The sequence below is a fragment of the Hyla sarda genome, chromosome 9 (genome assembly GCF_029499605.1).
Source record: "Hyla sarda isolate aHylSar1 chromosome 9, aHylSar1.hap1, whole genome shotgun sequence".
NCBI classification, from domain to species: domain Eukaryota; kingdom Metazoa; phylum Chordata; class Amphibia; order Anura; family Hylidae; genus Hyla; species Hyla sarda.
This window is the reverse complement of record NC_079197.1, coordinates 138,932,243-139,076,421: the sequence shown is the minus strand read 5'-3', so window position 1 is coordinate 139,076,421 and position 144,179 is coordinate 138,932,243. Positions and strand designations below refer to the sequence as shown.

General features: G+C 45.7%; 1 protein-coding gene and 1 pseudogene across 2 annotated transcripts; both read right to left on the bottom strand.

The window, feature by feature from the left end:
* The window catches only part of LOC130291490 (cytochrome P450 2C8-like), a 115,990-nt pseudogene extending 64,402 nt beyond the window's left edge, over positions 1-51,588 (bottom strand).
* Positions 51,589-55,600: 4,012 nt separating this feature from the next.
* On the bottom strand, positions 55,601-127,918 carry LOC130291489 (cytochrome P450 2G1-like). 2 transcript variants are annotated; one of them, XM_056540239.1, is made up of 10 exons: positions 127,821-127,918; positions 114,240-114,382; positions 112,533-112,695; positions 110,100-110,252; positions 108,251-108,411; positions 107,793-107,969; positions 84,673-84,814; positions 84,094-84,281; positions 63,305-63,446; positions 55,601-58,278 (listed from the first exon to the last, which is right to left on the bottom strand). In XM_056540239.1, the coding sequence occupies exons 2-10, from the start codon at positions 114,378-114,380 to the stop codon at positions 58,097-58,099; spliced, it is 1,449 nt and encodes a 482-aa protein (XP_056396214.1). In that variant the 5' UTR covers positions 114,381-114,382; positions 127,821-127,918; the 3' UTR covers positions 55,601-58,096. The 2 variants fall into 2 exon arrangements, with proteins under 2 accessions (XP_056396214.1, XP_056396213.1); XM_056540238.1 differs by lacking the exon at positions 127,821-127,918 and having other exon boundaries at positions 114,240-114,468.
* Positions 127,919-144,179: the final 16,261 nt, after the last annotated feature.

Genomic DNA, 144,179 nt, shown 5'->3' with positions numbered 1-144,179 from the left:
GCAGAGACAATAAATCTCTTTAGGGTACATATGAGAATATAGGGTATATATACGGGTCTGCAGAGACAATAAATATCTTTAGGGTACATATGAGAATATAGGGTATATATACGGGTCTGCAGAGACAATAAATATATTTAGGGTACATATGAGAATATAGGGTATATATACGGGTCTGCAGAGACAATAAATATCTTTAGGGTACATATGAGAATATAGGGTATATATATACGGGTCTGTAGAGACAATAAATATATTTAGGGTACATATGAGAATATAGGGTATATATATACGGGTCTGCAGAGACAATAAACATATTTAGGGTATATATGAGAATATAGGGTATATATACGGGTCTGCAGAGACAATAAATATCTTTTGGGTATATATGAGAATATAGGGTATATATACGTTTCTGTAGAGACAATAAATATATTTAGGGTATATATGAGAATATAGGGTATATATACGGGTCTGTGGAGACAATAAATATCTTTAGGGTATATATGAGAATATAGGGTATATGTATATACGGGTCTGTAGAGACAATAAATATATTTAGGGTATATATGGGAATATAGGGTATATATACCGGTCTGCAGAGACAATAAATCTCTTTATGGTACATATGAGAATATAGGGTATATATACGGGTCTGCAGAGACAATAAATCTCTTTAGGGTATATATGAGAATATAGGGTATATATACGGGTCTGCAGAGACAATAAATATATTTAGGGTATATATGAGAATATAGGGTATATATACGGGTCTGCAGAGACAATAAATATCTTTAGGGTATATATGAGAATATAGGGTATATATACGGGTCTGCAGAGACAGTAAATATCTTTAGGGTACATATGAGAATATAGGGTATATATACGGGTCTGCAGAGACAATAAATATCTTTTGGGTATATATGAGAATATAGGGTATATATACGGGTCTGTAGAGACAATAAATATATTTTGGGTATATATGAGAATATAGGGTATATATACGGATCTGCAGAGACAATAAATATCTTTTGGGTATATATGAGAATATAGGGTATATATACGGGTCTGCAGAGACAATAAATATATTTAGGGTACATATGAGAATATAGGGTATATATACACGGGTCTGCAGAGACAATAAATATCTTTAGGCTACATATGAGAATATAGGGTATATATACGGGTCTGCAGAGACAATAAATATATTTAGGGTACTTATGAGAATATAGGGTATATATACGGGTCTGCAGAGACAATAAATATCTTTAGGGTACATATGAGAATATAGGGTATATATACGGGTCTGCAGAGACAATAAATCTCTTTAGGGTACATATGAGAATATAAGGTATATATATACGGGTCTGTAGAGACAATAAATCTCTTTAGGTTACATATGAGAATATAGGGTATATATATACAGGTCTGTAGAGACAATAAATCTCTTTAGGTTACATATGAGAATATAGGGTATATATACGGGTCTGTAGAGACAATAAATATCTTTAGGGTATATATGAGAATATATATATACGGGTCTGCAGAGACAATAAATATATTTAGGGTACATATGAGAATATAGGGTATATATACGGGTCTGCAGAGACAATAAATCTCTTTAGGGTACATATGAGAATATAGGGTATATATACGGGTCTGCAGAGACAATAAATATCTTTAGGGTACATATGAGAATATAGGGTATATATACGGGTCTGCAGAGACAATAAATATATTTAGGGTACATATGAGAATATAGGGTATATATACGGGTCTGCAGAGACAATAAATATCTTTAGGGTACATATGAGAATATAGGGTATATATATACGGGTCTGTAGAGACAATAAATATATTTAGGGTACATATGAGAATATAGGGTATATATATACGGGTCTGCAGAGACAATAAACATATTTAGGGTATATATGAGAATATAGGGTATATATACGGGTCTGCAGAGACAATAAATATCTTTTGGGTATATATGAGAATATAGGGTATATATACGTTTCTGTAGAGACAATAAATATATTTAGGGTATATATGAGAATATAGGGTATATATACGGGTCTGTGGAGACAATAAATATCTTTAGGGTATATATGAGAATATAGGGTATATGTATATACGGGTCTGTAGAGACAATAAATATATTTAGGGTATATATGGGAATATAGGGTATATATACGGGTCTGCAGAGACAATAAATCTCTTTATGGTACATATGAGAATATAGGGTATATATACGGGTCTGCAGAGACAATAAATCTCTTTAGGGTATATATGAGAATATAGGGTATATATACGGGTCTGCAGAGACAATAAATATATTTAGGGTATATATGAGAATATAGGGTATATATACGGGTCTGCAGAGACAATAAATATCTTTAGGGTATATATGAGAATATAGGGTATATATACGGGTCTGCAGAGACAGTAAATATCTTTAGGGTACATATGAGAATATAGGGTATATATACGGGTCTGCAGAGACAATAAATATCTTTTGGGTATATATGAGAATATAGGGTATATATACGGGTCTGTAGAGACAATAAATATATTTTGGGTATATATGAGAATATAGGGTATATATACGGATCTGCAGAGACAATAAATATCTTTTGGGTATATATGAGAATATAGGGTATATATACGGGTCTGCAGAGACAATAAATATATTTAGGGTACATATGAGAATATAGGGTATATATACGGGTCTGCAGAGACAATAAATATCTTTAGGGTATATATGAGACTATAGGGTATATATACGGGTCTGTAGAGACAATAAATATCTTTTGGGTATATATGAGAATATAGGGTATATATACGGGTCTGTAGAGACAATAAATATATTTTGGGTATATATGAGAATATAGGGTATATATACGGGTCTGTAGAGACAATAAATATATTTAGGGTATATATGAGAATATAGGGTATATATACGGGTCTGTAGAGACAATAAATATCTTTAGGGTATATATGAGAATATAGGGTATATATACGGGTCTGCAGAGACAATAAATATATTTAGGGTACATATGAGAATATAGGGTATATATACGGGTCTGCAGAGACAATAAATATATTTTGGGTATATATGAGAATATAGGGTATATATACGGGTCTGTAGAGACAATAAATATATTTTGGGTATATATGAGAATATAGGGTATATATACGGGTCTGCAGAGACAATAAATATCTTTAGGGTATATATGAGAATATAGGGTATATATACGGGTCTGCAGAGTATATATATATGTGTAGTATATATGTGTGTGTGTATATAGAACAGGTCATGCACCCCTCAGCCATGAGTCCCTGGCCTGCTACCACCTTACCTTGGGCATCTCCCCTGCTGGTCAGGACACCGATCGTTTTCCCTACTACTGACAGGTTCCCAAAAAACTTTTGCGGCTGAGCCATGATTGCGGATCCCTTCCCTGTATACTTTCGCAATAAATACCCTTCTATACTTCTGTTTATTTATATATAAATCTGTTTATACAACAATAGAAATATAAGTATTTATTACACCAAATGTACAAAGAAAATATATGGCTGTCAATGGAATAAAGAGAACGGAGGCGGTGACGTGCGGGAGCGGTGCGGGAGTCTGTGACGATCCTTCTGCTCAGAAACCGGGGATGAAGTGACGGGCGGCACGGACACGCCCCCTCATCTATATAGCCACGCCCATCGTCTCCAGGGAAACTGAAAGCGTCAAAGAGCTACGTGACGTAGAGGAGGGGGCGGGGCCTGGGGCAGAGGCCGGTGTGATCCATGCGTCCGCTCCTCCCCCAGCTCTCCGAACATTTCCGAAGCTAGAGCTGGGGGAGGGCAGAGCAAGGGGAAGGGAGGAGATTCACGCCCCCTCCCTCATCTCCCCTCCCTGAGCTCGGCTGGACGTAGATCTCTACGGCACGCCCCCTCCCTGAGGACATAGATAGCAACGGCACGCCCCCTCCATGAGGACATAGATAGCAACGGCACGCCCCCTCCATGAGGACATAGATAGCAACGGCACGCCCCCTCCATGAGGACATAGATAGCAACGGCACGCCCCCTCCATGAGGACATAGATAGCAACGGCACGCCCCCTCCCTCATCTCCCCTCCCAATGAGCTCTATGTGTAAAGGGGAACATACTGTACGGGCTAAAGGGGGACATACTACACGGGCTAAAGGGGGACATACTGCACGGGCTAAAGGGGAACATACTGTACGGGCTAAAGGGGGACATACTGCACGGGCTAAAGGGGAACATACTGTACGGGCTAAAGGGGGACATACTGTACGGGCTACAGGGGGACATACTACACGGGCTAAAGGGGGACATACTGTACGGGCTAAAGGGGGACATACTGTACGGGCTAAAGGGGGACATACTGTACGGGCTAAAGGGGGACATACTGTACGGGCTAAAGGGGGACATACTGTACGGGCTAAAGGGGAACATACTGTACCGGCTAAAGGGGGACATACTGCACGGGCTAAAGGGGGACATACTGCACGGGCTAAAGGGGGACATACTGCACGGGCTAAAGGGGGACATACTGCACGGGCTAAAGGGGGACATACTGTACGGGCTAAAGGGGGACATACTGTACGGGCTAAAGGGGGACATACTGTACGGGCTAAAGGGGGACATACTGTACGGGCTAAAGGGGGACATACTGCACGGGCTAAAGGGGGACATACTGTACGGGCTAAAGGGGGACATACTACACGGGCTAAAGGGGAACATACTGTACGCGCTAAAGGGGGACATACTGTACGGGCTAAAGGGAGACATACTGCACGGGCTAAAGGGAGACATACTGTACGGGCTAAACGGGAGACATACTGTACGGGCTAAAGGGGAACATACTGCACGGGCTAAAGGGGGACATACTGTACGGGCTAAAGGGGGACATACTGCACGGGCTAAAGGGAGACATACTGTACGGGCTAAACGGGAGACATACTGTACGGGCTAAAGGGGGACATACTGCACGGGCTAAAGGGAGACATACTGTACGGGCTAAACGGGAGACATACTGTACAGGCTAAAGGGGAACATACTGCACGGGCTAAAGGGGGACATACTGCACGGGCTAAAGGGGGACATCCTGTACGGGCTAAAGGGAGACATACTGCACGGGCTAAAGGGAGACATACTGTACGGGCTAAACGGGAGACATACTGTACGGGCTAAAGGGGGACATACTGTACGGGCTAAAGGGAGACATACTGTACGTGCTAAAGGGGGACATACTGTACGGGCTAAAGGGGGACATACTGCACAGGCTAAAGGGAGACATACTGTACAGGCTAAAGGGAGACATACTGTACGGGCTAAAGGGGGACATACTGCACGGGCTAAAGGGAGACATACTGTACGGGTTAAAGGGGGACATACTGTACCGGCTAAACGGGAGACATACTGTACGGGCTAAAGGGGGACATACTGTACGGGCTAAAGGGGGACATACTGTACGGGCTAAAGGGGGACATACTGCACAGGCTAAAGGGGACATACTGTACGGGCTAAAGGGGGACATACTGTACGGGCTAAAGGGGGACATACTGCACGGGCTAAAGGGAGACATACTGTACGGGCTAAAGGGGGACATACTGTACGGGCTAAAGGGGGACATACTGCACAGGCTAAAGGGGACATACTGTACAGGCTAAAGGGGGACATACTGTACGGGCTAAAGGGGGACATACTGCACGGGCTAAAGGGAGACATACTGTACGGGCTAAAGGGGGACATACTGTACGGGCTAAAGGGGGACATACTGTACGGGCTAAAGGGGGACATACTGCACGGGCTAAAGGGGGACATACTGTACGGGCTAAAGGGGGACATACTGTACGGGCTAAAGGGGGACATACTGTACGGGCTAAAGGGGAACATACTGTACAGGCTAAAGGGGAACATACTGTACAGGCTAAAGGGGGACATACTGTACGGGCTAAAGTGGGACATACTGTACAGGCTAAAGGGGAACATACTGTACAGGCTAAAGGGGAACATACTGTACAGGCTAAAGGGGGACATACTGCACGGGCTAAAGGGGGACATACTGTATGGGCTAAAGGGGGACATACTGTATGGGCTGAAGGGGGACATACTGCACTGGCTAAAGGGGGACATACTGTACGGGCTAAAGGGGGACATACTGCACAGGCTAAATGGGGACATACTGTATGGGCTAAAGGGGGACATACTGTACGGGCTAAAGGGGGACATACTGTATGGGCTAAAGGGGGACATACTGTACAGGCTAAAGGGGGATATACTGTACAGGCTAAAGGGGGACATACTGTATGGGCTAAAGGGGGACATACTGCACGGGCTAAAGGGGGACATACTGCACTGGCTAAAGGGGGACATACTGTACGGGCTAAAGGGGGACATACTGTACAGGCTAAAGGGGGACATACTGTACAGGCTAAAGGGGGACATACTGTACAGGCTAAAGGGGGACATACTGTACAGGCTAAAGGGGGACATACTGTACAGGCTAAAGGGGGACATACTGCACGGGCTAAAGGGGGACATACTGTACAGGCTAAAGGGGGACATACTGCACGGGAGGAAGAAGTCAGAGCTGTGCTCCTCATCTCCCCTGCCTGAGCTCTGTCCGTGTTTACTGACTGTTATACCACAGACTGAAGACTCCTCAATGACACATGCTGGGAGTTGTAGTCCCTGTTGTGTGTGTTTATACTAGTGGTTCCCAACCAGGGAATGCTGGGAGTTGTAATCCCTGTTATGTGTGTATGCCAGTGTTTCCCAACCAGTGAATGCTGGGAGTTGTATTTTTGCAACACCTGGAGGCACCCTGGTTGGGAAACACTGGTGTATGCCCAGTAGAGGTGTGGTGAACTACAACTCCCAGGAGACTACAGAGGCAGCATGCTGGTGTTATACCACAGACTGAAGACTCCTCAATGACACATGCTGGGAGTTGTAGTCCCTTTTGTGTGTGCATGACAGTGTATCCCAACCAGGGCTGATTTATATTAGTTTTCTGTGTATAACTCGGCACAGGCTGTATATATATATGTGGGAAGCCTATTGGCTGAATTTGTGTGAGGGGCGGGAGCTCCGCCCCACACGTGTTCAGGCGGGGTGTCAAGTAGTTGCGGTTAGCGGCAGGGGTATATAACGCCCCTGCTCCTACGGGAGGGACGTACGTCACATTTTGCGGACGTGCTTGTGTTTGGCAGTGGTTCAGTTGCGGGGTACCGCCGCTAGCTCGGGCGCCCCCACCCCACACCCCTTGGGTCGTCAGTCTTTGGAGTTCGTTGGCGTCGGTGGCAAGTTTCGGACCTTTGCAGGTGTACCTATCGGGTATGGGCCGGTACCCCGGCCATTTGAATTGCTGTTTTATTTTATTCGCTCCTATATAAGTAACTTACATAGCCGTACTGCGGGTCACTGTATCAAGTAGCTGGCAGACATGTGGGGCTGCAGCGCTGCCGAACACTGCTGTATGGTTCCCGGGGGGCCACGTAGGTTAAGTGTTCATACGGCACGTAGTTGTTAGTTATCATAAACCCTCTCGGGGACTCGCCTCCGCAACGCCGAAACGGGTCCGGTGTTCTAGGAGGCAAGTTTGGCAGTTCAGTTCCAGCTCCGGCTCGCTGCAGTACACGAACGCCGCCACCATGTGGCGCTGCGTGCGCACGTGTGCGGTCAGTTATTCTGGTTACAGATAAAGAGGTATATATATAAAAAAAAAAAAGTGTATGGGTTCATATGTGTATATGTATAGGGGTGCATGCATGTATGTGTACATATATATACAAGCTTATTTGGAAGGGTGTTGCAAGCTTAGTTCATCATAACATGAAGGTCATTTTTAAGTTCAAGCACATGGTTAGGTAATAGTTTTTCTGTCATTGTAGTTATAAGATTATATACTATATTATTACTGCATTAGGTTGAAATGAACACAGCGCAATAGTCTGCCAAGATCCCCAATATAAATTATCAATGGTCAAATACCAACCTCGGTAAAATGGTATAAAAAAAAAAATATATATATATATATATAATGACATTTATTCTGTTCATACGTTCGTTGTCACGGCATTATACTGTCCATGCGCTCTCAGCATTTACACTGTTCATATGCTCATGGTTTTCCTTTACTCATGGCCTTGTATACTGTTCAGGTGCTCATAGCATTTCACTCGGTTCTCACGCTCATTGTTTCTCTCCGTCCTCCCGCTCATGGCACCAATACTGTATGCACGCTCTTGGCTTACTGTATTCACACTCATAACATTCACACTATTCATACGCTTTTAGCACTAAGCTGTCCATACGCTCAAGGAATCTATCCCATACGCATTTGTTCATACGCCAATCGCACTGCACTGGGCTGGTTCCTGCTTTTCCATGGGGTGTTCATTAGCCCCATAAAGAGGACATAGAAATGCATGGGGTTTGTACAGGACATGAACATCACTGTATAACCCTGTGCATTTCTATGTCAGAGTTCAAACAGGGGCGTAGAAATGCACAGGGTTCGTACAGGGAAGCAGAGATGCACGGGGTTCATATAGGGAAGCAGAGATGCACGGGGTTCATATAGGGAAGCAGAGATGCACGGGGTTCATATAGGGAAGCAGAGATGCACGGGGTTCATATAGGGAAGCAGAGATGCACGGGGTTCATATAGGGAAGCAGAGATGCACAGGGTTCGTACAGGGAAGCAGAGATGCACAGGGTTCATATAGGGAAGCCGAGATGCAAGTGGTTCATACAGGGAAACAGAGATGCACGGGGTTCATACAGGGAAGCAGAGATGCACAGGGATCATACAGGGAAGCAGAGATGCACAGGGTTCATATAGGGAAACAGAGATGTACGGGGTCCATACAGGGAAGCAGAGATGCACAGTGATCAAACAGGGAAGCAGAGATGCATGGGGTTCATACAGGGAGCAGTGATGCACGGGGTTCAAACAGGGAAGCAGAGACGCACGAGGTCCATACAGGGGAGCAGAGATGGACGGGGTTCATACAGGGAAGCAGAAATTCACGGGGTTCATACAGGGAGCAGAGATGCACGGGGTCCATACAGGGAAGCAGAAATGCACGGGGTCCATACAGGGAAGCAGAGATGCACAGGGTTCATACAGGGAAGCAGAGATGCACGGGGTTCATACAGGGAAGCAGAGATGCACGGGGTTCATACAGGGAAGCAGAGATGCACGGGGTTCATACAGGAAGCAGAGATGCACAGGGTTTGTACAGGGAAGCAGAGATGCACGGGGTTCATACAGGGAAGCAGAGATGCACGGGGTTCATACAGGGAAGCAGAGATGCACAAGGTTTGTACAGGGAAGCAAAGATGCACGGGGTTCATACAGGGAAGCAGAGATGCACGGGGTAAATACAGGAAGCAGAGGTGCACAGGGTTTGTACAGGGAAGAGAGATGCACGGGGTTCATACAGGAAGCAGAGATGCACAGGGTTCATACAGGGAAGCGGAGATGCACGGGGGTTCATACAGGGAAGCAGAGATGCACGGGGTTCATACAGGAAGCAGAGAGGCAAAGGGTTTGTACAGGGAAGCAGAGATGCACGGGGTTCATACAGGAAGCAGAGATGCACAGGGTTTGTACAGGGAAGCAGAGATGCACAGGGTTCATACAGGGAAGCAGAGATGCACGGGGCTCATACAGGGAAGCAGAGATGCACGGGGTTCATACAGGGAAGCAGAGATGCACAGGGTTCATACAGGAAGCAGAGATGCACAGGGTTTGTACAGGGAAGCAGAGATACACGGGGATCATACAGGGAAGCAGAGATGCACGGGGTTCATACAGGAAGCAGAGATGCACAGGGTTTGTACAGGGAAGCAGAGATGCACGGGGCTCATACAGGGAAGCAGAGATGCACAGTATTCATACAGGGAAGCAGAGATGCACAGGGTTCATACAGGAAGCAGAGATGCACAGGGTTTGTACAGGGAAGCAGAGATGCACGGGGTTCATACAGGGAAGCAGAGATGCACGGGGTTCATACAGGAAGCAGAGATGCACAGGGTTTGTACAGGGAAGCAGAGATGCACGGGGTTCATACAGGGAAGCAGAGATGCACAGGGTTCATACAGGGAAGCAGAGATGCACAGGGATCATACAGGGAAGCAGAAATGCACGGGGTCCATACAGGGAGCAGAGATGCACGGGGATCATACAGGGAAGCAGAGATGCATGGGGTTCATACAGGGAAGCAGAGATGCACGGGGCTCATACAGGGAAGCAGAGATGCACGGGGTTCATACAGGGAAGCAGAGATGCACAGGGTTCATACAGGAAGCAGAGATGCACAGGGTTTGTACAGGGAAGCAGAGATACACGGGGATCATACAGGGAAGCAGAGATGCACGGGGTTCATACAGGAAGCAGAGATGCACAGGGTTTGTACAGGGAAGCAGAGATGCACGTGTCACGATGCCGGCTGGCAGGTAGTGGACCCTCTGTGCCAGAGAGGGATTGGCGTGGACCGTGCTAGTGGACCGGTTCTAAGCCACTACTGGTTTTCACCAGAGCCCGCCGCAAAGCGGGATGGTCTTGCTGCGGCGGTAGTGACCAGGTCGTATCCACTAGCAACGGCTCACCTCTCTGGCTGCTGAAGATAGGCGCGGTACAAGGGAGTAGGCAGAAGCAAGGTCGGACGTAGCAGAAGGTCGGGGCAGGCAGCAAGGATCGTAGTCAGGGGCAACGGCAGAAGGTCTGGAAACACTGGCAAGGGACACACAAGGAACGCTTTCACTGGCACTAAGGCAACAAGATCCGGCAAGGGAGTGCAAGGGAAGTGAGGTAATATAGGGAGTGCACAGGTGATAACTCTAATTGGAACCACTGCGCCAATCAGCGGCGCAGTGGCCCTTTAAATCGCAGAGACCCGGCGCGCGCGCGCCCTAGGGAGCGGGGCCGCGCGCGCCGGGACAGAACAGACGGGGAGCGAGTCAGGTAGGAGAGCCGGGGTGCGCATCGCGAGCGGGCGCTACCCGCATCGCGAATCGCATCCCGGCTAGCAGCAGGATCGCAGCGCCCCGGGTCAGAGGACGTGACCGGGGCGCTGCAGCGGAGGAGGTGAAGCGAGCGCTCCGGGGAGGAGCGGGGACCCGGAGCGCTCGGCGTAACAGTACCCCCCCCCTTGGGTCTCCCCCTCTTCTTGGAGCCTGAGAACCTGAGGAGCAGACTTTTGTCAAGGATGTTGTCCTCAGGTTCCCAGGATCTCTCTTCAGGACCACAACCCTCCCAGTCTACTAAAAAAAAATTTTTTCCTCTGACCTTTTTGGCAGCCAAAATCTCCTTGACCGAGAAGACGTCCGAGGAGCCGGAAACAGGAGTGGGAGGAACAGATTTGGGAGAAAAACGGTTGAGGATGAGTGGTTTGAGAAGAGAGACGTGAAAGGCATTAGGGATACGAAGAGAAGGAGGAAGAAGAAGTTTATAAGAGACAGGATTAATTTGACACAGAATTTTGAAAGGACCAAGATAGCGTGGTCCCAACTTGTAGCTAGGGACACGGAAGCGGACATATTTAGCGGAGAGCCATACCTTGTCTCCAGGGGAAAAAACGGGGGGAGCTCTTCTTTTCTTATCCGCGAACCTCTTCATGCGTGAAGAAGCCTGTAAGAGAGAATTTTGGGTCTCTCTCCATATAATGGAAAGGTCACGAGAAATTTCATCCACAGCGGGCAGACCAGAGGGCAAGGGGGTAGGGAGGGGGGGAAGAGGGTGACGGCCGTACACCACGAAAAATGGGGATTTGGAGGAAGATTCAGAGACCCTGAAGTTATACGAGAATTCGGCCCATGGAAGGAGATCTGCCCAGTCATCCTGGCGGGAGGAAACAAAATGTCGCAAATAATCACCCAGGATCTGGTTAATTCTTTCTACTTGTCCATTGGACTGGGGATGATATGCAGAGGAAAAATTTAATTTAATCTTGAGTTGTTTACAGAGAGCTCTCCAGAATTTAGACACGAATTGGACCCCTCTATCCGAGACAATCTGCGTAGGCAACCCGTGAAGACGAAAAATGTGTACAAAAAATTGTTTAGCCAACTGAGGCGCAGAAGGAAGACCAGGAAGAGGAATGAAATGTGCCATTTTGGAGAATCGATCAACGACCACCCAAATAACGGTGTTGCCACGGGAAGGGGGTAAATCAGTAATAAAATCCATACCAATCAGAGACCAAGGCTGTTCGGGGACAGGCAGAGGATGAAGAAAACCAGCGGGCTTCTGGCGAGGAGTCTTATCCCGGGCACAGATAGTGCAGGCTCGCACAAAGTCCCCAACATCCGTCTCCAGAGTTGGCCACCAATAGAAGCGGGAGATGAGTTGCACAGATTTCTTGATGCCCGCATGACCTGCGAGATGGGAGGAGTGACCCCATTTGAGGATTCCGAGGCGTTGGCGTGGAGAAACAAAGGTCTTTCCTGGAGGAGTCTGTCTGATGGAGGCAGGAGAAGTGGAGATCAGGCAGTCAGGTGGAATGATGTGTTGCGGAGGGAGATCAACTTCTGAGGCATCCGAGGAACGAGAGAGAGCATCGGCTCTAATGTTCTTATCGGCAGGACGAAAGTGAATCTCAAAATTAAATCGGGCAAAGAACAGAGACCACCGGGCCTGGCGAGGATTCAGCCGTTGGGCCGACTGGAGGTAGGAGAGGTTCTTGTGGTCGGTGTAGATAATAACAGGAAATCTTGATCCCTCCAGCAGATGCCTCCATTCCTCAAGTGCTAATTTAATGGCTAGAAGTTCTCGATCCCCGATGGAGTAGTTCCTCTCCGCTGGAGAGAAGGTCCTAGAGAAAAAACCACAAGTGACAGCATGCCCGGAAGGATTTTTTTGTAGAAGAACAGCTCCAGCTCCTACTGAGGAGGCATCAACCTCCAATAGGAAGGGTTTGGAAGGGTCAGGTCTGGAGAGCACGGGAGCCGAAGAAAAGGCAGACTTGAGTTGTTTAAAGGAGTCTTCTGCTTGAGGAGGCCAGGACTTGGGATCAGCATTTTTCTTGGTTAAAGCCACGATAGGAGCCACAATGGTAGAAAAATGTGGAATAAATTGCCTGTAATAATTGGCGAACCCCAAAAAGCGTTGGATAGCACGGAGTCCGGAGGGGCGTGGCCAATTTAAGACGGCAGAGAGTTTGTCTGGATCCATCTGTAGTCCCTGGCCAGAGACCAAATATCCTAGAAAAGGAAGAGATTGGCATTCAAACAGACATTTCTCAATTTTGGCATAGAGTTGGTTGTCACGAAGTCTCTGAAGAACCATACGGACATGCCGGCGGTGTTCCTCTAGATTGGCAGAAAAAATTAGGATATCGTCCAGATATACCACAACACAGGAGTATAATAGATCACGAAAAATTTCATTGACAAAGTCTTGGAAGACGGCAGGGGCATTGCACAGTCCAAAGGGCATGACCAGATACTCAAAGTGTCCATCTCTGGTGTTAAATGCCGTTTTCCACTCGTCCCCCTCTCTGATGCGGATGAGGTTATAGGCGCCTCTTAAGTCCAATTTAGTGAAGATGTGGGCACCTTGGAGGCGATCAAAGAGTTCAGAGATGAGGGGTAAGGGGTAGCGGTTCTTAACCGTGATTTTATTAAGACCGCGGTAGTCAATGCAAGGACGTAGGGAGCCATCTTTTTTGGAGACAAAGAAAAATCCGGCTCCGGCAGGAGAGGAGGATTTACGGATAAAGCCCCTTTTTAGATTCTCCTGGACGTATTCGGACATGGCAAGAGTCTCTGGGGCAGAGAGAGGATAAATTCTGCCCCGGGGTGGAGTAGTACCCGGGAGGAGGTCGATAGGGCAATCATAAGGCCTGTGAGGAGGTAGAGTCTCAGCTTGTTTTTTGCAGAAAACATCCGCGAAGTCCATATAGGCCTTGGGGAGACCGGTTACTGGAGGAACCACAGAGTTACGGCAAGGGTTACTGGGAACCGGTTTTAGACAGTTCTTGGAACAAGAGGACCCCCAACTCTTGATCTCCCCAGTGGACCAATCCAGGGTTGGGGAATGAAGTTGAAGCCAGGGAAGTCCAAGGAGAATCTCCGAGGTGCAATTGGGGAGGACCAAAAGTTCAATCCTCTCATGATGAGATCCGATGCTCATAAGAAGGGGCTCCGTGCGGAAACGTATGGTACAGTCCAATCTTTCATTATTTACACAATTGATGTAGAGGGGTCTGGCGAGACTGGTCACTGGGATGTTGAACCTGTTGACGAGAGAGGCCAAAATAAAATTTCCTGCAGAACCAGAGTCCAAGAAGGCCACTGTAGAGAAGGAGAAGGCAGAAGCAGACATCCGCACAGGCACAGTAAGACGTGGAGAAGCGGAGTAGACATCAAGGACTGTCTCACCTTTGTGCGGAGTCAGCGTACGTCTTTCCAGGCGGGGAGGACGGATAGGACAATCCCTCAGGAAGTGTTCGGTACTAGCACAGTACAGGCAGAGGTTCTCCATACGGCGTCGTGTCCTCTCTTGAGGTGTCAGGCGAGACCGGTCGACCTGCATAGCCTCCACGGCGGGAGGCACAGGAACAGATTGCAGGGGACCAGAGGAGAGAGGAGCCGAGGAGACGAAACGCCTCGTGCGAACAGAGTCCATATCTTGGCGGAGTTCCTGACGCCTTTCAGAAAAACGCATGTCAATGCGAGTGGCTAGGTGAATAAGTTCATGTAGATTAGCAGGAATTTCTCGTGCGGCCAGAACATCTTTAATGTTGCTGGATAGGCCTTTTTTGAAGGTCGCGCAGAGGGCCTCATTATTCCAGGACAATTCTGAAGCAAGTGTACGGAATTGTACGGCATACTCGCCAACGGAAGAATTACCCTGGACCAGGTTCAACAGGGCAGTCTCAGCAGAAGAGGCTCGGGCAGGTTCCTCAAAGACACTTCGGATTTCCGAGAAGAAGGAGTGTACTGAGGCAGTGACGGGGTCATTGCGGTCCCAGAGCGGTGTGGCCCATGACAGGGCTTTTCCGGACAGAAGACTGACTACGAAAGCCACCTTAGACCTTTCAGTGGGAAACAGGTCCGACATCATCTCCAGATGCAGGGAACATTGGGAAAGGAAGCCACGGCAAAACTTAGAGTCCCCATCAAACTTATCCGGCAAGGATAAGCGTATCCCAGGAGCGGCCACTCGCTGCGGAGGAGGTGCAGGAGCTGGCGGAGGAGATGACTGCTGAAGCTGTGGTAGCAACTGTTGTAGCATAACGGTCAGTTGAGACAGCTGTTGGCCTTGTTGCGCAATCTGTTGTGACTGCTGGGCGACCACCGTGGTGAGGTCAGCGACAACTGGCAGAGGAACTTCAGCGGGATCCATGGCCGGATCTACTGTCACGATGCCGGCTGGCAGGTAGTGGACCCTCTGTGCCAGAGAGGGATTGGCGTGGACCGTGCTAGTGGACCGGTTCTAAGCCACTACTGGTTTTCACCAGAGCCCGCCGCAAAGCGGGATGGTCTTGCTGCGGCGGTAGTGACCAGGTCGTATCCACTAGCAACGGCTCACCTCTCTGGCTGCTGAAGATAGGCGCGGTACAAGGGAGTAGGCAGAAGCAAGGTCGGACGTAGCAGAAGGTCGGGGCAGGCAGCAAGGATCGTAGTCAGGGGCAACGGCAGAAGGTCTGGAAACACTGGCAAGGGACACACAAGGAACGCTTTCACTGGCACTAAGGCAACAAGATCCGGCAAGGGAGTGCAAGGGAAGTGAGGTAATATAGGGAGTGCACAGGTGATAACTCTAATTGGAACCACTGCGCCAATCAGCGGCGCAGTGGCCCTTTAAATCGCAGAGACCCGGCGCGCGCGCGCCCTAGGGAGCGGGGCCGCGCGCGCCGGGACAGAACAGACGGGGAGCGAGTCAGGTAGGAGAGCCGGGGTGCGCATCGCGAGCGGGCGCTACCCGCATCGCGAATCGCATCCCGGCTAGCAGCAGGATCGCAGCGCCCCGGGTCAGAGGACGTGACCGGGGCGCTGCAGCGGAGGAGGTGAAGCGAGCGCTCCGGGGAGGAGCGGGGACCCGGAGCGCTCGGCGTAACAGCACGGGGCTCATACAGGGAAGCAGAGATGCACAGTATTCATACAGGGAAGCAGAGATGCACAGGGTTCATACAGGAAGCAGAGATGCACAGGGTTTGTACAGGGAAGCAGAGATGCACGGGGTTCATACAGGGAAGCAGAGATGCACGGGGTTCATACAGGAAGCAGAGATGCACAGGGTTTGTACAGGGAAGCAGAGATGCACGGGGTTCATACAGGGAAGCAGAGATGCACAGGGTTCATACAGGGAAGCAGAGATGCACAGGGATCATACAGGGAAGCAGAAATGCACGGGGTCCATACAGGGAGCAGAGATGCACGGGGATCATACAGGGAAGCAGAGATGCATGGAGTTCATACAGGGAGCAGAGAAGCACGGGGTTCATACCGGGAAGCAGAGATGCACGGGGTTCGTACAGGGAAGCAGAGATGCACAGGGTTTGTACAGGGAAGCAGAGATGCACGGGGTTCATACAGGGAAGCAGAGATGCACGGGGTCCATACAGGGAGCAGAGATGCAAGGGGATCATACAGGGAAGCAGAGATGCACAGGGTTCATACAGGGAGCAGAGATGCACGGGGTTCATACAGGGAAGCAGAGATGCAGGGGGTTAATACAGGGAGCAGAGATACACGGGGTTCATACAGGAAGCAGAGATGCACAGGGTTTGTACAGGGAAGCAGAGATGCACAGGGTTTGTACAGGGAAGCAGAGATGCACGGGGTTCATACAGGGAAGCAGAGATGCACAGGATTTGTACAGGGAAGCAGAGATGCACGGGGTTAATACAGGAAGCAGAGATGCACAGGGTTTGTACAGGGAAGCAGAGATGCACGGGTTCATACAGGGAAGCAGAGATGCACGGGGTTCATACAGGAAGCAGAGATGCACAGGGTTCATACAGGGAAGCGGAGATGCACGGGGTTCATACAGGGAAGCAGAGATGCACGGGGTTCATACAGGGAAGCAGAGATGCACGGGCTTCATACAGGGAGCAGAGATGCACGGGGTTCATACAGGGAAGCAGAGATGCACGGGGTTCATACAGGGAGCAGAGATGCACGGGGTTTATACAGGGAAGCAGAGATGCACGGGGTTCATACAGGGAAGCAGAGATGCACGGGGATCATACAGGGAAGCAGAGATGCACGGGGTTCATACAGGGAGCAGAGATGCACGGGGTTCGTACAGGAAAGCAGAGATGCACGGGGTCCATACAGGGAGCAGAGATGCACCGGGATCATACAGGGAAGCAGAGATACACGGGGTTCATACAGGGAAGCAGAGATGCACGGGGTTCATACAGGGAAGCAGAGATGCACGGGGTTCATACAGAGAAGCAGAGATGCACGGGGATCATACAGGGAAGCAGAGATAAACGGGGTTCATACAGGGAAGCAGAGATGCACGGGGTTCATACAGGGAAGCAGAGATACACGGGGTTCATACAGGGAGCAGAGATGCACGGGGATCATACAGGGAGCAGAGATGCACGGGGTTCATACAGGGAAGCAGAGATACACGGGGTTCATACAGGGAGCAGAGATGCACCGGGATCATACAGGGAAGCAGAGATGCACGGGGTCCATACAGGGAGCAGAGATGCACCGGGATCATACAGGGAAGCAGAGATGCACGGGGTTCATACAGGGAGCAGAGATGTACGGGGTTCATACAGGGAAGCAGAGATACACGGGGTTCATACAGGGAGCAGAGATACACGGGGTTCATACAGGGAAGCAGAGATGCACGGGGTTCACACAGGGAAGCAGAGATGCACAGGGTTTGTACAGAGGCCTTCATGTCAGCGTTCAGCAGCTTCGATAGAAAATCATGTCAGGAGGAACGTACAGGAGAAATAACATAGTAGCCTGTACATCTTCATCCAGGAGAAATCGAGTAGGAGGAGAAAACGTATTTCGGCTGTGGCCGCCAATTGAAATCTACACTTTCAGAATTCTGCCTGTGGAGTTTTAGATTAAATCTTTAACCTTTCTGGGACCATGGGCCTGAGACACCCCCCTCATGTTGGTCCATTCAGACTTGAAATTTGCAGCGATTACAGGTCATATGGGTCTCCGGTGACCCACTAAATAAGGGTGTTAAGTGTGCCACCCCACCTATCTCTGCTATTGGTCGGTCATAAGCGAGCGACCAATAGCAGATCGTGGAGGTGGTACGAGGGTTAAAGTTCAGTTCTCCCGCTCTGCCCATCCACGGTAGTCTGGGCAGAGCGCGGGAACTGTGATGTGAACAGCGGTGGAGGTCCCTTACAGATTGCGGGTTGTGATCCTCCTTTAGATGTGTTGGGTGTTGATGCTGCTGTTGATGGGAGCCAGGAGGTGAATACTTGCCTAGCAACATCTGGAGGGCCACAGTTTGGAGATCACTGTGCAGTGCTCTCTAAATTGTGGCCATCCAGATCTTGCATAACTACAACTCCCAGCATGCACGAACAGCAGTTGGCTGTCTGTGCATGCTTAGAGTTGTATTTGCGTGCCTCCAGCTGTTGCATATCTACAGCTCCCAGCATACCCTTCGTCTATCAGTGCATGCTGGGAGTTGTAGTTTTACCACAACTGGAGGCCCACTGTTGAGGAAAACCCAGTTAGGTAACAGAACCTAACACAGTGCTTCCCCACCAGTGTGCCTCCAGCTGTTGCAAAACTGCAACTCCCCGCACGCATTCACAGACCGTACATGCTGGTAGTTGTATTTTTGCAACGGCTTGAGGCTCTGTTTAGGAAACAGTGCTGTATGAGATTTTTTACATTTTTATGTGGGGGAGTAACTGTATAAGGGTGTGTGTACATGTCATGTTTTACTCTTTATTCCTTGTAGTTGTCTTTTTTTTGTTTTTACTTCAAAAAACAGTTTGGTTGACAACAAGTTTCCCACTACACGGCCGATCTTTCACAACTAAAATCGGGAAACTTACTGTAAAACTGCCAGTGTGCTCCAAGTGTAGGATCATAGACTCAAAGCCAAAAGTGTATGCTTTGAGTTGTAGGTTGCATCACCTGGAGGCACACAACTCCCACTATGGCCTTTTGCTGTCGGTGCATGCTGGTAGTTGTACTTATACTTCAAGTAGAGGGTGCCTCCAGCTGTTGTATAATTCCCATGATGCCAGTTGGAGTTGAGCAACAGCTGTAGGCACACTGCTGTAAAAATGCCAGCTGCTCCTCTGCCACACGCCCCTTACCTCTTGCAAGACCATAACTCCCAGCAAGCCCTTAAAGTGAGGGCATGACAGGAGTTGAACTTCTAACAGCTAGCGGGCAAGAGGGGGTAGATGTGGCTGAGTGGTCAGGGAGCGTTGTGTTTGTCACCTAAAAAAAAATTATTGCATCTGCGATTTTGTGTGGAAAGTTTTTAAATAATGAGGTATGGCATTTCTGTAAGACAAGTATGACCTGGCTTACACTTTTGAGATTTTGAAGTGATTTTGCAACTTTTTTTTGCCTACGTGCCACATGTGCACTTTATAAATACATCACCACTGCAAAAAAGAAAACTGAAAGTTGCTTAGGTAAGGGTGTTTGCTACTCTATGCGTACTCCTAAAAGTTGCACCAAAAGTGCATTAGGCGTATCTGCAACCTTTTTGTGTGACTTTTGTAAGCCCCCCAAAAATCACTCTGAATACCTTGATAAATGTCCAATAGCTTCGAGCAAATTCATTTTGACATGCCCATTGTTACGCCGAGCGCTGCAGCGCTCCGGTCACGTCCTCTGACCCGGGGCGCTGCGATCCCGCTGCCAGCCGGGATGCGATTCGCGATGCGGGTAGCGCCCGCTCGCGATGCGCACCCCGGCTCCCCTACCTGACTCGCTCCCCGTCTGTTCTGTCCCGGCGCGCGCGGCCCCGCTCCCTAGGGCGCGCGCGCGCCGGGTCTCTGCGATTTAAAGGGCCACTGCGCCGCTGATTGGCGCAGTGGTTCCAATTAGGGTTTTCACCTGTGCACTTCCCTATATTACCTCACTTCCCTTGCACTCCCTTGCCGGATCTTGTTGCCTTAGTGCCAGTGAAAGCGTTCCTTGTGTGTTCCTTGCCTGTGTTTCCAGACCTTCTGCCGTTGCCCCTGACTACGATCCTTGCTGCCTGCCCCGACCTTCTGCTACGTCCGACCTTGCTTCTGCCTACTCCCTTGTACCGCGCCTATCTTCAGCAGCCAGAGAGGTGAGCCGTTGCTAGTGGATACGACCTGGTCACTACCGCCGCAGCAAGACCATCCCGCTTTGCGGCGGGCTCTGGTGAAAACCAGTAGTGGCTTAGAACCGGTCCACTAGCACGGTCCACGCCAATCCCTCTCTGGCACAGAGGGTCCACTACCTGCCAGCCGGCATCGTGACACCCATAAAGCCAACAGATGGTGAGAGCTGGATTTTTCTCATCACTCTCTCAGCTTTGCTTCCCAGTGTCTTATAATGTGTATAATTTGGGAGCAGAAAAGTGATAAAAACACAAAAGCATATTAAGTATATATTCTTTATTTCATGCTAAAATAACTTATTAATTGCATGTAAAAATGTAGAGTACCTGAAAAATTAAAAGTTTTATATTTATTATTGGTACATCAGTAATCAAACAATAGAACAATTTCGGCGAAACAAAATATGTATAAGTCAATTACATTGGTTGAATTGGCACATGGATTGGCATGTGAGCAGTAACGCCACATCAAGGCTTCAACCATGTTACTGACCATTCACACTTCTTTCATACTCCCATTAACATGTCTCCATTCCCACTCCTTCCATATTCTCATTCCCACTCCTTCCATATCCTCATTCCCACTCCTTCCATATCCTCATTCCCACTCCTTCCATATCCTCATTCCCACTCCTTCCATATCCTCATTCCCACTCCTTCCATATCCTCATTCCCACTCCTTCCATATCCTCATTCCCACTCCTTCCATATCCTCATTCCCACTCCTTCCATATCCTCATTCCCACTCCTTCCATATCCTCATTCCCACTCCTTCCATATCCTCATTCCCACTCCTTCCATATCCTCATTCCCACTCCTTCCATATCCTCATTCCCACTCCTTCCATATCCTCATTCCCACTCCTTCCATATCCTCATTCCCACTCCTTCCATATCCTCATTCCCACTCCTTCCATATCCTCATTCCCACTCCTTCCATATCCTCATTCCCACTCCTTCCATATCCTCATTCCCACTCCTTCCATATCCTCATTCCCACTCCTTCCATATCCTCATTCCCACTCCTTCCATATCCTCATTCACACTCCTTCCATCTTCCATATTCTCATTTACACTCCTTCCATATCCTCATTCCCACTCCTTCTATATCCTCATTCACACTACTTCCATCTTCCATATCCTCATTCCCACTCCTTCCATATCCTCAATCACACCCCTTCCATCTTCCATATCATCATTTACACCCCTTCCATCTTCCATATCATCATTCACACTCCTTCCATCTTCCATATCATCATTCACACCCCTTCCATCTTCCATATCATCATTCACACTCCTTCCATATCATCATTCACACTCCTTCCATCTTCCATATCATCATTCACACCCCTTCCATCTTCCATATCCTCATTCACACCACTCCTTCCATATCCTCATTCCCACTCCTTCCATATCCTCAATCACACCCCTTCCATCTTCCATATCATCATTTACACCCCTTCCATCTTCCATATCATCATTCACACTCCTTCCATCTTCCATATCATCATTCACACTCCTTCCATATCCTCATTCACACCCCTTCCATCTTCCATATCCTCATTCACACCCCTTCCATCTTCCATATCATCATTCACACTCCTTCCATATCATCATTCACACTCCTTCCATCTTCCATATCATCATTCACACCCCTTCCATCTTCCATATCCTCATTCACACCACTCCTTCCATATCCTCATTCCCACTCCTTCCATATCCTCAATCACACCCCTTCCATCTTCCATATCATCATTTACACCCCTTCCATCTTCCATATCATCATGCACACTCCTTCCATATCCTCATTCACACTCCTTCCATCTTCCATATCATCATTCACACTCCTTCCATATCCTCATTCACACCCCTTCCATCTTCCATATCATCATTCACACCCCTTCCATCTTCCATATCATCATTCACACTCCTTCCATATCCTCATTCACACCTCTTCCATCTTCCATATCCTCATTCACACTCCTTCCATCTTCCATATCATCATTCACACTCCTTCCATATCCTCATTCACACTCCTTCCATATCATCATTCCCACTTCTTTCATATCCTCATTCACACTCCTTCCATATCCTCATTCCCACTTCTTCCATATCCTCATTCACACTCCTTCCATATCATCATTCCCACTTCTTCCATATCCTCATTCACACTCCTTCCATATCCTCATTCACACTCCTTCCATATCCTCATTCACACTCCTTCCATCTTCCATATCCTCATTCACACTCCTTCCATCTTCCATATCATCATTCACACTCCTTCCATATCATCATTCACACTCCTTCCATCTTCCATATCATCATTCACACCCCTTCCATCTTCCATATCCTCATTCACACTCCTTCCATATCCTCATTCACACTCCTTCCATCTTCCATATCCTCATTCCCACTCCTTCCATCTTCCATATCCTCATTCCCACTCCTTCCATCTTCCATATCCTCATTCACACTCCTTCCATCTTCCATATCCTCATTCCCACTCCTTCCATCTTCCATATCCTCATTCCCACTCCTTCCATCTTCCATATCCTCATTCCCACTCCTTCCATCTTCCATATCCTCATTTACACTCCTTCCATCTTCCATATCATCATTCCCACTCCTTCCATTTTCCATATCCTCATTCACACTCCTTCCATATCCTCATTCACACTCCTTCCATATCATCATTCCCACTCCTTCCATCTTCCATATCCTCATTCACACCCCTTCCATCTTCCATATCCTCATTCACACTCCTGTACAAACCCCATGCATTTCTATGTCCTCTTTATGGGGCTAATGAACACCCCATGAAAAAGCAGAAACCAGCCCGTGCAGTTCGTTCTCCCCCTTGCAACACGAGGAAACTTGCATTATACATAGTACACTAATATATATATACAGCCTGTGCAGAGTTATACACATAAAACTAATATAAATCAGCCTTGGTTGGGATACACTGTCATGCACACACAAAAGGGACTACAACTCCCAGCATGTGTCATTGAGGAGTCTTCAGTCTGTGGTATAACACCAGCATGCTGCCTCTGTAGTCTCCTGGGAGTTGTAGTTCACCACACCTCTACTGGGCATAAACCAGTGTTTCCCAACCAGGGTGCCTCCAGGTGTTGCAAAAATACAACTCCCAGCATTCACTGGTTGGGAAACACTGGCATACACACATAACAGGGATTACAACTCTCAGCATTCCCTGGTTGGTAACCACTAGTATAAACACACACAACAGGGACTAAAACTCCCAGCATTCCCTGGTTGGGAAACACTAGCATACACACACAACAGGGACTACAACTCCCAGCATGTGCCCCCCCCCTTCTCACATAGAACTCCTCCCCAGAAAGAGATTTATTCCCCAGCCCCTGCAGTGTATGAATCCCCAGCCCATGCACTTTGTCATCCTGTTCAGTAAACACAAACAGAGCTCAGGCAGGGGAGATGAGGAGCACAGCTCTGGCTTCTTCCTCCCGTGCAGTATGTCCCCCTTTAGCCCGTACAGTATGTCCCCCTTCAGCCCCTTCAGCGTCCGCCATTAACCCCTCAGGTGCCGGGATCAATACAGATCCCGGCATCTGCGGCAGTGCGCGATTTGAATGAATGATCGGATCGCCCGCAGCGCTGCTGCGGGGATCCGATCATTCAGAACGCCGCACGGAGGTCCCCTCTCCTGCCTCCGTCCGGCTCCCGGCGTCTCCTGCTCTGGTCTGAGATTGAGCAGACCAGAGCAGAAGATCAACGATAACACTGATCTGTTCTATGTCCTATACATAGAACAGATCAGTATTAGCAATCATGGTATTGCTATGAATAGTCCCCTATGGGGACTATTCAAGTGTAAAAAAAAATGTTAAAAAATGTAAAAGTAAAAGTAAAAAAAAGTGAAAAATCCCCTCCCCCAATAAAAAAGTAAAACGTCCGTTTTTTCCTATTTTACCCCCAAAAAGCGTAAAAAATAAATTTTATAGACATATTTGGTATCGCCGCGTGCGTAAATGTCCGAACTATTAAAATAAAATGTTAATGATCACGTACAGTGAACGGCGTGAACGAAAAAAAAAAAAAAGGACAAAATTGCTACTTTTTTAATACATTTTATTAAAAAAAAAATTATAAAAAATGTATTAAAAGTTTTTTATATGTAAATGTGGTATAAAAAAAAAGTACAGATCATGGCGCAAAAAATGAGCCCCCATACTGCCGCTTATACGGAAAAATAAAAAAGTTAGAGGTCATCAAAATAAAGGGATTATAAACGTACTAATTTGGTTAAAAAGTTTGTGATTTTTTTTAAGCGCAACAATAATAGAAAAGTATGTAATAATTGGTATCATTTTAATCGTATTGACCCTCAGAATAAAGAACACACGTCATTTTTACCATAAATTGTATGGCGTGAAAACGAAACCTTCCAAAATTTGCAAAATTGTGTTTTTCGTTTTAATTTCCCCACAAAAATAGTGTTTTTTGGTTGCGCCATACATTTTATGATATAATGAGTTATGTCATTACAAAGGACAACTGGTCGCGCAAAAAGGCCAAAATGGGCTGAGTCCTTAAGGGGTTAATATAAATCACATAAAATTATATTATCCTACCTGTCTTCCAATGTTCCGATCTCTGGCGGCTGCTCTCTTTTCCTGCACACACTCCCAATAATGGTCCCCTGCTTAAAAAAGATTTACCCGAATGTACCCGAATACCGAATATTTACGAAAAATTAAACCCACCCGAATACGAATGTATCCGAAAAAAAATCAAACCCAGACACCTGAATACCGAATGTATCCGAAAAAAATGAAACCTAGACACCCGAATACCGAATGTATCTGAAAATAAAAACTGAAAATATTACTGAACCGAACATTTTATAAAAAACGAAAAAACTAAACGAAAAAAAAAGAAAATTTTTCTTCTGCACATGTCTATCAGTAAGGTGTAAAATAAAATAAAAATGGTCAGGGTTAAATAAAATATTTGGCCTCCTTATATTATAATCATTTCTAAAGACATATTCTTATTAAAGGGGTACTCCAGTACTTTAAAACATATATCCTATTCCCAGAATAGGGCAAAATCATCTGATCACCCTTGATCTCCAGAATGGGACCCCATCTCTCCCTTTGCATGGAGCAGCTTGTTGGCACATGCTCCATGCATTTTATATGGGACCCGAGTACAGCACTTGTGTATCTCTGACGCTCCCATAGAAAATGCATGGAACACATGGTGACAAGTCGCTCCATGAACAAGGAGAGACAGGGCCCCGTTCTGGAGATCCCATGGGGTCACAGAGGTTGGACCCCCTCGATAAAATACTTATCCGCTATCCTTCAACAGTGAATAGACCCTGAGGTGCAGCATTTAGTAGAGAGACCTCTTACCTTGTACTTCAGGGTATTTGAGAAGTATTAGAAAGCTATATCTCAACGTCATGGTTGTAGACTCTGTCCCAGCAAAGAACAAATCGACAACCATCCCCAGTAGGTTCCTTTCCTGAAACTCACTTTCTGGATAATTTTTTTTCCTGAAAAAATAGTTTTAGCAGAATTTTCCATGTTTATAGTATTTCAATTAATTTTTCTAACTGTAACATGAAAGGCCATTGAAAATGATCAGATCTATGCAGAACAATTTTCCAACACATTCATCCGTACTGTGATCACTGACACCTTAACCTCTTAAGGACCAGGCCATTTTACACCTTAGGACCCGGCCATTTTTTGAACATCTGACCACTGTCACTTTAAACATTAATAACTCTGGAATGCTTTTAGTTATCATTCTGATTCCGAGATTGTTTTTTCGTGACATATTCTACTTTAACAAAGTGGTAAAAAAAAATTGTAACTTGCATCCTTTCTTGGTGAAAAATGTGAAAATTTTATGAAAAATTTGAACATTTTGCATTTTTCTAACTTTGAAGCTCTCTGCTTGCAAGGAAAATGGATATTCAAAATATTTTAAAAATTTTTTTTCACATATACAATATGTCTACTTTATGTTTGCTTCATAAAATTGACAAGTTTTTACTTTTGGAAGACACCAGAGGGCTTCAAAGTTCAGCAGCAATTTTCCAATTTTTCACAGAATTTCCAATCTCACTATTTTTCAGGGACCAGTTCAGGTTTGAAGTGGATTTGAAGGGTCTTCATCTTAGAAATACCCCACAAATGACCCCATTATAAAAACTGCACCCCCCAAAGTTACAAAATGATATTCTGTCAGCCTTTTAACCCTTTAGGTGTTTCACAGGAATAGCAGGAAAGTGAAGGAGAAAATTCACAATCTTAATTTTTTACACTCGCATGTTCTTGTAGACCCAATTTTTGAATTTTTATGAGGGGTAAAAGGAGAAAATGTATACTTATATTTGTAGCCCGATTTCTCTCGAGTAAGCACATACCTCATATGTCTATGTAAAGTGTTCGGCGGGCGCAGTAGAGGGCTCAGAACCGAAGGAGTGACAAGGGGATTTTGGAGAGTACGTTTTTCTGAAATGGTTTTTGGGGGGCATGTTGCATTTAGGAAGCCCCTATGGTGCCAGAACAGCAAAAAAAAACACATGCCATACCATTTTGGAAACAAGACCCCTTGAGGAACGTAACAAGGAATAAAGTGAGCCTTAATACTCCACATGTGTTTCACGACTATTGCATATGTAAAAAAATAAAATAAAATTTCACTAAAATGTGTGTTTCCCCCCAAATTTCAAATTTTTGCAAGGGTTAATAGCAGAAAATTTGTAACCCCATTTCTTCTGAGTATGAAGGTACCCCATAAGTTGGCCTGTAGTGCACTATGGGCGAACTACAATGCTCAGAAGAGAAGGAGTCATATTTGGCTTTTTGAGAGCAAATTTTGCTCGGGGGCATGTCCCATTTAGGAAGCCCCTATGGTGCCAGGAGAGCAAAAAAAACCCACATGGCATACCATTTTGGAAACTAGACCCCTTGAAGAATGTAACAAGGAATAAAGTGAGCCTTAATATCCCACAGGGGTTTCACGACTTTTGCATACGTAAAAAAAAAAGAATTTCACTAAAATGGGTGTTTCCCCCCAAATTTCACATTTTTTGCAAGGGTTAATAGCAAAAAATACCCCACAAAATTTGAAACCCCATCTCTTCTGAGTATGGAGGTACCTCATAAGTTAACCTGAAGTGCACTATGGGCGATCTACAATGCTCAGAAGAGAAGGAGTCATATTTGGCTTTTTGAGAGCAAATTTTGCTCGGGGGGCATGTCGCATTTAGGAAGCCCCTATGGTGCCAGAACAGCAAAATAACCCCCACAAGGCATACCATTTTGGAAACTAGACCCCTTGAGGAATGCAACAAGGGGTACAGTGAGCATTTACCCCCACTGGTGTCTGTCAGATCTTTGGAACAGTGGGTTGTACAACATTTTTAATTTGCACAGCCCACTGTACCAAAGATCTGTCAGACACCAGTGGGGTGTAAATTCTCACTGCACCCCTCATTACATTCCGTGAGGGGTGTAGTTTCCGAAATGGGGTCACATGTGTTTTTTTTTTTTTTTTTTGCGTTTGTCCAAACCTCTGCAACAATCAGCCACCCCTGTGCAAATCACCTCAAATGTACATGGCGCACTCTCCCTTCTGGGCCTTGTTGTGCGCCCCCAGAGCACTTTTCGCCCACATATGGGGTATCTCCGTAGTCGGGAGAAATTGAATTACAAATTTTGGGGGGGCTTTTTTCCCTTTTACCTCTTGTCAAAATGAAAAGTATAGGGCAACACCAGCATGTTAGTGTAAACTATTTATTTTTTTACACTAACATGCTGGTGTAGACCCCAACTTCACATTTTCATAAGGGGTGAAAGGAGAAAAAGCCCCCCAAAATTTGTTATGGGGTATCTCCGTACTCGGGAGAAATTGCCTATGTGGCCCTAAACTGTTGCCTTGAAATACGACAGGGCTCCAAAGTGAGAGCGCCATGCGCATTTGAGGCCTAAATTAGGGATTTGCATAGGGGTGGACATAGGGGTATTCTACGCCAGTGATTCCCAAACAGGGTGCTTCCAGCTGTTGCAAAACTCCCAGCATGCTTGGACAGTCAACGGCTGTCCAGCAATACTGGGAGTTGTTGTTTTGCAACAGCTGGAGGCTCCATTTTGGAAACAGTGGCGTACCAGACGTTTTTCATTTTTATTGGGGAGGGGGGCTGTGTAGGGGTATGTGTATGTAGTGTTTTTTACTTTTTATTTTATTTTGTGTTAGTGTAGTGTTTTTAGGGTACAGTCACATGGGCGGGTGGTTACAGCGAGTTTCCGCTGCGAGTTTGAGCTGCCGCGCAAAATTTGCTGCATCGCAAACTTGCAGCCTGATACTCACTGTAAGCCCCTGCCCATGTGAATGTACCCTGTACATTCACAGGGGGGGACCTCCAGCTGTTGCAAAACTACAACTCCCAGCATGCACAGTCTATCAGTGCATGCTGGTAGTTATAGTTTTGCAACAGCTGGAGGCACACAGGTTGGGAAACACTGAGTTAGGAAACAGACAATGTTTCCCAACCAGTGTGCCTCCAGCTGTTGCAAAACCACAACTCCTAAACATTCTCTGCATGCTGGGAGTAGTAGTTCGGCAACATCTTTAGAGCCAGATGTTGCCGAACTACAACTCCCAGCATGCTTGGAGTTGTAGTTTTGCAACATCTGGAGGACTACAGTTTGCAGACCACTAATACAGTGGTTCCCAATCTGTGCCCTTCTAGATGTTGCAAAACTACAACTCCCAGTATGCCAAAACTGTCCAGGCATGCTGGGATTTGTAGTTCTGCAACATCTGAAGGGCCAGATGGTACAGAACTACAACTCCCAGTATTCCTGGACAGTAAGGGCATGCTGAGGATGTGTAGTTTTGCAACATCTGGAAGGGCACAGTGGTCTCCAAACTGTGGACCTCCAGATGTTGCAAAACTGCAACTCCCAGCATGCCCAGACCCCAAGGGCTGTCTGGGCATGCTGGGAGTTGTAGTTTACAGGGTCCCATTATAGCAATGCATGTCGCTTTACGGCGACGTGCATTGCTGTAAAGGGCCCGACCGCGGCTGAAGATCAACTCACCTGTCGCCGCCACCTTCATCGCAGGGATCCGGGTCTTCAGGGACGAGGTAAGTACCGGGGCCGGTCCCCAGCACTCCCCCGTCCCCCGCCGCGTCCTCCGGTCTTCCTCCCGTCCTCTCCGGACTTTCAGGGGCCGGGCGGGAGTAAGTAACCGCCCCCCCCCCCCCCTGCGATTGGTCGGTTAACTAACCGAAGAATCGCTCCGATACTTCAGCATGGTCCTGGCTGTCTGTGACAGCTGGGATCATGCAAAATTACCGGGCGGTCGGGTCCCAGAGACCCGATCAGCTCGGTATCGCCGCAGATCGCAAGGGCGATTTCCCTTGCGATTTGCGGCCTACATGGCCCCCCTCGGCGTTTGCCCTGGATCCCTGCTGAAGGATTTCAGCAGGCATCCAGTTCCGATCTCTGCCCGGCGCGCGGCAGAGACCGGAAAACGCCAGGGCGTATGGATACGCCCTGGGTCCTTAAGGCCCAGGGTGTGAGGGCGTATTCATACGCCCTGGGTCCTTAAGAGGTTAAAGGGGTACTCCACTGGAAGACATTTTTTTTTTTTTTTTATGAACCGGTGCCAGAAAGTTAAACAGATTTGTAAATTACTTCCAATTAAAAATATTAATTCTTCCAGTACTTATCAGCTGCTGTATACTACAGAGGAAATTCTTTTCTTTTTTAATTTCCTTTCTATCTGACCACAGTGCTCTCTGCTGACACTCTTTTTTATTATAAAAGTACAAAACACAAAACAAGTTCATTTCACTGTAACAAAATTAACAAAACTGAACATAACAACAAACTATTCATCTCAAAATAACAACTTAAACCGGCCAGCCCAGATAAACCAAAAATAAATAAATAAATCATTACCTACTATAGTCCAACACACACACACACACACACACACACACATACCTAATGAACATAAATAAAGCTTTCCTCGCTGGGATCAAAAACTAAAAATATCCAAACTAGGAAACATAACCACACTGCCCCCCCCCCCTAATAACAAGACAAAAAAAAAAATGGCTAGCTGCCGTAACAAAAATAATCCAACTTGGATAACAAAATATATATTATTTTTTTATACATCTATATTTTTTTTCCTTTTTTTTATATACTATATATATATATACATACATACATACACATATCCACATACATACACATACACACACACATTTTTTCTTTTTTTTTTCTTTTTTGTTTTTTAACTTCCCCTACCCTCCAACCCCCCCCCACCCAAACACACATACATATACCCACAAACTAAAACTAATCCACACTGGGACACAAACATAAACATAAACACAGACATAAATATAGTGTACTCTTAACACAATGCTATAATAACTGAAAAGTGGTCCGACTGCCTTTCTCACAAAATAATTATGACATTATAAAAAAAAAAAAAAAAAAAATTATACATAAAATCATACAGAATATACATAACAAACAACTTAATAACACAGAAAAACAACCAACCTATACTAAACTATCCCATCACCCACCACTCCCTCTGGACATGAGTCAGAGTCCATAGGTCACAGTTTTTGTCCACAACTGACCCATACCGGACCCCCAAAATAGTACCCACTGCAACAGTCCAGTCCTGGGTACACACCACCACCACCACCCCCCAAAAAAACCCCATCCAACCTAAAATACACCCCTACCCACCTAATGTAAACAGACCAATATATACAAAACAATATATACATATTCTACAACAAAGCAATATTAACAATACAATACACAAAAACCACAAGGCCCAAGTTTGGTTGCCTGCAAGCCCTTTACAATCCATCCATAGAAAACAAAACAAAAGGCTAAGGTGACATGCATAGCCCCCCACCAGGAAGAAGGATGGCAATCCTGATAAAATGAAATTGAAATTCCTCTCCCTTTCAACCTCTAACCCTATCACTATCCCTTCATGAAACTGACCCTATACTCACCCTAAGATATATACACTATGCCTGGCCAAAATAAGGTACTTCACCTTAAGGGCCTAGTACCTAGGGCACATCAAAAGAAAAACCTCTCCATAGGAGAGAAGCCCTACTGGTACCAAGACTGCCATACTCCAAAGACCTGATCTTCCCGAGGTCACCGGTGATGTTCCTACAGACCTCCACCTCGGAGAGGATTTTCTGTTGGGTTGACACTAAACACCGTGCGTTCCACGTGTAGTACCTAACCACTAAACTAACTAAGAATAAAGTGCCCCGGTCTCGGCCACCCAGGGACCTGAATGCCCCATAAGCCCACTCCGGATAGGTAAGGCCGGCAAGTTGACTCCAGCCGATGGAAGCGCCCACCCGGTTGTAAACCCCTATATTAAAGGGACAATGAAGCAGGAAGTGGTCCATGCTTTCCAGCGTGTCCCCACACTCTTCTCGGGGACATCCCCGGTCATCAGAGTTCCTACACTTCAGGTTGTCCCTTACATATAGCTTCCCCTGAAAGCAGCGCCAGGCCAAGTCCCAAAACTTCTGGGGGATCCTTTTCATGTTCAAAAGATACAACCCCACCCTCAGATCCCGACCTGGGCAGTCCCTGAGCGCCAGAGGCTTCTGGAAGTGGGTCAACAGAACCCGTTTGTCAAGGAACTGCCTTGACTGGGTCCTGATCTCCCACACTCCCAGACCCCACCGACGTATCGCCTTCAGAGTCGGGGTAGCGTAAGCCGGAAGATATCCATAGGGCGTACGGAGGTCCTTCACTTGCCCTCCTGTCTCCCATTCCTGGAAGAAAGGCCGAAACCATTCCCTGCAGGAGAGTACCCACGGAGAAGCCCTCTCTGACCAGAGGTTTGCGATGTTGGCTTTCAAGAAGGTGTTCGTAAAGAACACCACAGGGTTTACCATAGATAAACCCCCTAGTCTCCTCGTGCGGTATGTAACCTCCCTCTTGACTAGGTTCATCCTGTTCCCCCATAACAGTTGGAAAAACAGGCTGTAGATCCTAGTGTAGTAAGCCTCTGGCAAGATACATACACTGCCCAGATAGATAAACAAGGGGAGCAGGTACGATTTGATCAGGTGTACCCTTTCTCTGAGGGTCATAGACCAACCCTTCCACTGGTCCACCTTCTGAGCGGCATCCTGGAGCTTACCATCCCAGTTTTTGGTGGGATAATCATCCTGGCCGAATGTGATGCCTAAGACTTTTGCTGATTCTTGGGGCCCTGGAAGGGTGTCCGGGAGATCAAACATGGGATCCCCCCCTCCCAGCCAGAGACTTTCACACTTATCCCGGTTGATCTTAGACCCGGATGCCTCCGAGTAGTGGTCCACCTCCGACATCACCACAACCGACCTCCTCTCTCGTGGAGACGAAAATAGTGACATCGTCAGCGTACGCCACCACTCTCTGGGTGACAGCCGGCTCCGCCAGACTCATCCCGACTCCCGCCAACGGCCCACAATCTACCCTCCGGATGAAGGGATCGATTGCGAACACGTATAAAAGCGGGCTCAAAGGACAACCCTGACGGACTCCGGACCCCACCTCAAAAGAGCGGCCAGACCACCCGTTCACCAGCGGGAAACTCTCTGCCCCTGCATACAAGATCTTAAGCCAATTAACAAAAGTAGTTGGTAAGCCATATCTCAGGAGGACGGACCATAGGTACTCGTGGTTTACCCGATCAAATGCTTTGGCCTGATCCAAGGACAGCAAGTACCCCTTCCAAAGACCTGCACTACTCCGCTCCACTGCCTCCCTGACACTAAGGACAGCACTTAAGGTGCTTCGGCCTGGAACAGAGCAGTGCTGAGCCCCCGAAAGGAGCCGGGGTGCAAACTTCACCAGCCGATTAAACAGTATCTTGGCCAGAAGCTTCCTGTCCGTATTGAGAAGAGCTATGGGCCTCCAATTCTCAATCTGGCTAGGATCTTTACCCTTTGACAGAAGAATCAGGGCTGACCTCCTCATTGACTTCGGCAGAGTACCCGAGGAGAGACACTCATTGAATACCTCAGTCAAGAGGGGAGCTAAAGACTCCTTAAAGGTCCTGTACCACTCGGATGTTAAGCCATCCGGACCTGGCGACTTCTTGGGGGCGAGCCCCTCGATCGCCAGTCTCACTTCCTCTTCCCTGATTTCTTCTGCCAAAACATCAAGAGAGGGGTCTACCCCTGGCTCAGGAATGGTTTCAGTCAGGAAAACCGACATCCTGTCTCGATCTAGATCCTTCCTCCCCAAGAGGTGCGAGTAGAAGGATCTGACGACCTCCAAGATCCCTGATCTGGACCGATTCAGAGATCCTGTACTATCAATCAGTCCTGAAATGACTTTACTACTCACTGACATCTTACAGTTTCTGTAAGGGTCGGGCGAGCGGTACTTCCCGTAATCCCTCTCAAAAACCAAAGATGTGTGTCTATCGTACTGACACCTCATCAGCAAGGATTTCACTCTGGAGATATCCTCTTGGCTACCTCCAGTCGAGACAAGAAGCTCGAGTTTCCTCCTCAGACCCTGATACAGGCGATACCTGTTCAGGGACCTGAGGCTCGAGAGCTGGCGGAAGAACCCCGCAACCCGCTTCTTGAATATCTCCCACCACTCTGACTTACTACTACATAGGTCCAGTAAAGGTACCTGACTCTGAAAAAAATCCTCAAAGGACTGTCTTATCTCCGCTTCCTCCAGGAGGGACGAATTCAGCTTCCAATAACCTTTTCCCATCCGGGGGGTCTCTGAAACATTCAGGGAAAACAAAATCATACAGTGATCGGAGAACTCCACCTCAACCACGGACACTGCAGAAGAGACGGCTTCCTCCTTTAAATAAAACCTATCTATCCTAGACCTGCGACTACCTTGATGATAGGTGAAACCCGCGTGGCCCGAGGGGCTCCGGATGTGGGCGTCCTCTAGGCGAGCTTCTCTAGTTATGCTAATCAGTGCCACACTATCACAAGTCAGCGGACCATTGGAGCCTCCCCGATCTTGGGACCTCGTGACATTATTGAAGTCCCCTCCAAAGATCACTTGCCGACTCGTAAAAAGAAAGGGCTTAATCCTCATAAAGAGATCTTTACGGCCCCGCTTAGTTTGCGGGGCATAGATGTTAATGAGCCGGAGCTCTTGTCCCTTCATGAAGACATCTAAGATCAGGCACCTCCCCATTTCTAATTCAATAACCCGTCGGCATTCAACAGGAGCGGTAAAAAGGACCGCCACCCCACTATACGGCTCAGCTGCAAGAGACCAGTGGGAGGGGCCGCGCCTCCACTCTCTTCTGGCTTTTACCAGAGAGGCTAGATCTGACAACCTGGTCTCTTGTAAAAAGAAAATATCGGCTTCAACACGGCCGAGAAAATCAAAGGCTGCAAATCTAGCCGTATCCGACTTTATGCTGGCACAATTAATAGATGCCAGCGTCAATGGGGTGAGTGCCGCCATACAGGGTGATTAAATTAGACGGCCACACCCTTTACTTTTGCTTCCCTTTCTTTTTCGCCCCCTCATCCCCTGAAGAAGACGAGAGGGCAGGACCACACTTAGACCTTTTTTTGGATTCAGATTAATCCATTTGATCCCCGTCTCCATCCGGCCCCGGTCTAGCCCTGCCCTCCGAGGAAGGTGTCCCGACAGGACAGGGCCCAGTTCCCCCCAGAGGCTCTTTCTTCCTAGGCACCCCGCCCTCACCTTCCCCCTCCAAGGAGGGGGAGGAGATGGTGTCGAGGACGAGGTACCGGTTTGACAGGTCAATCAGAGGGGGGGCAGTCAGGCTTCCGTTTTGGACCTGGCCCGTAGTACAAGGAACAGATGACTCTGACCTCTTCTTTCTCCCTTTCCTTTTGCCCTTATCTTTCTTTTTAGGCCTCTCCCCACTATCCTCATCCACACTTTCATAGTGGGAGGAATCAGAAAGGTCGGCCATATTGCCATCCTCTTTGCGCAGTCTCCTGATCTCCTCATCTAGCACGTTCTCCTCCAGGGCTTCAGCAGTTACAGGGCCAGCTTCAGGAGCAGGGGCTGAAGCTACCCCCGCCACCTGGGCACTCTCCAGCTCCCTACTCCTTCTACGATTTTCCTCCCGCCTTAGTTTGGCGGGGCCCTTTTTCCTCCTCACTAGCCCTGTTGTGCCCCCATTCCTGCTCGTACCCTCCCCAGCCGAGGCAACTTCACAGCTCTCCTCAGCCGGAGCGGCCGCCGCACGGGTGAAGGCGCTAGGACAACGGCTAAAAGGGTGTCCGAGGACACCACATAGGTGGCACCGGATCTGCCGACAGGATGCGGCCAGATGACCCACCCCACCACACAAAGCGCAGACCTGCACAGTACAGGCTGCGCTAAAGTGGGTGGGGCTGCCACACCTGTGACAGACAGGCTGCCCCTGGTAGAAGACCTGGATCCTGTCACGTCCAAGGAAGGCGGCTGACGGAATGTGGGCAACCGTACTGCCTGAACGCTTGAGTTTGACGGAAAACGTCCAGGCCCCGGACCAGATCCCGTGCTCATCAAAGTTTTTCTTGGGCATGTCCGTCACATCCCCATACCGACCGAGCCAGGTCATGATGTCATAACAAGAAAGCGACTCGTTACGGGTCAAAACGGTCACTTTCTTGACAGAGTTCTGACGGGAAATCGCCTTTACGGTGAAATCCCGCCAGCCGGGCTCGTTCTTCGCCACTTCATAGTTTGACGAGAAGAGTTCAAGACCCTCTGGCCGAACGAAACTGACGTCAAACTCAGACGAACCGTAGGGGTGAATCAGGGCAAAGATGTCACTCGCCCTGAATTCCATCTGAAGGAGGAGCTCAACCACTTTAGCGCGAGGTGGACATGCATCCTCGCCCCTCCAAATCAGACGGACCACATTCCTACGGTTATTGTCCTGCCCGGGTGTCGGGAGGGACCAGACCACCTCCCCATTCCGCTCTCGGAAAGCCCCCAAACCGTGTCTCTCTATCCAGAAAGACAGGTCGACCTCACCCCTTCCCTCTACCTGGATCGACCTGTCACCCCTGCGTAGAGCCTCCAGGAGGCGCTGTTGCAAATGGCCCCCAGGGCCGGACGGAGACGGGGACCCCCCTGAACCCCCGGCAGCGACATTAGCATAGCTCCTGGGAGCAGTCACTGCCGGGGGGGCAGCCGGACCAGACCCAGAGCCAGAACCACTTACAACACCATTCACACCACAACTCTCAACCTCTTTATTTCCAGCCATACTATTGCCACTCCCATCAACATTCACTCCACTGACACTCCCACATACACTCCTCTCACCCACAACACTACTACACCCATCAATATCACATCCTACATTCTTGTCCTGACTAACAAATTCTGGGCTGGCTGGGACTTGTAGTATGGCTGGCTTTAGTAAAGCCCTTTGTGCTGGCTTAGCCGCTGCTGGGGTCGACGCCGATGGCTTCTCCTTCATGGCTGCTATCACATCCTGATTCTGGGACTGCCCCACCGGGCGCACCCCAGCTCCTCCCACAGCGCCAGCACCTGCTTCACCCGACTTCACAGGCTCTGTGGATAATCCCGGCGCCCGGACACTCCCCCCCCTCACAGGGGAGTGCCTTGCAGTGCCGGTAATGCCCACAGTACTCGGGGAACCGCCCCCCGAGCACCCAGGGGCATAACTCGCGCTGCCCACCATGAGCCCATCCTGCCCCTCCCTACCGGCAGGATGGGTGGGCTTCACATCTATTGCGTCTGCAGCTTTTACTGACGCCATGCTGTATCCCCCATGCTGGCTCCGTTCCACCACAGAAACGGAGTCTGGCAGTTTAGAGGACCCAGCAGCCTGAACCAGCTTTGCAGCTGGCCCAGACTGCTGGAAAGGACGGAACACATAATGCACAGTTTCCTGGGTCTTCTGTTTTTTTGCCTTTCTTTTTACTAATGTGTCATCACACTGGTCATCACCAAATGTAAAATTCTGGAGGTGGGCTGGGGACTCCTGCATCACTATAGCCCTCAGCAATCCCCCAGCCTCACTCTCCACATCATCATCCTCACTATCGCTTAGCGGTAGTGCCACCTGAGCCGGCTCTATGTAGCTGTCCTGAGTCTTAGTGGTCTGGGTGTCACAGGGAGTAGGGTCAGGCAATACATCATCCTCCACAACCTGTACACTTTCCTCCAACTTCTTCTCCTCCACCTCCTCCTCCTTTACACCAACACCACCATCCTCTCTTTCTTCACCGCCACTACTCTCCCCATCATCCACCTCCACCTTACCTGGGGATTTCATGGCGGCAAACCGATCCCGGTTCTCCATCTTCTCCCTGAAGAGACCGCTTCCCCCCAGGATCTCTGCTCTCCTCTCCTCCATCTTTGCAATGTCTTTCTTCAGGGCTGCAATCCTCTTTTTCAGTTCCAGTTTATTCTTTTTGGACCCAGAGCATGCCAGATTCTGGGCTCCACGCAGGTCCTCTCTCATCAACCTAAGCTCCCTACCGCAGCGGTCGTATTCCGCAAACCGTGCGGTCATGCGGGAGCAGTAGGTCTCGCTGGACTCTTCGGGCCCTCTCTCAGCCCACAACTCAATACTTTGCCTCCTCGCCTTCCTTCCACTGGATCTCTGGCTGGCACCCATTGCCGGAGGAGCCGAGCCTGCATTGCTGCAGACTCTGCCAGATCTTCTTCCTCCGGCCGGAAAAATGGCTGTCGCTGTTTTCTCTCCACCCCCCGCCAGCCTGGAAGAACGGGGAGTGGAGGCCAGGGGCTCCATGCAGGGAAAACTCTCCCAAGGAGCCTGCCACACCCCTGGGAAAGGTTGGTGAATCACCTGCTCTGCCTCTGGAACTCTGGAGAAACACAAAAAGAGACACACCCAAAGCTGCTTCACACACAACTGCTCCTGGCTACTGTGTTCCACAGGAAGCGCTCTCTGCTGACACCTCTGTCCATGTCAGGAACTGTCCAGAGTAGGAGAGGTTTGCTATGGGGATTTGCTCCTACTCTGGACAGTTCCTAAAATGGACAGAGGTGTCAGCAGAGAGCACTGTGGTCAGACAGAAAGGAAATTAAAAAATAAAAGAGCTTCCTGTGGAGCATATGGCAGCTGATAAGTACTGGAAGGATTACTATTTTTAAATAGAAGTAATTTACAAATCTGTTCAACTTTCTGGCACCAGCTGATAAAAAAAAAAGAAAAAAAAATGTTTTCCAATGGAGTACCCCTTTAAGGCATCAGTCAGTGGTTTCCACAGTTTGCGGACCTTAGTCATGTGATGAAGCCTACCTCTTCCATTTTGATGAGGAAGAAATCAATGAGGTCCCGAGGGTAATTCTTATCGAGGGTGTCTTGGTGTGATTTTATCATTTCCTTCACAAATGTTTTTAACTTGACATTGTTTGCTAAGATTTTCTGGTGTGGTCCAGGAAGGCGTCTCATCAAACGGGGGAACATACCGAGAAGCTGAAAAATAGCGCCAATCATCTACAACGTGCTGTAGGTTTTAGAGATGAAGGATTAGGATTCACTCGGCAGAAAAATTCCAGATAGATATTTGGTGTGCAACAGGTGCTGGATTGCTCATATATGTGCTGTCTCCTTTGATGACAATGCATATACTATCCGAAATTAAATTTTCCTCCGCAGAATTTGTGCCATGTGCACAGTGCAGCAGAAACCCATAAAAGCAAAACGGTCATCCTGTAGGGTCAGTGAGTTAAATAAGTACCTGCTGCATTGGGCGCCGACGGCGGGCCCGCAGAGTGAATTTGAATATTCATGACCGCTGGGCACATGTGCTCTTTAGGCACAAGCACTCACGTGACCAGCGACCATGAATATTCAAATTCACCCGGTGGGCTCGCCTCCAGCACTCAATTCACCGAAGATAGAAGGGGACCTTCGGAGGGACACCGCGCCAGACTGAAGGTACATATTTAAGTCACTGATCCCGCATTGGTCTCCTGTTCACTCACACTATAACCCAGTGTATTGGGTTTAGTGTGGGTAAACAGGATGACCGTTTTCCATTAAAATCCAAGGGAGGCTGCTGCATCCAGAATTTTCAAGCAGAATTTTCAAACTGGATTCCACTCGGCCCTCTTCCTCAGTATGGAAAAACATCAAGTTAGAAATATCTTTTTAGGTTACACATGGCTTTACTGCCTTCCAGTCATAGTTATTCAGAATTATTATAAAGCAATGGGGTACATATTACGATATATGCCATAAATGTTAAATTAGATCTCTTCTTTCATATCATGTTCACACACAGTTTTTGGTCCCATCTTTTTTTCCTGCAAAAAAGATGGCTATTATTTGTAGCAGAATTTTGTTCTAAAAACATCTATCGTTTTCTAAAAACATAGCGTTTTTTTTTCTGGCAGTTTTTGGAATACTGCCACTGCAGTTTTTAAGCCAAAGTCAGAAGTGGATCCATAAGGGAGGAGAAGTGTATGTCCTTCCTTTATATGTCCAATTCCTTTTGAATACACTTCTAGTGGAAACTTAACCTTATAGAAATGAATGCACAACGAGTGCCAGGGCCTGTTCAGAAGATCGGGGGGTCCCAGCAGTCGGATCCCCCACGATCAGCTACTTATCCCCTTTCCTGTGGATAGGGGATAAGTTCATTTTCTATGGATTTCTCCTTTACATAATAGATTGGCCCTGATTTAATAAGAGAGGAGTTTTCTTTGTGGGTTTTAATTTCCTACAATTTATTTTCCACGGTATTTACTAAGGTTTCCCTACATTTTCCACTTTCCCTACATTTTACTTTTTTACACATGTTCTGATCTGTCTGGTTTTCCTCAGCTGAAATCCACCACATTCATGTGGAAACCTTAGTAAATATGTTGGGATTTTTTGAAAATGTCGGGGACACGCCCCTTTTTGGCGGCCACGCCCCTTTCCCCTGTCCACCGCGGCACCTTTTTCAGGTTTTCTGTGTAAAATGGAGAGTTGATCTGGTTTTTACATTTTTTGGTGCAGACACAATTTCTGGTGCACAACCCCACAAAACAGGTCGGTTTATAACAGTACATCAGGGCCAATGTGTGCATTACCAGCAATTTTTCCACTGAGTTCCATTGACCTCAATAACTGTAAAAACATTTGTTTTTTATTTGTCTGTCTTTTGTACCTCGAAATGGATAAAACACTGCTGTTTATTGGTAGAAAAAGATGGCAGAAAGAACAATGTTTGGACATAACACAAAGATAATTGCACAACCACTGTAGCCATGTTACACTTTATTTGGGTAAATAGATGCATTTAAAGTGGTACTCCGGCCCTAAGACATCTTGTCCCCTATTCAAAGGATAGGGGATAAGATGTCTGATCATGGGGGTCCCGCCGCTGGGGACCCCCGCAATCTAGCATGCAGTACTCACCTTTGAGCACTGCAGGAAGTGCTGGAGACTCCAAGTCTTATGCGTCCCGACCACGGGGACGGAGTATCGTGATGTCATGACTCCACCCCCGTGTGATGTCACACCCCACCCCCCCTCCTATAGACTTGCATTGAGGGGGCGGGGCGTGATGTCACAATACTCCGTTCCCGTGGTCGGGAGGCATAAGACTTGCAGCCTCCAGCACTTCCTGCAGTGCTCACAGGTGAATACTGCATGCTAGATTGCGGGGGTCCCCAGCAGCAGGGATAGGGGATAAAGATGTCTTAGGGCCGGAGTACCCCTTTAACTTTTCAAAGGTGTGGAAAATTACCAAGACTATGGTTCCCTCTAAACTTTTTAGCCTGATATAGCGTGAAACTTCCATTTCTTTGTTCCTCCTACTTGGTAAAGCATCGCCCAGCAAGTGGGACAGGGTCAAAGCTACAGAAATCCGAAAAAATATTTACCTGACCAGAGAGAGAATTCAGTCTCTTGAAGATTTCTCTGTTGTAAGATAATAGGGTCAGAAACTTTTTGTCCTCATAGTTAAACCTCTCACCAAAAACAATGGAACATATCACATTGGAAACAGCCAGTCCAATAATGTATGTTGGGTCATAGGGCAAACCTGCAATTAAAAGGCATAAAATATAATGATATAGGGGGAAGGTGGTGGTGGTGGTGGTGTAGGGGAACGTTTTTTTTAGCCCTTAAATTTGTGTTGTGGTATTGTGTATCTGCACCAAGTTTGCAGATCCCATCTCAACTTGATTTCTTGTGTAAACCAAAAGTCGCAAATTTAACACAGGGACAAATCCTGTGACAAACTAACCCAAACTAACCCTGCGCATGAACGTCCCTGTGCGTCGCCGTCAAGGCAACGTCACTAGTCCGGGGCCAGGCCCGGAGCGGAGAAGAGGGCCTCCCGGTGAAAATGGACAGCCTGGAACGACTAACCCTCCCCACCGGACGGTCCCTGCTGTATCGATGGCCTGGAACAGCTCACCTTTCCTTCCCACCTCAGGGAGGGGAGTAGAAAACTAAAGGGGAGTCTGGATGATGAGGAAGCAGAGGAAGGCTAAGTGCCGAAACGCGTCCTGTGACTTGAATATACAATAAATACCAATTGCTTGCATCGGTGAGTGCTGGGACCTCCTTTATTATATTACATTACTCTTTTCCTCGTGCACCACCACTTTTCAGATAGTGCCGACCATTGCTCTACTGGATGATGAGGAAAGCCGCAGTGGTCTTCAACCTGCAGACCTCCAGATGTTTCAAAACTACAACTCCCAGCATGCCCGGACAGCCGATGGCTGTCCGGGCATGCTGGGAGTTGTAGTTTTGCAACATCTGGAGGTCCGCAGGTGGAAGACCACTGAGAAGGGATTGACAGGCGGAGAGTTCACTTGAGTATTTCACTATGAAAAATCGTGCTGGAAAACTCGGCTTATACTCGAGTATATACGGTAAATCGTTTGATAAGTTGCCCCCCAGAGATCGGGATAGGTGAATGTACATTCCATTGTGAGCCCATCCGGGGACAGGTATAAGTGAGGTCAATATTTGTACAGAGCTGGAAAATATGTTGTAGGTATGTAAACAACAAATAAATAAATAAAGTCACCAACCTTGGGTTTGAATAATTCTCTCTCTGAGACTCTGGGCCTCCTCTCGGATCCTTATTTCAACACTCTTCTTGCCCATTCCAAGATTTCTCAGGGTCATCAGAGAGAATCTTCGCATTGCTTTCCACCTCTCCCCATTGCTTAAAAAAAAAACTAGAACATTAAATATAAGGGTCTGTTAGAAAAGACCTAACATTTGTCTTTCATGTACAATTTTATTTATTTTTTTCAACCAAAAATCTACTGGCTACGTGCAAAAAATATACAAACAGCTCAGTTAGGCAGGTGAGTTAATGTGTTGCTTCAGGGTATGTTCACACAATACTGAAATGCTGCAGAATTTGACTTCTCTGTTGAAGCTAAAGGGGTTATCCATCAATAGAAAAACTCATTTTTTTTTTGTTGTGTGCAATATTATAACTTGGCTCCATTCACTACAAACTGAGCTGCAATACCACACACAACCTGAGGACAGGTGTGGTGCTGTTTTTTTTTCTAATCCTGGTTAACCCCTTTAATTGGGAATAACCCCCAGCAAGCCTACATCATATGCGCTATATGTGAACATACCCTAAAGCTGTACTAAACCGGGACATAATGTCCCATCCGGACATAAAGGAGGTTTGCTGGCAATTAGCTAAAACTTCTCAAGTGTCATTGCCCTGCAGCGGCTACTACAGGGGAAATGTGGTATTACATGTTGCCCTTCATAGACCTCTGAGTAAATTTGGGGTCTTGAGGTGGGGATTTTTCATTATAATGTAAATATGTCCTTCCCAAACCTGGAAAATGATATTGTGTCGTTATGATTTAGCTCAAAATGGTTATTGAAGGGGTTATCCAATGGAAGGGAGGTTTTCAAAACTATGCCCAATGTGTGGGATAAAAAAAAAACATCTACTCACCTCCTCAGGTCCCCCACAGCGATTGTGTCCCTGAATCAGCAGCATTATTGTTACGCCGAGCGCTCCGGGTCCCCGCTCCTCCCCGGAGCGCTCGCTTCACCTCCTCCGCTGCAGCGCCCCGGTCACGTCCTCTGACCCGGGGCGCTGCGATCCTGCTGCTAGCCGGGATGCGATTCGCGATGCGGGTAGCGCCCGCTCGCGATGCGCACCCCGGCTCTCCTACCTGACTCGCTCCCCGTCTGTTCTGTCCCGGCGCGCGCGGCCCCGCTCCCTAGGGCGCGCGCGCGCCGGGTCTCTGCGATTTAAAGGGCCACTGCGCCGCTGATTGGCGCAGTGGTTCCAATTAGAGTTATCACCTGTGCACTCCCTATATTACCTCACTTCCCTTGCACTCCCTTGCCGGATCTTGTTGCCTTAGTGCCAGTGAAAGCGTTCCTTGTGTGTCCCTTGCCAGTGTTTCCAGACCTTCTGCCGTTGCCCCTGACTACGATCCTTGCTGCCTGCCCCGACCTTCTGCTACGTCCGACCTTGCTTCTGCCTACTCCCTTGTACCGCGCCTATCTTCAGCAGCCAGAGAGGTGAGCCGTTGCTAGTGGATACGACCTGGTCACTACCGCCGCAGCAAGACCATCCCGCTTTGCGGCGGGCTCTGGTGAAAACCAGTAGTGGCTTAGAACCGGTCCACTAGCACGGTCCACGCCAATCCCTCTCTGGCACAGAGGGTCCACTACCTGCCAGCCGGCATCGTGACAGTAGATCCGGCCATGGATCCCGCTGAAGTTCCTCTGCCAGTTGTCGCTGACCTCACCACGGTGGTCGCCCAGCAGTCACAACAGATTGCGCAACAAGGCCAACAGCTGTCTCAACTGACCGTTATGCTACAACAGTTGCTACCACAGCTTCAGCAGTCATCTCCTCCGCCAGCTCCTGCACCTCCTCCGCAGCGAGTGGCCGCTCCTGGGATACGCTTATCCTTGCCGGATAAGTTTGATGGGGACTCTAAGTTTTGCCGTGGCTTCCTTTCCCAATGTTCCCTGCATCTGGAGATGATGTCGGACCTGTTTCCCACTGAAAGGTCTAAGGTGGCTTTCGTAGTCAGTCTTCTGTCCGGAAAAGCCCTGTCATGGGCCACACCGCTCTGGGACCGCAATGACCCCGTCACTGCCTCAGTACACTCCTTCTTCTCGGAAATCCGAAGTGTCTTTGAGGAACCTGCCCGAGCCTCTTCTGCTGAGACTGCCCTGTTGAACCTGGTCCAGGGTAATTCTTCCGTTGGCGAGTATGCCGTACAATTCCGTACACTTGCTTCAGAATTGTCCTGGAATAATGAGGCCCTCTGCGCGACCTTCAAAAAAGGCCTATCCAGCAACATTAAAGATGTTCTGGCCGCACGAGAAATTCCTGCTAATCTACATGAACTTATTCACCTAGCCACTCGCATTGACATGCGTTTTTCTGAAAGGCGTCAGGAACTCCGCCAAGATATGGACTCTGTTCGCACGAGGCGTTTCGTCTCCTCGGCTCCTCTCTCCTCTGGTCCCCTGCAATCTGTTCCTGTGCCTCCCGCCGTGGAGGCTATGCAGGTCGACCGGTCTCGCCTGACACCTCAAGAGAGGACACGACGCCGTATGGAGAACCTCTGCCTGTACTGTGCTAGTACCGAACACTTCCTGAGGGATTGTCCTATCCGTCCTCCCCGCCTGGAAAGACGTACGCTGACTCCGCACAAAGGTGAGACAGTCCTTGATGTCTACTCCGCTTCTCCACGTCTTACTGTGCCTGTGCGGATGTCTGCTTCTGCCTTCTCCTTCTCTACAGTGGCCTTCTTGGACTCTGGTTCTGCAGGAAATTTTATTTTGGCCTCTCTCGTCAACAGGTTCAACATCCCAGTGACCAGTCTCGCCAGACCCCTCTACATCAATTGTGTAAATAATGAAAGATTGGACTGTACCATACGTTTCCGCACGGAGCCCCTTCTTATGAGCATCGGATCTCATCTTGAGAGGATTGAACTTTTGGTCCTCCCCAATTGCACCTCGGAGATTCTCCTTGGACTTCCCTGGCTTCAACTTCATTCCCCAACCCTGGATTGGTCCACTGGGGAGATCAAGAGTTGGGGGTCCTCTTGTTCCAAGAACTGTCTAAAACCGGTTCCCAGTAACCCTTGCCGTAACTCTGTGGTTCCTCCAGTAACCGGTCTCCCCAAGGCCTATATGGACTTCGCGGATGTTTTCTGCAAAAAACAAGCTGAGACTCTACCTCCTCACAGGCCTTATGATTGCCCTATCGACCTCCTCCCGGGTACTACTCCACCCCGGGGCAGAATTTATCCTCTCTCTGCCCCAGAGACTCTTGCCATGTCCGAATACGTCCAGGAGAATCTAAAAAGGGGCTTTATCCGTAAATCCTCCTCTCCTGCCGGAGCCGGATTTTTCTTTGTCTCCAAAAAAGATGGCTCCCTACGTCCTTGCATTGACTACCGCGGTCTTAATAAAATCACGGTTAAGAACCGCTACCCCTTACCCCTCATCTCTGAACTCTTTGATCGCCTCCAAGGTGCCCACATCTTCACTAAATTGGACTTAAGAGGCGCCTATAACCTCATCCGCATCAGAGAGGGGGACGAGTGGAAAACGGCATTTAACACCAGAGATGGACACTTTGAGTATCTGGTCATGCCCTTTGGACTGTGCAATGCCCCTGCCGTCTTCCAAGACTTTGTCAATGAAATTTTTCGTGATCTATTATACTCCTGTGTTGTGGTATATCTGGACGATATCCTAATTTTTTCTGCCAATCTAGAGGAACACCGCCGGCATGTCCGTATGGTTCTTCAGAGACTTCGTGACAACCAACTCTATGCCAAAATTGAGAAATGTCTGTTTGAATGCCAATCTCTTCCTTTTCTAGGATATTTGGTCTCTGGCCAGGGACTACAGATGGATCCAGACAAACTCTCTGCCGTCTTAAATTGGCCACGCCCCTCCGGACTCCGTGCTATCCAACGCTTTTTGGGGTTCGCCAATTATTACAGGCAATTTATTCCACATTTTTCTACCATTGTGGCTCCTATCGTGGCTTTAACCAAGAAAAATGCTGATCCCAAGTCCTGGCCTCCTCAAGCAGAAGACTCCTTTAAACAACTCAAGTCTGCCTTTTCTTCGGCTCCCGTGCTCTCCAGACCTGACCCTTCCAAACCCTTCCTATTGGAGGTTGATGCCTCCTCAGTAGGAGCTGGAGCTGTTCTTCTACAAAAAAATCCTTCCGGGCATGCTGTCACTTGTGGTTTTTTCTCTAGGACCTTCTCTCCAGCGGAGAGGAACTACTCCATCGGGGATCGAGAACTTCTAGCCATTAAATTAGCACTTGAGGAATGGAGGCATCTGCTGGAGGGATCAAGATTTCCTGTTATTATCTACACCGACCACAAGAACCTCTCCTACCTCCAGTCGGCCCAACGGCTGAATCCTCGCCAGGCCCGGTGGTCTCTGTTCTTTGCCCGATTTAATTTTGAGATTCACTTTCGTCCTGCCGATAAGAACATTAGAGCCGATGCTCTCTCTCGTTCCTCGGATGCCTCAGAAGTTGATCTCCCTCCGCAACACATCATTCCACCTGACTGCCTGATCTCCACTTCTCCTGCCTCCATCAGACAGACTCCTCCAGGAAAGACCTTTGTTTCTCCACGCCAACGCCTCGGAATCCTCAAATGGGGTCACTCCTCCCATCTCGCAGGTCATGCGGGCATCAAGAAATCTGTGCAACTCATCTCCCGCTTCTATTGGTGGCCAACTCTGGAGACGGATGTTGGGGACTTTGTGCGAGCCTGCACTATCTGTGCCCGGGATAAGACTCCTCGCCAGAAGCCCGCTGGTTTTCTTCATCCTCTGCCTGTCCCCGAACAGCCTTGGTCTCTGATTGGTATGGATTTTATTACTGATTTACCCCCTTCCCGTGGCAACACCGTTATTTGGGTGGTCGTTGATCGATTCTCCAAAATGGCACATTTCATTCCTCTTCCTGGTCTTCCTTCTGCGCCTCAGTTGGCTAAACAATTTTTTGTACACATTTTTCGTCTTCACGGGTTGCCTACGCAGATTGTCTCGGATAGAGGGGTCCAATTCGTGTCTAAATTCTGGAGAGCTCTCTGTAAACAACTCAAGATTAAATTAAATTTTTCCTCTGCATATCATCCCCAGTCCAATGGACAAGTAGAAAGAATTAACCAGATCCTGGGTGATTATTTGCGACATTTTGTTTCCTCCCGCCAGGATGACTGGGCAGATCTCCTTCCATGGGCCGAATTCTCGTATAACTTCAGGGTCTCTGAATCTTCCTCCAAATCCCCATTTTTCGTGGTGTACGGCCGTCACCCTCTTCCCCCCCTCCCTACCCCCTTGCCCTCTGGTCTGCCCGCTGTGGATGAAATTTCTCGTGACCTTTCCATTATATGGAGAGAGACCCAAAATTCTCTCTTACAGGCTTCTTCACGCATGAAGAGGTTCGCGGATAAGAAAAGAAGAGCTCCCCCCGTTTTTTCCCCTGGAGACAAGGTATGGCTCTCCGCTAAATATGTCCGCTTCCGTGTCCCTAGCTACAAGTTGGGACCACGCTATCTTGGTCCTTTCAAAATTCTGTGTCAAATTAATCCTGTCTCTTATAAACTTCTTCTTCCTCCTTCTCTTCGTATCCCTAATACCTTTCACGTCTCTCTTCTCAAACCACTCATCCTCAACCGTTTTTCTCCCAAATCTGTTCCTCCCACTCCTGTTTCCGGCTCCTCGGACGTCTTCTCGGTCAAGGAGATTTTGGCTGCCAAAAAGGTCAGAGGAAAAAATTTTTTTTTAGTAGACTGGGAGGGTTGTGGTCCTGAAGAGAGATCCTGGGAACCTGAGGACAACATCCTTGACAAAAGTCTGCTCCTCAGGTTCTCAGGCTCCAAGAAGAGGGGGAGACCCAAGGGGGGGGGTACTGTTACGCCGAGCGCTCCGGGTCCCCGCTCCTCCCCGGAGCGCTCGCTTCACCTCCTCCGCTGCAGCGCCCCGGTCACGTCCTCTGACCCGGGGCGCTGCGATCCTGCTGCTAGCCGGGATGCGATTCGCGATGCGGGTAGCGCCCGCTCGCGATGCGCACCCCGGCTCTCCTACCTGACTCGCTCCCCGTCTGTTCTGTCCCGGCGCGCGCGGCCCCGCTCCCTAGGGCGCGCGCGCGCCGGGTCTCTGCGATTTAAAGGGCCACTGCGCCGCTGATTGGCGCAGTGGTTCCAATTAGAGTTATCACCTGTGCACTCCCTATATTACCTCACTTCCCTTGCACTCCCTTGCCGGATCTTGTTGCCTTAGTGCCAGTGAAAGCGTTCCTTGTGTGTCCCTTGCCAGTGTTTCCAGACCTTCTGCCGTTGCCCCTGACTACGATCCTTGCTGCCTGCCCCGACCTTCTGCTACGTCCGACCTTGCTTCTGCCTACTCCCTTGTACCGCGCCTATCTTCAGCAGCCAGAGAGGTGAGCCGTTGCTAGTGGATACGACCTGGTCACTACCGCCGCAGCAAGACCATCCCGCTTTGCGGCGGGCTCTGGTGAAAACCAGTAGTGGCTTAGAACCGGTCCACTAGCACGGTCCACGCCAATCCCTCTCTGGCACAGAGGGTCCACTACCTGCCAGCCGGCATCGTGACAATTATTGTTGTATGGTGGCCCAGTACAGGAGGTGTTACCCCGTGCTCCTGCTGTCCTGTCAGGCAGCCTCCTTCAGTGTCCCCAAGGCCCCTGCATTTGTTTCCCCATTGTAAATATGTTGAACTGTATAAAATGTGTTTTCACTTTAAGAGTTATACCATGTGACTTGTCATGTGATTGCTACCCAGGAGGTACCAGTGACCAGGTGATCCCAAGAGTGACCTATTGGCTCCCTGCTAGTCTCCCCCATATAAGCCCTGGGTGGAGCTTCCCTCTCTTTAACACCAAGTCTTTGCTGAGGTCAGTCGGGCCTAGTGTGTGTGTCCAGAGTACTGGAGGCCTCGAGTCAAGTCCTGCAGCCACAGGCAAGTGCAAGTAAGATAAACCTGCAGCATTGTCCGTCATTAGTCATGTCAGTCTGTCAAATTGTCAAGCAATGTGGCCTGCACCAAATTGTCCAGTCCTACTACAAGTCCCAGTAGGTAGGACTGGACAATTTGGTGCCCTGGTAACCTCCTTGGGCCCTGGCTGAACTGTATAGACTTTACCAACTGTCTAACCTCAGTAAAGCTACCGCTGTCCGTAACTTGGCGTCAGTGTCATTATTGCCCCCGTGCCTAGCCCAGGATTCAGCGGTATACCTTTGGGTGGTTATAGGCTAAACCACACCCTGGCATCACAAATACAAGGGGTTAATTCCATCTGCCCCTAGGGTAACAACATCTGCCCTGCACCTCACACCCCGCAGTTGTCTACGGAAGCATTGGGGCCCAATGTATCATACTGCCACTCAGCAAATCGCTGCCTGCGGTGATGTTCTGCCTAGGCCGGTGACTCGCAGAACTGCTGTATGGGCCCGGGTGCTTCCATAGACGACAATCACGCTGCAGCTTCAGGAAGACTATCATTGAGGGGGACAAGAGCAGGACACCAGAGGCATCTCGGGAGCGTTGGAGGTGAGTAGATGTTTATTTTTTATATAACACATAATGGCCATAGTTTTGAAACAACACCCCCTCCCCCCCTCCTGCTGGATAATCCCTTTGAAGGAAAATGATCATCAGTTCACCCACACTAAACCTAATACACTGGGTTATAGTGTGGCTGATCAGAAGACCGATGAGGGGTTAATGGGCTAAATACATAACCTGCACTCCGGATATCTGTTCCTCCGAAGATCTTCTTCCATCTTCAGTGAATTGCGCACTGGAGGCGGGCCCCCCGGATCTTCGGAGGAACAGATATCCGGAGTGCAGGTTATGTATTTAACCCATTTACCCCTCATTGGTCTTCTGATCACCCACACTATAACTCTGTGTATTGGGTTATGTGGGTGAACAGATGACTGTTTTCCTTTTATGTAGGTTAACTGGACTTCCTGGATCCATAAAATAAACTAGTGATATCTTATCAACAGCAACAGAAAATCCGCAGATTACATTATTACATAGTTCTGCTGGTTCATCTCTCTATTGTAATTCCTCAACAGTCACAAAATGGGCTAAAACTGGCCATAGGAATCCTCCTTATGTTAGAACTTACATTAACAACTTTCACTGAGGAAAGATTTCATCTCATTTCAACAAAAAATGCAGCCCCCCCCCCCCCCACATCATTACATTATTGTGCGATAATGCCCATGGATCTGTTTCAGAGTCCGCAGAGAGGCCGATGATAGAGAGTGATACAATCCCCCATAAAATGGCCATCCACAATGCCACACAATTGCCACTCACTGCTGCACGTAAAGGCAGACACTCTGTGTGGACACTCCGCAGACTGTTGGATCCGCGCAGGGATGCACTGTGTTCACATGCTGCAGTTGGAAAGCAGTTTCATTGCAGTAATGTTGCGGTACTGCAGCATTTTTACTATGGCCGTCCTGAAATGAAACTCAAACGTGTGAACACGGTCTAAAGCACTAACCAGAGTGATTAAACAAAACCTCTTACCATAATTCCCAAACAGCTCAGAGAGAATCTCAAGTTCTCCTCTGTCATTAAACACGTCACCGCCGTCTACAAGGGCTTCCTTAACAGCATCGTATCCGACTAATATGACTGAAGGAAGGCGAACAAACTGCATCATGTACACAGGGCCATATTTCTTACTGAGCTGGAAAAACAAAACAAAGAAAATACTGAACAGTAAACGGTAAATATACAACAGTACACAGTATAAAGCCTTTCTACAGACTTAAAGGGGTACTCCGGCACTTAGACATCTTATCCCCTATCCAAAGGATAGGGGATAAGATGCCTGATCGCGGGGGTCCTGGCACTGGGGACCCCCGTGATCTTGCACGCCGCACCCCATTAAAATCAGTCCCCGGTGCGTGTTGTGACGTCAAGGCTCCGCCCCGTGGGATGGCACGCTCCGCCCCCCTCAATGCAAGCCTACGGGAGGGGCATTACTTCTTTGCAATATGCAGAACATGACCATCAGTCTCCATTACCAGAACAGGAATTTTTGGGTAAATGTGGGTTCTCTTCCTATTGAACACATTCATATTCATAGTTTTACAATTCCTGTGTAGTATCATGAAGTCTTACTCCACTTTACCTCAATGAAATCTTGGTGCATTTCTGTCAGATTGATCTGTAAAATATTCCCAAGCAGTGGCAGGGGTGGGGGTCCGGGGGGGAGATTTCTCAGATTGTTCTTCTTCCGCCATTTAAAGAGGTAAATGAGTAAAGTGATAGCAGTTGTTAGGAGAAGCGTCACCCCGATACTGATCGCCATCCTGGGGTCCGCAGCTTAGGTCTTGGCTCTGGAGTGATTAGCCTGGGATAAAACGTTTAGCATTTTCTTGCTTCACTGTAGAGTTTCAGAGTTCACAATAGTGTTATGTAACATCTAGGGGCCTCGTGTACAAATAAAGGGGAAGCTCCAGGACTCCAATGAACAAGGCTGCATTGATAGAAGCTATAATAGTATTCATATTATTATAACATGAATCCGTAGACATTTAGTAGCTTTTATACCTTTTCAATTTCTTTTCAAATTAGTGAAAAATATGGACAATGGATTAAAGGATGGATGGCTGGATGTATTGAACGATGGATGAATGGATGGATAGATGGATGTGTTGAAGAATAGAAAAATAGAATGTGTCGGCAGATAAGAACCATTTGGCCCATCTAGTCTGCCCAATACTCTAAATACTATGAATAGTCCTTAAATATTCTGCCCAATATTCTAAATACTATGAATAGTCTTATATGAAGGATATCCTTATATCTATCTCTATCTTATATGAAGGATAGCCTTATACCTATCCCTATCTTATATGAAGGATAGCCTTATACCTATCCCTATCTTATATGAAGGATAGCCTTATACCTATCTCTATCTTATATGAAGGATAGACTTATACCTATCTCTATCTTATATGAAGGATAGCCTTATACCTATCTCTATCTTATATGAAGGATAGCCTTATACCTATCACTATCTTATATGAGAGATAGCCTTATACCTATCTCTATCTTATATGAGGGATAGCCTTATACCTATCTCTATCTTATATGAAGGATAGCCTTATACCTATCTCTATCTTATATGAAGGATATCCTTATATCTATCTCTATCTTATATGAAGGATAGCCTTGTACCTATCCCTATCTTATATTAAGGATAGCCTTATATCTATCTCTATCTTATATGACGGATAGCCTTATACCTATCTCTATCTTATATGAAGGATAGCCTTATACCTATCTCTATCTTATATGAAGGATAGCCTTATACCTATCTCTATCTTATATGAAGGATAGCCTTACACCTATCACTATCTTATATGAGGGATAGCCTTATACCTATCTCTATCTTATATGAGGGATAGCCTTATACCTATCTCTATCTTATATGAAGGATATCCTTATATCTATCTCTATCTTATATGAAGGAAAGCCTTGTACCTATCCCTATCTTATATGAAGGATATCCTTATATCTATCTCTATCTTATATGAAGGATAGCCTTATACCTATCACTATCTTATATGAGAGATAGCCTTATGCCTATCTCTATCTTATATGAGGGATAGCCTTATACCTATCTCTATCTTATATGAAGGATAGCCTTATACCTATCTCTATCTTATATGAAGGATAGCCTTATACCTATCACTATCTTATATGAGGGATAGCCTTATACCTATCTCTATCTTATATGAAGGATAGACTTATACCTATCTCTATCTTAGTCTTCCTGAACCTCCACCATTGAAAAAGGGAACGCAGTCTGGTGTTAAGACAACCCTGCACATCATCTGAGACAATCGTTACCGCATTGCCGGTCCTCACCTACTCTCTCACCTGCTCCCCGTGCCGTCGGGGTAGAGAGGATACCTCCAGCGTTGCCATACGCTGCTACGACCGCTAGGCTTCACAGCGCTGCCACACGCTGCTTCCCAGCCATCATCTCCAACCCCCAGCACCGGATCATATCACCCCTCCTACATTTCTCCCGTGCCGCCGGGACAGAGGGACGTGTATCCGGATCGCAAGCACAGCTGCACTCACCTGACTGTGCACACTGTAGCCGGTAAGAGGCACTAAGTGCCTGAACTGTATAGCGATTGCCCTCTTGCATTCAGTCCCCCTGCCGTCGGGGTAGAGGGGCATCGCCTGTATCTCTGCACCTAAAAACATTTATAGTGGGCCCCAATCTGGGAAGCTCCAGAGCTACCGAAAATTTGCCTTATTGGATTATCAACTTTTTTGCTATGTACTTTCATCTGGATTAATCCTGGCTCTTATAATATGACTTTACAGTATAACTAAACAGATACTGTTTGCACTGTCCCATTGCCGCACTTTCATTGTCTCATTGTCCAATTAGTGAAGTGCAATACCACTGTGTATATTTTTAGCATTTTATACCATTGTAACCATTTTATCTAGTGACCAGTCTGCGACAAGGGCCCTGCCGCAGACCTCATATCATTTTTCCAAATAAATGTTATCATTTTATGCTATTTTAGACACGTTTTCTTTTTTCTCTCTCTCTTTCTTCTAATTTTTGACCTTATATCTATTACTCTGACCTAGCCTAGCAGGACTGCCTCCCCTTTTTACACTATTAGTACAATTTCTACTCTAATCTATATAATGACTCACCTTCTGATCTCTTCGACAACGAACAATTTTTTGGTGGCATAGATATGCCCACACTGACGGACGGCCAGCAGGATATTCTCAACGCCCCCATTACTGATGAGGAAGTTAGAAATGTTGTGCGACATCTTCATAATGGAAAGGCCCACGGCCCGGATGGTTATTCGGGGGAATTTTATAAGGTTTTTGACGAATCCATGTCTTCTGGGTCGCTTTCTAAAGAAGCATCGCTAGCTTACATATAGGTGCTTCCCAAGCCCAGCAAGGATCTCAGAGACCCGGGCTCTTACCACCAGATTTCTTTAATAAATCATGATGTAAAAATTATTTCTAAAATCCTCCTTTGTCACATATCTGGGCATCAAGGTAGGAAGAACGCCTGATAAACTGTACTCTCTAAATTATCCACCCCTGTTTGCTAAAATCCATACAGAATTACAGAGATGGGGTACCCTTCCTCTCATTTTTATGGGCAGATAAAAATGATTAGCTTCTCATGTCTGCTATACCCCTTACAGACCTTACCTCTCTTGTTACACCATAACGATGTTAGGTGATTTAACTCAGGGTTTGTGAAATTTATTTGGGCGGGTAAAAAATTGCGTATAGCGCTTCAGAAGCTGATGTTGAGTAAACAGGATGGGGGACTTATTTTTCCAAATTTTCGAGGCTACAACCTAGCATGTTTGTTTAGATTCACGGTGGACTGGACGGTGGACAGCTCCTCCTTTCATGCCAACTATGGGATCGAAACGGACTTGGCGTCCCCATGGAATCTGTCAGCCCTTCTCCATACGACCTATTCCAAATTACCACCTCTGGTGAAATATTCGGTTCTTTTACACCATAGTGACATGAAGGAGGTCTGGAAGCTATTCCACCTTCCCTTTCTAGTTTCCAAGTATCACCCCTTATCTGGCCATCCGGAGGCCCCCCTTAGGACCCTTGGGGGGCCAGGGTGTCTCCCTTAGGATAAGTACATTGGGGTCTGAAAAGGGTCTGAGATCGGCTCAGGAATTCATAGATAGACCTACTAAAAGCTGTCTGTCTCCTTCATTTCTATTGACTAAATTTGAGCTCCCTACTTCCTATGTGCTCCCCCTGAACCAATTGTACTCTTTCTTTGCTAGTCGGCTGAGAAATCTCGATAAGGAATCCCCTGATCACGCCTTAGATTATCTGATTTGTGACAGACCAAGTAAAATCTCTATTTCATCCATATACCCGGTCATTCGGAAGGTGCTACTTAAATTAGACCCAGTCATCCTCTTTTCCTCCTGGTCCTCCTGGATACCGGATGTTGACATTTCTGAATGTATTCTTAGGGTTTGGGACATAATTCGCCATTGCATCGTTACTGAACGATGGCGTGAAACATACTTCAAGCTTGCACATAGGGCATGCTGTGGGTTCAATTTCCTACCGTCCCCCGACTTTCCTGAAAGGATTACGACCTGCCCGAAATGTTTCTACCCCCTTGAAAATTATACTACATAAAAAACAGTTTGAGCCATTTAAAGAAAATACTAAATATACTTTTATTAGTAATACATCAATACATAAAACATGGAGGACTTCCACCCAGATGGAGGACAGAACAGCAAGAAAACATGAGTGACTCCTCAGGTCAAGAATAGGAGCTAGTAGGACATAATATGCACAAACATTATAGAAGCAATAGCACAGCTAAAGTAAAATCATGTCCAAAAGGACTACAAAGCACAGCAAGCTCAAAGTCTAAGCATACTTAGTCTAAAAATGCTCCAAGATGGCCTGAGTGGACACCACCTCAACGCTGCGTTTCGGGATCGGATCCTTTGTCAAGGCAGGGAGTCTGGGAGTTCCCTAGTCCAGAGAGCCACTAATTCTTCTTTCCAGCCGGTCCCTGACTCACACCCCCTGATGTATATTTACAGGCTCCCTCTACTGCACCTATCTGCTACATACTGAGATCCCACATGTGCGTGCACAGAACTCAAGCAGATCTTCCTTTTCCGCCAGCTACATGCAGACAAGGGAGAGTATGAATATTCATTAGGTAAGATGAGGAAGAATAACAGTTAAGAAGAAGTACCAGTGCATCTTGGGGTTAGGAAACGCCTCAAGTGCACCAAGAGACTGATTTACATATTGAAATTTTTAGCGATATGTTGGGAATGGTGGCACCTCGAAAAATAAGGTAAACACTATTTTTATCAGTGTCACCAAAACTAACTGGCTGTACCAGTGGATTTGTGTGGGTTACGCTGCTGTCAGTTTTCCTTTAAGCAAAGGATCTTAAGCTCTATGTTTCAAATACAAGACTCAATATTTCAGACTTTCCCAAACTTAGTTTAATCCATTGGTCATCAACCTCTTAGCACTTTCTTTACCCTACTTTAAAATGTGCTCTGTTTCGGAGGAAGCAAAGCTATCTGTGGTGTCCCGGTACACAACATGGTTCTGTACAGTCCTAAAGTCCCCTCAGGTGGAGTCCCTCAGGTCCACAGGGCTCTCCCGCAGGGTCCCCCTAAGTCATTATATGGTGTTATATTCAATTCTATTGTATATTAAGCATGTACATTTGTTATAAGTATTGTACTGTGAATGTAAACTGTATATAAAGGTTGTTAGGATATTTACCCTGCATAGGACCTTCCTAAGGTCATGTGATATATCATGTGCTATGTGATCACATGATATCCAGAGTTCCATGGGCACAGATAACCACAGGCAACCAGCTACCAATGGGCTTTAGTCCAGCCCCCTGATATATAAGGGACTGTAGTCTCCCCACTAGGTCTCTTAGCTCCTGCAAGCAAAGCAAACACAAGTCCTGTACAAGTCAAGTCCAGCATATCTAGGCCGAAGCCTATAAACCTGCAGCCACATCTAATCTGTGAGTACAAGTCAAGTCTCTACTGTCCCTACCAAAGTCATAACAGTAGTTCTGTGGCTTGAATCATCATTATTACAACTACAAGTCCAAGCAAGACTGTGTCCCTGTCATCTCTGTGGAAGTTGGCTGTTTGTAAAGACTGTTTTCTGCCTTCTTCATCAGTAAAGTTCCAGTTGCATCAAAACCCTGCTTTGGACTCATTTACCATATGCCGTTTTTGGGCTGGTTGTCGTCGGTACCTAACACCAAACAACCACATCCTGGCGTCACGAACATCAGGGGTTAACAACATCTTGCCCCAGGGGTTAAGACCATCTGGCCCCTCTACCTACACCGCTACGCCCCGTGGTCCCGCTATAACACCACTGGCGCACCACATATGCTTAAATAGGTATTCTGGCTTTATACATCTTATCCCCTATCCAAAGGATCACGCCCCCTCCCATTGACATGTATGGAGGGGGCGTGGCCGTGACGTCACATCCCCGTCTTGAAGGCAGCGCCCAGCAGGACCCCTGCGATCATACATCTCATCCCCTATCATTTGGATAGGGGATACGATGTATAAAGCTAGAATACCCCTTTAACTCTCTGCTTGCCCTATATTTTGCCTGATCTCTTGACTTCAGGTTTATCATATCTGTACATGAGATGAGTTTCCCTCTACTGGTCTCATGGAATTTCCTAAACAGGTTCCATAAGCATTATTTTGGATAATACAGGTCTTCTTGTATCTGAAAATGTGTCCCAATGGTTTAGATCGAAGCTGAAAGAATGATGATGGCTCCTTAGCTATTATTTTAAGCCCACAAAATCCACTTTCTCCAAAAAAAGACTAAAAAACACTATGGGCACAATACCTATAGAGCAATAGCCTCCAACCTGAGGCTGTCAGGGAATTTTATTTTTAATAAAGTTGTTATAAGGAGTGCAAGGGGTGCAGATGCCCCCCAGGCCCTGGAGCTTGATAGGGGTGAAAATGTATTGCTGCCCAAATAAAGAGACTAATAAAAAATGTTAGTTAGAGGGTCCCTCTTTAGATTTAGCATTGGGACCAAGAAGTCTTATGTAACTACTCTGGCTTTTCACGTTAAAAATCTCATGTCTACACATAGGACAGCGCAATGGGATAATAATAATATTTAACGAGGGATAAAAGTCATTTTGTAGAGTTTGGGAAAATTTCCCAGTCCAGATATGTCCGGTGTGATGTCCAAGTCCTCCGGAGGAATGGGTGATTTCAAGGTAAAGTTTTGTATTATAGAGACTAGAATAATAAACAGCTCCATTCGGACCAGGCTTTCTCCCAAACAAATCCTTTTACCTGGAGCAAAATAAAGATGGACAGTATTAAGGAAACATCAAAGAGCTCAAAGTCGACATCCATCTTTTAACATCATGTTATTGCTAGGTCGGATATTCTAGGTCAGAGCTCAGTGTTTCCAAATTGATTGGACATCTTATCCTCTATGCTTTGGATAGGTGAAAAGATGTCTACAGGTGGAGTACCCCTTTAAATGAAGTTGCTTAGGCATATTGTTTAAGAATTTTTGGTGATATTTTATCTATTTTTTTATTGTACTATCTATATAATAAATTAACCCTGAAGTCTTGCAGTTTTCATTCTGGCCTAATAGTAAGCTGACACTTCCTGTTCCGTAAATATTTTTCAGCAGTGCCCTCCTTATAAACCCTTAAAGGATTACAGTGGAATGTAACAGGAGATAAATAAGATTCAAAATAACTGAAACTCACAGCTCAGCCTCTCCCTCCCCATATAATGACATCATACAAGTGAAAATGGTCCTTCTCCAGTCTATTGTGCCTATGTCCATGGGGCTTGCTGCAAAGCATATCTTTAAAAGCAAATGCTTTTAAAAGATTTTAAGGCAAGATGGCTATCCCATAATAATGGACTATAATGAAGAATACAAAGACTAGAATATAAAAGATAACAGTCAAAAAATAGAAACAGATTAGAAAAAGAACATTTCAGTATCTGGCTTTGAATTGATTAGTAAAAAAAAGTTGTCCCTACTGATCTCCACATTCTGATCAGGGAAATGCCTGCTTAGCCAATCACTGACCACAGTGGTGACAGCCTTAGTCAGGGATTGGCTGAGCAGGAATTTACTTGTGTCAAAACAGGGATTAGAAAGTAGAGATCGGAAGGGATCTAGACACTGTCAAACTGCAGTGGTGAGGAATCAATGAAGTGGGTACTGCATTATTTTTATTTTTTATATAGCCTACCCCTTTTTTTTTCTTTAAAGAGTACCTGTCATCAAACCATATTTTCTAAACTAGTTCAGATTATATTTCCTAACTACTCCCAACACCTTACATTTTGAGCTTTAAAAAGCTGTGTATCATACCTTTCCCCTTGCCCACATTGTGGGAGCTCCCGGCAGGAGAAAATGGGCGTTCCCCAGCAGGCATGATGTCACTGTTGCCTGCGTGAGCTGTGCCTCACCATGCCCCAAACACACTTCCTGAGTTTGGTCTCCTGCCAGGCCAGGCGGAGACCAAACTAACTATTGACTTGTGCAGGGAACATAACAGAGCCACCTAGTGGCCGTTTTTCCAATCACATTAAAAACATATAAAGGTTGAGAATTTTAACAGGAAGTAAATAGCCTAGTGTCTTATAATTACATAAGGAACAATATATAAAAATGTTAAATTTTGGTTACAGGTACTCTTTAATTCACCCTGCTGGACAAACCCTTTTAACAGATATTACATGCAGTAAGCTCCCTCTAGTGGGGGTTGCAGGGTCTTATCATTTTACACTTTGTCTCTGCAGTAGATTTGGAGCTGTGTGTCAAAAAAGCTGAATTGTGACCAATCAAAAGATATTTAAAGAATCAGAATAAAAGTCTGCTGAATGAGTATGTAAATTGGGATCAGATTATTTACGATAGGCAAAATCTTCACTTGCTCTAGTTCTAATAAATGAAATACTTGTTATTGACTAGAGGTGAAACCTACCTTAAAACTTCACCTGACAATGAGAGTTAAAGGGGTACTTTGGTGGGAAACAATTCCAGTACTTATCAGATGCTGTATGCTACAGAGGAAGTTCTTTTCTTTTTGAATTTCTTTTCTGTCTGACCACAGTGCTCTCTGCTGACACATTGCTCACTGCTGATGTCCATGTCAGAAACTGTCCAGAGCAGGAGAGGTTTGCTTTGGGGATTTGCTCCTGCTCTGGACAGTTCCAGACATGGACAGAGGTGTCAGCAGAGAGCACTGTGGCCAGACAGCAAATAAATTCAAACAGAAAAGAACTTCCTCTGTAGTATACAGCAGTTAATAAGTACTGTAAGTTTTTTTTTTCTTTAAATCATCTGATGCCGCAGAGTTAAACAGATGTGTATATTACTTCTATGAAAACATCTTAATCCTTCCAGTACTTATTGGCTGCTGAATACTACAGAGGAAATTCTTTTCTTTTTGGAACACAGTGCTCTCTGCTGACATATCTGTCCATTTTAAGAACTTTCTAGAGTAGGAGAAAATCCCCATAGCAAACATATGCTGCTCTGGACAGTTCCTAAAATGGACAGAGATGTCAGCAGAGAGCACTGTGCTCGTGATGTCAGCAGAGAGCACTGTGTTCCAAAAAGAAAATAATTTCCTCTGTAGTATTCAGCAGCTAATAAGTACAGGAAGGATTAAGATTTTTAAGATTAATAGAAGTAATTTACAAATCTGTTTAACCTTCTGGCACCAGTTGATTTAAAAAAATAAATAAATAAATAAATAAAAGGTTTTCACTGGAGTACCCCTTTAAGATTTTTAAATAGAAGTACTTTACAGATCTGATTAACTTTCTGGCACCAGTTGATTTTTAAAAAATTGCTATCCACCGGAGTACCCCTTTAAATAAAATAAACAGCAATTTGGAGTGGTTTGAAAGCTAAATCCCTTATTTCTATAACTGATAGGGCTGCAAATGTCTGGAAAGAGTTCACCTTATATAACCTGTTGCCAACATATTTAGGGTGAAATCTGTACACAGGTTCCCATTAATTTAGGCCTTAAATGGACACTGTCATATCCAAAAACTTTTGATATGTTTTACTGATAAAAATTAAAGACCTTTTGTAATATGATTGTTTACACTAACCAGTCCTGCAGCAGCATCAGACTTGTCCATGAGTCATAGACAAGTGATGGCTGATGGACAAGGATGCAGACACACCAATCACCTCACACCACCACCACAAGGGAGGGACACGACCCCTTCTTCTCCTGAGTGGATTTCTAACACTGTGAGCTAATAAGAAATATAGGTGTTAGAGGCATAAAAATTATTGGTCAGTATTAGGTACTTAGTAAAAAAAATTTTTTTGCAGGATCTGACAGGTACGCTTTAAGCTCATGTGGGGAGATTTATCAAAACCTGTGCAGAGGAAGAGTGGTGTAGTTGCCCATAGCAACCAATCAGATTGCTGCTTTCATTTTCCACAGGCCTCTTTAGAGGCCTGTGGAAAATGAAAGAAGCAATCTGATTGGTTGCTATGGGCAACTGCACCACTCTTCCTCTGCACAGGTTTTGATAAATCTCCCCCATGGACCTTCACTGACCACATCTGTTGACATGCCAGAAGATGTTTTTAAATTGGTCTCTTTATCTATAATAAAAAAAAAAAGATTTTTTCAGTTTTCGCCAATCTGCATTTATTTTTTGACGTGTCTGTATGAGGCCTTGTTTTATTCAGCAAAAAATTATCTTTTTTGACGCAGATTGGCAGTACATATACATTACAGTGAAATTTATATAAATTTTTGACTTTAGTACATTTCCTTGGTATCTGATCCGGTCACTGGGAAAGACAGTGATCTGACCAGATCAGGGAACCCTATAAACATCCTAAAGTCACAAAACATCTCACACATGCACCAGCCTTATTTAACCCCTTAAGGACACAGCCCCTTTTGACCTTGAGGACGCAGCCAATTTTATTTTTGCATTTTAGTTTTTTCCCCCTCATCTTCTAAAATCCATTCTCTTGTATATTTCCATTCACAGACCCATATGAGGGCTTGTTTTTTGCACAACCAGTTGTACTTTGTATTGACGTCACTCATTTTACCCAAAAATGTATGGTAAACCCCAAAATAATTTTCATGTAAGGAAATTTAAACGAAAATCATAATTTTGCAAATTTGGGAGTTTTTCATTTCCATTTTCTTTATTCTCTGGGATAATACGATTAAAAAGATACCCATGGTTATCTATTATTGATTATCTATTAATGGTTATCTATTAATGATACCCATGGTTATCTATTATTGATTATCTATTAATGGTTATCTATTAATGATACCCATGGTTATCTACATTTCTATTATTGTACTGCTTTTAAAAAATCCCAAACTTTTTTTTAAAATTTGCCCTAATTTGACCACCTCTAACTTTCTTATTTCTCCGTATTCAGAGATGTGTGAGGGCAAATTTTTTGCGCCATGATCTGTCGTTTTTTTATTACCACTTTGCGTATATGTGACTTTTTGATTGCTTTTTATTATTTTTTTTTGCAGTTTGATGTGACAAAAAAGTGGAAATTTTACCTTTACGCCATTCGCCATAGGGGATCATTAACATAATATTTTTTATAGTTCGAACATTTACGCACGCGATGATACCAAATGTGTTTATTATTTATCCTTTTTTTAAAGCTTTTTTTTAAAGCTTTTTTTTATTAATATGGGGAAAAGGGGTGATTTAAAACTTTATTGGGGAGGGGCTTTTTTTTTCAAAATTCACTTTTTAAAAACTTTTTTTTACATTTATTTTAAACGTTTTAGTCCCCATAGGAGACTATTTATAGCAATTATTTGATTGCTTATACTGTTCAGTGCTATGCATAGGGCATAGCACTGATCAGTATTATCGGCGACCTTCTGCTTTTGTCTGCTGAAAGGCAGATCAGTGCAGAAGACCCAGGAGACAGACGGAGGCAGGTAAGGGGACCTCCGTCTGTCATCTTGGCTGATCTGACCCCCGCGGCAGTGCTGTGGGCGATCAGATCAGCCATTTTAAGTGCTGCACTGCCGCAGGTGCCGTGATCTGTATTGATCACGATATCTGAGGGGGTTAATGGCGAACATCAGCGCGATCGCTGATGTCTGCCATTACCGGCGGGTCCCCGGCTGCTGACAGCTGCTGGGACCCGCAGTAAATAAAGCGAGCGCAGCTCCTGCACTCGTGGCAGAGCTGCGCCGTAAATGTACGGCACTGTGCGCTAAGTAGCACTATGCAGTGCCATACATTTACGACACGTGTCCTTAAGGGGTTAAAGTAATCTGTTCTACAAACTTTAGATCTACATATACAATACCTGTAGCCAGAGGAATAAAGGCCTCATTCTTTTTAAATTGACCATTGTCATCCAGAAAATTCTTGGGGTTGAATTCATTTGGGTACAGGAAGCAGGTAGGGTCCTTCAGCACAGATGACAACATCGGATACACATTGGTGTTCTGGAATAAAAAACAATATATCTGAACCCCTTAACCTTTTAAGGACACATTTTTTCCTCCTCATCTTTCATGACGGATAACTTATTTTTCCACTTACAGACCAATATAAGGTTTTTTTTTTCCCCTTGACCAATTGTACTTTGTAATAAAACCTCTTATTTTACCAAAAAATATACGGCAAAACAAAAAAAATTGATAAGAAAACCACAATTTTGCAACTTTTGGGGCTTTGGCTTTTATGCAGTGTGCAATTTGGTAAAAAATGCCATGTTTTCTTTATTGTGTTAGGTTAATGTGATTATCCCCTTTATGACCCAGCAAAATTTATTTTTCCAATGACAAAGTTGGATTAGGGCTTATATTTTGTGGGACAAGTTGTACTCTTCATTGGCATACTTTATTTTATCATTTAATGTATAAAATATATGAAAGGCGAAATTGGAAAAATAAAATGGAATTGCACAATTTTGTGGGGAATAATTTTACTTGAGTTTATAATACAGTAGTAAAGATGACATGCTAATTCTATGGGTCAGTATAATTACAACAATACCAAACTTGGATATATATATATATATATATATATATATATATATATATATGGTAGCCCTTGGGGGGTGTTGGTAGTGGGGGTATTGTTTCGGTAAATGGGGGTTAATGTTAACCCTGTAGTTTGTGATGCCAGGCTGAGGGCTAGTATGCTGAGATGATTCTCCGGCCTATCTCCGCCCTTCCCAGTAACGATAGGTGCATAAGAATAAAGACTGAAGGTCCAGAAGGTAGCTGAATCTGAACTTGTATAAACTTTACTTAACGGCTTGCGGTACATCCACAGAGTAGTAACAGTCTCAATAAAACAGTCTCCATATACCTCAATGACTTACAGATGTTGCGGACCTTGACTTTAGACAATAGTCTCTGAATTCAGGGTATATTGCAAAGATCCGTCCGGATTTAGGGGATAGATGAGGTCCGGTGGTCTTGCAGAGTGTTTAGGGATTGATACACTCACAATTTGGAATAGAACAGCCGTTGCCGCAAGGCTAAGGCCTAGACTCACTGATGACAGCAGCACAGATCCTTTCTCGTCAACAGCCAGGAACCAAGAGAGAGATTAAATGGCCGCCGCGCCCTTATATGGGCGGGGCGGGGCCGTTTTGATTGGTCCAGCCATCTGTCACTCACCGTCACAAAGGAAATGAGGGCATTACGTCACAAGGACCTCCAAAGGTCCTCAAGTAGAAATACCATAGAGTTCCCCTGATCACGTGATCCGCAGGTCCTGCTACGCTTCTCACAGGTAATTAACTATTTATATACATTTTATACAATTAAACTTCCACAAATAAGGAGCATATGATTAGAGCAATGACTATAGGGGTGAGAGGTGACTAGGGGTGGACTATACAAAAGGACCCCAACGTCCTAGGGACTCTGGCTATGGGGACCCATAAACAAATATATAGGATGGGATAGGATTCAGTACCGGGACACCACAAACCCCCTTACTTAAGATAAGTCGACCTCGACGCCTGTCCCCTAAGACAGAGGGACTAGGACAGGATGATCTATAACTTTGCTATACATCCTAAGTAACCATTAAACACATTTACATTCTCTGATACTCTTACTAGAATCTGGACTAGACAATAGAAATCTATCTAGACATTGGTGCTATCTAGACATGAATGCTATCTAGACATTAACAAAGCTATCTATCCTTTAGTTTCTAGCTTCTTAGACATTTTCATTAAGCTTACTAAACATTCTAAGCTTACCAGACAATTAGGCAGCTAGCTATATAGTTGCTAGCTCCTAAGACACTTTTATTAGCTCTCTACACATTCTTGGAGGCTAAACTGAACATTAATATAACTCTCTATACATGAGGCTATCTAGACATTAGTTCAGCTGTATATACCTTTAGCGTCAAGCTGACTAGACAATTTTATTATCTGACACATTTTATTTCTTTGCCAACAATAAGTTGGTGACAGTAAGGGTGGCTGCTAGGGTCGATCAGCTACACGCTACTTACCCCTAGAGCACTTTCAAAACAACCTAACTAGGTTATTCCTAACTAGGAATTACGTGTTTAATTCTGTATTAGCAAGAGCACCTACTGGCCAGGTAGAGCATCTCACACATGCAATGAAAGAGAAGAAGAAGTGTACCTAACAGTGGCAGGAATTGGGTATCAATATGCTACAATTCCTAAGTGTTTTCTTAAGTGAGATATTTATTTTGATGTATGTACTAGAGAAACTTGAGGTAGTACATTTAAGTTAATAATCTAGGGTACTATGTGTGCAAGTACTATTTTAAGGGGAATCCTTCCTATTATTTTTATTGAGACAGGTGCTAGCGATGGGCGACAGCAATAATACTACCCACGGAGAAGCCGGGGTGTCACCTGTTGAGTTACCTACTAAACACCTTTAGCATTTTATACATTTATATGTACAAGGATTATTTATATTTGTAGTGTTGAGTGTACACGTGCAGTACGTCAATACTTTCTGTGTACAGCTCTACCTTACTTTTTATATACATAGACATTAGACCATTTTTATATGTACAAACCTTTACTTATTTTTTATGTACACAGACATGAGGATACATTCCTGTGTACAAGAATTATATACATATTTACTATACAGACTCACACAATTATCAACACTCCAACATGGTTCAGGCGCATTCACCTGATAAGTGCAACATTTAGCATAAAAGTTCTTATGAAGCTGCTGGTATATACATAAAATAGACGTGTAAGGATCAGCAGTCCACCTACACTAGGAGTCCATGGAAGGGGAAATATACAAGGTGGCATGTAAGGATCAGCAGTCCACCTACACTGAGTGTTCAATTAAAGAGAAAGGTAAACACGGCCTTGACCACAACTCAGCCGGGTACAGACCTTAACCTCTTAAGGACCCAGGGCGTATGGATACGCCCTCACACCCTGGGCCTTAAGGACCCAGGGCGTATCCATACGCCCGGGCGTTTTCAGGTCTCTAGGCCCCCCATGTCGGCGATCGCCGCAAATCGCAAGGGAAATCGCCCTTGCGATCTGCGGCGATACCGGGCTGATCGGGTCTCTGGGACCCGACCGCCCGGTAATTTCGCATGATCCCGGCTGTCACAGACAGCCAGGACCATGGTAACGTATAGGAGCGAGGTGGCAAGCCTGCCACCTCCTCCTATACCCTGCGATCTGTCGATTAGTTAACCGACCAATCGCAGGAGGGGGGGCGGTTACTTCCTCCCGTCCTGCCCAGCCCCTGAAAGTCCGGAGAGGACGGGAGGAAGACCGGAGGACGCGGCGGGGGACGGGGGAGTGCTGGGGACCGGCCCCGGTACTTACCTCGTCCCTGAAGACCCGGATCCTGGCGGCGGAGACGGCGGCGGCGGCGACAGGTGAGTAGATCTTTAGCCGCGGTCGGGCCCTTTACAGCAATGCACGTCGCCGTAAAGCAACATGCATTGCTGTAATGGGACCCTGTAAACTACAACTCCCAGCATGCCCAGACAGCCCTTGGCGTCTGGGCATGCTGGGAGTTGCAGTTTTGCAACATCTGGAGGTCCACAGTTTGGAGACCACTGTGCCCTTCCAGATGTTGCAAAACTACACATTCTCAGCATGCCCTTACTGTCCAGGCATGCTGGGAGTTGTAGTTCTGTAACATCTGGCCCTTCAGATGTTGCAGAACTACAACTCCCAGCATGCCTGGACAGTTTTGGCATACTGGGAGTTGTAGTTTTGCAACATCTGGAAGGGCACAGATTGGGAACCACTGTATTAGTGGTCTGCAAACTGTAGTCCCCCAGATGTTGCAAAACTACAACTCCAAGCATGCTGGGAGTTGTAGTTCGGCAACATCTGGCTCTAAAGATGTTGCCAACTACTACTCCTAGCATGCTTGAGAATGCTGAGAGTTGTGGTTTTGCAACAACTGGAGGCACACTGGTTGGGGCACACTGGTTTCCTAACTCAGTGTTTCCCAACCCGTGTGCCTCCAGCTGTTGCAAAACTATAACTACCAGCATGCACTGATAGACTGTGCATGCTGGGAGTTGTAGTTTTGCAACAGCTGGAGGTCCCCCCCCTGTGAATGTACAGGATACATTCACATGGGCAGGGGGCTTACAGTGAGCATCAGGCTGCAAGTTTGCGATGCAGCAAATTTTGCGCGGCAGCTCAAACTCGCTGTAACCCCCCGCCCATGTGACTGTACCCTAAAAACACTACACTACACTAACACAAAATAAAATAAAAAGTAAAAAACACTACATATACACATACCCCTACACAGCCCCCCTCCCCAATAAAAATTAAAAACGTCTGGTACGCCACTGTTTCCAAAATGGAGCCTCCAGCTGTTGCAAAACAACAACTCCCAGTATTGCTGGACAGCCGTTGACTGTCCAAGCATGCTGGGAGTTTTGCAACAGCTGGAGGCACCCTGTTTGGGAATCACTGGCGTAGAATACCCCTATGTCCACCCCTATGCAAATCCCTAATTTAGGCCTCAAATGCGCATGGCGCTCTCACTTTGAAGCCCTGTCGTATTTCAAGGCAACAGTTTAGGGTCACATATGGGGAATCTCCGTACTCGGGAGAAATTGCCTAACAAATTTTGGGGGGCTTTTTCTCCTTTCACCCCTTATGAAAATGTGAAGTTGGGGTCTACACCAGCATGTTAGTGTAAAAAAATAATTTTTTTACACTAACATGCTGGTGTTGCCCTATACTTTTCATTTTGACAAGAGGTAAAAGGGAAAAAAGCCCCCCAAAATTTGTAATGCAATTTCTCCCGAGTACGGAGATACCCCATATGTAGGCGTAAAGTGCTCTGGGGGCGCACAACAAGGCCCAGAAGGGAGAGTGCACCATGTACATTTGAGGTGATTTGCACAGGGGTGGCTGATTGTTACAGCGGTTTTGACAAACGCAAAAAAAAAAAAAACACATGTGACCCCATTTTGGAAACTACACCCCTCACAGAATGTAATGAGGGGTGCAGTGAGAATTTACCCCCCACTGGTGTCTGACAGATCTTTGGAACAGTGGGCTGTGCAAATTAAAAATGTTGTACAGACCACTGTTCCAAAGTTCTGACAGACACCAGTGGGGGGTAAATGCTCACTGTACCCCTTGTTACGTTCCTCAAGGGGTCTAGTTTCCAAAATGGTATGCCATGTGGGGGTTATTTTGCTGTCCTGGCACCATAGGGGCTTCCTAAATGCGACATCCCCCCGAGCAAAATTTGCTCTCAAAAAGCCAAATATGACTCCTTCTCTTCTGAGCATTGTAGTTCGCTCGTAGTGCACTTCAGGTCAACTTATGGGGTACCTCCATACTCAGAAGAGATGGGGTTTCAAATTTTGGGGGGTATTTTTTGCTATTAACCCTTGCAAAAATGTGAAATTTGGGGGGGAAACACCCATTTCAATGAAATGTTTTTTGTTTTTTTTTTACGTATGCAAAAGTCGTGAAACCCGTGTGGGGTATTAAGGCTCACTTAATTCTTTGTTACGTTCCTCAAGGGGTCTAGTTTCCAAAATGGTATGCCATGTGGGTATTTTTTGCTGTCCTGGCACCATAGGGGCTTCCTATATGGGACATGCCCCCGAGCAAAATTTGCTCTCAAAAAGCAAAATATGACTCCTTCTCTTCTGAGCATTGTAGTTCGCCTATAGTGCACTTCAGGTCAACTTATGGGGTACCTTCTTACTCAGAAGAGATGGGGTTACAAATTTTGGGGGGTATTTTCTGCTATTAACCCTTTCAAAAATGTGAAATTTGGGGGGAAACACACATTTTAGTGAAATTTTATTTTATTTTTTTACATATGCAAAAGTCGTGAAACACATGTGGGGTATGAAGGCTCACTTAATTCCTTGTTACGTTCCTCAAGGGGTCTTGTTTCCAAAATGGTATGGCATGTGTTTTTTTTTTGCTGTTCTGGCACCATAGGGGCTTCCTAAATGCAACATGCCCCCCAAAAACCATTCCAGAAAAACGTACTCTCCAAAATCCCCTTGTCGCTCCTTCGCTTCTGAGCCCTCTACTGCGCCCACCGTACACTTTACATAGACATATGACGTATGTGCTTACTCGAGAGAAATTGGGCTACAAATATAAGTATACATTTTCTCCTTTTACCCCTCGTAAAAATTCAAAAATTGGGTCTACAAGAACATGCGAGTGTAAAAAATGAAGATTGTGAATTTTCTCCTTCAATTTCCTGCTATTCCTGTGCAACCCCTAAAGGGTTAAAAGGCTGACCGAATATCATTTTGTATACTTTGGGGGGGTGCAGTTTTTATAATTGGTTCATTTGTGGGGTATTTCTATGATGAAGACCCTTCAAATCCACTTCAAACCTGAACTGGTCCCTGAAAAATAGTGAGTTTGGAAATTTTGTGAAAAATTGGAAAATTGCTGCTGAACTTTGAAGCCCTCTGGTGTCTTCCAAAAATAAAAACACGTACATTTTATGATGCAAACATAAAGTAGACATATTGTATACGTGAAAAAAAAATTAAAATATTTTGAATATCCATTTTCCTTACAAACAGATTTTTCCTAAAATTTTCACATTTTTCACCAAGAAAGGATGCAAGTTACAAATTTTTTTTACCACTAAGTTAAAGTAGAATATGTCACGAAAAAACAATCTCGGAATCAGAATGATAACTAAAAGCATTCCAGAGTTATTAATGTTTAAAGTGACAGTGGTCAGATGTTCAAAAAATGGCCGGGTCCTAAGGTGTAAAATGGCTGGGTCCTTAAGAGGTTAATGAATCTCCTACAGGCTAGGAGTCTCTTGACTTAATAGTCAGGCACAAGCTTAGTGGTTACGTTGCTGAACTTTGAACTGGAACAATCTTAGCATAGTCCTGCTAGGCACAATTCTTGAACTTGGTTGCTGTAAAACAAAATGGTTAACACAAGAAATAATCTGACATTACTTTAGAGTCCCTTTAGAGAATGTTCTTCTTCACTCTTCTAGTGCCTCTCTGGGTTCCTCTGTATCTGCCAATATCAGGGGCAAGATTAGAATTAACATAGCTTTGCCACACCACATTGGTGAGGATGGAGTGGTAAAAGGCAGCTTGAGAAGGGGTTATAGGCTTACTAGCCGGGATCAAAGTGGGGCAATAGGGCTTGAGTACCATCTCCAAACCAGGATGGACCCATGACTCTTTCGTTGGTACCCTGGAACCAGGCAAACTCTCCATGTCAGAAGAGGGCCTTGGTACATACGTTGGTACCTGTGCAGGAGGCAAACTCTCATTGCTCCGAGAGGGCCCAGGCACAGTCTTTGGTGCCCGCAAGTTGGGCTTACTTTCCTGAACTTGAGCAGGACTTGACTCTCGACGATCTGTAGAAAATGAAGAACTTGGCTCTTTGCTGTACATAGAAGATGATGAACTTGACTCTTTGCTGTACATAGAAGATGATGAACTTGACTCTTGAAGCTCCTCCCCCTTGGGTACGCTGGTGGAGGCTTTAGGAGCAGACCTTTTCGGCCTCAAGTTGAAGGGATCGCACTCCCAATCCGTTGACGGGAAATATTTGAAAGGAAGCTGTGTTGGGGCTGTTGGTCTGGTGACCGCTGCAGCCCATTCTCCACGAAGGCTCTGGACGGGGGTGTACTCCACAATTTCACCCACCTCCAAGGTGTAGAATTTCTTTATTTTTTTTTCAAAGTAAAATTTTATTGAAGTTTTTCCAATAATACAGGGAATAAACAGTACATTAAATGTCGGCACTGGCGAGGCAAGTAAGCCAACAAGACACAAATATGCAAGGCATCCTAGTCAATCAACAAAGATTAGACATTACAGCATACAGAGCCTTACATCATATGAGAATTCTAAAGGGCAAGGTCGGTAATTGTCCAACTGGGCTTGTAGCTATACAACAATTCGACAACAAAAATGAAAATTCAGATACAATTACTAGCAGTAAGGTGGTGATCCAGGGAAGACATAAAGGGCACAAAAGGAATGACAACATACTGTATGGTGAAAGGAAAGAGAGAGGGAATGAGATGAGAGAGAGAGAGAGAAAAAGTTCGAGATGGGAGGGGGTAGAGGGGAGAAGAGAAGAGGGAAATTGCAGTAATCGTAGTATGCGACCATATAAAGCCTTACCTGATCGAACGGGACCACTCCACCTGTCCATATAGCGAGTCCTAATCGTTGGTGAGCTAATGTGGGGATGAGTGTGGGGGGGGGGGGTTAAGCGTGCGTACTGACAGATCTACATTGTCACTAGTGAACTGCTGAGCGGCTACGTAAGATAGCCATGGAGACCAGATAGCATAGTACTTTTCTATTTGCCTAGCAGAATCTGCTTGGAGCTCCTCCATCCTGCAAGTATAGGTAACTTCCTTCAGCCTGGAAGAATAGGTTGTGGGATGTGGGGATTTCCAAAGGCGAGGAATCACGGCTCTAGCTGAGATAAGTAAATGGTGAGCTAGAGCGACTGACGCTCGGGGGAATGTGCGAGGAAATATGGAGAGGAGGATAGGTTGCGGGTCTGAGTCTATGGAAAGGGATGTCAGCCTATTTATAGTGGATAATACTTGTGTCCAGAACGTATTCAACGTCGGACATGTCACCCAAATATGAGACATAGTCCCCTTCTAACGTCCGCACCGCCAACATGTGTCGGAAACCTGTGGATACATACGTGTCAAGAGCGACGGCACCCTGTACCATCTTGTGAGGATTTTATAATTAGTTTCCTGTGCCTTGCATGAGACACTAGATTTATGACAATAGAGCAGGGCTCGAGACCAGTCCTCATCGGGAATAGCACGCTGCAATTCCCTTTCCCATGCTGCTCGATACGGCAGGGGGGTATCAGAGTTTTCCTCTACAAGCAGTGCATAGAGAGTTCCGACCACACGTGAGACAGGAGCGGAGGCCGAACAGAGGGTTTCGTGTGGGGTAATTTGTCTATGAAAGCGTAAGGCGGTCTTGTTAGCGTTATAGAAATGTAGAAGTTGATTATATTGGAACCTGTGTAAAGCAGAAGGGAGTTTGTCGCCCAAAATTTCTGAAAGAGGCTTCAGGCCAGTGGTCTGCAGCAATGAAGCTAGTTGAGTATAGTCCGACTTTTTAAGTGTCAAGAAGGTAGTGGATGTTAGTGCTGGTGGGAAGGACACGTTGCCAAACAGGGGCATTAGTGGACAATCAGGGGAATAGTGGGGTGTATGTTTTAAGTAGGTCTGGTGTGCCCGTAGTATCGAAAACGTTACGGCGGGAGATGATTGAATGGGCGCAAGAAAGCAGGCGGGTTTCTAGTCCACAGAGTCAACCTAATGTCCACGCTACTGACCATGTATTCAAAAGCTACCCACTTTTTAGTGGATTGACCGTGAAAACAGTCAAGTATTCTGGTCAGTATTACTACTGGCAAGCATCGAAGGGCCTAGCCCTATTTGTCTCAATGTTGATTCCAGGAACTCCCAATCCACTCGGTCAAAGGTCTTCTCCGCGTCTAGAGATAGCAAAAATAGGGGAGAATTTTGTAAGCATGCGTAATGCACTGTGGAGAATGCACGTAGAGTGTTATCTCTTGCCTCTCTTCCCCGGATGAAGCCCACCTGATCCGGGTGGATAAGGGAGCCCATGTGGGGGGCCAGTCTATTAGCTAGTAATTTTGCAAAAAGTTTTGTGTCAGTATTAAGGAGTGATATGGGGCCATAGTTACAACACTGCAAAGGGTCCTTTCCATCTTTTGGGATGACCGTTAAATAAGCATCAAGAAAGGCCTGCGGTATTGAGGAGGTGGTTGAGATGGTGTTGAACATCGTCAGGAGTGTGGAGGTCAGATCATCCCTGAGGGCCTTGTAGAACGTGACGGTATAGCCATCTGACCCGGGGCTTTTACCAGCAGGCAGGGCAGATATTGCAGAGTGAAGTTCCCCAGGGGTGAATGGAGCCTCCAAGTCTGAGATGGAATCAGTAGTCAGGGTGGGCAACGCCGTATCGTTTAAGTAGTCCTGTAAGGAGAGTTGGGAACTAGTATAGGAAGTGAGAGCGGTAGGTTTGGGAAGGTTATAAAGGTCTGAGTAATACTTCCTGAAAGTTTCTAGTATTTCTGGTGTGAGGTGGGTAGAAGTGCCCCTGGAGGAAACAAAGAGGGTCGAGTGTTTTGCCCTGAGAGCTCTCGCCAACATCTTCCCTGATTTATTGCTCCATTCATAGAATAGCTTACCCGTCAACTGTTTATAGTGGCGGTGTTTTTTATTGAGCAACTCTAACAGTTCACTCCTGACTCTGATAAGTTCTTGGTAGGTCGAGTCCTGTTGTTGTTGTTTGTGTTGTGTCTCTAGGGAGGTGTAGAATTTCTTATGGAGATATGGCCTTTGCACTGCTCGCCGGTTTACGAGGATGGTCTGCCCAGTGTGGCAGTCAAGAAGTGCCCCATAACCTCTGACCTTATCGAACTTGGCCACAGTTGCACTTCTTCTTTCTAATGGCTCCTCCCCTTCTGGGGGGTGATCCCATTTATGTATGTACAATGCCTTCATTTCTTTGGTATTTCCCTGATACCGCACTTTTTCTTCATAAGGCAAATGCACGTGCTTGGGGGCATAGAGTTCTTTGTGTCGGGCCTTTAGCTTTTCCATCAATTCGGCTAGCTCGGCTTCTTGACGGGCTCTTTCTTTTTCTGCAGTTGGGATTGGTGGGAGTGGCTTCCCAGGTAATGGTTGAAGTACTCTGTGCATGTACTCGATCAACTCCGGCTCATCTCCGAACACCCATTGCGGTAATTTTGGTGAGCACGGTCGTGCACTTGGCAAGCTTGATCGAGGAATGATCTCAGGGCTGGAGGAGGAAGAATAGGCCACCTCTGGCAGGGTACTCACAGCAGACTCCTCCGACGGGATCTCGGCCCACGAGCCACAGGTTCTGTGGTGAGGGGACAATCTCACCGGTGATGCACCTCCAGGTGTCCCTGCACTCTCCGCTGGAGCTGTCTCTGGCCAATCGTAATCATCATCAGGCAGTGGGGGAAGATGGCAGGCCCCCTCTTCATCTAATGACAACCGCTGCAGACGGTCAGCAAGTTCTTGAAAAAGTTGGGCTGCGACTGCCACAACTTTCCGTGTTTCCGGTGCCATTTTGCCAACTTCACCACGTGGAACGCTGCTCTTCGCAATGTCTGTACTCTCTGGCTCTCCGTGCAGACTGAAGGGATCGCTGTGCGTGGCGTCTTTTATAGTGGGCTTCTCCAAAATGGCGCTGGGCAGGAAGGACGCTATCGGTGCAGCCCCGACTTCCGGTCCCTCCAGAAATGACTCCGGTATCTCTGAGTTCCCTTTTGGCTGCGACACAGCAACTTGGTGGCCATGCCCAGGGGCGGGGCATGGCACAGCGCGGGCTTTCTTTGCGCGCTTTTCCGGAAGCAGTTCGGCTCCGCTTGTGCCGACCGGACCAAAGGATCGCAGCATGAACTCGTTGCGCAGTTTACACATCTTAGTTGTAACAGAATTTTCGCCTCCCCCCTTACTTTTCTCTTGGCCCCCTTGTATGGTGCACCACAAGCACCGTTCTTGTACACAGAAACACGGTTTACAGCACATGAATTAAGTTCTTGGGGGGAGTACACTTTCACTAATGGCGACTGTAGTAGGCACACACCCGTATCTTGTTTGTGCAACGCCAAAAAGGCTTTTGTGGTAGCCCTTGGGGGATCTTGGTAGTGGGGGTATTGTTTCGGTAAATGAGGGGTTAATGTTAACCCTGTAGTTCGTGACGCCAGGCTGAGGGTTAGTATGCTGAGATGATTCTCCGGCCTATCGCCGCCCATCCCAGTAACGATAGGTGCATAAGAATAAAGACTGAAGGTCCACAAGGTAGCTGAATCTGAACTTGCATAAACTTTACTTAACGGCTTGCGGTACATCCACAGAGTAGTAACAGTCTCAATCAAACAATCTCCATATACCTCAATGACTGACAGATGTTGCGGACCTTGACTTTAGACAATAGTTTCTGAATTCAGGGAAGATCCGTCCAGATTTAGGGGATAGATAAGGTCCGGTGGTCTTGCAGAGTGTTTAGGGATTGATACACTCACAATTTGGAATAGAACAGCCGTCGCCGCAAGGCTAAGGCCTAGACTCACTGATGACAGCAGCGTAGATCCTTTCTTGTCAACAGCCAGGAACCAAGAGAGAGATTAATGGCCGCCGCACCCTTATATGGGCAGGGGCGGGGCCATTTTGATTGGTCCAGCCATCTGTTACTCATTGTCACAAAGGAAATGAGTGCATTACGTCACAAGGACCTCCAAAGGTCCTCAAGTAGAAATACCATAGAGTTCACCTGATCACGTGACCCACAGGTCCTGCTACACTTCCCACAGGTAATTAACTATTTATATACATTTTATACAATTAAACTTCCACAAATAAGGAGCATATGATTAGAGCAATGACTGTAGGGGTGAGAGGTGACTAGGGGTGGACTATACAAAAGGACCCCGATGTCCTAGGGACTCTGGCTATGGGGACCCATAAACAAAGGTACCGGATAGGATTGGGTACCGAGACACCATATATATATATATATATATATATATATATATATATATATATATGTGTGTGTGTGTGTGTGTGTGTGTGTGTGTGTGTGTGTGTGTGTGTGTGTGTGTATATATATATATATATATATATATATATATAGATAGATAGATAGATAGATAGATAGATAGATAGCATACATAGACAGCAGCACTCCCAGGTAGTGAAAAAAAATCTGGTCTTTATTCACAAATGTGCAGGCGACATTCCAGCTGGCTCACCCAGCCATTTTCAAGCTGGCTGGGTGAGCCAGCTAAAACAACTCCTGCACATTTTTGAATAATTTGGGATCACTCACTATTATTTGGTATGCTGCTTTTTTTGGAGTTCTTTATATATTTATTTATTTTATGGTATAAAAAAAAACTTGAAGAAGAAAAAAAAAAAAAAGGTTTGTTCATTGCCATAGTCTGACCCCTATAACTTTTTTATTTTTCAACCTACAGAGCTGTGTTAGGGTTTATTTTTTGCATGAGCTTTAGTTTTTACCAGTACAACTTTTAAGTATATGTAACTTTTTGATCACTTTATAAGTGATTTAAGTTTTTTCTGGGATGTGATGTAACAAAAATCATCAATTTTGAAGTGTACAATTGTTTTGTGTTTACGATGTTCACTGTGTAGGATCAGTAACATCATAACTTAAGAGTTCTGTTTAATTATATTCAGTTTAATAATTATGCCAAATGACAATATGACAATACCAAATAGTTTTTATATTTTTAAAATTTTTGCCCCCCCCCCCCCCCCCTATTGCTATAGCATTACACTGATCTATACCATCTGCGCTCGATTGCTAAGGGCTGCCAAATCAGACTTCAGCAATCACCGAGCCAGGGAAGCCAAAAGAGCAGAGGTAAGTCTGCAAGCTTCCCCAGCAAGACATTGTCTTCCCGCAATGTAATGCTATGTGACTACTAGACCCCAGGGAATAGCGGTACTGAATGTTTAAATGTTTTGATCTGTATGATCTTGGTATTTAACCAGTTAAATGACGGACTAGTCAAGATAGCAGCGGGCATCTCCAGGTTATAACGCTGACCCGACCGGGAAGGGTTAATATCAATACAATTTATACAACGTATAAAGGAATGTATGAGGGCTATTTTTTATGCCAAGATCTGTCCATCCATGGTATCGCTACCATTTTTGTTTTGATGGGACTTTTTGATTGCTTTTTATTCATTTTTTTCTGACATATACAATAGGAGAGGTAGCTCTATTGTGCCAGATTAGTACTAATGTGTAAGGTCGCGTACCCTATGCAACCTGAAAAAACGATTATAAGAAAAAAAAAAAGGGGGGGGGGGGGAGTACTTTCCTCGAATCTGGTCTTTTATGTGCTCATGGATGAAAGCATATATGATACTTGTATAGTGTGTACACAGTTGGGTAAAGAAGTAGGATGCAATATAAATTAAACAATGATATATTTATTAGTATATAATGTATTTTGGCATCTGCCTGAAGGGCCCTTGCAGCAGTGCCAGTAGATTATTATATATGAAATTAATAATATCCAAATAAAATAAAACTTGTAAAAACTTGTATAGATAGCTTAAAGAAAGTCTGTATTGTGCAATCTTGATAATAAGCAGCCTTTGTGAATGTAATAATATACACTCTGTAGTCCAGTGGGTAGAGTCCGTGAATTATGTAATCCGTGTGGCTCAAAGAGAAGCGGCAGTGGGTAAGTAGCGAGAGCACCGTGGGACCACGTCAGGACAGGTGAGCAACACTGTCCTGCAACCACCAATCTTTGTACATTCTCACAACTACTGCATAAGACTTTCAAATCTCTTTGAGCCACACGGATTACATAATTCACGGACTCTACCCACTGGACTACAGAGTGTATATTATTACATTCACAAAGGCTGCTTATTATCAAGATTGCACAATACGGACTTTTTTAAGCTATCTATACAAGTTTTTACAAGTTTTATTTTATTTGGATTTTATTAATTTAAAATATCATTTATCTACTGGCACTGCTGCAAGGGCCCTGCAGGCAGATGCCAAAATACATTATATACTAATAAATATGTCATGTCCCAGTACAGGTACACGTTCCTGTACTACCTGTAGGCCCTGTCAGGTTGAGTCCCTCAGTGACCTGGGGGCTCCTCTGCAGGGACTCCCCTTGTTCTCCTGTTAATTTAATAAATGTGGTGTATGTGCCTGTAAGAGCATAGACAGGATCCTTATGCCTAGATAGTATATAGGACCTGTGGAGGTCTCAAGAACCTGTGTGTGTAAGTTAGTCACATATTATGTTATGCAGTTAGATGATTTGTTACAACATGTACTCCCAGAGAGCACCAGTTTTAACCTATGACCCACAGCTTGACCAATGGGCTTTAGTCCAGCCCCCCACTATATAAAGGGGTGGCCATTTTTAATTCACTCTCTTAGCTACCAACTCTCTTTAACCCCTTCAGGACCAAGCCCATTTTGGCCTTAAGGACCAGAGCGTTTTTTGCACATCTGACCACTGTCACTTTAAACATTAATAACTCTGGAATGCTTTTAGTTATCATTCTGATTCCGAGATTGTTTTTTCGTGACATATTCTACTTTATTATGGTGGTAAATTTTTGTGGTAACTTGCATCCTTTCCTTGTGAAAAATCCTAAAATTTGATGAAAAATTTGAAAATTTTGCATTTTTCTAACTTTGAAGCTCTCTGCTTGTAAGGAAAATGGATATTACAAATAAAAAAATTTTTTATTCACATATACAATATGTCTACTTTATGTCTGCATCATAAAAGTGACAAGTTTTTACTTTTGGAAGACACCAGAGGGCTTCAAAGTTCAGCAGCAATTTTCCAATTTTTCACAAAATTTTCAAACTCACTATTTTTCAGGGACCAGTTCAGGTTTGAAGTGGATTTGAAGGGTCTTCATATTAGAAATACCCCACAAAAGACCCCATTATAAAAACTGCAACCCCCAAAGTATTCAAAATGACATTCAGTAAGTGTTTTAACCCTTTAGGTGTTTCACAGGAATAGAAGCAAAGTGAAGGAAAAAATTCACAATCTTCATTTTTTACACTCGCATGTTCTTGTAGACCCAATTTTTAAATTTTTACAAGGGGTAAAAGGAGAAAATGTATACTTCTATTTGTAGCCTGATTTCTCTCGAGTAAGCACATACCTCATATGTCTATGTAAATTGTTCGGCGGGCGCAGTAGAGGGCTCAGAAGGGAAAGAGCGATAAGGGGATTTTGGAGAGTACGTTTTTCTGAAATGGTTTTTGGGGGCATGTTGCATTTAGGAAGCCCTTATGGTGCCAGAACAGCAAAAAACCCTCACATGGCATACCATTTTGGAAACTAGACCCCTTGAGGTACGTAACAAGGAATAAAGTGAGCCTTAATACCCCACAGGTGTTTCACGACTTTTGCATATGTAAAAAAAAAATTTTTTTTTCCACTAAAATGTGTGTTTCCCCCCAAATTTCACATTTTTCCAAGGGTTAATAGCAGGAAATACCCCCCAATATTTGTAACCCCTTCTCTTCTGAGTATGGAGGTACCCCATAAGTTGACCTGAAGTGCACTATGGGGGAACTACAATGCTCAGAAGAGAAGGAGTCATATTTGGCTTTTTGAGAGCAAATTTTGCTCGGGGGCATGTCGCATTTAGTAAGCCCCTATGGTGCCAGAACAGCAAAAAATACCCACATGGCATACCATTTTGGAAACTAGACCCCTTGAGGAATGTAATAAGGAATAAAGTGAGCCTTATTACCCCACAGGTGTTTCACGACTTTTGCATATGTAAAAAAAAAATAAAAAATTCCACTAAAATGTGTGTTTCCCCCCTAATTTCACCTTTTTGCAAGCGTTAATAGCAGAAAATACCCCCCAAAATTTGTAACCCCATCTCTTCTGAGTATGGAGGTACTCCATAAGTTGACCTGAAGTGCACTATGGGCGAACTACAATGCTCAGAAGAGAAGGAGTCATATTTGGCTTTTTGAGAGCAAATTTTGCTCGGGGAGCATGTCGCATTTAGGAAGCCCCTAAGGTGCCAGAACAGCAAAAAAAAAACACACATGGCATACCATTTTGGAAACTAGACCCCTTGAGGAACGTAACAAGGGGTACAGTGAGCATTTGCCCCCCACTGGTGTCTGACAGATCTTTGGAACAGTGGGCTGTACAAATTTTCATATTCATGGACCACTGTTCCAAAGATCCGTCAGACACCTGTGGGGGGTAAATTCTCACTGCACCCCTCATTACATTCCGTGAGGGGTGTCGTTTCCGAAATGGGGTCACATGTGTTTTTTTTTTTTTTTTGCGTTTGTCAAAACCGCTGTAACAATCAGCCACCCCTGTGCAAATCACCTCAAATGTACATGGTGCACTCTCCCTTCTGGGCCTTGTTGTGCGCCCCCAGAGCACTTTGCGCTCACATATGGGGTATCTCTGTAGTCGGGAGAAATTGCGTTAAAAATTTTGGGGGGCTTTTTTCCCTTTTACCTCTTGTGAAAATGTAAAGTATAGGGCAACATCAGCATGTTAGTGTAAAAAATAAAAAAAATTTACACTAACATTCTGGTGTAGACCCCAACATTTCCTTTTCATGAAGGGTTAAAGAAGAAAAAGCCCCCCAAACCTTGTAACGCAATTTCTCCCGAGTACAGCGATACCCCATATGTCGCCCTAAACTGTTGCCCTGAAATACGACAGGGCTCCAAAGTGAGAGCGCCATGTGCATTTGAGGCCTAAATTAGGGATTTGCATAGGGGTGGACATAGGGGTATTCTACGCCAGTGATTCCCAAACAGGGTGCCTCCAGCTGTTGCAAAACTCCCAGCATGCCTGGACAGTCAACGGCTGTCCGACAATACTGGGAGTTGTTGTTTTTCAACAGCTGAAGGCTCTGCTTTGGAAACAGTGGTGTACCGGACGTTCTTATTGGGGGAGGGGGGCTGTGTAAGGGTATGTGTATATGTAGTGTTTTTAACTTTTTATTTTATTTTGTGTTAGTGTAGTGTAGTGTTTTTAGGGTACAGTCACATGGGCGGGGGATTACAGCGAGTTTCCCAGCGCAAAATTTGCTGCATCTCAAGATGCGAGAAACCCACTGTAAAAGCCTCGCCCATGTGAATGTACCCTGTACATTCACGAGGGTGGCGGGGCGGGGGGGGGGGGGGGCTTGCATCAGCTGTTGCAAAACCACAACTCCCAGCATGCATGGTCTGTTAGTGCATCCTGGGAGTCATAGTTTTGCAACAGCTGGAGGCACACAGGTTAGGAAACACTGAGTTAGAAACAGACAATGTTTCCCAACCAGTGTGTCTCCAGTTGTTACAAAACTACAACTCCCAGCATGCCCAGACAGCTGAAGGGCATGCTGGGAGTTGTAGTTCGGCAACATCTGAAGGGCCAGATGTTGCTTAACTAAAACTCCCAGCATGCCTGGACAGTCAGTGCATGCTGGGAGTTGTAGTTTTGCAACAGCTGGAAGAGCACAGATTGGAGACCATTATACAATGGTCTCCAAACTGGGGCCCTCCAGATGTTGCAAAACTACAACTCCCAGCATGCCCAGACAGCCAAAGGCTGTCTAGGCATGCTGGGAGTTGTAGTTTTCAGACTCCTAGAAGCAGCAGTGAAGATCTTCACTGCTGCTTCTGAGGACCACATACTTACCTGCCGGTCCCGTCGCTGCTCGTCCACGTGGCCGGTCCTGCCGCTGCTCCTCGGTCCTGCCGCTGCTCCAGGTAAGTCCGCCGGTCCCCACGTGTTCCCCCCGTGTGCCGCAGGTCCCCGCGAGCCCCTGCAGCCTTCGTCCCCCGTTCTGCCCGACTTCCAGGGGCGGGCAGTGCGGGGGATCTGAACTTTCACCCCAGATCACTGTGATTGGTCCACAGGGACCAATCACAGTGATCGCTGACCAGGACCATCAATTGATGGTCCTGGGGGTGAAGCAGAAGTTGTCCCCTGCTGGAAACAGCGGGACTTCTGCCAGTTAACCCGTGCGATGCTGCGCATCGCCGGGTTAACTGAATGTCATTTATAAACGCCGGGATGCGCGAACGCACTGCACAACCCGGCGTTTATATATGCCATTCTGCGGGAAGGGGTTAAGTTGTGTCCTCATAGCTATAACATCTAAGTCTTTGCTGAAGCAGCTACCAGAGATCTCAGGACAAGTGTTCAGCATCTGGAGACCACAAAGCTACAACTCTCCAGTAAGTCTACAAGTCTATGTCTGCTGTCACTGAAATCAGTCAAGTCCTGCACATAGTACAAGTCAATTCTAATTACAAGTCAAGTTTATTACAAGTATTGGTCCAGCAAGCTGCGAGGTCCTCTGGGTGTTGGTCACCTCTCTGGGAATTCTGGCCATAGCTGTGAAGATAATTACACCTGTCTTCTATTTAGTAAAGCCTCCGTTTACCCTCAACTGGTAGTGGACTCTTTATTCACTACTAGCCCGTGGGATAGCGGGGAATCCAGGCATGTGGTTAATACCATCCAACCCCCGGGTTAATAACATCTGATCCCACCACTCTCACTGCAACACATGTGGTCCCGCCATTCAACGCAGCGGTGCACCACAAATATATCATTGTTTAATTTATATTGCATCCTACTTCTTTACCCAGCTGTGTACAGAATATACAAGTTCCACATATGCTTTCATCCATGAGCACATAAAAGACCAGATTCGAGGACATTTTTTCTGACATCTGATGTGACCAAAAATCTGCAATTCTGGCATCTGTTATTTTTTATGTTTAACTAAATCACAGAGCAGTTTATTTAACATTGTATTTAAGTTCTGACATTCTGATTTAATAGGGAGGGGCTTGTATATATTTTGAAAACTTTTATTTTATTTTTATTTTACACTTTTAAAGTCTCCATAGGGATAATTAATGTACTGTTCAGTACTATGTAATATCATAGTACTAATCAGTACTATAGACGTTCTTATACAGCCTGACTCTGCAGGCCATCAGCCATCCTGTACAACGGAAGAGGTAAGAGACCTCCGGTGGCGATCGCACTGCGGGCATCTGATGAGCCCACCCAGATCCACAGGCATCTATAGGGTTAATGGTGGACATCAGCGTAATCAGTGATGTCCCCAATTAGCGGTGAGTCCCTGGGTGCTGATAGCTGCTGAAGCTCTACAACTATAAAGCGAGCTCAGCTCTTACACTCGCTTCAAAGCTGCACTGTAAACATATGGCACGGTGCGTGACATGAATCGCTGCAGGCCCATACATTTATGGTGCGTCTTATCTGATTTAGAATACTTATAGTTAAATACCCTTTGAGCACATTCAGAGTTAAAAGAGAAGGGTTTCTCATTTGGGGCCTTAATCAAATTGTCAAAGTGGAGAGTGGCTACAAAGAGTATTTCTCTGCTGGACCCCTTCTGCTTTATGGCCCAGGAAGCCAAGGTGTTGGTTGTCCCAGCTCATTATCTTGCTTTTTCTGGCCATCCCCTTCTTGACTGCAGCAGCTGGAGGTGGTCGGAAAAGCCATAAGTAGCCAAAGTGGGCAAGTTATGCAATTTGCGTAATTCCCATTGACGTTAATGGTATTTATGCAAACATTGCATACCTACAACCTACTCTGGTTACGTAACTCTGTTTACCGGCTGCTTACAGCTTTCCCGGCCACTGCAAAGAGGCAGGGTATGGCCAGAAAAAGCAGGATTACGAGCTGGGGCAACCCCCTTAAGCAGAATTAGGTAATCCTGCACTGACTTACCATGTCTTGCAGTATATTATATTCCTTAGGTCGGGCACAGTGCAGTTAGCTAGGGATGCATGAAGCTGTCCTTGGGCTACTTTTCATTGTGCCCTATACTAATAGTTTAGGGCTTCATGGAAACTACGTAAAGGAGCATTGACATCTGTCAAATACACAGATATCCTGTATTTTGTGCACTTATAGCATAATGTGTTTTGCTATAGATGTAGCATGCCAACTACGTCTCTGGCTGCATCTGTTACTTCCCAAAATTCTTTACAGCTAAACATTTTAGGAAACATACCATAGGAATAGAGTACCCTCTGTATGTAATGTCTCTTGTTGTTTTTCGTGGTATACCCATTGGAACCAAATCTATGAATCTTTGTATTTCATGAATAACAGCATCAGTGAATGGCATCTGGTTCCGGTCCTGAATCTTTGGGCATCGGTCCCGACCAATGACTTTGTCAATCTCCTTGTGGACTTTGGCTAGAAGTAATGAGATAGAATGACAAGGGAATTTACAGCCAGATTCTATATGGGGTTTAACATTATGGTCTTGTACACAGTGCACAAGAAACAGAATCAAACATATATATCTTGGCCTCAGCTAAAATGCAGTAATTGGGGCTGAAGGTCCAGAAAATGACAACCACATCTGAAACTGACATTAAAGCCAGTAACTTCTAATGGGTTTACCTGCATTGAAAAAGGCACAAATAAATGAATAGAAAAGTAAAAAAAAAAAAAAGGTCTACAATGAGGTACTGGTGAGGAGGTTAAACTATTGCACACAAAACCTTTCCTATATTTTATATAATATAATTTTATATTATATAAAATGTAATTATTGCAAATCATGGGAAAGGGCTTTACTTACCAAGGACATCTGGGTATTTAAGGAGAATAAGAAGAGAATAGGTCAGGGTTGTGCTGGTGGTATCCACCCCAGCAAAGAAGATCTGCAGAGTACTGTTCACTAAATTGGTGAGGTGGAATTCACTTTTGGGATTAATCTTTTCCTGTGAATCAAAGAGGAAATATTATTACATTCTGTATGCATTATATGTTGTGGTTATTATTTTTATTACAGTGAGACATCGTAAAGAAGACCACCTTAAATTATATTAAAAAGTGGTATTTTATGGGAAAGGGGGGGGGGGGGGGTTTAGGGAGCTTAAAGAAATTAGCCATTATGCATAATGTATTGTACATTGAAAATCTTTCCCACAAAATTTGGTGTGCATAGGGGGTGGTGATGTCAAAGAGGTGGTCTTAACTATGTTGTTGTTTTTTTGTGTTGTGTTGTTTTTTTTGTGTGTGTTGTGTTATTGTTGTTTTTTGTGTTCAGTTGCTGTTGTTTTTTGTGTTGTGGTGTTGTTGTGGTGTTGGGCTGTTGTGGTGTTGTGTTGTTGTATTGTTTCAATTTACTACAGTACTACCTGCTTTTCTTTACGTGAGCACCACGGTCCCTTGGGAACATCCATACTCCCACACGGCCAAAATTCCAGAAGGGTTCTCCTAGTGTCAGACTCTCTGTCTATATTTTTAGTCCAAGCACGGAAAGCTCATGGCTAAGAAATTGAATTTTCTGCGCATTTGTGGATTGCCTAGATGTACTTTGGCATCAGGACGGGAGGATGCTGACGATTTCTTTGAATCGTGCAACAATAAAGACGGGACTCAGTAAACCAGCACCTGCAGTTTGGAGTTTAAAGTGTACCCATCAGATCCAACTAAAAAACAATTTTTAATATATCACTCAGTACCTAATCCTGACCATGTACATCTAATTTTTATGTGTCTAGCACCTTTATTTATTTTTTTTATTACATTTTAAATTTAGCTCACTAGTCTGAATTCCTCTCAAATGGAGGGGATGTGGCCTCACTGTGCAGGTCTCTGCCCCCTCCCTCAGTATGCTGTCTGCTCACATCTCCCCTAGCATTAGCAAAACTACAACTCCCAGCTTGTCCTCACTGACAGTAGCGGGACACAAGATGACATTGGGAGGATTTTTCCTCCAGCTCTGAGCCCTGCGCTCACAGCTGTCAATCGAGGAAGTGTGTCCATGACATAGGTGATGATGCATGGACACAGCAGGACAAGTATCTGTCCAAGCAGTCACGGGGGCAGTTGTTTGACTGGATTTTTCAGTATGAAATACCGTATTTATCGGGGTATACCACGCACCGGCCTATAACACGCACCCTCATTTTACCAAGGATATTTGGGTAAAAAAAGTTTTTTACCCAAATATCCATGAAAAAATGAGGGTGCATTTGTGCGCGTGTATACCCCGATATACCCCCAGGAAAGGCAGGGGGAGAGAGGCCGTCGCTGCCCGCTTCTCTCCCCCTGCCTTTCCTGGGGTCTAGAGCGCTGCTGTCGGCCCTTTTCACCCCCTGGTTATCGGCGCCGCTGCCCGTTCTGTCCCCCTGACTATCGGTGCCGGCGCCGATAGCCAGGGGGAGAGAAGCGGCACCGACAGCCAGGGGGAGAGAAGGGGCAGCGGCACCCATTGCCGGCGCCACTGCCCCGTTGCCTCCCCCCATCCCCGGTGGCATAATTACCTGAGTCGGGTCCGCTCTGCTCCAGGCCTGAGTCGGGTCCGCGCTGCTCGGGTCCGCGCTGCTCCGCTGCTCCAGGCCTCCATCGTTGCTATGCGCTGAACGGCGCGGCGCATGACGTCAGAGCGCCGCGCCGTGCATAGCAACGACGCTGGGGACCGGCGTCGTTTCTATGCACGGCGCGGCGCTCTGACGTCATGCGCCGCGCCGTTCAGCGCATAGCAACGACGGAGGCCTGGAGCAGCGGAGCAGCGCGGACCCGACTCAGGTAATTATGCCACCGGGGATGGGGGGAGGCAACGGGGCAGCGGCGCCGGCAATGGGTGCCGCTGCCCCTTCTCTCCTCCTGGGGGGTGAAAAGGGCCGACAGCAGCGCTCTAGACCCCAGGAAAGGCAGGGGGAGAGAAGCGGGCAGCGACGGCCTCTCTCCCTCTGCCTTTCCTGGGGGGGTATCAGCGTATAACACGCACACAGACTTTAGGCTAAAAATTTTAGCCTAAAAAGTGCGTGTTATACGCCGATAAATACGGTACTTAAAATGTTCTAATGAAAGCAATTGCAAAACCTATTGGTTATACATGCTTTATAACATATGAAGTTATTGTATCTGACAGTGCCCATTTAAGATACAGGAGGCTTGCTGAATCCTTTGAATCAAATAATTGAGTGCCGAGAGGGCTGACAGTGTATAAGGAGGTCTCACAGTTTCATGATGATGAAGGGTTCAGGAGTGAATGGGATCAGCTACATCTCCAGCACTCCCTGAATGTCCTGAAGATAGTATTAAAAAGGAATGAAGAAGAGTATGAACATACCACCACTGAGCTCTGCAAATGTAAAACTGAACTGAGAAGTCGCCTTGGACAAGAGGATTTTGAAGCTTTCTTTAAAAACTTGAAGATAGACTCCTGCAACAGCAAACTGAGATAAAGGACAGGAAGAGAGACAAATTTATACGCAATCGCTTGGATTTTGAAAACAGCAAAAAACGAAATCCACACGCAAACGTGCACCCATGAGGAAAAAAAGAGACCAGTCACGACTACTGGACTACAGAGTCTGAGTCCAGTTCCTCAGAAGAACAAACGGGGTCAGGATGAAAAGGGAAAAACCAAGCACCACAACCACAAAAAAAGAAGGCTATGAGACAACATAGGACTGAAATACCTACAGAGGAAGGCAATGTAGCACCCCCTTTAGACCGAGGCCAAGGACTGGAAGAGGAGGCTGACGCAGGAAGATCCGTAAGGCAGAGCGTAAAGCGCAAAAGGGTGACATGGCGGAACCGCAGGATGTAAAAACTTAGGTTACCAACTTATCGGGAGTCTCTTTTCATGAAGGTTGCATTTCATTACTAAGCAAAGGCTTGAATTACTGTCTGTTAGACAACTTCGTTTATACATCATTTGAGATAGATTTACAAAAAGGCATCAGAAAAACGAATTTACACAAATTTTTTGAAAAAAAGCCCCAACCGGAGGCACAACATTGCATGGGTGAAATACGTTGTATTGTGGTGTTGTTTTGTTGTGTTATTGTGTTGTTGTGGTGTTGTTTTGTTGTGTTGTGGTGTTGTGAAGTCTTGTGTTGTTCAGTTGTGTAGTTTTGTTGTGGTGTTGGGTTGTGGTGTTGTGTTTTGTTGTTGTGTTGTGTTGTTGTGTTGTCTTGTTGTGTTGTTGCATTTTGTTTTGTTGTGTTGTTGGCTTGTGGTGTTGTGTTGTGGATTTGTGTTGTGTTGTTGCATTGTGTTGTTGTGTTATGGATTTGTGTTGTGTTGTTGCATTGTGTTGTTGTGTTATGTTGTGTTGTTGCATTGTGGTGTTGTGTTTTGTTGTGTTGTGTTATGTTGGTGTTGTGTTGTAGAGATGAGCGAACTTTTCAAAAATTCGATTCGGCCGATTCGCCGAATTTTCCCGAAAAGTTCGTTTCGATCCGAATTTATTTGCGGCGAATCGATATAAAAAAAAAGGCTATTTCTAGCCTACATACAGCCTCTATAGGGGTATAGAATACTTTGCTGTGTCCTAAAACGCATATGGAGTGTGCTGGGGTAGTGAAATAATACTGTTATTCAGAATGACATGCAGATTGCCGGCATCACTCTTAGAATCACTGCCGCACAGCGGCACAATGACAGAGCCTGGAGGTGGCATCAGTGTCAGGAGACCATATAGTGACTGAATGACATAGCGTGGACATGTTGGCAGCAAGAGGAGACCATTTAGTGGCTGAATGGCACAGCGTGGAGTTGGCTGATGCACTAGTACACTACATACGAGGGCTTCACAATCCCCCCCAAAAAAACAACACAATATATGAAATTTTTGACAAAGATTTCTCATTGGTAGCACCCGCTATCCAAAAATGTGAAATTAACAGACCCAGGCCCCACCTCTGCGGCATCAGTAACCCATATATTGCCTGAAGCACACAGCCTGGAGTTGGCTGATGCACCAGTACACACAGGGCTTCACAATCTGCCCCAAAATCAACAAAATTGTATACATTTTTTTTTTAATTTACAACTTTGTGTAAGCACAAGCGCATATCTAACATTTCAGAAGACTCTATAAGGAAGGACGGTGGACCACCCAAAGACTTTCTTCTAAAAAATAATGAACCACACAATTGTTGAATTTTTTTAAAAAAATTGAAATTCCAAGACCAAGGCCCCACCTCTGCTGCACCAGTAACCCATATATTGCCTAACGGACACAGACTGGAGTTGACTGATGCACGAGTACACACTACACACCCGTCACCCGGGCTTCACAATCCACCTCAAAAAAACGCAAAATGTTATCGAAATTGTCTGACAAAATACCTTTTTTAAAAAAAAAACAAGCGCATATACAGCAGTTCAGAAGACTCTATAATGCAGGATGGTGGACCACCAAAAGACATTCTTCTCAAAAATAATAAACCACACAATTTTTGAAATTTGGTTAAAAAAATTATTACATGCGTGTAAGCGCATCTGTCTCCAAAAAATCAGATGACAAAAGGATTCTAATTGCCAAAAATGATTAAGCAGAGTTAATCCCTCTCCATCTATTTTTTTTTTCATTAAAAAATCACACACAACAAGCGTTCCGTTGTGTTAGCATTCTGCAAAATTCAATTTTATTACTGATAAAATTACCAGTAAATTTAACAATAACACTACCCAAGAGTGTTTAATTACCCCATACATTGCACCAGGAGCAGTTAGGTGTAGGCCTCAGCAGTACCCAAGAGGCTTTAATAACCCCTTACCTTGCCCGATCAATTGCGAGATCGAGTAATAACAGGTGTGTTATGGCCTCAGATGTCCTGGGCCGCACTAGCGCTCCACTGAACGGATTAGCGTGTCTCTATCTTTCAAGGACAGGTGCGTGTTGCACGCTGAAACCAGTTCGTGATAGGTATCTGGGATTGCAATTATTTAACCTTAAAACGAGGAATTACCAGTAAGTGAGGGTCATAAGCTGGCGTTGATTAAGTCCCTGCCCTTTGTACACACCGCCCGTCGCTATAAACAATTGGATTAGTTAGTGAGTTGGTTAGTGAGGTCCTCAGATCGGCCCAGGCGGGGTAGGAGAAGGCCCTGGCAGAGCGCCGAGAATTTAACGATCATTGTTGAAATTTGCATTAAGCATGTATTTAGCTACTGCTAAACATCCAAAAAATTAAGGCCCAAGGCCAGAGGCACTAGGGAGGCAAGTAGTTCCTGAAAGACACAGAATGAGTCTGGAGCATGCATTTGCAGTACCCAAGAGGTTTTCATAACCCCTTACATTTAAAGATCAATGTTTACATTTGCATTAAGCATGTATTTAGCTACTGCTAAACTTCAAAAAATTATAGGCCCAAGGCCTGAGGCACCAGGGAGGCAAGTAGTTTGTGAAAGACACAGAATGAGTCTGGAGCAGTCATTCACAGTACCCAAGAGGGTTTCATAACTCCTTACATTTAAAGATCAATGTTGACATTTGCATTAAGCATGTATTTAGCTACTGCTAAACTTCTAAAAATTATAGGCCCAAGGCAAGAAGCATCAGTTTTCCCCATATTAGGAGCATAGTTGTCCCCCAGATTAGGCAGCATAGATGTTGTTACGCCGAGCGCTCCGGGTCCCCCTCCTCCTCCGGAGTATCTTCTGCCCTACAGCGCTCCGGTCAGCAGCGCTGACCGGAGACGCTGCTCTGTCTTGCCCGGCGGGGATGCGATCCGCCTAGCGGGACCTGCCCGTCCGCGGATCGCATTCCGTCCCACTCACCTGTCCCGATCTCCTGCTGGGTCCCGGTGTGCGCGGCCCCGTTCTCTAGGACGTGCGCCGGGACTCTCAGATTTAAAGGGCCAGCGCACCGCTAATTGGTGCCTGGCCCAATCACCCTAATTAGCTTCCATCTGGTCCATGTGTATTAAAGTCTGCTTCCCCTTCCGTTCCCTGCCGGATCTTGTTGCCTTGTGCCCTGTGAAAGCGTTATAGTGTGTTCCCAAGCCTGTGTACCCAGACCTTCTGCTGTTGCCCCTGACTACGAACCTCGCTGCCTGTCCTGACCTTCTGCTACGTCTGACCTCGCCTCTGTCTAGTCCTTGTGTACCGCGCCTGTCTCAGCTGTCAGTGAGGTTGAGTCGCTATCGGGTGGAACGACCTGGGGGTTACCTGCCGCTGCAAGTCCATCCCGCTTTGCTGCGGGCTCTGGTGAAAACCAGTAACCCCTTAGATTCCGTTCCCCTGGTACGGTCCATGCCATCACCTCACTGACACAGAGGATCCACTGGATCCACAGGATGTCACTGACCTAACCTCCGTGGTCGCCCAGCAATCACAGCAGATCGCGCTACAAGGACAGCAGTTGACCCAGTTGACCGCTATGCTGCAACAGCTCCTGCAGCAACAACAGCAACCATCTCCTCCGCCAGCTCCTGCATCTCCTCCGCAGCGAGTGGCGGCTCCCAGCTTCCGCCTGTCTCTACCAGACAAATTTGATGGGGACTCTAAACAGTGCCGTGGATTCCTGTCCCAGTGTTCCCTGCACCTGGAGATGATGTCAGATCAATTCCCTACAGAACGGTCTAAGGTGGCGTTCGTGGTCAGCCTCCTGTCTGGAAAGGCCTTGTCATGGGCCACACCGCTTTGGGACCGCAACGATCCTGCCACTGCTACAATCCAGTCCTTCTTCTCTGAAGTACGTAGTGTATTTGAGGAGCCAGCCCGGGCTTCCTCAGCCGAGACTGCTTTACTGAACCTTGTCTAAGTGAGTTCTTCTGTGGGCGAATACGCCATCCAGTTCCGCACCCTCGCCTCGGAGCTATCTTGGAATAATGAGTCCCTCTGCGCGACCTTCAAGAAAGGCTTATCCAGTAACATCAAAGATGTCCTGGCCGCACTAGAAATTCCTGCTAATCTGTCAGAACTCATCCATTTGGCCACCCGCATCGACATGCGTTTTTCGGAAAGACGCCAGGAACTTTGTCAGGAAAAGGATCTTGTTCGCACCAGGCGGTTTCCCTCCCAGGCTCCTCTCTTCCCACATCCTTTGCAATCTGAAATAAAGGGAGACGGAGGAGCCTGGGGAAGCATAGTGCGGAAATCAAGTAAGATTATATGGTATAAACTGTTACTTATAGTTTATTGTTCACAATTTCTATCCCCACCCAACAGAATTATGCTCAATATATTTAACCCCTTAAGGACCGGAGGTTTTTCCGTTTTTGCATTTTCGTTTTTTGCTCCTTGCCTTTAAAAAATCATAACTCTTTCAAATTTACACCTAAAAATCCATATGATGGCTTATTTTTTGCGCCACCAATTCTACTTTGTAATGACGTCAGTCATTTTGCCCAAAAAACTATGGTGAAGTGGGAAAAAAAATCATTGTGCGACAAAATTGAAAAAAAAAACGCTGTTTTGTAACTTTTGGGGGCTTCCGTTTCTACGTAGTACATTTTTCGGTAAAAATGACACCTGATATGTATTCTGTAGGTCCATACGATTAAAATGATACCCTACTTATATAGGTTTGATTTTGTAGGACTTATGGAAAAAATCATAACTACATGCAGGAAAATTAATACGTTTAAAATTGTCATCTTCTGACCCCTATAACTTTTTTATTTTTCCGTGTATGGGGCGGTATGAGGGCTCATTTTTTGCGCCGTGATCTGAAGTTTTTAACGGTACCATTTTTGCATTGATAGGACTTATTGATCACTTTTTATTCATTTTTAAATTATATAAAAAGTGACCAAAAATGCACTATTTTGGACTTTGGAATTTTTTTGCGCGCACGACATTGACCGAGCGGTTTAATTAATGATATAATTTTATAATTCGGACATTTCCGCACGCGGTGATACCACATATGTTTATTTTTATTTTTATTTACACTGTGTTTTTTTTTTTATTGGAAAAGGGGGGTGATTCAAACTTTTAATAGGGGAGGAGTTAAATGATCTTTATTCACTTTTTTTTTTCACTTTTTTTTTGCAGTGTTATAGGTCCCATAGGGACCTATAACACTGCACACACTGATCTTCTATGCTGATCACTGGTTTCTCATAAGAAACCAGTGATCAACGATTCTGCCGGATGACTGCTCATGCCTGGATCTCAGGCACTGAGCAGTCATTCGGCGATCGGACAGCGAGGAGGCAGGAAGGGGCCCTCCCGCTGTCCTGTCAGCTGTTCGGGATGCCGCGATTAGCCGCGGCTATCCCGAACAGCCCGACTGAGCTAGCCGGGAACTTTCACTTTCACTTTTAGCCGCGCGGCTCAGCTTTGAGCGCGCGGCTAAAGGGTTAATAGCGCGCGGCGCCGCGATCGGCGCTGCGCGCTATTAGAGGCGGGTCCCGGCTTCACTATGACGCCGGGCCCGCCATGATATGACGCGGGGTTACTGTGTAACCCCGCGTTATATCAGAAGAGCAGGACCAAGGACGTACCGGTACGTCCTTGGTCCTTAAGGGGTTAAGATGTTAACACCCACTACATTATATATATTTAGTATGTAGTATATGTAGAGACTTTCCGAGCTTCACAAATCTATACGTGGCTTTTTGATAGTAACAAAATAGGTACAGTTTACGTTTGAAACCTTCATTTTGACACATTTGTTAAAATTCTATAACATGTTACAAATTGTCTGAGATTCATTGTTTACATGCAGACATGTTTTTTTTGTTTTGGTTATATGTCATTTTTATTAGTTCTTTGTATTTCTTGAAAATTCAATAAAAATTTTATTGAAACAACATCCTTTGCAATCTGCTCCTGTGCCCTCCGCCGAGGAGGCTATGCAAGTGGATCTGTCTCGCCTGACCCAACAAGAGAGGACTCGCTGCCGAAACAAGAATTTGTGCCTGTACTGTGCTAGTACCGAACATTTCCTAAAAGACTGTCCTATCCGCCCTCCGCGTCAGGAGAAACGCACGCACCTAGTTCACATGGGTGAAACGACACTTGGTGTGAATTCTGCCTCTCCACGTCTGACTGTACCTTTGCGGATTTCTCCTTCCGCTAACTCCTCCTTCTCAGCAGTGGCCTTCTTGGACTCAGGTTCTGCAGGAAACTTTATCTTGGCCTCTTTCGTTAATAGGTTCAGTATTCCAGTAACCCGTCTCGTCAAGCCGCTCTTTATCTCTTCAGTAAACGGAGAGAAATTGGTCTGCACTGTGCGCTACCGCACTGAACCCCTGCCCATGAGCATTGGACTTCACCATGAAAAAATTTAATTTTTTGTTCTGCCTAACTGCACCTCTGAAGTTCTTCTCGGCCTGCCGTGGCTCCAGCGTCATGCTCCTACCCTCGACTGGACCACCGGGGAGATCAAAAGTTGGGGTCCTTCTTGTCACAAGCGATGTCTCAAGTCTGCTCCCACTAGTCAAACCCCCGCGACTTCTTCTTTTCCGGGCCTTCCCAAGGCTTACCAGGACTATTCAGATGTATTCTGCAAAAAGCAAGCAGAGGTCTTACCTCCACATAGACCTTATGATTGCCCTATTGACCTTCTTCCTGGTACCACTGCGCCCCTTGGCAGGATTTACCCTCTTTCAGCCCCAGAGACTCAAGCCATGTCGGAGTACATTCAGGAGAACTTAAAGAGGGGTTTTATTCGTAAATCTTCATCCCCTGCTGGAGCGGGGTTCTTCTTTGTTTAAAAAAAGGATGGATCCTTACGCCCATGTATTGACTACCGCGGTCTAAACAAGATCACCATCAAAAACCGCTATCCCCTTTTGATCTCCGAACTCTTTGACCGTCTACGCGGAGCAAATATCTTCACCAAACTGGATCTAAGGGGGGCGTGTATAATCTTATTCGCATCCGCAAAGGTGATGAGTGGAAAACCGCTTTCAATACCAGAGATGGACATTTTGAATATCTAGTCATGCCCTTTGGGCTCTGCAACGCCCCTGCAGTCTTCCAGGACTTTGTTAATGAGATCTTTCAGGACTTATTGTATACCTGCGTGGTGGTCTACTTGGATGACATCTTGATTTTTTCCTCTAACTTAGAGGAACACCGTCATCATGTCCGTCAAGTGCTCCAAAGACTCCGTGAAAACCACCTATACGCTAAATTTGAAAAATGTCTCTTTGAATGCAACAGTCTTCCTTTCCTAGGTTATCTATTCTCTGGCCAAGGGCTTCAAATGGATCTTGATAAACTGTCGGCAGTTTTGGATTGGCCACGCTCTTCTGGACTCCGTGCTATCCAACGCTTTCTGGGATTCGCCAACTATTATCGACAGTTTATTCCCCACTTCTCCACCATTGTAGCTCCTATTGTGGCTCTTACTAAGAAGAATGCTAATCCTAAATCTTGGCCTCCACAAGCGGATGAGGCCTTCAAACGTCTCAAAGCTGCCTTCGCCTCTGCACCAGTTTTGTCCAGACCTGATCCGTTGAAACCATTCTTCCTGGAAGTTGATGCTTCCTTATTTGGAGCCGGAGCCATTCTTCTACAAAAAAAAAAGCTTCTGGACGGAACATTACTTGTGGTTTTTTCTCAAAGACTTTCTCTCCTGCAGAAAAGAACTACTCTATTGGAGATCGTGAACTCCTGGCTATCAAGTTAGCACTCGAGGAGTGGAGACATCTTTTGGAGGGTTCCAAACACCCCATTGTCATTTACACTGACCACAAGAATTTGTCTTACCTCCAGTCCGCTCAGCGTTTGAATCCTCGCCAGGCTAGATGGTCATTGTTCTTTGCCCGCTTCAACTTCGAGATACACTTCTGTCCCACTGACAAGAATGTCAGAGCCGATGCCCTATCCCATGCTTCTGATGCCTCTGAGGCTGAAGCCCCTCTGCAGCATATTATACCACCTGAGTGCCTGGTCTTCTCTTCTCCAGCTTTATTGGGGTAAACCCCCCTGGAAAGACTTTTGTTCCTCCACGCCTTCACCTCAGGATCCTCAAATGGGGGCATTCTTCTCACCTGGCTGGTCATGCTGGCATTAAAAAGTCCATTCAGCTAATCTCCCGTCTGTATTGGTGGCCTACACTAGAGAGTGACGTTACTGATTTTGTTCGGGCTTGTACTGTTTGTGCCCGGGATAAAACTCCTCGCCAGAAGCCTGCTGGACTCCTCCATCCCTTGCCTGTCCCTGAGCAACCATGGTCCCAAATTGCCATGGATTTCAGTACAGATCTTCCTGATTCACATGGCAACACAGTCATTTGGGTGGTCGTTGATCGCTTCTCCAAGATGGCCCAGTTTGTTCCTCTGCCAGGCCTTCCTTCCGCACCTCAGTTGGCTAAACATTTTTTCCTCCAAATTTTTCGCCTCCACGGACTTCCCACGCATATTGTTTCTGACAGAGGCGCGCAATTTGTTTCTAAATTCTGGAGGGCTCTCTGCACCCAGTTGAAGATTAAACTAAATTTTTCATCTGCCTACCATTGCCGAATATTCTTATAATTAAAAAAATTCTGAGTCCTCCGCTAAATCTCAGTTTTTTTGTGGTGTACGGCCGTCACCCTCTTCCCCCCCCTCCCGTTGCCCACTTCTTCTGGTGTTCCTGCTGTGGATGAGCTGTGGATCTGGCGTGACACCCACGATTCTCTCCAATTGGCTTCCTCCTGGATGAAGAAACATGCTGACAAGAGCAGAAGGGCTCCTCCCGTTTTTTCTCCGGGTGACAGAGTATGGCTCTCCACCAAATATATTTGTTTCCGTGTCCCGAGCTACAAGTTGGGCCCGCGGTTCTTAGGCCCGTTCAAAGTCCTAAGACAGATTAACCCTGTGTCCTATCAGCTCCACCTTCCTCCCTCTCTCCGCATTCCTAACTCTTTTCATGTCTCTTTACTTAAACCTGTTATCCTTAATTGTTTTTCTCCTAAGGTTCCTGTTCCTGTCCCTGTCTCCGGTTCCTCTGATATCTTTTCTGTCAAACAGATCCTCGCCTCCAAGGTGGTCAGAGGTAAAAAACATTTTTGGGTGGATTGGGAGAATTGCGGTCCTGAGGAGAGATCCTGGGAGCCTGAAGCCAACATCTTAGACAAGGACCTCATTGCCAGGTTTCTTGGCTCCAAAATGAGTGGGAGACCAAAGGGGTGGGGTACTGTTACGCCAAGCGCTCCGGGTCCCCCTCCTCCTCCGGACCGCTTGCGGCGTCTTCTGCCCTGCAGCGCTCCGGTCAGCAGCGCTGACCGGAGACACTGCTCTGTCGTGCCCGGCGGGGATGTGATCTGCCTAGCGGGACGTGCCCGTCCGCGGATCGCATCCCGTCCCACCTGTCCCGATCTCCTGCTGGGTCCCGGTGCACGCGGCCCCGTTCTCTAGGGCGCGCGCGCTGGGGCTCTCAGATTTAAAGGGCCAGCGCACCGCTAATTGGTGCCTGGCCCAATCACCCTAATTAGCTTCCATCTGCTCCATGTGTATTAAAGTCTGCTTCCCCTTCCGTTCCCTTCCGGATCTTGTTGCCTTGTGCCCTTTGAAAGCGTTATAGTGTGTTCCCAAGCCTGTGTACCCAGACCTTCTGCTGTTGCCCCTGACTACGAACCTCGCTGCCTGCCCTGACCTTCTGCTACGTCTGACCTCGCCTCTGTCTAGTCCTTGTGTACCGCGCCTGTCTCGGCTGTCAGTGAGGTTGAGTCGCTATCGGGTGGAACGACCTGGGGGTTACCTGCCGCTGCAAGTCCATCCCGCTTTGTGGCGGGCTCTGGTGAAAACTAGTAACCTTAGATTCCATTCCCCTGGTACGGTCCACGCCATCACCTCACTGACACAAAGGATCCACCACCAGTGTCATCTCCGCATACCAGTCCGGATCCTGACAGATGTCCCTCAGATTAGGAGCATACTTGTCCCCCAGATTAGGCAGCATAGATGTCACCCAGATTAGGCAGCATAGATGTTCCCCAGATTAGGCAGCATAGATGTCCCCCAGATAAGGAGCATACTTGTCCCCCAAAATAGGCAGCATAGATGTCACCCAGATTAGGGGCATACTTGTCCCCCAGATTAGGCAGCATAGATGTCACCCAGATTAGGCAGCATAGATGTCCCCCAGATTAGGAGCATACTTGCCCCCCAGAGTAGGCAGCATAGATGTCATCCAGATTAGGCAGCATAGATGTCCACCAGATTAGGACCTTAGTTGTCCCCCAGATTAGGAGCATAGTTGTCCCCCAGATTAGGCAGCATAGATGTCACACAGATTAGGCAGTATAGATGTCCCCCAGATTAGGAGCATACTTGTCCCCCAGAGTAGGCAGCATAGATGTCCCCCAGATTAGGAGCATACTTGTCCCCCAGATTAGGCAGCATAGATGTCTCCCAGATTAGGAGCATAGTTGTCCCCCAGATTAGGCAGCATAGATGTCACCCAGATTAGGCAGCATAGATGTCCCCCAGATTAGGCAGCATAGATGTCACCCAGATTAGGCAGCATAGATGTCCCCCAGATTAGGCAGCATACTTGTCCCCCAGATTAGGCAGCATACTTGTCCCCCAGATTAGGCAGTATAGATGTCCCCCAGTTTAGGCAGCATAGATGTCCCCCAGATTAGGAGCATACTTGTCCCCCAGAGTAGGCAGCATAGATGTCACCCAGATTAGGCAGCATAGATGTCCCCCAGATTAGGAGCATACTTGTCCCCCAGAGTAGGCAGCATAGATGTCACCCAGATTAGGCAGCATAGATGTTCCCCAGATTAGGCAGCATAGATGTCCACCAGATTAGGAGCTTAGTTGTGCCCCAAATTAGGAGCATAGTTGTCCCCCAGATTAGGCAGCATAGATGTCACCCAGATTAGGCAGTATAGATGTCCCCCAGATTAGGAGCATACTTGTCCCCCAGAGTAGGCAGCATAGATGTCCCCCAGATTAGGAGCATAGTTGTCCCCCAGATTAGGCAGCATAGATGTCACCCAGATTAGGAGCATAGTTGTCTCCCAGATTAGGCAGCATAGATGTCACCCAGATTAGGCAGCATAGATGTCCCCCAGATTAGGAGCATAGTTGTCCCCCAGATTAGGCAGCATAGATGTCACCCAGATTAGGCAGCATAGATGTCCCCCAGATTAGGCAGCATACTTGTCCCCCAGATTAGGCAGCATAGATGTCCCACAGATTAGGCAGCATAGATGTCCCCCAGATCAGGAGCATAGTTGTCCCCCAGATTAGGCAGCATAGATGTCGCCCAGATTAGGCAGAATAGATGTCCCCCAGATTAGGCAGCATACTTGTCCCCCAGATTAGGCAGCATAGATGTCCCCCAGTTTAGGCAGCATAGATGTCCCCCAGATTAGGAGCATACTTGTCCCCCAGAATAGGCAGCATAGATGTCACCCAGATTAGGCAGCATAGATGTACCCCAGATTAGGAGCATACTTGTCCCCCAGAGTAGGCAGCATAGATGTCACCCAGATTAGGCAGCATAGATGTCCCCCAGATTAGGAGCATACTTATCCCCCAGATTAGGCAGCATAGATGTCCCCCAGATTAGGCAGCATAGTTGTCCCCCAGATTAGGCAGCATAGATGCCCCCCAGATTAGGCAGCATAGATGTCACCCAGATTAGGCAGCATAGATCTCCCCCAGATTAGGAGCATACTTGTCCCCCAGAGTAGACAGCATAGATGTCCCCCAGATTAGGAGCATACTTTTCCCCCAGATTAGGCATTTTAGATGTCCACCAGATTAGGAGCATAGTTGTCCCCCAGATTAGGAGCATAGTTGTCCCCCAGATAAGGAGCATATTTGTCCCCCAGATTAGGCAGCATAGATGTCCCCCAGATTAGGCAGCATAGATGTCACCCAGATTAGGCAGCATAGATGTCCCCCAGATTAGGAGCATACTTGTCCCCCAGAGTAGGCAGCATAGATGTCCCCCAGATTAGGAGCATACTTGTCCCCCAGATTAGGCATTTTAGATGTCCACCAGATTAGAAGCATAGTTGTCCCCCAGATTAGGAGCATAGTTGTCCCCCAGATAAGGAGCATAGTTGTCCCCCAGATTAGGAAGCATAGATGTCACCCAGATTAGGCAGAATAGATGTCCCCCAGATTAGGCAGCATAGATGTCCCCCAGATTATGCAGCATAGATGTCCCCCAGATTAGGCAGCATAGATGTCCCCCAGATTAGGCAGCATAGTTGTCCCCCAATCAGCGCGGGCCGGTCAGAGCCAATCAAAGGGCCGCATGTGGCATGCGGGCCGTACAATGCCCAGGTCTGCCCCAGAGGGTTTCATAACCAACCACAATAGAGAAAATTCTGTTGTAGGAGCATGGTCAATCTACTCAGACCCATCTGTCATTGGTGGCTGGAAATCCTGGCTGATCCATCCCTGATTCATCTTGACAAATGTCAGTCTCTCCACATTTTTAGTGGACAGACGAGTTCGCCTTGGGGTGACTATGGCCCCGGCCGCACTAAACACCCGCTCTGATGGCACACTACTGGCAGGGCAGGACAGCTTTTCCAGGGCAAACTCCGCTAGTTGCGGCCATAAATCGAGTTTGGCTGCCCAGAAGTCAAGCGGATCTTCAACGCTTGTTGGCAGGGTCATGTCGAGGTAAGCCACCACCTGCTGGTTCAGGTCCTGCTCCATGTCCACCTGCTGCTGATGAGTAGCTTCACTATGCGGCTGAAGGAAGCTACTCATCAGCGACTGTAGACTCAGGCTGCTGCTGATTGAGCTGGTACTGCTCCTGCCACCCCTCCCCTCCCCAGCAGCCGTAGCAGGGGAAGGTGAGCGCAGAGGGCCCCCCAAGTCAGACCTGCGAGTGGATGGACTATGTGGCCGATAGGCATCGGCCAACCGACTACGTAGAAGCTCCCTGAAGTAGGTCAGTTTGTCCTCCCTCTCAGTGGGTGTAAAAAAGGCCCCCATTCTGGGCCGGTAGCGAGGGTCTAATAAGGTGGAGATCCAGAAGTCATTGCGCTGACGAATTTTGACAATTTGGGGGTCACTACGCAAGCAACTCAACAAGCATCGTGCCATTTTTGACAGTGACTCGCTGGGACTACCTGCCTCCATCTCCACTGCATACTGCCACGGTGTGTCTGGGTCCTCTGTCTCGCCTCCCTCATAATAACCCTCCAGCTCCTCTGGCTGCTCCTGCTCCTCCTCTCCTGTCCAATGACCAGAAACACCGGCCATCTCATCCACCGTAAACTGTGCTCCGCTCTGCCCCTCATCATCCTCCTCCAGTTCATCCCCCACAGGACTCATGTAGCCTTCTGATGTAGGCGCAACATCTCCATTGCCGTGACCAGCACTGTTTTCAATCATTTTTTGGAGTAAATGTAGGAGTGGAATTACGTCGTTCATGGCGTAATTCGAGTGACTAACAAAAAATGTGGCTTCCTCAAAGGGTCTCAGCAAACGGCAGGTGTCACATATGAGCTGCCACTCGTTCACATTTAAGTTACACAGGGGAGTACTCTTATCTGCTTGTATCATCAAAAAATCCGTGATGGCTTTTCTTTGTTCGTATAGTCTGTCAAACATATGGAGGGTGGAATTCCAAAGTGTGGCAACGTCACAAATGAGACTATGTTGTGGGATACCGTTCTGACGCTGCAGCTCAAGCAAAGTGTGCTTGGCGGTGTACGAGTGGCTGAAGTGCATGCGCAGTTTCCTTGCCATTGTCAGGACATCTGGCAAATGGGGAGAAGACTTGATGAACTTCTTGACAACCAGATTCAACACGTGTGCCATGCAGGGCGAATGGTTCTCACTTCCTTGTCGCAGCGCGGCCACAATCTTCTTCCCATTGTCAGTCACCATGGTTCCCATTTCCAGATTTCGTGGAGTAAGCCATACTCGGATTTCTTCCCTAATGAACTTTAGCAGTTCCTCCCCTGTGTGACTCCGTTCGCCAAGGCAAACCATGTGAAGGACAGCTTGACACCGCTGTGCCCTACACACGTGGTACGATGAAGGGCCACCGAGATTTGGACGTGCAGTAGAGGCCGAGGACACGGGGGAGGAGGAGGAGGAGGTGCACACTGTAAAAGGACCAACTGCCTGGGAGCCAGAGCGTGGAGGAGGAAGCGGTGTGACCTGTCCATGTTGCTGTTGTGGCTGTGCAGGAACAACATTTACCCAGTGGGCCGTAAAAGACATGTATTGCCCCTGCCCGTAGTTACAGCTCCACACGTCGGCGCTGCCGTGCACTTTTGAACACACCGACAGGGTCAAGGACTGGCCAACCTTCTCTTGTACAAATTTATGCAGTGCTGGTACTGCCTTCTTCTCAAAGAAATGACGGCTTGGGACTCTCCACCTCGGCTCAACACAAGCCATCAATTCCCTGAAAGCTGCAGAGTCCACCAGTTGGAAAGGGAGGGACTGCAACACCAGCAACTTGGACAGGAGCACATTCAACTTCTGCGCCGTTGGAAGAGTGGGCGCATACTGTTGTCTCTTGGACATGGCTTCGCCGATCGATTGTTGGTGGAATGGCTAACTACGAGTGGAGGAAGCAGGAGCGCAAGAAGGATGGTTTGACACTTCGGCTGAGGTGGTGGAGCCTTGACTGGATGACGGAGGGAGCGGATGGCCACTGGGTGATGCAGCAGGTTGGACCACTACCTCGGAGCCACGGTTACCCCAGGCCGCTTTATGGTGGCGAATCATGTGTTGACGCAGGGGCGTGGTGCCGAGATTGGGACCCTGGCCACGCTTAACTTTCTGCCGACAGATTTTGCAAGTGACTACGCTAAGGTCCTCCGGATTCTTTATGAAGAACAACCACACCGCAGAGTAGCTGATTTTCCCACCCGCAGTTCGCACTATTTCACTGCTATTGGCGCCGTCTCCAGGAACCCCTGTTCCACTACCTCCCTGAATGGTAGCTTGCCGCGAAGCAGGTGGTCTCCCCCTGGCACGTTTGGCTCCTGAATTTCCACTACTGCCACCAACACGCTGATTGCCAACCGTGCTACCGCCTTGCTGCCTCATAGACAAAGAGCAAATCTCTTCTCCTGTTGATGATGAAGCCCTGGCTTCTGCACCCGGCTCCCAATTGCGATCGGCTTCATCATCATCAAAAGATGTGTGCACGTCACTGATGTCCTCCTCGTGTTTCACAACAGTGTCTGCCTCAGGACCCTGAACAATTGAAACACCGCCTCCCACGTCACTCTCCGCATCAATACTTGCCCGCCTTGTGGAGCAAGCGACACATGTCTCCTCACATTGTTGGCTGCCCATTAGATGCTGACTGTCGTCTATTACATCGTCCTCACTAAATAGTGGAGCTGAACCCAAAGCATGAGATACTTCTTTGGGAGAGGGAACAGCATAGGACAAAGGCAATGGGATTACAGGGACTGCTCCCGGGCCATGCCAACTGAGGGTTGTGTCTGAGGAACCTACCAACTCTTGACTGGGGTTGTCAGATGTCGCTTGTGATGATGGGGATGAGTGTGCAAACCAATTGACGAGGAGAGATGGGTCGACGACATGACCGCTGGGTGTTAATGGGAGCCCAGGCCTATTGCTGCGACTCCTGCTGCCACTCACCCCAAGTCAGCTGCCAATTCTGCCTGACGTATGTAGGCCTCTGCCCCTTCTCTGTGCACGTCCTGGCACTTTCCTGCCTGACATACTTAGTGCGTTTATGAGGGTATAGAACAGCAGCAGGTGATTACTTACAGCTGTCCTTTCAAAGTATATAGGCCCTAGACAGAATAACAGTTACTAAATAGTACACTCCTTTGTTGTATGTATGCCCTTTGCAATGATGAGCGCACTGGTATGCATATTTCTACGCAGGAAAAACGCAGTACAACATCTCCTACCTGGTTATCTTACCCAGGATCATACAGGTGTGGGCACAATCGGTGCATTTGTTGTTCTGTCATGCACGTTACCAGGTCCTTTGTGTCTTTTTCGACTAATGAATCTTTTCAATCAAACAATATTGTAATTGTAATACTACTTATGTAGTTTACCTGATATCGTGCACGGCATGCCGTTTACAATACGTTGGATGTACAACAAATGCACTGAAGATTAGATTGCGCAAACACCTGTCTGACATACCTCACTTCTTATCTAGGAATACGTCATCAGTTTCCAAACAGTGTGCTGAGGTACACAGTGGCAGTTTCTCAACTCTTCATTGCACTGCCATAGAATGTGTCAACCCTTCTAAAAGAGGTGGTGATCACAGGAGAAAGCTTCTGAACCGGGAAATTTTTTGGATTCTCAAGCTCTTTACCAGTGTTCCACTGGGCTTAAATAAACGGCAAGACGTAATTCTTCACTATTAAAATTTGGATATATTTTCCAGTAAGCCCTTGCTATTTATTGTAGTCACCAAACAAGTACATTTAAAATCCATTGTATTTATGTAGGATATTTATATCTTTTTTATAATTATAATTCCTTCCAATGTTATCTGTGTCTTTTTTGGTGATTTACAACATTGTCCCTCTCTTATTCATATTTCATTTTGTTTATTTATTTGTCCCTGTTCTCCTTATTTAGCACACATCCAGACGTTTGGGTTTTTTACCCACCTCTTTTATCTTCCATTACTTTATATGGTTTTTATTGCCTGTTTTGTACTATACACTGTGAGATGCTTCTTTTTGCAGAGAGGTGTGTAAGGAGTTAATGGCATCAGACTTCATCACCTGTGATCATTTGCCATCATTCCACCTATATATACCCATGTTTCCTTTGTATATGGTGTATGACTAAGAGCGCTTGTAGCGCTTGAAACACGTAACCCTTGTGTTCCTGCATTTGTCTGCTAATAAATTGGATTTTATTTGCAACTGAGCTGGACTCCATCCTCCATTTTCTACATTCTCTGTGGCGTTGTCCAGCGCCAGGAGTCCGTGCTCCATCTGTCCGGGCGGGGTGAGCTGGTTGGACTGTCTGTTGTTGTGGTGTTGTGTTATGTTGTTGTGTTTTTGTGTTGTTGCATTGTGCTATGTTGTGTTGTTGTGTTGTCTTGTTGTGTTGTGTTATGTTGTATTGTTGTGATTTGTTATGTTGTGTTGTTGTTATGTTGTTGTGTTGTGTGATGTTGTTATGGTGTGTTATGTTGTATTATTGTTGTGGAGTTGTTGTGGTGTTGTGGTGTTGTGTAGTGGTTGACGTTGTGTTGTTGTGGTTTTGTTGTGTTATGTTGTGTTGTGGTTGTGCTGTTGGTGTTGTGTTGTTGTGTTATTGTTGTTGTTGTGTTGTTGTTGTTGTTGTGATGTTGTAGTGTTGTGTTGTTGATGTGGTGTTGTGTTGTTGTGTTGTGGTGTTGTTGTGTCATGTGTGTTGTTGTTGTTGTTGTGTTGTTGTTGTATTGTGTTGTTGTTGTTGTGATGTTGTTGTGTTATGTGTGTTGTTGTTGTTTTTGTTGTATTGTGTTGTGGTGTTGTTGTGTTGTATTGTTGTGTTATGTGTGTTGTTGTAGTATTGTGTTGTGGTGTGTTGTTATGTTATGTTGTTGTGTTGTTGTTGTGTTGTAGTGTTATGTTGTTGTTCTGTTGTGGTGTTGTTGCGTTTTGTTATGTTGTGGTGTGTGTTTGTGGTGTGTTGTGGTGTTGTGTTGTTGGTGTTGGGTTGTTGTGGTGTTGTGTTGTTGTGCTGCTGTTGTTGTGTTGTGTTTGGTGTCTTGTGGTGTTGTGTTGTGTTTTTGTGATGCTGTGTTATGTTGTGCTGCTGTTGTTGTGTTGTTGTTTTGTGTTGTGGTGTTGTTTTGTTGTGCTGTTATCTTGTTTTGTATTGTGTCGTGGTGTTTTGTTGAGTTGTTGCAATGCGGCCGAGACCTGACTCACTAGTCAGCTGATGACAGGGAGCCTGTCTGCTTCAATGAATGGAGCGATCGCTTGGTCAGAGAGAGATCAATCTGCAACCAATACAACAGCTGTGGGCACACAAATTGAAAACCACAGGTATTTTGAATGGATGCAGCTCATTTATGTTTCAATGGGTGGGGTGGCTGATGTGTGGGAGGGAGGAAAATGGAAATATGGGATTTGTAGCAAAAAAACTAAAACTGAAAAAGGAAATACCAGTTCACAAAAAGCCACAGTGTTCTGGTAATCTCACAACATAGCCATTTAGCCCCAAGACAAGCACAGATCCTTCCTAAGCATGTCATTTACTGTCTGTCAGGTACGTACTAAAATCACCTTATGGTGGAGAACCCCTTTAATCTGTCTACATTTGTTGTTCTGCTCAGATTATTTTATGGGAATTGTTCTAATCTGTTCTGCTTTCTGCAGTCTTGAGGTCACACTGAGGCGGCATGCTCCATCTGATGCCAAAGTAAAGAAGTACAGTGAGGATCAAAAGTTTGGCCACCCCAGGTAAAAATTTGTATTAATGTGCATAAAGAAGCCAAGGAAAGATGGAAAAATCTCCAAAAGACGTCAAATTACAAATAAGACATTCTTATAATATGCCAACAAAAGTCAGATTTTATTTCCATCATTTACACTTTCAAAATAACAGAAAACAAAAAAATTGCATCTGCAAAAGTTTGGGCACCCTGCAGAATTGATAGCATGCACTGCCCCTTTTGCAAAGCTGAGACCTGCCAGTGTCATGGATTGTTCTCAATCATCATCTGGGAAGACCAGGTGATGTCAATCTCAAAGGTTTTAAATGCCCAGACTCATCTGACCTTGCCCCAACAATCAGCACCATGGGTTCTTCTAAGCAGTTGTCTAGAAATCTGAAACTGAAAATAGTTGACGCTCACAAAGCTGAAGAAGGCTAAAAGAAGATAGCAAAATGTTTTCAGATGTCAATATCCTCTGTTTGGAATGTAATTAAGAAATGGCAGTCATCAGGAACAATGGAAGTTGAAGCAAGATCTGGAAGACCAAGAAAATATCAGACAGAACAGCTCGCAGGATTGTCAGAAAAACTCTTCAAAACCCATGTTTGACTGCACAATCCCTCCAGAAAGATCTGGCAGACACTGGAGTTGTGGTACACTACTCCACTATAAAGAGATACTTGTACAAATATGGTCTTCATGTAAGAGTCATCAGAAGAAAACCTCTTCTATGTCCTCACCACAAAAATCAGCGTTTGAACTTTGCAAATGAACATATAGACAAGCCTGATGCATTTTGGAAACAAGTTCTGTGGACCAATGAGGTTAAAATTGAACTTTTTGGCCGGAATTAGCAAAGGAACGTTTGGAGAAGAAGAGGAACAGAATTTAATGAAAATAACCTCTGTCCAACTGTTAAGCGTGGGGGTGGATCAATCATGCTTTGGGGTTGTATTGCAGCCAGTGGCACAGGGAACATCTCACAAGTAGATGGAAAAAAATGGATTCAATAAAATTTCAGCTAATTTTGGATGCTAACTTGATGCCATCTGTGAAAAAGCTGAAGTTTAAGAGAGGATGGCTTCTACAAATGGATAATGATCCTAAACACACCCCGAAATCCACAGGGGATTACATCAAGAGGCGTAAACTGAAGGTTTTGCCATGGCCTTCACAATCGCCTGACCTCAACATAATTGAAAATCTATGGATAGGCCTTAAAAGAGCAGTGCATGGCAGACAGCCCAGAAATCTCAAAGAACTGGAAGACTTTTGTAAGGAAGAATGGGCAAAGATATCTCAAGCAAAAATTGAAAGACTCTTGGCTGGCTACAAAAAGCGTTTACAAGCTGTGATACTTGCCAAAGGGGGCAGTACAAGATATTAACTCTGCAGGGTGCCCAAACTTTTGCAGACACCATTTTTTTTGTTTTCTGTTATTTTGAAAGTGTAAATGATGGAAATAAAATCTAACTTTTGTTGACATATTATAAGAATGTCTAATCTGTAATTTGATGCCTTTTGGAGATTTTTCCATCTTTCCTTGGCTTCTTTATGCACATTAATACAAATTTTTACCTGGGGTGCCCAAACTTTTGATCCCCACTGTATTCTACCTTAGAGGTAATTATTGATTGTCTTAAAGATCTCTATAAACCATTGTAGGGGTCCCTGGGGGCCTTTTTTTACCTTCTCCATTTTAATGAGGAAAGCATCAACATAGTCCCTGGGGTTATTCTCATCCAAAGTTTTCTTGTTCATTTCTACTCTTTTTTCCACAAATAGAAGGAGTTCTTTCAAACAGATGAAGATCTCTTGGTGTCTCCCAGGGATAAACTGCATGACCGTGGGAAACATCCCATATAACTAAAGCCAAAAAAAAAAGGTTTAGAGTAGTTTTAATCATCAAACTATTAGCACTATATATGATGGTAAAGCAGACAAATTGCAGATGCTCCATACAAACAATTCAATCATACTGCACCCTTTCACCTCTTTCTGGATTTTTACCTCTTTAAAACACCTAAAAAGCAACATGAAAATATGCAAATATGTATAAGCCCTGCCCCTTCACAACCTAGATCATGGGACTGACCCCAAAGTCTTATGATCTCACTGTTTTCTAATAAAACTTGTTTAGTTCTAACCTGGCCCCATCCTGAGCTGGCAACGGAGAATGTTGTGTGTATGAAGGAAATAACATTCAGTAGCTCCGCATCCTCGTAATCCTGACGATTTCCAAACACCATGGAGAAGATAATGTTGCAGGCAGCTTTGCTTATGTAAGTTTGAGGCTCCACCAATGATTCTAGAACATAGAGAGTTCAAATGCACGGCTTAGATATACAGTACAGTGATCCCTCGACCTACGATGGCCCCGACATACGATCATTTCAGCATACGATCACCTCTCAGAGGCCATCACATGTTGAAGACAGCATCAACATACGATGCTTTTGTATGTCGGGGCCATCGCATAAATGGCTATCCGGCAGCGCAGACTGCTTCAGCCACCACCGGATAGCCGTTTACGGTGCCCCGTGTGCTCTGGTGAGTGTCACTCACCTATTCTCGACGTTCCGGACCATCCTCTTCGTGCTCCACTGCATGGCCGTCACTCTCCTTCGTCGTCATCACGTCACTGCGCAATCGTCCCATCATCCAATAGGAGCGGCATGCACAGCAACGTGATGACGGCTATGGAGAGCGACAATCCAGGGCAGTGGTGACGGTCCGGAGCGGTAGGGACACCCCGGGGACGTGATGACGGCGATGGAGATCAATGGCAGCAGTGATGGTCTGGCGCAGCAGGGACAGGCGAGTATAACTTTTTATATTATTATTGCACAGATCCCTCAACATACGATGGATTCAAGAAACGATGGTTCATTTGGAACGAGTAGCAATTGTATTTTGAGGGATCACTGTATATGTACAGTACAATTGCACCCAAAAAAGAGCACAAAGATCTGTTCCATCCACAAGCCCCTTGCAAAAGGAGAGGAGTCCTTAATTTATCATTTCCATGTATTGGTCAAAAAGTTATAGCCCTCAAACATAGGAACACAACTTAGACCTCATTCACACAACTGTGTTATGGCTGCAAATATTAGCCCCACAGTGGGTCTCCTGATCTGAGCTAACACCATCAAATGTGTCATTGCGCATTTAGGTCTTCTCAATGAGGGGGCAGGTCTATGGCGTCACGAGCTCCCGTCGCGGGCTCCAGCATTCGGAACAGTTTGTTCCAAACACTGAGCGGCGGAGTACCCCTCTAAGACTTATCTGTCATTTTTCTTAGTGTACACGGCATGTATTTTTCTATGTCTAGGAATGTTTTATATTTCTGTTTTAGTTTTTTTTTTTTATCATCTGGATTTCAGTCATACGGTTTTCATCTCCATATTCCTTTGTATTAATAAACAAGCGATGCTCATGTGTCCAGGGGCATTCCCCAGCATGGCAAGAGCCTATTCCATGTCTTCTCTATCATCATCATCACCCAGTCCACGTGCCACACCGTACTCCTTTTTACTGACAGACGCTAGATAAACAGAAAATGGGGTTGATTACCGTCATCACATCCCCGGGGTGTCCCCACCGCTCCGGACCGTCACTGCTGCCCTGGATCGTCGCTCTCCATCGCTGTCATCACGTCGCTGCGCATGCCGCTCCTATTGGATGACGGGACGGCGTGCGTGGCGACATGATGACGACTAAGGAGAGCGATGGCTATGCAGAGGAGCCTGAAGAGGACGGTCCGCAGCAGCGGGGACAGGTGAGTCTTGCTGTGCAGTGGAGCGCCCCTTGGGCACTTGAGTCACATTTGCACATGCTTATATGTTGCACTGAAAAGAACTACGGAGTTAAAATGTATGTCTAGAATCTTATCTTTTCAGATGTCTATTTACACCCCTGTTTTCATACTGACAGGTCGGCTTTTAGAAATCATTGTATGTTTAACATAGCAGACATTTTGTAATTGTCTGTAATAACCTTTTGTTTTCCTGAATTCCGCCACTAGACACACAGCCTCTTCTTGAATCCGGTCCTCTATACTCCTTTTTCCCAGGCCGAAATCTCGCATTGTGGAAAGAGAAAATCTACGAAGCTGCCTCCACCGGTCCATGTTACTTGTGAAGGCAATCCCTAAATTGTAAAGATAATAATACCTTTTGTTTGATTCTTTTTACATATTTATATTTATGCAAATAAACAATATAGTAAAATTTTTCTAATGCGTAACTGGTGTCAGAGTTTTTATTATGTAGAGCAGTCAAATAGCAAAAGGGATGTATAAAGCTGGAAAACTCTAGAAAATCAGCAAAGCGGTAAAAGAGCTTAATGTAAACTTAGTTCACCAAGAGCCACATATATAAACTGGCCCTTCAAACTGCATAAACATGGGCAGATCCCACTGGATTAGCCCAGCAATGATTGGAATGCGCAGATCCTTTCGACACAGAATATCTCTAAAGCATCTAAATAAAACTTTTTAAAGTTACTCTATTGCCCAATTGAATTTTTACTGATTACGGTCAAATGCTGAACATGTTCTTTTCGTAATCTGTTTCTCTTTTCTGATTGTACTTTATTTAATGTTTTTTCTTTTGTACATTATTATAGGGGCAATTATTTTGTCTGAGCTGTGTTAAGCAACAATAAGAGATATTGACATGGCTGGCAAAGGTTTCTAGGCATGTTCCGTGACCCTTGCAAAGGTCATTCCACGGGGAGGCTGAGCTGTGAACATCAGCTATTGGCTTATCTTGATACCAGTATCACCTTTCACTGTACTCCTGTTTATAATATTTAGGAGTAAACTGCTGGAAAGTGATCTGTACAGAACAGGAAGTCTCAGCTTAGTTTTAGGCTTAGGCCTCATTCACATTCCGTTATTCAGAGGTCCATCGGCAATCCGGGCAGAAGGAAGGGAGTTTAGCGGAGAAAAAAAAGAGTGCAAGCACTCTTTTCTTCTCCACTAAGTTCCTGTAAAATTACCGGATCACCAAAAGACCCCATGCAAGTGAATTGGGTCCGTCGGGACCCGATAGTAGCCGTTTGCATCCGACCCGTTTTAGGGTCTGATTGGCAAAAAAAAAAAACATATATATAGAACTTATCAGACCCTTAAAGGGGTACACCGGTGAAAACCTTTTTTCTTTTAAATTAACTGGTGGCAGAAAGTTAAACATATTTGTAAATTACTTCTATTAAAAAATCTTAATCCTTCCTGTACTTATTAGCTGCTGAATACTACAGAGGAAATTTTTTTCTTTTTGGAATGCTCTCTGATGACATCACGAGCACAGTTCTCTCTGCTGACGTTATTATAATAATAATGCTTTATTTATTGTTGTCCTTAGTGGGATTTGAACCCAAGTCCCCAGCACTGCAAGGCAGCAGTGCTAACCACTGAGCCACCATGTTGCCCTTAGCATACATATGCTATGCATGGTTACTAAAATGGACAGAGATGTCAGCAGAGAGCACTTTGCTCGTGATGTCATCAGTGTTCCAAAAAGAAAGGAATTACCTCGGTAGCATTCAGCAGCTAATAAGTACTGGAAGGATTAAGATTTTTTAATAGAAGTAATTTACAAGTATGTTTAACTTTCTGCCACCAGTTGATTTAAAAGAAGAAAGGTTTTCACCGGAGTACCCCTTTAATGGGTCAGATGCGAAAAGCAATGTGAACCTAGCCTTCGTGGTCAAATTAAAAACAGCAAGGATTCAGGATTATTTTAAAATATACAGTAGATAGTAAAATGGAAATGAGAATAAACACTCCCATAAATGTAAAAAAAAAGTATGTTTTACATAAAACGTAAATTCAAATAATAGGTCATTTTATGATGACAAGTTTCCTTTAGAGATTCACCACTTGTCTGTTACTGCATTGTGCCGTAAATTGACATTGAGAGTTGTAGTTTTGCAACATCTGGAGGTCCTCAGGTTGGAGACCACTGCTTTAGTGCTTACCTTTCCTGAACCTGTGTGGTCATGTCCAATGTTGGCTCAACGGAGGGTGAAGGTTCCTCAGAGACAACTCTGTCGCAGGATAGTATTGAGCAGCCCCGGAGGCGTCGCCGCTTTCACAAAAACATTTTAGGTATTTTGACGCCTTTACATTTTCTGACATTGCTAAGTGTGTTTTCCATGTGCAAAATTTCTTGGCGGGGATTTGCGCCCAAAAAACGGGATTTGCGGCAAAATTGCGCCAAAGATCGATTGGCGCAAATGAGGAATTACTGACTAAAGTTGATATCACACACAGGACCGTGTGATTTTGAGAAAGTTGTAAAAATGACAGTGGAGAAGATGCGCCAAACTTTGGCGCAAAAAGACACTGCGCCAAAGTATTGCGCCAAAGTTACATGAAAAAACAAACACATAAATCCTTTGATAAATACCCCCCAAATTACTCACCATAGTTTTTGTAGCAAAAATCAAACATAGGAATATCACCTCGGGCTAAGAAATCATCCCCTCTGTCCACATACACTTCTCTTACAGATTTGTATCCTGTGACCACGATGACTGGTGTGGAACCCATGTAGATGGTGAACACTTCTCCGTATTTCTCACGAAGCTGAATGGAAATTCAAGACATATTTTGTCAGCTCCTACCTTTGTCAATACAAATAAAAACACAAATCTAAGGTTTTCAACAGGAATAAAACACTCTAAACTGTGAAGCAAGTAAACTGATGATAAATAGCGCAAGTACTCTGTGATGTGTTAGCCATAGTAACTTTATACCCTTTATTCCCTCAGGGTCAAGGGTTTATCCCAAAATTCTCGTCTTCTTAAAGGGATACTCCGCCCCTAGACATATTATCCCCTATCCAAAGGATAGGGGATAAGATGTCAGATCGCCACAGTCCCGCTGCTGGGGACCCCCGGGATCCCCGCTGCTGCACCGCGCTCTCATTACAGCACAGAGCGAGTTCGCTCTGCACATAATGATGGGCGGTACAGGGGCCGGAGCATCGTTACGTCACGGCTCCGCCCCTCGTGATGTTACGGCCCGCCCCTTTCAATACAAGTCTATGGGAGGGGGCGTGGCGGTCGTCACGCCCCCTCCCATAGACTTGCATTAAGAGGACGGGCCGTGATGTCACGAGGGGCGGCGCCATGACGTCACGCTGCTCCGTCCCCCGTATCGCCCGTCATTACGCACAGAGCGAACTCGCTCTGTGCTGTAATGATAGCGCGGTGCAGCAGCGGGGATCCCGGGGGTCCCCAGCAGCGGGACTGCGGCGATCTGACATCTTATCCCCTATCCTTTGGATAGGGGATAAGATGTCTAGGGGCGGAATACCCCTTTAAAACAACCCTGCTCTGACAAATTTCAAAACACGAGAACAATTTTGCTTAAACAACCTATTTTCTTGTTTGGTTTGTGATACAAAGCAACAAAGATCCTGACTAACTAAGGTACTTACAAGAAATGTCTCTGGCTTGTCAATGTATAAAACTTTTTTTGACATGGCAGAAGCGCTGTTTTGTGTTAAAGGACACAGAACACACTATAGTGGTACTTTGGTGGAAAAATTCTTTTTTTTTTTTTTTTATCAACTGGTGCCAGAATGTTAAACTTTTAACTGTTAAAAAATATTAATCCTTCCAGTACTTATCAGCTGCTGTATGCGCCGCAGGAAGTTATTTTCTTTTTGAGTTTCTTTTCAGTCTCACCACATTGCTCTCTGCTGACACCTCTGTCCATGTCAGTAACTGTCCAGAGTAGGAGCAAATCCCCATAGAAAACCTCTCCTGCTCTGGACAGTTCCTGATATGGACAGAGGTGCCAGCAGAGAGCACTGTGGTCAGACTGAAAAGAAATTCAAAAAAAAAATTTCCTCTGCAGCATACAGAAGCTGATAAGTACTGGAAGGATTAAGATTTTTAAACAGAAGTCATTTATACAGTCGTATAACTTTCTGGCACCAGTACCCCTTTAAGTTATCAGTGGTGATAACCCAGTCACCATGAACCCAATATACAGTGCCAGCCTCAGTATGTTCTCTTACCTGGGGCAGATATGACACTATTGTTGGTTAGGTTTTGCTGGAACATTAGTTTGTGCAGATTTAGTTACTACAAATGACACGTTGATGAAATGTAGAGACTTACTCTCAGCAGGGATTTCACTATGTCTCCTTTCCTCAGCTGTAGAAAGTTCCCCAGTAATGGCAGAGGGGTAGGTCCAGGTGGTAGGTTTTCTTTTCTCCAGAAATGCTTAAAGCTCATCCATAAGATGAGACAAGACGCCATCGCTGTAAGTAGGAGAGAGACATCTTCTGAGAAATACATCCTGACTGCTGATACTGTAGTTATCTAGTTCTTTTTTTCTGCCAAGAGAAAGTTCTTTTCCCTGTTATAGACACTGGGCGGGGTGGGTGTTGGCACATCTGAATTGTGTTCTGTTTATTATGAGTTCAGAACATTTAGTATGAACATTTGTTGGGCAATGACACGCTAGTACAAAGCTGCCTTAAAGGGGTACTCCTGTGGAAAACTTTTTTTTTTTTTTAAACAGATTTGTAAATTACTTCTATTAAAAAATCTTAATCCTTTCAGTACTTTTTAGGGGCTATATACTACAAAGGAAATGCATTTCTTTTTGGATTTCTCTTATGCTCTCTGCTGACCTCTGCTGTCCATTTTAGGAACTGTCCAGAGCAGCATATGTTTGCTATGGGGTTTTTCACCTTCTCTGGACAGTTCCTAAAATGGACAGCAGAGATCAGCAGAGAGCACTGTGCTCGTGACATAAGATAAATCCAAAAAGAAAAATATTTCCTCTGTAGTATACAGCCCCTAAAAAGTACTGGAAGGATTAAGATTTTTTAATAGAAGTAATTTACAAATCTCTTTAACTTTCTGGCACCAGTTGATCTAAACAAAAAAAGTTTTCCACGGGAGTACTCCTTTAAGGCTAGGCTTCCACTTAAATCTTTTTTGGTGTTTTTTTTTTTTACCTGAAAAAGAAAGAAAGAAAAAAACTGTAAATGCTTAGCACACCACTGTCTACTATGTCACTACACTGACGGGAGTCCCTGTTCCTAGTGGGGCTGAGCTGTGCCAATGGCCAGACAGCTGCAGGTACAGTTCAGGCTGGGCAGGAGATGGAATACAGTGTATATCCCCTACACAGCAAGAACATACAGTAAAGCAGCTTTACTGTGACCCCTTGCTGGGCTGAGCGCTATGTAGCAGTCCAGCAATGAAATACAATAAACCTGCCCCAAGGAGTTAACTAGCACTGCTGCAGTGCTGGCTAACTCCTTGGGGTGGATTTACAGCCAATGCAGTATATAGTTATGGCTGTCTGGGCATGCTGAGTGTTGTAGTTTAGCAACAGCGGGAGGCTCCCTGTTTGGGAAACACTGCTTCATGCACTGCATAATGCGGGAAGCCAGCCCAGACATATCTGGTGTGACATCCAGGTCCTTTGGGAGGAATTGTTGATTACAAGGTAAAGTTTTGTAATATAGTGATTAGAATAATCACCAGCTTCATTCAGACTAGGCCTTCTCCCACTTAAATCCTTTTATCTGCAGTAAAATAAAAATGGACAGTGTCTCTTAACTCCAGTGGTCACAACATTATAATCCAACTCAGCATCTGCAATAAAGCAGGGCAGAAAGAAAAGAAGCCAAAGGCAGTCATGCCACAACCCTAATATGGATGTCCCACAATTGTGAGTTATCCTTTTTAAAGTACAGACCCCCAATCACTGATCTCTGTGCTGAAGACCTGGCCAAAAACTTCAAAACTAAAATCGATGACATTCGTGATGAAATCCTCTCCCAGTCCCCTAAAAGTTCTGATCAATTCCCAGCCATGTTTCCTCTTCATCACTCTCAGTTTTTGAGCCTGTAACGTAGGATGAGGTTTCCAGGCTCCTCTCCTCCGCCCGCCCCACTACCTGCTCTAGTGACCCCATGCCTTCACACCTCATCCAGTCTCTCTCTCCTGCTATCAGCTGTCACCTAACTAAAATCTTTAACCTCTCCCTCTCTTCTGGGGTCTTTCCCTCCTCCTTCAAACACTCTATCATAACCCCACTATTGAAAAAACCATCTCTGGACCCATCCTGTGCAGCCAACTATCGACCCGTCTCAAATCCCCCCTTTATCTTCAAACTCCTGGAACGCTTGGTCTACTTCCGCCTTATCCGCTATCTCTCCGAGAACTCTCTCCTTGACCCCTTACAGTCTGGTTTCCGCTCCCTTCACTCCACAGAAACGGCCCTAACCAAAGTCACTGACGATCTTCTGACGGCCAAATCAAATGGCAATTTCTCTTTACTGATTCTCTTGGACCTCTCTGCGGCTTTTGACACTGTGGATCACCAACTCCTCCTCAGTAGTCTCCGCAACATCGGTCTCAAGGACTCTGCTCTTGCCTGGTTTTCCTCCTATCTCTCTGGCCGCTCCTTTAGCGTCTCGTTTTCTGGCTCTACTTCTTCTCCTCTTCCCCTTGCTGTCGGGGTTCCCCAGGGATCGGTCCTGGGTCCTCTACTCTTTTCACTCTACACATCCCCCATTGGAAAAACAATCAGTAGATTTGGTTTCCAGTACCACCTCTATGCTGATGACACCCAACTCTATACCTCCTCCGCCAACATCACCCCTGCACTCCTACAGAATACCAGTGACTGTCTCTCTGCCGTCTCAGACATCATGTCCTCTTTATATCTGAAACTAAACCTTTCTAAAACAGAACTTCTTGTTTTTTCTCCATCAACTGATACTGTACCTAACCCTGACATTTCCATCTCGGTATGTGGTACTACCATAACTCCCGGGCAGCAGGCTCACTGTCTTGGAGTTGTACTTGACTCTGATCTGTCTTTCACTCCCCATATTCAGTCTCTTTCACGTTCTTGTCACCTGCATCTCAAAAACATTTCCAGAATCCACCCGTTTTTCACTACTGAAACTGCTAAAACTCTCATTATTGCTTTGATTCACTCCCGCCTCGACTACTGTAACTCTTTACTAATAGGCCTTCCTTTCTCCAAACTCTCTCCTCTCCAGTCCATCCTTAATGCCGCAGCCAGACTCTTCCTCTCCAGCCGCTACACCGACGCCTCCTCCCTGTGCCAGTCACTACACTGGTTACCAATTCAGTCTAGAATACAGTACAAAATCCTCAGTCTCACACACAAAGCTCTCCACAATGCTGCACCTCCCTACATCTCCTAGCTCATCTCCGTCTACCATCCTACACGTTCTCTCCGATCTGCTAATGATCTCACACTAACATCTTCTATAATCTGAACTTCTCACTCCCATCTCTAAGACTTCACTCGTGCTGCACCGGTTCTCTGGAATGCTATCCCTCAATCCCTCAGACTCAACAACATCATCCATAGTTTCAAACATGGCCTAAAAACACATCTCTTCAGACAGGCCTACAACAGTCTCTAATTGGCCTCAACATATCCCCACACCTCTTGTTTGAATAGTTATTGTGTAATATTATGTCTGATACTTGACTTTGTTTGTACCCCATAATTGTAAGCGCTGCTGAATCTGTAGGCGCTATATAAATAAATAAAATTAAATAAAAATAAATCCTTTATCCTCAGGTTGGCAGATAACTATTTATACTGATTATCAACAACATTATCAATAATCCCGCTATACCACAACCACAAATTAGCACCACGTAATGACTAACTTTTACAACCACACTATTACTGATTAAAATATTGAGAATATGGAGATCATTCTGACCTATGTTGAGATGTAGGAACAGCTGCAAAAGGAATGTTTGGGATGCGTTCAAAGCAGAAGTCAGTCATGCAAAATTGTGAAATGCGGTATGGTAAAACAAGATTGGAATAAGATAGGATGAGATGGAATGAATTATAATAGAAAATGAATGGAAATAAAAGCCAAAGTCTATCCAAAGAATAGTGGCTAACATGTGTGATCGTGGGGGGTCTGGATGCTGGGACCCCCACGATCCCCTGGCCAGCGCTGCGGTGTTCATGAACACGGAAGCCTGGGGCTTCCATGTTCATGACTTCACATGACGCCCCCTACATTCATGTCTATGGGAGGGGGTGTGACGGCTAGTAAACAGTTCCCATAGATATGAATGGAGGGGGCATGGCGTGATGTCACAAACACAAAGACCCCAGGCTTCCGTGTTCATGAACACCGCAGTGCCGGCCTGGGGATCACGGGAGGTCCCAGCGGCCTGACCCCCGTGATCACACATGATATCCCCTATCCTTTGGATACCCGATAACATGTCTAGGGGGGTGTACTCCTTAAATGCTTATAGATCAAGTAAGTTTTTGGCAACTTTGATTACAGAACAAAGAGGGCAATTTCAGCATTCAGAAATGTAAAAGGAAATTTAGTCATAGTAAATGAATCAATGAAAGAATGTTTTTTGAAAATTTATAAGCAATTATATAGCTCCCAAATGGATGAGGAATAGGGATGAGCGAATCGAATCTGATAAATCCGAATTCGTCACGAATTTCAGGAAAAATTTGCTTCGCAACGAATGAGAATATGGCTGCGATTCGATTCCTTAAACTCTATTTCCTGCGGTCCAGGCTTCAGGGCATCTAAGGTGGTGGCTCCACATGTCAGGACATGGGACCAGGAATGCTTGGAAGGTGGGAACAAGGTTAGGCGGGATGACCCTGAATCACATGCAGCATGCAGCCTATCAGCAGCCAGCCACCCCTGTGATGTCAAAGCCCTATATAATTGGCAGCCATCTTGCGGCCACTCGCATCAATGTTCTATTGCAGAGAGAGAGGGACAGAGAGCAGTGTGATGCACAGAAAAGCATTTTTAAGGCAGCGATTCATCTCAAGCCCAAATCCAGCCTAGATGCACTGAAAGGGAAGGGAGAGAGTTTAAGAGAGAGTGCAATTTTGGGTGTAGTACACAACGACTGTGTGCTGCAGCACTGGTGTGTATAACAACTGAAAAGCTAATAGTAACCAGCCAGTTTTAGTAGAGCACTAAAAGCCATACTCACCTGCTATTAGTGCCTAATACTGGTTGAGTAGCGGAGCGTATTGTCCTCTATTAAGTGTAACCTGTGTGTACATAGGTAGTGTACCATTTTGTTGCTGTTAAAGTCTTAAAGGAAAACTGTCACTTGTTTTCTCCCACACTATCCACAGGTACTGATGGATAGTGCGGGAGACGCTGATTAAAATGAGCCCTACCTTGTCCAGATCTGCGCCGCCGTTCTCCCGCTATTCTAGTTTTATTATCTGTTGAATTCTTCCTGTAACTGGCACAGGCGGGGCTTCGGCGCCTAACTGGCACTGACGTCAGCGCCACTTATGAATGTTCATCCCCTCTCCCCCTAGTTACGAACGGCAAAGAGAGGGAGAACTGGAGGGAGGGGGGATAAATATTCATACGCAGCACTGACGTCAGTGCCAGTTAAGCGCCGAAGCCCCGCCCGTGCCAGTTACTGGAAGATTTCAACAGATAATAAAACTACAATTGCGGGAGAACGGCGGTGCAGATCCGGACAAGGTAGGGCTCATTTTAATCAGCGTCTCCCGCACTATCCACCAGTACCTGTGGATAGTGTGGGAGAAAACAAGTGACAGTTTTCCTTTAAGGGCCTAGTTACTGTGATAGGCCAGCAAAAAGTACACACCTGCTGCTGTTCTAGACAAATACTTCTTTAAAAATAATGGAGCGCATTGTACTCCCCTCATAAGTGCATACCTCGTACGTACATCCAGTGGTGTACCATTTTGTTCCTGTTATAGTCTGAAGGGCCTAGTTACTGTGAAAGGTCAGCCAAAAGTACACACCTGCTGGTGTTGTGGACAAATACTGTATTAGGTGTACTGGAGCATATTGTACTCCCCTCACAAGTGCACACCTTGTAGGTACATCTACGTGGTGTACCATTTTGCTCCTGTTAAAGTCTTAAGGGCCTAGTTACTGACTAGGGGCGAGTGGCAGCAGGAATCGCAGCAACAGGCCTGAGCACCCATTATCAGCTAGCGGTCGTGTCTCGACCAGCAACCTATCTGCCCTCATCGATTGGTTAAAACGGTCATCCACTTCATCACAAGTGACATCTGACGTCAACAGTCGATGGGTTCCTCAGACACAACCCTCAGTTGGTATGGCCCAGGAGCAGTCCCTGTCCTCCCATTGCCTCTGTCTTATGCTGTTCCCTCCCCCACAAAAGTATCTTATGATGTGGGTTCAGCTCCACTATTTAGTGAGGATGATATGCTTATTTTTTTATTTTTTGTAATTTTCTTTTTAAATATTTGTCCATATATGTTTTTGATACATATTCTTGATATGGTTCTCCTGTAATTGTTATATCACATTCCTTATTCCAAATGTTCCCTCTCCCCTCCTTATACAGATGTAACAAAATACCACTCCTATAAAATACCTATTCCCTGTCATGTCTGATGAAGCTGCTTTCCCGCAGTGAAACGCGTTGCATCTTGGGAAATAAACGACCTCGATTTTATCTGATCTCCATTGCTTATGTATCCTGCGCCATGTGGAGATTGAATTCTCCTTAAGCCGGACCAATTGAAGAAGTGGAGGAGACATCCTCCTTCCTCAGCTAGGCGGGCAAGTAGTGATGAGGAGAGTGGCATGGGAGCTACTGTTGCGAGCGTTCAGGCTCCTGAAGCAGACACTGTTGAGGAACCTGAGGAGGACATCAGTGACGTGCAGACAACTCGATGATGATGAAACCGATCACACGTGTGAGCCGGGTGTAGAAGGGGATTCATTATCATCAGGAGAAGAGGGTTGTAGGTTGCCCTTGAGGCAGCAGTGGAGCCCGCAAAGTGGTAGCAAGGTTGGCAGTCAGGGTCATGGCAGAAGTGGAAAGTCTGGAGCCAAACATTCCCAGGGTAGACCACCTGCTTTGCGGCAGCCTACCTTCCCGGGAGGTAGTGGAACAGGGGTTCCTGGAATTGGCGACAGCAGCAGTCAATCAGTGTGGACTGTTGGTAAGAAAAGCAGCTACTCGGCAGTGTAGGGGTTTTTCATCAAGCATCCGGAGGTGGTTAACATGGCCACATGCAAGATGTGTCGGCAGAAGGTGAAGTGTTGCCAGGGTCCTAATGTTGGCACCCCTGCCCTGCGTCAACATGTACAGCATCACCATAAAGCGGCCTGGGAGAACTGTGCCTTCGATGTGGTAGTCCAGCCTGCTGCATCACCCAGTGGCATGCCGCTCCTTGTTTCAGCCAGCCAAGGCTCCACCACCTCAGCCGAAGAGAGCAGTGTGTCATACCCTCCTTCTGTCAATCCAGATGTTCCTGCTCCTCCAACTTCGAGACAGTCATTCCGCCAGCAATCCAGCTGCAAAGCCATGTCGAAGAGACAACAGTATGGCCCACTCATCCAACGCGCAGAAGCTGAATGTGCTCCTGTCCAAGTTGCTGGTGTTGCATTCCTTCCCTTTTCAAGTGGTGGACTCTGCACCTTTCAGAGAACTGATGGCTTGTGCTGAGCCAAGGTGGAGAGTCCCAAGCAGTCATTTCTTTGTGAAAAAGGCAGTACCAGCCCTGCACAATTTTGTGGAACAGAAGGTGGGCCAGTCCGGTCAGGGACAATGCATGTCGTTTACAGCCCACTGGGTGAATGCGGTTCCTGCACAGCCACAACAGCAACTTGGCCAGGTCACGCGCTTCCGCCTCCACGCTCTCAGGCCGTTGGTCCTGTGACAGTGTGTGACTTTGCCTCTTCATTCTCCACCATCTCCTCAGCTTCCACTGCACGGACAAGTCTTAGTGCCAACCAGCATACCATGTGTGCAGGGCACAAAGGTGTCACACTGTTCTTTACATGGTTTACCTTGGTGAATGGAGTCACACAGGGGAAAAACTGCTAAAAGTCATTCATCAAGAAATTGAATCATGGCTTACTCCACGAAAACTGGAAATGGGAAACATGGTGACCGACAACGGAAAGAACATCTTGTTTACGCTGCGTTAAGGAAGCCTGAGCCATGTGCCCTGTATGACACACGTGTTCAATCTGGTTGACAAGCGGTTCCTGAAGTGTTCCCCCCCATCTGAAGGGCATCCTAACAAGAGGAAGGAAACTTTGCATACACTTCAGCCACTCGTACACTGCAAAGCACACCCTCCTTGAGCTACAGCGTCAGAACAGTATCCCCTAACATAGTCTGAATTTCCACATGTTTGATAGACTATACAAACAGAGAAAAGCCAGCATCGATTTCTTGATGATCCAAGCGGATAGGGGGACTCCCGTGTAACTTCAATGTCAACCAGTGGCAGCTCATACGTGACACTTGCCGTTTGCTCAGGCCCTTTGAGGAAGCGACATTATTAGTCAGTCGCCAGGATTACGGGATGAACAATGTCATTCCACTGCTTAATTTCCTACAACACGAGATGAAAACGATAGTTGGTCAGGGCACTAGACACGTGGCAACTACATCTCTTGGCTACATGAGCCCTGTGGGGGCTGAACTGGAGTTGGAGGAGGAGGGGGAGGGTCACAGTGGAGCACAGTATAGATTGTGCAAAATGGGTGTTTTTTCTAGTCAACTGACAGGAGAGGAGGAGCAAAAGGAGCTAGTGGGTTATGAGGAAGGTGAGACAGAGGATCCAGACACACCGTGACAGTATGCAGTGGAGATGAAGGCAGGGAGTCCCTCCGAGTCCCTTGCACAAATGGCATGAAGCATGCTTAATTGCTTGCATGGTGATCGCCGAATCATCATCATTCGGAAGTGGGATGACTTCTGGATCTCCACCTTATTGGACCCTCACTACCGGCACAAAATGGGGGCCTTTTTTACACCCACTGAGAGGGAGGACAAACTGACCTACTACAGAGACATCCTACATTGTCAGTTGGCCGATCTGCGCCATCGTCCATCCTCTTGCAGGTCTGACTTGGGGGGCCCTCTGCGCTCAACTTCCACTGCCATGGCTGTTGGGGAGGGGTGAGGTGACGGGAGCAGTACCAGCTCCATCAGCAGCAGCCTGAGCCTACAGTCACTGATGAGTAGCTTTCTTCACCCGCATAGTGAAGCAACTCATCAGCAGCAGGTAGACCTAGAGCAGGACCTGAATCAGCAGGTGGTGGCATACCGTGACATGACCATGCCAACACACCTTGAAGATCCACTGGTCTTCTGGGCAGCCAAACTTGATTTGTGGCCACAACTAGCAGAGTTTGCCCTGGAAAGGCTGCCCTGCCCAGATAGTATTGTTCCATCAGAGTGGGTGTTTAGTACGGCAGGGGCCATAGTAACCCCAAGGAGAACTCGTCTGTCCACGAAAAATGTGGAGAGACTGACCTTTGTGAAGATGAATCAGGCATGAATCAGTCAGGATTACCACCCACCAATGCCTAATGCAACAGAGTAGATTGACCATGGTGCCTCACCAACACTTCCCAAATATGGATAGTGCTAAACATATTTAAAGGGGTACTCCGCCCCTTGACATCTCATCCCCTATCCAAAGGATAGGGGATAAGATGTCAGATCACCGGGGTCCCACCGCTGGGGACCCAAGCAATATAGCAAGCAGCACCCACCTGTAACTGCTTCAGGAAGCGCTGGAGGTTCTCTGGCTAATTCCTCCTGACCACAGGGACGGAAGATTGTGAAGTCATGACGCCGCCCCCGTGTGATGTCACACCCCACCACCTCAATGCAAGTCTATGGGAGGGGGTGTGACGGCTCCTGAGTTACAGACAATCCTCACCATCAGACCAAAAGTAAGTATTAAGGACATGCATTAGCTAAAACTTAACTTTTCTTAGGATAAAATATATGGACCCCAATTTTTATTTATATCTCAGAAAAGGAAAGGTGTGCAAAAAACACCATGTGCCACCTACAGAACCAAGTATTGATGTGATGCAAAGACCTCTAAAAGGTAATAGGGAACAACGTATGGTCCATTGTACCAGGTGGGGGTAAAAACTTCCCCTGTAAGGCCCTACTCTAGCATTATTAATTCCCTTCTTGGCAAGTGTTACTCCCCCTAAAAAGGGCAGCCCCACACAGGAACCTCTCCCTATTTCCCCCTATAAACACTGCCATTTCACAAGGTTTTTAGGTGGAAATAGCGAGAGTTTCCTGTGTGGGGCCGCTCTTTTTAGAGCAAGTAACACTTGCCAAGAAGGCAATTAATAGGGTGAGAGTAGGGCTCATTCAGGGAAATTTTTTACCCCCAGCTGCTACAATGGACAATACGTTGTTCTCTTCCACCTTTTCGAGGAAAGTGTTACTTGCCCTTAAAAGGGCGACCCACACAGGAACCTCTCCCTATTTCCACCTACAGTGTGGGGCCGTCCTTTTTAGGGCGAGTAACACTTGACAAGAAGGGAATTAATAATGCGAGTGTAGGGCTTTACAGGGAAAGTTTTTACCCCCACCGATTACAATGAACCATACAGTCCCTTCCACCTTTTAGAGGTCTGTGCATCACATCAATACTTGGTGGTGTAAGTTTTATGTAATGCATACTTTCAATACTTACTTGTGCACACTAACACTTTTACAAAAGAGACCATTTTCTTCTGTGTACCTGCCTCAGCTACTATTCTGATCCTGCCACCCGCCTGATTCCACACATCTGATGCAAAGTTCTCCTTTTTCCAACCACCTTTGTCACCAGGTACTGGTATTGCCACCCAGTACCCCACTATGTCACCGGGTCACTTTCAGGACTCCTGATGCTGCTGATGCCGCCATCTCCAGGCTGTCTCATTCTGCCACCATATCTTCTCCTAATGATGCTGCCAGCTCTAGGCTGTCTCATACTGCCACCATTTGTTCTCCTCATGCTGATGCCACCTCCAGGCTGTCTCATACTGCCATCATTTGTTCTCCTCATGCTGATGACACCTCCAGGCTGTCTCATTCTGCCACCATTTGTTCTCCTCATACTGCCACCATATGTTCTCCTCATTCTGTGGCCACCTGCAGGCTGTCTAATTCTGCCACTATATGTTCTCCTCATGCTTCCACCGTGGAAGCTGTGTCGACACAATATGGTCTCCTCTTGCTGCCGCCAACTCCAGGCTGTGTTATTCAGCCACTATATGGTCTCCTCATGCTGCCACCAACTCCAGGCTGTATCATTCAGCCACTATATGGTCTCCTCTTGCTGCTGCCAACTCCAGGCTGTGCCATTCAGCCACTATATGGTCTCCTCATGCTGCCACCAACTCCAGGCGGTGTCATTCAGGCATTATATGGTCTCCTCTTGCTGCTGCCACATTAAATAAAACTTTTTCGGTTCATCTATTTGAATTCGTTACTTTAAATAAAATAAAAAATATCTTTAATCTTTTCAATTGTGAGGCCCTATGGTCTAGCCAGGCTGTTGCAACCTCCAGGCTGGGTCATTCAGACACTATAGGGTCTCCTCATGCTGCCGCCAACTCCAGGTTGTGTCACTCAGTCACTATATGGTCTACTCATGATTCCGCCACCTTCAGGCTGTGTCATTTAGCCACTATATGGTCTCCTCATGCTTCAGCCAACCCAGGCTGTGTCACTGTACCACTATGTGGTCTCCTTTTGCTGCTGGCACATTAAATAAAAAATGTTAGGTTAATCTATTTGACGCTGTGTCATTCAGTCACTATATGGTCTCCTCATGCTACCAACACCTCCACGCTCTGTCATTCAGCCACTATATGGTCTCTTCATACTGATGCCACCTCCTGGCTCTGTCACTGTGCCCTGCAACCCTGCTCTGCGACAGTGATTCTAATAACGACGCCACTAATCTGCATGTCATACTGAATAACAGTATTATTTCACTACAGTATTATTTTACTACAATATTCCATACCCTATGTGTGTTACAGCAAGGCAAAGTGTTCTACACCCCTATTGAGTAGGCCAGAAATAGCCATTTTTAATAGAGATTCACCGCAAATAAATTTGGACTGAACCTAATTTTTTTCCTAAAATGCCAAATCGAATTTTTCAAAAATGTGCTCATATATAATGAACGTAAGATAGTAGATGAATATATTAAAGCCTGTGAACTTCCTAAACTCCCTATGGAGATGGTCCAACTCCTTGAAGAAGAGAAATCGGGGGGGGGGGGGGGGGGTTGGGAAAATTGTTAAAGAGGCTCCAAGATCAAGAGCACCAGGGCAATGGACCCCCTTATGAAATATATAGAAATTTGGTATTTTATTGGTTCCAAGTCTAGCTGCTCTGTATAAGTCGATTTTTTATTAGGTAGTCTCTTACCATCTATGAGTGAGGCATTAATAACTGTTAGGTTACATTCACACTACCTTTTGGTGATACAGCTGCCATATCCCACTCATTTAGGCTGCAGTCAGATAGTGACTCTGGTCGGCTTATTTTTGCACTGTATCAAGTTTTGTTGCTGGACTCAGAGCGGGTCCAGCAGCTGTATGCCCAAAACATAGTGGGGAAGATTCATTAAAGTCTGTGTAGAGGAAAATTTGACCAGTTGCCCAAAGCGGCCAATCAAATTGCTTCTTCTTTAATTTTTGAAAAGGCCTGTAAAAAAGAAAAGAAGCAACATGATAGGTTGCTATGGGCAACTGGTCAACGGTCTTGATGAATCTCCCCCAGTGTGAATGCACCCTTAGTCTAAAACTAGGGAAAGATGAATGTGATCCAGAGTCATATAGAAAGGTTGGCAAAGGTAGTTCCGCAGTTAATGCGGAGGACCAAGGGGCCACTGGGAAAAATGTTTTGAGCTGAATTTCTATAGGGAACCTAGAGCCTCGGTACTAATGAATGGTTCTTGCCGGATGCTTTTATGTTGTCGAGGGGTACAAGAAAGTGTTGTCCTCCCTCCACTAACATAAAAGCCCTATTTATAGAGCCATTGGTAATAAAGTTCAGGAACATGGAGGAGGTGGGGTAGGGTTTGGATGTCGGGGGAGAAAGGACAAAATGTTTATTGGTTAAACCAGCCTGCCTATCTACCTGCCTAAAGATGGGGAATATCTAACTACCTATGGATGGTGGAAATGGGGGGATTTACCTATTTACCTAGCTAAGGGGGAGTGGATTTCCTATCTAACATAAAGGGAAGCATCTATCTAATTAATATGGAGGGGGAGCAGGCTGCTTACAGCTATATGGGAACACAGAAGGGGCCTAAGTTCTATTTGGGGGCACAAAGTGGGCTCAACTTCTGTATGGGGGTACAGAGGGGGCCACACTATTGTATGGGGGCACAGAGGGGTCCTAACTACTGTATGGGGGTATGAAGGGGGCATAACTACTGTATGGGGACACAGAGGGGGCCTGTCTACTGTGTGGGGGCATGGGGGGGGGAACCAAACTACTGTATGGCACTTTTAATTTTTAAGGCAATATTAATGACAAGTTTGTATTGTAGTGTGGATGGTGCTGAAGAAAAGAGCTTAAAATGTGTGTCTGACAGATACTGCCGTGACAAGTCTTGGCTGGGGGATCTCTTCATGATGCTGGGACAGATCGAAAAGAAAAGTGAAAGTGGACAACTCCGATCAAAGAAGATAATTTACTTGGAGAAGACGTCACCTGTGATTCACTGGATGTAACTGTAAGCATTTATCTGGTCTGTAGCACCTGTGTATTGTTGGTGCCTACCTGTATATGGTCACTGTATGGGGTACATGTTGATCTCATAGTGGACTTTGCTCACTTGACAGCATTTAAAATAATAATAATAAAAATAAAACCTTTACTGACCTCTAGCTTTCCAGTGGTGCCTCTGGTGTCCCCCTCCTATCCCCAGCTGTGATCCTCTGTCAGAAATTGATCCCCTTGTCAGAGTGTCACACTGTTGCTCAGCCAATCACGGTTCATGGAAATGTCCTTTTTCTAAGGTTTGCACAGTTAAGTCACATAATACAAGGTAAAAAATGAAGAAAGATGCTGAATAGAGGAATCAATGTTGGTGAAAATATTACAAGATGGAGAGCACTATAAGAAAATAATTTCGGTAAGGAATGTATTTTGTTTGGTCATATTGTGATGGCTGCTTCTGAGATATTCTTCTTCACCCAGGGGACTCTTTGCTGGTTTATATATTCAGTAGAGGTGGAACATGGCAAAGCTAAGAAGACTGAGGCCAGAAAATAGTATCAGTATTCACCAAAAAGATGAAAGATGCCGGAGAGAGGACTACAGGAAGAAATAAGCTTTCAGACTTCCATGGAGTGGAGGAAGGATGAGAGATTAATGGAGAAGGGGAGAAAGGAAAAGGGAAAGTGTGGTGGTTATATTGGTTTAAAAGGGGCGGATGTGAAGGGAAATTGTATTATCTTCCTCTTTTCTTTCCTCTCCTTTATAAGGGGTTGGGGACTGGGGTAGAGGATAAATAGATAGGATCCCTGATTCTTTTAGGTTTCAAAAATATTGTTGGGAATGTAATGTGGAGGCCGAGACTCTAGTCAATGAAAAATAGCTGGAGGAGGGGTTGGGAGGGATTAACTGTTTTATACTGTTTGTGATGTTGAAAACAAATTTAAAGAGACTTGAAAAAAATTGTTAGATCCACATCTGACCCCATATAGTAAAAGGCCCCCACATTGTGCCCACATATAGTATAAGCTCCATCTCTGTGCTCCCACAGAGTTTTAAGTCCCCACACTGTGCAGCCATGTAGTTTTAGGCCACTATTCTGAGCACCCATATCGTTTTAGGCCCTCACACTGTTTCCTCATGTAGTTTTAGTCCCTCACACTGTGACCCCATGTAAAACTGTTTCACTGAACTTGTTTAGAAGATTCCATAAGACAAAGAAACTCATCTCACCTTTTTAAAAACGATGAGCCTGGAAGATAAGGGAACTGTGGAAAAAATTTGATTTATGAATTAATATGGAGGATACACATAGAGCTCTTTAAAGACACAAACACATATGCTGTATGCAGTACATTAAAGGGAAACCCGCAGTAACCTGTTGGTACAGGTGTGTAGTACAGGTGACACCGAGGGCCCCCTAGTGTACAAAATGAAAAAACACAGTAAATCATAAAAAAAAAGCACCAAGCAAGTGAAGTAAGGAAAGGAAAGGTGAAAGTGATAAATATAATGGAGTGAAACTAAATAAATACGGTAAATAATTAATATTAAATATTAAGATAGTTATTAAAATAAATGGGAGCTCAACATAAAACGTGATTGCCCAAGCCGAGGATACTGTGTTGCACAAAAAAAACAAATGTGCCAAAAAATGCAAGTGGAGACAAAAAATGGGTAACAGTCCAACTAGGCGAGGGGTGAGAGATAGGAGAAAGAACAGAAAAAAAAAATGCAAAGAGTAATAAAATAAATAAAAAGAAAAGAGAATGAGAGAGAGAGTTTCCAAATTAAAATAGCATTTATTTAAATAAACTTGGTGGAGTGAGGTCCTTAGCAGGGCCCTTGCTTCGGACTATTCACGAGATAAAATATAAAATATAGATATACAATGAGAACTGTACTGATGGTATATATAAAAACAACACTGGATAATAATACCCCTATTAAATATAATTAGACACGGAAATAGGAAAGTCTTTATATTAGGCTCTACAAATGCTACAAATATGGATATTTCCATAGTCAATAGCTTTGCAGGGACGGCACCGTGCCGAAATAAGTTAGTTAGCAGCAGATAATATTTTGTTGTAGCGTTTGGCAGCGCTGGATACCCCCTGTTTGGAGCCCACTCTACCCTGACTGCCCAGGGCTACAGTAGGAGTGGCTTCAAACTCAGTGGGGGTTGTAGCTGATTGTCCACAGTTATTGTAATCCTCCGATTCGGGACCTAACTATCACCCGGCGGCGCGGGGACAGGTATGCGAGGCTCCGAGCGCAATGTGTTTGGCACGTTGTGCCTCTTACCGGCTATGCCGGTCGGGGGCTGGATGCAGTCGTCCTAGCTGCGGCTGGCCAGCGGAACCGAAAGAGTTCTTGATGGAGCGTGTTTCTCTAATCAGAGGCTCGTAGGGTATACTCCCATCATGGATAACACTATAGGAGGATCACTCCCATCATGGATAACACTATAGGAGGATCACTCCCATCATGGATAACACTATAGGAGGATCACTTCCATCATGGATGACACTATAGAAGGATCACTACCATCATGGATAACACTATAGGAGGATCACTTCCATCATGGATGACACTATAGAAGGATCACTCCCATCATGGATAACACTATAGGAGGATCACTTCCATCATGGATAACACTATAGAAGGATCACTCCCATCATGGATAACCCTATAGGAGGATCACTTCCATCATGGATGACACTATAGGAGGATCACTTCCATCATGGATGACACTATAGAAGGATCACTACCATCATGGATAACACTATAGGAGGATTACTTCCATCATGGATAACACTATAGGAGGATCACTCCCATCATGGATAACACTATAGGAGGATCACTTCCATCATGGATAACACTATAGGAGGATCACTACCATCATGGATAACACTATAGGAGGATCACTTCCATCATGGATAACACTATAGGAGGATCACTCCCATCATGGATAACGCTATAGGAGGATCACTTCCATCATGGATAACACTATAGGAGGATCACTCCCATCATGGATAACGCTATAGGAGGATCACTTCCATCATGGATAACACTATAGGAGAATCACTTCCATCATGGATGACACTATAGAAGGATCACTCCCATCATGGATAACACTATAGGAGGATCACTTCCATCATGGATGACACTATAGAAGGATCACTCCCATCATGGATAACACTATAGGAGGATCACTTCCATCATGGATGACACTATAGAAGGATCACTCCCATCATGGATAACACTATAGGAGGATCACTCCCATCATGGACTACCACAATAGGAGGATCACTCCCATCATGGATAACACTATAGGAGGATCACTTCCATCATGGATAACACTATAGGAGGATCACTCCCATCATGGACTACCACAATAGGAGGATCACTGCCATTTTGGACTATTGGAGCTTGGACTATAGTCACTTAGCGCTCCAGGAGAAGTACATTTATGCCCAATGCCATCTAGGGGTTATGCGGCTATAAAGACATCTATCTCCTTTGTGCTTGCTTGTCACAGAGTGTTTCTTCTTTACATTATCTCTTATGCACAAGTATTTTTACTTTCAAAGAATTGAATTACAGTTTTTCAATATGATACAAGCAATATCTAAAATAAAGTGATATGTAATACAGTTTAGAATGTAGTTAAATATAACATCAAAGATACCAATAAAAACAGTTTAAAGGGGTATTCCAGGATTTTTTATTTTTATTTGACTATGTTACAGGGGCTGTAAAGTTAGTGTTCATAATATAGTGTCTGTACCTGAGTTTGGTGGTGGTTAATGTTTGTTTTTAACAGCATACAAAATGAGTGTCGTCTCAGGTTTTTCCAGGTTGCAGTGCAGCCCGAAACATTACATCACAGTGTTGAAAGGGAGCCTGTCTGCTTCAATGGGTGAAGCGACCGCTGGGTGGGGGGGAGATCATTCTACACAGGACTGCAGGAAATTGTTTCCCTTGTGCTTATAGTGGAGTGGCTGATGTGTAGGAGGAAAAAGTGGCCTTACACTTACAAACAAGGAATCCTGGGACTTGTAGTGGGAGGGTAGGAACTTCAATAGAAAATAGCCATTTCACAAAAAGAAATCAGCAGCAGTATTGTGGACTAACAACACAGTCATTTACCCTCAATACATCACAGATCCTTCCTAAGCATGTCCATTACTGTCTGTCAGGTAAGTACTAAAATTGCCTTACAGTGGATAACCCCTTTAACTAGTATCAGCTAAGTTGAAAAAGCAAGCCATCCATTCCCATGCAATATATATATGTTAAAAAAAATAGAAAAGCGGGAATCAATATTCCCCTCAGCATAACCCAGTACAACTTTCTAGATCATTTGAGAACTGTAATACTCCTTGAGATCTTCCCTGTGATGGCAGCAGTGTGTCTTCCATGCATTGGAGTGCTGTTTTGAAAGGTACATTTTTTACTTCTTTAGTATTAAGTGGGAAAGGGGGGTTAGCTTACTTTATTTTTGCACGTGTTAGGCAGGGTTCATACCATATACTACCCAAGAAGAGTAATTTCAATGAAATACAAAATACTTTTATTCTTCACAATTAATATATATTCCACAAAAGAAAAAACCACAAGGTGGCACACTGAGCCATGGTATATATGCCTCAAACACATACAAACATTCTAATCAGACAAAAATACAGTGCATATAAAAATGCTACTTCTTAAACCTAGATACAGAGAGAAAACCTGTACCAATACATACTCAAATGCAATGGACAATGGGTTCCAGGGCGCAGAGTGACACCACCCCAAAGCCACGTTTTGGGATCAAACCTTTGTCGAGGAGTGGTGTCCTCCAGAACGCATGGGGTATTTATATGACTACAAACCAGGTAGCCTGCACAAGGAATATTTACCTTATAGAATACACCTGCAGATGCCCAGCTTGTATTAACGCATGTGAAAACAGGGACTTCCGGATTCCACCTACTTTTGTATAATATATTGTTCACAGGTTACTTAAGTAAACCAGAAAATGTATAAATAATTTCTTACAAATATAATTTTTGGCCCTTATATCTATTTGTTGTTTACAGGGTTCATACCATGACATGTACACGGATATGTCAGAAAACTGTCAAAATGACATGCCGACTTATCCATGCTCAGACAGACACGGGCTACATTAATTTCAATGGCCTGAGCGTAGTCAGCTAGTAGCTACATTTGGGTAATTTTCTGAGCATATCCACGTTTTGTCTTGGACCGAGAAGTTAAGCTTACAGCACTTTATATTACAAAGCTCGATTATGTGCCAAGGGACTGGCGCAAGGCGAATGTGGTGCCAATCTTCAAAAAGGGCTCTAGGTCTTCCCCAGGAAACTAAAGACCGGTAAGTTTAACGTGCATTGTGGGTAAATTGTTTGAAGGACTTATAAGGGATTACATACAGAAATACATAGGGGATAATTGTATTATAAGTGATAACCAGCATGGGTTTACTAAGGATAGAAGTTGTCAAACCAATCTAATTTGCTTTTATGAAGGTGAGTAGAAGCCTTGACAGAGGAATGGCTGTGGATATAGTGTTTCTGGATTTTGCTAAAGCATTTGATACTGTCCCTCACAGACGTCTGACAGGTAAGTTAAGGTCTTTGGGTTTGGAAATTTTAGTTTGTAACTGGATTGAACACTGGCTCATGGATCGTACCCAGAGAGTGGTGGTCAATGATTCGTTCTTTGATTGGTCCCCGGTATTTAGTGGTGTACCCCAAGGTTCAGTACTGAGCCCGCTGTTGTTTAATCTATTTATCAATGATATAGAGGATGGCATTAACAGCTCTGTTTCTATCTTTGCAGATGACACCAAGCTTTGTAGCACGGTACAGTCTATAGAGGATGTGCATAAGTTACAAGATGACTTGGATAGACTAAGTGTCTGGGCATCCACTTGGCAAATGAGGTTCAATGTGGATAAATGTAAAGTTATGCATCTGGGTACTAATAACCTGCATGCGTCGTATGTCTTAGGGGGGATTAAACTGGCAGAGTCACTGGTAGAGAAGGATCTGGGTGTACTTGTAGATCACAGACTACAGAATAGCATGCAATGTCAGGCTGCTGCTTCCAAAGCCGGCAGGATATTGTCATGTATCAAAAGAGGCATGGACTCAAGGGACAGGGACATAATACTCCCCCTTTATAAAGCATTGGTACGGCCTCACCTGGAATATGCTGTTCAGTTTTGGGCACCTGTCCATAAAAGGGACACTGCGGAGTTGGAAAGGGTGCAGAGACGCACGACTAAACTAATATGGGGCATGGATCATCTTAGCTATGAGGAGCGATTAAAGGAGTTAGAATTGTTTAGTCTTGAGAAGAGACGTTTAAGGGGGGATATGATAAACGTATATAAGTATATTAATGGCCCATACAAAAAATATGGAGAAAAACTGTTCCAGGTTAAACCCCCCCAAAGGACGAGGCGGCACTCCCTCCGTCTGGAGAAGAAAAAGTTTAGTCTCAAGGGGCGACACGCCTTCTATACCGTGAGGACTGTGAATTTATGGAACGGTCTACCTCAGGAACTGGTCACAGCAGGAACAATTAACAGCTTTAAAACAGGATTAGATACATTCCTGGAACAAAATAACATTAATGCTTATGAAGAAATATAAAATCCCATCCCTTCCCCAATATCGCGCCACACCCCTACCCCTTAATTCCCTGGTTGAACTTGATGGACATATGTCTTTTTTCGACCGTACTAACTATGTAACTATGTTCTGGAAATGACCCAAACAGATTTTGCTCATTTATGTTTTAAGGGAAACTGACAGCAGACTTCGTTCTGGAGATATTCATCTTGTTGTAAATATGGTTATTTCTAATGTGCGAGAGAGGCAGCTGCCGTATATGCAATGCTTTCTCCTGCCCACTCTGGCCGATAACCACATCCCTCTATAAATATTCATCCCCTCTGTCCATGAAGGTGGAGGTATTTGCAGAAGAAGGCTGGGTTATTGCAGGAGCAGGTGTAGAAAGTAGAGATGAGCAAACTTTTGAAAAATTTGATTTGGCCGATTCGCTGAATTTCTTGAAAAAATGTGTTTTGATCAGAATTTATTTGTGGCGAATGTATATTACAGGCCTACAGAGAGCCTCAATAGGGGTGTAGAACACTTTGCTGTGTTCTAACACGCATATGGAGTGTGCTGGGGTGGTGAAATAATACTGTTATCCAGAATAACATGCAGATTACCGGCATCGCTTTTAGAATCACTGTTGCAGAGCGGCACAATGACAGAGCCTGGAGGTGGCATCAGCATGAGGACACCATATAGTGGCTGAATGACACAGCGTGGAGGTGTTGGCAGAATGAGGAGACCATATAGTGGCTGAATGACACAGCGTAGAGGTGTTGGCAGCATGAGGAGACCATATAGTGGCTGAATGGCACAGCCTGGAGGTGGTGAAGCATGAGACGACCATATAGTGGCTGAATGACACAACGCGGAGGTGTTGGCAGCATGAGGACACCATATAGTGGCTGAATGACACAGCGCGGAGGTGTTGGCAGCATGAGGACACCATATAGTGGCTGAATGACATAGCGTGGAGGTGTTGGCAGCATGGGGACACCATATAGTGGCTGAATGACACAGCGTGGAGGTGTTGGCAGCATGAGGACACCATATAGTGGCTGAATGACACAGCGTAGAGGTGTTGGCAGCATGAGGAGATCATATAGTGGCTGAATGACACAGTGTGGAGGTGTTGGCAGCATGAGAAGACCATATAGTGGCTGAATGACACAGCGTGGAGGTGTTGGCAGCATGAGGAGACCATATAGTGGCTGAGTGACACAGTGTGGAGGTGTTGGCAGCATGAGGACACCTTATAGTAGCTGAATGACACAGCGTGGAGGTGTTGGCAGCATGAGGACACCATATAGTGGCTGAATGACGCAGCGTGGAGGTGTTGGCAGCATGAGGACACCATATAGTGGCTGAATGACACAGCGTGAAGGTGTGGGCAGCATGAGGAGACTATATAGTGGCTGAATGACACAGTGTGGAGGTGTTGACGGCATGAGGACACCATATAGTGGATGAATGACAGCGTGGAGGTGTTGGCAGCATGAGGAGACCATATAGTGGCTGAATGACACAGCGTGGAGGTGTTGGCAGCATGAGGAGACCTATAGTGGCTGAATGACACAGCGTAGAGGTGTTGGCAGCATGAGGAGACCATATAGTGGCTGAATGGCACAGCCTGGAGGTGGTGAAGCATGAGACGACCATATAGTGGCTGAATGACACAACGCGGAGGTGTTGGCAGCATGAGGACACCATATAGTGGCTGAATGACATAGCGTGGAGGTGTTGGCAGCATGAGGACACCATATAGTGGCTGAATGACACAGCGTGGAGGTGTTGGCAGCATGAGGACACCATATAGTGGCTGAATGACACAGCGTGGAGGTGTTGGCAGCATGAGGAGACCATGTAGTGGCTAAATGACACAGTGTGGAGCTGTTGGCAGCATGAGGACACCTTATAGTAGCTGAATGACACAGCGTGGAGGTGTTGGCAGCATGAGGACACCATATAGTGGCTGAATGACAGCGTAGAGGTGTTGGCAGCATGAGGAGATCATATAGTGGCTGAATGACACAGTGTGGAGGTGTTGGCAGCATGAGGACACCTTATAGTAGCTTAATGACACAGCGTGGAGGTGTTGGAAGCATGAGGACACCATATAGTGGCTGAATGACGCAGCGTGGAGGTGTTGGCAGCATGAGGACACCATATAGTGGCTAAATGACACAGCGTGGAGGTGTTGGCAGCATGAGGAGACCATATAGTGGCTGACTGACACAGTGTGGAGGTGTTGGCAGCATGAGGACACCATATAGTGGCTGAATGACAGCGTGGAGGTGTTGGCGGCATGAGGACACCATATAGTGGATGAATGACACAGCGTGGAGGTGTTGGCAGCATGAGGAGACCATATAGTGGCTGAATGACACAGCGTGGAGGTGTTGGCAGCATGAGGAGACCATATAGTGGCTGAATGACACAGCGTGGAGGTGTTGACAGAATGAGGACACCATATAGTGGCTGAATGACACAGCGTTGATGTGTTGGCAGCATGAGGAGACCATATAGTGGCTGAATGACACAGCGTGGAGGTGTTGGCAGCATGAGGAGACCATATAGTGGCTGAATGACACAGTGTGGAGGTGTTGGCAGCATATGGAGACCATATAGTGGCTGAATGACACAGCTTGGATGAGGCTGAAGCATGAGTAGCCACTAGGCCTTCGCAATCCATAAGATTACAAGATGAATTCTGAAACTGAAACCAAAGATTTTGGGTAGCTAGTGCTACCATAACAAAAATTCCCAGACCCAGTCCCAGCAGCATCAGTTAACCATATACTGCCTGAATGGCACAGCCTGGAGTTGGCTGAAGCATGAGGAGACCATTGAAATATAAGAATTTTAAATAGAAATCTAAGATTTTGAAATTGAAATTGAGGATTTTGAAATGGAACTTTTAACTTCCAAGTTTTAGTGCCCCGGGCCCCGGCGTGTGGGTACAAGGGACCTAATCTAACAAGGAGTCACATGTCACATGGCAGAACAATGACAGAGCCTGGAGGTGGCATCAGTAGGAGAAGACCATATAGTTTCTGAAAGGCACAGCCTGGAGTTGGCTGAAGCATGAGGAGACCCCAGGGCTTCACAATCCCTAAGAAAAAAATGACAAAGTTTGAAATTTAAACTGAAGCTTTTCGGTAGCTAGTGCTACCATAACAATTTTTTTTATTCCGAGGCCCAGCAGCATCAGTAAACCATATATTGGCTGAATGACACAGCCTGGAGTTGGCAGCAGCATGACAAGACCATTGAAATCTATGATTTTTAAATTTAATAATTTGAAATTGATATAATGGATTTTGCAATTGAAATTTCACTCCTCTGCCTGACATACTTATTACGTATATGAGGGGAGTACAATATACTTCACTTCGCTTAAAACAGTATTTGTCTAGAACAGCAGCAGGTGTGTACTATTGGCTGTCCTTTAAGTATATAGACCCTTAACAGATTAACAGGTACAAAATAGTACACTACTTAGATGTAGGTATGTGGTATGCACTAATGAGGGCAGAAAAATTTGCTACAGTATGCTTAAAAATAGTTATTTTTACCCATGTCCCAGATTTCTAAATTCCTTTATAATCAGAAATTGTCAGAATACCACCTGACATTCAAAATAATAAAATGATAGATACGTTCTCTGAAGAAAAGAATCCTTCATTAGATGACTATGAGTATTGTGTGTTCCAGTGACATTAGCTCATTGGAGCAACAGGAAAACATGATACAACTGAATTCTGCAACTGAAGAACCACAACAAAGAATGAATGACTTGAAGCCTACCGGAACTGAGGAACTTCAAAATGGTAAATCTACCATCTGGGATAGTCAGTCAATTACAACAGCCGGAATGCTAGTCCTTGGCAATATTCATTTTACTGGTCTGGTATTAACATGGCAACTCAAGGATAGCCACATATTTCCTACAATACACAGTCAATGTATGGACCCCATATAGTGGATTAATGACACTGCCTGGAGGTGGCTGAAGCATGAGGAGACCATATAGTGTCTGAATGGCACAGCCTGAAGTTGGCAGCAGATGAGGAGACAATAGGGCCTCACAATCTCTAATATTAAAAGATGAATTTAGAAATTTAAATTGAAGATGTGTGGTACCTAGTGCTACCATAAACATATATAGTCCTAATATAATGTCCTAGGCTCAGCAGCATCACTAAACCATGTAGTTTGAGTTGTCCCATGGAAGCAGGAGAAAAGATCCTCGTAGTGGCGCTCACTCGGTGGTTACTGGCAGTAGCCGGGAGGGGTATGTGAAGCCTCGGTCAGCAATAAGCGATAGCGGACAGGTGGAATAATAAATCAAAAGTTTTAATGGAGGGACTACGCGTTACGAGGGGCAAGACCCCCTCTTCATCAGGTCCAATCCTGCTATATGACACATACAGGAGCAGGCAGCAACATGAGTACACAAGACCCCTAACATTAAAAGATGAATGTTGAAATCTCTATTGAAGATGCATGTTAGCTAGGGCTACCATCCAAAAATTTAAGGCCCAAGCCCAGCAGCATTACTAAACAATGTAGTTGCTGAATGACACAAACAGGAGCAGTCAGCAGCAGAAGTACACAAGAGGGTTTCATAACCCCTAAGATTGAAAGATAAACGTTGAAATCTCAATGAAGCATGTATGTAAGCTAGTGCTAACATCCACAAATTTAAGGCCCATGCCCAGCAGCATCAGTAAGCCAAGTAATTCCTGAAACACACAGTCAGGAGCAGGCATCAGCAGTACACAAGAGGGTTTCATAACCCCTTACATTGAAAGATCAATGATGAAATCTCAATGAAGCATTTATGTAAGCTAGTGCTAACATCCAAAAATGTAAGGCCCAAACCCTGAAGCATCAGTAAGCCAAGTAGTTCCTGAAACACACAGTCAGGTGCATGCATCAGCAGTACACAATAGGGTTTCATAGCCACTTACATTGAAAGAACAATGTTGAAATCTCAATGAAGCATTTATGTAAGCTAGTGCTAACATCCAAAAATGTAAGGCCCAAGCCCAGCAGCATCAGTAATCCAAGATGTTCCTGAAACACACAGTCAGGAGCAGGTATCAGCAGTACACAAGTGGGTTTCATAACCCCTAAGATTGAAAGATCAATGTTGACATCTCTATTGAAGAGGTATGTTACCTCATGCTATCATCAAAGAATTTAAGGCCCAAGCCCAGCAGCATCACTGAGCACAGTGGTTCCTGAAACACACAGCCTGGAACAGGCATCAGCATGAGTTTACAAGAGGGCTTCACAACCCCTAACATTAAAATGTTAATGTTGAAATCTGTATAGTGCTACCATAAACCATAAACCCATAAACATATAGGGAACAGCATAGGACAAAGGCAATGGGAGGACAGGGACTGCTCCCGGGCCATGCCAACTGAGGGATGTGTCTGAGGAACCCACCGACTGTTGACTGGGGGTGTCAGATGTCACTTGTGATGATGTGGATGAGCGTGTTAACCAATCAACGATGGCAGATGGGTTGCTGGTCGAGACACTACCGCTAGCTGATAACGGGAGCTCAGGCCTCACTCTGCGACTCCTGCTGCCACTCATCCTTAGTCTGCTGCGACCTCTGCCTGAAGGAGTTAGGCCTATGCCACTCCTCTGTGCACGTCCTGGCACTTCTCTGCCTGACATACTTATTGCGTATATGAGGGGAGTACAATACGCTTCACCATGCTTAAAAGAGTATTTGTCTAGAACAGCAGCAGGTGAGTACTATTGATTGGCCTTTCACAGGATGTAGGCCCTTGACAGATTAACAGGTACAAAATAGTACACTACTTAGATGTAGGTATGTAGTATGCACTGATGAGGGCAGAAAAATGCTCCACAGTACACTTAAAAAAGTATCTGAGTACAACACCAGCCTATGAGTACTTTTGCCTGGACTTTCACAGTATGTAGGCCCTTGACAGATTAACAGGTACAAAATAGTACACTACTTAGATGCACGTATTCGGTGTGCACTTATGAGGGCAGAAAAATGTGCTACAATGAGCCTAAAAACTCTAAGGTTTTTTAAAACACCAGCCAATGATAACTTTTGGCTGTCCTTTGACAGTATGTAGGCCCTTGACAGATTAACAGGTACATAACAGTACACTACTTAGATGTAGGCAGAGCCGCTATCAGGGGGAGTACAGGCAGTACCCCAGTACAGGGCCCTGTGCCCAGGGTGGCCCGGGCTCCATGACCGACCCCGCTCACTGCCCGCAGGAAGTAGACCCCGCCCGGCCAGGTTAAGGGCCCGCCGCCGCTACTGAGGATCCGGGACACTCGCCAGCAGACTGCGCTGCCTTCTCCTGTATGCGCGATACACGCACATACAGGAGGAGGCGTCCCCTCTTAGTGAGCCGCATATGCAGTTTACAAAGAGGAGACTCGGGCCCCTGCTGCTGAGTAGATCGCTGCGTGGGACCTCAGGTGAGCACCAATTTTTTTTAACTATGCATATACCTATGGAGAAGAAGGGGGTAACTCTGGGGGGTGTAACTCTGCCTATACTTACGAGGGGGGGGGCTACCTAACTTTATACCTGGATGCCTAACTACTTACCTACATACCAGGCTATCTAACTTCCTACATACCCAGCTATCTAACTATGTACATACCTGGCCTTCATACATGGCTGCCTAACTATGTAGCTAGCCCCCTACCTACCTGGCTTGTCACCTACCTACATATCTGGCTTCCTGATCTACCTACCTAGTTACCTATTTACCTGGCTACCTACCTGCCCTTTTACTGTGCAGGACACCAAGGAGGGCATTATTACAGTTTGTGGGCCTATAGATGGAAAGATTGTGTAGAGGAGGGCACTGACAAAATGCAGAGTCTGACATGTTTTTTTCTGCAGATGTTAAGAAATCCACATGGCGGTCATATTCGGACAGAGAAGAAAAGGAAAGAGGACGCCGCTGATCAGAAAAGACGTAATTGTGAGTCCCAAAATGCAGCTGTAATCAATTATATGGTGTACACATCCTGTGTACAGCTGTTATCTACTGCCATATGGTCCTGTATATAATAACTTATATTGTATACAGATCCTGTATAGTATACTGGTCTGTGTATATTGGTTTTATTCAGTACAATATGGCGGTATTATCCAGATATTGTGTGGTGGTATATATTTACTCCTTGTTTACCAGTATTATTGGTCATGAATATTTACCTACGTTTAACCCCTTAAAGGGGTACTCCGGCCCAAGACATCTTATCCCTTATCCAAAGGATAGGGGATAAGATTTCAGATCGCCGCGGTCCCGCTGTCGGGATCCCCGCTGCGGCACCCCGCTGTCATTACTGCACAGAGCGAGTTCGCTCTGTGCGTAATGATGGGCGATACAGGGGACGAAGCAGCGTGACGTCATAGCTTTGCCCCTCGTGACATCACGGCCTGCCCCCTTAATACGAGGGTGCAGAGCGAACTCGCTCTGTGCAGTAATGACAGCGGGGTGCCGCAGCGGCAATCCCGGGGGTCCCCAGCAGCAGGACCGCGGCGATCTGACATCTTATCCTCTATCCTTTGGATAGGGGATAATATTTCTAGGGGCGGAGTCCCCCTTTAAGGACTGAGGGTTTTTCGGTTTTTACACTTTCGTTTTTTCCTCCTCACCTTTTAAAAATCATAACCCTTTCAATTTTGCACCTACAAATCCATATGATGGCTTATTTTTTGCGGCACCAATTCTACTTTGCAGTGACATCAGTCATTTCACTCAAAAATCTACAGCGAAACGGAAAAAAAATCATTGTTCGACGAAATTGAAGAAAAAAACGCCCTTTTGTAAATTTTGGGGGCTTCATTTTCTACGCAGTACATTTTTCGGTAAAAATGACAACTTATCTTTATTCTGTAGGTCCATGCGATTAAAATGATACCCTACTTATATAGGTTGGATTTTGTCATACTTCTGAAAAAATCATAACTACATGCAGGAAATTTATATGTTTAAAATTGTCATTTCTGACCCCTATAACTTTTTAATTTTTCTGCGTATGGGGCGGTATGAGGGCTCATGTTTTGCACCATGATCTGTTGTTTTTAGCAGTATCATTTTTGTATTGCTCTGACTTTTTGATCGCTTTTTATACATTTTTTCATGACTCAAAAAGCGACCAAAAATACGTTATTTTGGACTCTGGAATTTTTTTGCGCGTACGCCATTGACCGTGCAGTTTCATTAATTATATATTTTTATAGTTCGGACATTTATGCACGCGGCGATACCACAAATGTTTATATTTCTTTTTTATTTACATGGTGGGTTTTTTTATGGGAAAAGGGGGGTGATTTGAACTTTTATTAAGGAAAGGGTTAAATCACATTTATTAACTTATTTTTTACACTTTTTTTTTGCAGTGTTATAGCTCCCATAGGGACATAGCTTTGCAGTGATCAGTGTTATCGGCGTTCGATTTCTCAAGCCTGCATCTCAGGCTTGGAGCAATCAATCACCGTGGGGGCATGCTGGAGGCAGGTAAGAGGACCTCCGCTCGTGTCCCAGCTGATCGGGACACCGTATTTTCACTGCGGTAGTCCCGATCATCCCCGCTGAGCAGCTGGGCAGCTTTCACTTTCGTTTTAGACGCAGCATTCAACTTTGAACGCCGCGTCTAAAGGGTTAATAGCGTGCGGCACCACGATCGCTGCCGCGTGCTATTAGCCCCGGATCCCGGCATCAGGCCTTGAGCTGTGTAAGGGGCCCAGAAATTTCTGAAGGCAGCCCTGGATGTAGATATGTGGTATGCACTGATGAGGGCCGAAAAATGTGCTACAGTACACTTTAAAAAATATATATTTTTTTGTAAAACACAAGCAGTACACAACAGTGCTGTAGCAAAAAAAAAAGCTGTGTACTAAACATAAAATTGCACTCTGTCAAAGACTATTAGGAATGGACTGATGTGTATTATACCGTCTACAGACTAGTATAACCAGTAGATTATTTTTTGTGGAACAAAGATACTGAATTGCGCTGAAAAATTATTCCTGCTTCCTCTGCTAAGGTTTATGAAGTTGATGCAGCTTGTTGAAATGTATGAGGCAGCACACAGCTCTCTGCCCCTCTCTGTAATACAATGCTGAAGAAATGACTGGGAGGTTAATGGCTGCAGTAAAAATCATTTTCAGTGAAAAAAACACTGCTCTCCGTCCACGAGAACGCTGATGTGACTAGGATGTGAAACACTGCTGGAATGCGCTTTTCTGTGTAACACACACACAGCGATGTCCGTCCTATCTGTGTGCAGTGTAATGAATGATATGACGGGCCATCACAGGGGTGACTGGCTGCTGATAGGCTGCATCCTGCATGTGATTCAGGGTCATCCCGCCTACTTCCCTTTCTGCCTTCCCAGCATCCCTTGCCCCATGTACTGACATGTGGATCCACCATTTTAGATGCCCCGGAGCCTGGAACGCTGTAAAATAGAGTTTAATGAAGCCATTCGAACGAATTTGGGTTCGTCAGCTCATCTCTAGTAGAAAGCATTGCACATACTTCAGGAGTCCGCTGAAATTAGAAAATATCATAGTAGCTACAAGATGAATATCTACTAAACGGTGTTAGCATCACGGTCAGCCACTCTATCTACTTTTAACCTGTTCAGGACCCATGACGTATGCATACGTCTTCACACCCTGGGTCTTAAGGACCCATGACGTATGCATACGTCATGGCGTTTTCCAGTTTCTGCCGCTCGCCGGGCAGAGATCGGAACTGGATGCCTGCTGAAATCCTTCAGCAGGCATCCAGGGCAAACGCCGAGGGGGGCCATGTAGGCCCCCCATGTCGGCGATCGCCGCAAATCGCAAGGGAAA

What these genes read in the sequence shown, in the direction of transcription:
- LOC130291489 (XM_056540238.1), bottom strand. Translation starts at nt 114,419, where the DNA reads ATGTATTTCTCAGAAGATGTCTCTCTCCTACTTACAGCGATGGCGTCT. An exon ending in TTTTTGCTACAAAAACTATG is followed by an intron (nt 110,253 to 112,532) that starts GTGAGTAATTTG and finishes TTTACAATTTAG; the next exon opens with GGATTGCCTTCACAAGTAAC. An exon ending in TAAATACCCAGATGTCCTTG is followed by an intron (nt 84,282 to 84,672) that starts GTAAGTAAAGCC and finishes CATTACTTCTAG; the next exon opens with CCAAAGTCCACAAGGAGATT.